At 40.6% G+C, this 144179-nt stretch overlaps 6 protein-coding genes and 3 pseudogenes across 15 annotated transcripts; 5 read left to right on the top strand and 4 right to left on the bottom strand.

Moving 5' to 3' along the window:
• Window positions 1–21457: 21457 nt before the first annotated feature.
• On the top strand, window positions 21458–26157 carry LOC104592956 (lysine histidine transporter 1-like). Its single transcript, XM_010252537.2, has 8 exons — window positions 21458–21618; window positions 23849–23991; window positions 24135–24518; window positions 24622–25015; window positions 25109–25214; window positions 25311–25402; window positions 25534–25602; window positions 25698–26157. The coding sequence occupies exons 1-8, from the start codon at window positions 21571–21573 to the stop codon at window positions 25794–25796; spliced, it is 1335 nt and encodes a 444-aa protein (XP_010250839.1). The 5' UTR covers window positions 21458–21570; the 3' UTR covers window positions 25797–26157.
• Window positions 26158–29229: 3072 nt separating this feature from the next.
• POLA2 (DNA polymerase alpha 2) lies at window positions 29230–36531 on the top strand. 2 transcript variants are annotated; one of them, XM_010252536.3, is made up of 16 exons: window positions 29230–29387; window positions 29507–29582; window positions 29812–29943; window positions 30477–30852; window positions 30943–31038; window positions 31255–31334; window positions 32225–32300; window positions 32395–32568; window positions 32980–33084; window positions 33181–33276; window positions 33349–33441; window positions 33583–33621; window positions 33745–33786; window positions 35272–35402; window positions 35496–35622; window positions 36009–36531. In XM_010252536.3, the coding sequence occupies exons 1-16, from the start codon at window positions 29315–29317 to the stop codon at window positions 36165–36167; spliced, it is 1875 nt and encodes a 624-aa protein (XP_010250838.1). In that variant the 5' UTR covers window positions 29230–29314; the 3' UTR covers window positions 36168–36531. The 2 variants fall into 2 exon arrangements, with proteins under 2 accessions (XP_010250838.1, XP_010250837.1); XM_010252535.3 differs by having other exon boundaries at window positions 32222–32300.
• Window positions 36532–38506: 1975 nt separating this feature from the next.
• Window positions 38507–39831, bottom strand: LOC104592954 (TLC domain-containing protein At5g14285 pseudogene; annotated as a pseudogene).
• A 2284-nt stretch (window positions 39832–42115) lies between these two features.
• On the top strand, window positions 42116–43265 carry LOC148800923 (uncharacterized). Its single transcript, XM_088900121.1, has 2 exons — window positions 42116–42576; window positions 42653–43265. Exons 1-2 carry the CDS (start codon window positions 42301–42303, stop codon window positions 43202–43204), a joined length of 828 nt encoding a protein of 275 aa, XP_088756247.1. The 5' UTR covers window positions 42116–42300; the 3' UTR covers window positions 43205–43265.
• An 8635-nt stretch (window positions 43266–51900) lies between these two features.
• Window positions 51901–57678, bottom strand: LOC104592953 (3-oxoacyl-[acyl-carrier-protein] reductase 4-like). The gene is made up of 11 exons (XM_010252533.3): window positions 57184–57678; window positions 56287–56429; window positions 56105–56158; window positions 54365–54445; window positions 54218–54263; window positions 54038–54132; window positions 53923–53955; window positions 53039–53173; window positions 52854–52947; window positions 52348–52430; window positions 51901–52219 (listed from the first exon to the last, which is right to left on the bottom strand). The coding sequence occupies exons 1-11, from the start codon at window positions 57383–57385 to the stop codon at window positions 52187–52189; spliced, it is 999 nt and encodes a 332-aa protein (XP_010250835.1). The 5' UTR covers window positions 57386–57678; the 3' UTR covers window positions 51901–52186.
• Window positions 57478–59362, bottom strand: LOC148800922 (syntaxin-111 pseudogene; annotated as a pseudogene).
• Window positions 59363–63389: 4027 nt separating this feature from the next.
• On the bottom strand, window positions 63390–73693 carry LOC104592952 (transcription factor GTE9). The gene is made up of 11 exons (XM_088899583.1): window positions 73322–73693; window positions 71538–72863; window positions 71378–71426; window positions 71123–71278; window positions 65708–65781; window positions 65442–65511; window positions 65257–65334; window positions 65064–65182; window positions 64914–64980; window positions 64667–64797; window positions 63390–64578 (listed from the first exon to the last, which is right to left on the bottom strand). Exons 2-11 carry the CDS (start codon window positions 72843–72845, stop codon window positions 64306–64308), a joined length of 2325 nt encoding a protein of 774 aa, XP_088755709.1. The 5' UTR covers window positions 72846–72863; window positions 73322–73693; the 3' UTR covers window positions 63390–64305.
• A 4662-nt stretch (window positions 73694–78355) lies between these two features.
• On the top strand, window positions 78356–123960 carry ZEU1 (P-loop containing nucleoside triphosphate hydrolases superfamily protein). Of its 9 annotated transcripts, XM_088900942.1 has the most exons (10): window positions 78373–78513; window positions 78650–78726; window positions 87521–87606; window positions 91672–91833; window positions 92085–92420; window positions 97826–97937; window positions 98081–98140; window positions 112475–112579; window positions 113051–113163; window positions 123525–123960. In XM_088900942.1, the coding sequence occupies exons 4-10, from the start codon at window positions 91796–91798 to the stop codon at window positions 123559–123561; spliced, it is 801 nt and encodes a 266-aa protein (XP_088757068.1). In that variant the 5' UTR covers window positions 78373–78513; window positions 78650–78726; window positions 87521–87606; window positions 91672–91795; the 3' UTR covers window positions 123562–123960. The 9 variants fall into 9 exon arrangements, with proteins under 9 accessions (XP_088757070.1, XP_010250831.1, XP_010250826.1 ...); XM_088900944.1 differs by having other exon boundaries at window positions 78356–78726; window positions 113051–113191; XM_010252524.3 differs by lacking the exon at window positions 78650–78726 and having other exon boundaries at window positions 78358–78649.
• Window positions 114187–114749, top strand: LOC148800921 (large ribosomal subunit protein eL36x pseudogene; annotated as a pseudogene).
• Window positions 123961–144179: the final 20219 nt, after the last annotated feature.

The following is a 144179-nucleotide window of genomic DNA, read 5'->3' as shown; positions in this document are numbered from 1 at the left end:
CCTGCGTGCTTCCTGTGAGATATTTTCCAGATTTTGATTGAGAGTTGTATGGACAATTCCTTGCAGATATGTCCACAGATATTAAATGATCGTCCAATAGATTCAGTTTTTCTAAACCAAGTTGAGAGTCAATGGCGGGTCTCCGTTGCCGGTCTGCCGCCATGACCATCAACCTGACAGTTACTTCATATTGCCACCAGGACACAAGTGACTGAATGTCACATTGAAGTTGGAGGAGAGACATAAAATATCAAAAGTGTAGAGGAAATGAATGCTACTACACTTTCTTGACTTCTTTCCACTACATTGTATGGGCCCACCTGATGGGTCTGGAATGTTTGCGTTGGTTTGGGCTGGTTATAGCAAAAGGCAGTCTAGAGGTAGGTCCAAATATTTCAGTCTCTTAGGCTAGAGTGCTACTATGCTAGACTAATTGTAAAGCAATGGGAGAGTTTGTGGGCGACGATTGGGCTTATTCATTGTTACATTTGAATGTAATAAACGCGAAGGCTAGGCCGTGGCCCGTGGGCTATTTCTATTTGGGTAGTCCAGACTAGAGTCGAGGAGTGATCATTGAAAGCGACCGGACATATAATGGAATCAATGGGATTACTATCTGTTATTCTCTGCTTCCCGGTTGCATAGATGGGAGATCTTCACTAATAAAATGCATTGATGAAAGTCATGAATAGAAGAAGCATGTTCCCAAATGCAATTGTCCCTTCCATTACTTACAGCCAAGGAGCACCAGAGATTGTATTATTGTGGGATGAAGAAGCCTTCTACGGGAGGGTGATGGGTCTCTGTGCTAGAGATAACTCCACACTGGCCACATCATCAGTCATGTCATCAGTTAGATAACAACAATAATTTGTTATATGTGGACTTATCAATCCTAGATAACAATTATCTTCTTATCAACTTATGATAATCATTATCCTGTTGTAACTATCATCTTATTTGTACATTCAAATTTGAATTTCAAACTCCGTATCTCCTTCTATATAAACTCATGTAACTTCTGCATTTTTGGTTAATAAGAATTTGCCGCTTTCATTCTCTTGCATGGTATCAGAGCCCTAGAAGACTAACGTCATGTCTTCTCAGAGTTCTTCGATCAACTCCCAAGGTGAGTCATCTTCCAGAAATAATGGATTGGTTACTCTCTCAAGTTTTATGAATGTCATTACAGTTCGCCTAGATAGACACAACTATCTTTTATGGTCTATGCATATTCTTCCCGCACTCAATGAGTATTGACTCATTGGTTATGTTGATGGATCACTACCATGTCCATCGAAATTTCTTCCTAGGACTAACGACCAACAGATCAACCCCGAATTCATCTCTTGGTATGAACGGGATCAGCTCATAATGAGCTGGCTTCTTTCCTCTCTCACGGAGCATGTTTTTGCTCAAGTCGTGGGATGCAAAACTTCTAAAGAAGTATGGGATCGGCCCACCCACTTATTTTCCTCCACTAATAAATCCAGGATCCATGATTTGAAGCTGGAGTTAGTATATATTAAAAAAGTGATATGTCAGTTGCAGATTATATTCTAAAAATTAAAGGGATTTCTGATGCTCTTGTTGCATCTAATTATTTTACATCAAATTCTGGTCTCATTCACTATCTTCTTGGTGGTTTGCCGCTAGAGTAAGGCACTTTTGTTATCACAATTACTACTCGTTTAGATGATTTAACCATGCCAGATGTGCAGAGTTTATTTCTTACTTTTGAGAAGCGTCTAGCTCGCCATGCTATTTCTATAGATTCTCTCTTTGCTAATGTTGCAAACAAGAAAGGCGGGAATACCTCCGGCCACTCACAATAGCATTATTCAAACAAACCTCGACAGTTCAATCATTTGGACAACAAGAAACATCCCAACAATGGTTCTAAACGACCCAGTGGTAAGGATAATTCTGTTGTTTGTCAGATTTGTGGATATGTTGGACACACTACTACCACTTGTAGGAAATATCTGGAGCTTTTAAGGGTGAAGAAATTTTCAAACAATAACGCCGATGTGGCTTCTCGCACTACCTCTTCTGCAGGGTCCTCTTGTGACTCCGTCTGGCATCCAGATTCTAGCGCCACAAATCACCTTACTACAGATCTCAATAATTTGTCCTTACATAATCCATACAATGGTTCTGAGGAAATCATTGTTGGTAATGGTATGCATTTACCTATTTCTCACATTGGTTCTTCTACTATTCACACCTCCTCCGGATCCTTTGATTTACATAACATCTTGCATGTACCTCGGATCACTAAAATTCTGTTATCAGTGAGTCAATTTTGCAAGGATAATGATGCAGTCTTTATATTTGATGCTTGTGGTTTTCTTGTAAAGGATCGGATCACAAGGAAGACTCTCTTCAAAGGACCAATTAAAGATGGTATATACAAGGTGCAATCCAGTTCTTCTTTCAGTCATACAACTTTGATTGGAGAACGCACCTCTAAGGATGTTTGGCACTTGCGTTTGGGGCATCCCAGTCATAGGATTACTTCTCACATTATTTCCAAATACGATTTACCAGTTTCCAATAAAAATTGTTCCTTTTGTACAGCCTGTCCTCAAGGGAAAACTCATTCTCTTCCCTTCTCTTCTAGCACTCCAGTTGTTACGAAACCATTAGAGTTGATTTTTTCTGATGCTTGGGGTCCTGCGCCCACTACTTCGGTTGAAAGATTTAAATATTATTTATCTTTTGTGTATGCATTTAGTAAATTTATTTGGATATTTCCTATGACTGCTAAATCTCAGGCGCCATCTTTATTTCTTTCATTCAAAAATCATGTTGAAAATTTATTGGACTGTAAAATCAAGGTTGATTAGACTGATGAAGGAACTGAGTATAAGCCTCGTAGGATCTCGTCACGGGTCGGTCCACGGGGGAAACCCTCTGTTTTCCCTTGTTCCTCCCTGCTCTTGATGAACCTATCTAGGCGCCCTAAAGGTGATTTGTTCAAGAGATCACCTAACTCTCCTTTACTCTCTTTCTTGACTGAATATTCAATATCCTCATTCAATAATGGTGTCTCCTTAAATAGAATATTACAAGAGTCCTAATCTTAGGGAGCCTCCTTGCTGAATAGGGAGACTTCCAATTCTATCTTGCTAAGGATAAGATAAGCTAATCATAATCTGATAATAAGATAAACTAATCCTAATCTGATAACAAGATAAATTAATCCTAATTTGATAACTTACTAACAAGATAAGATAAGAGCAATAGAATAAGATAAGAACAAGCAAGATGATCTAATCTAATCTGGCGGTGGGTCAGGTTCCTGTTGCTGTCGGCGGCGATGGTACGTCTTTCCGAGGAATGCGTCCATAACATTACTCCTCTCTTGGACTACGAGCTTGTCCTCAAGCTCGAACTCCGGATATGTGGCTTGAACTCTGTCAATGGGATCCATGTGGCTTCGGCCGATGGTAAGCTACACCATTTCACCAAGACTTCAAGAACTCCTTGATTGAAACGAGAGCGGATGACAACTTTAGGTTGGGGAATCAGTTTGCCATCTTGCAGGGGTGGTAGGGAGGGGACTTGGTTCGGAGGAACACCCGTAAATGGTTTCAGCAAGGCGATGTGGAGGACATCATGAATCCGGCTGGTCTCTGGCAATTCCAGCTAGTAGGCCACACTGCCAATCCGTCGTAGAACCTTGAAGGGCCCATAGGACTTGGGGGCCAGTTTCGGGGCAACTATACTAGGACTAGTAATAGCTGCTCGGAGAAGCTGTTGTTGCTGTTGTTGATCATGTTGTTGCTTCTGCTGCTGCAATTGTTGCTGTTGTTGGTTGTCTGGCTACTGTGGGTGAGGGTGTTGCTGCTGCTGTGGACCAAGAAGAGTCTGATGCTGTTGTTGTTGTTCGCTGGACGGCTCTGTCAAGTCTGGTCGGAGGCTGTTTGTGGTTACAACCCCTTCTGAATTCCTCTCCCTGTTAGAGAAATACGATTCCAGCAAGCGTCGCAGCTCCCGGACATCATCTTTGACCTCACGAACCTCCCTGCTGGTTTCTACGAGCCTATGCTCTAGTTCGTCGACCCTGGATGATAGCTGCTGCAGATCTCCCATGACGACCGACTCTGATACCAAAATGTTATGGGCCCGGGAATAGGATCTCGTCACGGGTCGGTCCACGGGGGAAACCCTCTGTTTTCCCTTGTTCCTCCCTGCTCTTGATGAACCTATCTAGGTGCCCTAATGGTGATTTGTTCAAGAGATCACCTAACTCTCCTTTACTCTCTTTCTTGACTGAATATTCGATATCCTCATTCAATAATGGTGTCTCTTTAAATAGGAGATTACAAGAGTCCTAATCTTAGGGAGTCTCCTTGCTGAATAGGGAGACTTCCAATTCTATCTTGCTAAGGATAAGATAAGTTAATCCTAATCTGATAGTAAGATAAACTAATCCTAATCTGATAACAAGATAAATTAATCTTAATCTGATAACTTACTAACAAGATAAGATAAGAGCAATAGAATAAGATAAGAACAAGCAAGATTATCTAATCTAATCTGGCGGTGGGTCAGGTTCCTGTTGCTGCCGGCGGCAATAGTACGTCTTTCCGAGGAATGCGCCCATAACAGTGAATCTCTCTCTGATCCTTCTTTCTAAAGGAGCATTGCTGGTGCACTCCAATATGTAACATTGACACGGCCAGACATTTATTTTTCAGTGAAAAAAGTCTGTCAGTTTCTTAAAGCTCCCACCACCGTTCACTGGGTGGCAGTCAAGCACATACTTTGCTATGTGAAGGGTACTACTACACATGGACTATCTCTTCTTCGGTTCAAAACTCTCACTTTCACTACCTTTGCTGATGTTGATTGGGCAAGCTGCCATGTTGATAGGCGATCTCAAAGTGGTTATTCTATAATTTCGGGCCCCAATCTTGTGTGTTGGAGCTCGAAGAAGCAATCTACTATCTCTAAGTCCAGCACGAAAACGGAGTATCGGTGCCTTGCCTCCACTGCTGCAGAACTCTCTTGGATTACTATGCTCCTCTCTGAACTTGGCATTCAGCTCTCTCCTGCTACAATTTGGTGCGATAATATGAGTTCCAAATCCTTAGCTTATAATCCGGTCTATCATGGTTGCACAAAACATATCGAACTTGATGTTCATTTCATTAGGGACTTGGTTGCAAAGAAACTCCTCTCCATCCATTATGTACCTAGCAATATCAGCTTGCCGACTTGCTCACTAAACCGCTTCCTTCCACCCGGTTTATTCTTCTCAAGATCAAGCTAACCATTGGTCCACCCCTGTCCAGCCTGAGAGGGGATGATAGAGATAACTCCACATTGGCCACATCATCAGCCATGTCATCAATTAGATAACAACAATAATTTGTTATATGTGGACTTATCAATCCCAGATAACAATTATCCTCTTATCAACTTATGATAACCATTGTCCTGTTGTATCTATCATCTTATCTGTACATTCAAATTTGAATTTTAAACTCTGTATCTCCTATATATAAACTCATGTAACTTCTGCAATTTTGATTAATAAAATTTCGCCACTTTTATTGTCTCTTGCACTCTGGCTTCTAGAATGGATTGATCATATGTCTCCTCTATTGTAAGGAAGAGGATATGGACTTGTTGGTGACCTTATCTTATTCCATTGATGCAATTCCCAATAATACTATTGGGAATTCCACTTGCTCTTGTTGTTGCAGAAACAAGGCACCATCTGGTAGTTTGGTTTGTCGGCACCCTCTGCTTGAGTCGTCTTCTATACTTCAGTCTGGCTTAAATAACCTATACCTACTGAATTGACTATTTCTCCAAAGGTTCTACAATCTTATTCTTAGTACCCAAATCTGCTTATCACAATACGTTGCTGGACACGTTCATCTAACCGCACATATAGAACATCGGTTGTATTATACGATGGCATTATGAATTCAGGCGTGGACTGAATTCAAATTACCCATTTTTTTCTTGCAATTATATTCAGTATGTGCCAGGATTGCTAATGGAGTTGGGATCTGTTGTCGATATAAAAGGAAAGTGCAGTAAATCCGGACTTGCATTAAGCATTAACCAGTACGATGAATGGGGATCTTAACTTTGCTGCTAACATTATCCCTACCAATAGAACCAAGGGTGACACCTGTCCTAAACATTAACATTATGTACGGTATTGGAATCTCTCCGTTACTCGAGAACAGATGACACCCTCTGGTTGTGTTACTACTTACCAGGCAACACCAGAAAGTAGAAACAAAGATCTTTTTGCGCAAAGGCAAAACGACTTTATTTGCGCTAGCGCTCTTTTTCTAACCTCGTTTAGCCCTACATGACAAAGACAAAGCACAATTTGGAAAGTATCCATGAATTTGTTATAGCCAGAGTTGAATTAGGTTGCCAGGTGGCAAGGTAATTGACATTGTTCAAGAAAGAGAATGTATTTTCTTGGCAAGTAATCCCGGGATAGTAACGATGTTTTATGGGGTTGCTTGCTAGATGCAGAAGCTTACATCATGATGACATTAGCATTTCCGTATACAAAACAGTGTTTGATGCAGCCGATCTATTAGCCAATGAAGGTATTGATGAAAGGTGCATGTTCTCTTATGATTATTGAAAGTAATAATCAAATTTGGAGAGAGAGAGAGAGAGAGCGCTTAATTTGTTTTTAATTTTCCTTTTGAAAGTGAGGGCGGCCGCCCTCTCCACCTGGATTAAAGTTTGGGGCGCCTTAAGAAAAAATCAAATTGTAATGCCGACTCCATATATTCAAATTCCTCTAGGTATCCGCCATTGTAATGAAGCCAAATAGGACAGTCCAATTACCGATATGATGCAACTGCGTCCAGGAAGTAACCTCATTTTCTTTCAAGGACGACTTTGGTTTTCTTTGAAAAACACTTCACATCATCAAACTAAATAGATTCATGTGGGTAACCATAGATGCCTGGGTTTCGAAATTTTATGTCCTGGCAATGGAGCAATGGATAGAGTTGAACGAATTCTACTAGCGGTTTCGATTACGGACTCTTGTTGTTTTGTTTTTCATAGAAATTAATTGAAGTCCCATCCACATCCTGTGTGCAGAAATGAACAAAATAGAGGTCTACATACGGCAAATTAAATACAGGTGGAACCATTGTAAAAGGGAAATTGACAATCAATGTGCAACTTAAGACGAAATCTTGCCTCTCAGACTCAGAGTGAGAGAGAGAGGGAGGTGAAAGAGCCAAGTGAGAAGCGTGTATACACAGTTGCAGACCGTGAAGCTTTAAGTTGTTAAGTCCCACACTCATTGATTAGCGTAAAAACCGAGTATAAACGGAATTTTTTAGAGCAAAGCGGCGAAATCTGACCAAGAAAACAGGTAGGACGTAGGAATGAACACGTGGCCAGGAATGAAGTCAACCTTCTCGGCTTCAATTTGAGGAGGATGAGCTGTACTACGTAATAAACTATACATACGGATATGGGACCGTCCAAACTGGAAGATGATTTCAGATTCCTGATTCCTCTGTCGACTACGGTGTCCGACGACTACGAGAGAGAGAGACAATGAAGATGCAGACTTGCAGAGTGGGTGGGTGCTGGCCGCCTGCTGGGTGCGATACCATCCATAGCGCACTGTCAGCAACTCACAAGTCATATGATATCACAAAACGATATGATACGAGATCTGAATCCGCCATTGACCCGATCGGCCGGCGGCCACTTTTTATCTGAATCTATGGGAATCTTTTCACGATGCCTATCATTTTTTATTCCTTAATTAAAGTGGCCCTTGAATCTTGGAAAAATAATTTATATATAAAAAAATATCCCCAAACCCCACCCACACCCACTATTCTCCTTTCCTTACTTTTCACTCTCCCCTCCCGCCCTCCCCAAAACCTACCACAACCTGCTTCTATGATTCTATCCATCACATCCGTCAAATACTACATTATTCTATCCCTAATTATTCCATCGAATTACAAATTACTTTTTTTTTTTTATAAAATAGATTAGAGACCAAAGACCCATCCATCCAATTATTATGGAAAGCAAATGTAGTTTCCTTGTGATGAGGGCAAATTTGGCCCTTCAGTGAAATTGTGATACGTGGCACCTCGTGACAATTAGGCAAACAACTTATCAAGTTGGTGTCCCACCCGGGTACCGGTCTGGCTGGTCTGGCGTGACGCACGCGGCCTACGGGTGGCCTGCACGTGGCCTGGCGCGGCCGCGAGGCCTGCGCGCGACCTGGCGCGGCTTGCGCAACTTGGTGTGGCTTGCGCGGCCTGTGCAACCTGGCCGGATCAGCCTGGCACATGATCCGACCCGACCCGCCAACTGACACAAGCGCCGACACCGACCCGCCGACTGACACAGGCGCCGACCTGGCAACCTGGCCTGGACACCGACCCGCCGACTAACACAAGCGCCGACCTAGCAACCTGGCCCGGACACCGACCCGCCGACTGACACAGGCGCCGACCTAACAACCTAGCCCAAACATCGATCCGCCGACTGACACAGGCACCGACCTGACAACCTGGCCCAGGCGCCGACCTAGCCGCCTGACACAAGAGCCAGCCTGACAACCTCGAGGAGTTCATCACCGTACCCCGGTTCTGACGGGATATGACGAGTCTTACCGTTTGAAGGCTTTTCACCCACCTAACCCGCGAGGACACCACTATATAAGGACTCCGACCCCTAAAGCCAAAGGAGGGAAAAAAGGATGGTAACCCCTGCTCTCTAGCTCTCTCATTTCTCTCCAAGCTCTCTGTAATCAGAATGCTAACTTAGGCATCGGAGAGTCCCAGCCGGGAAAATACCCCCGGGTCCTCTGATTCAGTTCTCGCAGGTCCCTCAGCTCCCGCCGCCTACAAAGGAGAGGAAATCACCTCACGCAGAGGGTGTTGGGTTGCGCTGCACCAGGGAGCTCCACCATCCTCTGAGTTGCAGGCCACCTAGGAGCAAGTCAAATGACGAATTCACCAGGGAGTTCGCCACCAGGGAGCTCACCACAAGGCAGTTCGCCACCAGGGAGCTCGCCACCAGGAAGTTCGCCACCAGGCAGTTTGCCACCGAGTAGCTCTCCACCAGGGAGCTCGCCACCAGGTAGTTCGCCACCAAGTAGCTCTCCACTAGGGAGCTCACCACTAGGCAGTTCGCCACTAGGGAGCTCGCCACCAAGCAGTTCGCCACCAGGCAGTTCGCCACCAAGTAGCTCTCCACCAAGGAGCTCGCCACCAGGCAGTTCGCCACCAAGTAGCTCATCACCAAGGCACGTCACCGCCGGGTCAAATAACGAGGTACTTAGCCAAAAAAAAATTATACATCACAAAAAATGGTATGTGACCAAAAACGATTACATCAATTGGCACCGTCTGTGAGATCACGCTACAAAAAGCTAAGTTCTCATCCTACAAAAGCTAAGTTCTCATCTTACCAAAGCTAAGTCCTCACTTTTTAGAAATTGAAGCTATTGCTTTATAGTTTACATTTTTTTATGAACTCAAAGACTATGCAGCAAACTAAGTAGCTCTACCAACCTTACTTTCAATTCAGATAATGCCTCATCAGTCCCCTCCGCAAGGTCCCCCCTACAAAGATGAGCTCTTCGTGGCTTCCGCGGGAGTTGGCGGCCAACAGACTACATAGACACCCTTACCGGTCGAGCCTTCCAAGGCTCCCGTGTGAGCTGGCAACCTAAAGTTAGTAGTGCTGCCCCCGAAGGTCGAGCTCCTAGTAGCTTCTTGTAGGAGTGGTGACCGGCATTACGAAGCTGATGCAGTACAAGCATAGCTCGACACCTCACAGGCAAAGCCTACAGGCCACATTACTGCTTAAGACCCGGTCGCCTCTCCAGCATGGGCAAAGTCAAAAAAGAGTAGACTACGAGTCACTCCCAAAGCCTACGGGCCACATTATTGCTCAAGACCCGGTCGCCTCTCTGGCGCAGGCAAAGTCAAAAAAGAGTAGACTATGAGTCACTCCCAAAGCCTACGGGCCACACTATTGCTAATTATCCAGTCGCTTCCTCGGCAGGAGCAAAATCATCAAAAGTGAACTATAAGTTGCCCTAGAGCCTAAGGGCTACATTACTGAACTGGCGGAGACCCCCTCGCCTTAGTGGCAGCTCGCCACATACAGGCAGCTCCCGAAGCCTAAGGAATTGGATCAGCACTTACTAGCTCATCGACTTATGGGCCAAAAGAAATCTACTCCCTTCGCTGAGTTACTTTCAGCTCGGGAGTGGGAGGCAATTGATGAGGGCAGATTTGGCCCTCCAATGAAATTGTGACATGTGGCACCTCGTGACAACTAGGCAAACACCCAGGCAAACAACGTACCAAGTTGGTGTCCCACCCGGGCACCGGTCTGGCTGGCCTAGCGCGACCTGCACGCGGCCTACGGGCGGCCTGCACGCAGCCTGGCGCGGCCCGCGCGACCTGGCCGGATCAGCCTGGCACATGATCCGACCCGACCCGCCGACTGACACAGGCGCCAACACCGACCCGCCTGACAACCTGGCCTAGACACCGACCCGCCAACTGACACAGGCGCCAACCTGGCAACCTGGCCCAAACACCGACCCGCCGACTGACACAGGCACCGACCTGGCAACCTGGTCCGGACACCGACCCGCCGACTAACACAGGCGCCAACCTGACAACCTGGCTCAGACACCAATCCGCCAACTGACACAGGCGCCGACCTGACAACCTAGCCCAGGCGTCGACCTGGCCGCCTGACACAAGCGCCAGCCTGACAACCTCGAGGAGTTCATCATCGTACCCCGGTTCTGACGGGATATGATGAGTCTTACCGTTTGAAGGTTTTTCACCCACCTAACCCGCGAGGACACCACTATATAAGGACTCTGACCCCCAAAGCCAAAGGAGGGAAAAAAGGATGGTAACCCCTGCTCTCTAGCTCTCTCATTTCTCTCCAAGCTCTCTGTAATCAGAATGCTAACTTAGGCATCGGAGAGTCCCCGCCGGGAAAATACCCTCGGGTCCTCTGATTCAGTTCTCGCAGGTCCCTCAGCTCCCGCCGCCTACAAAGGAGAGGAAATCACCTCATGCAGAGGGTGTCGGGTTGTGCGTCACCATGGAGCTCCACCATCCTTTGAGTTGTAGGCTGCCTAGGAGCAAGTCAAATGACGAGTTCACCAAGGAGTTCGCCACCAGGGAGCTCACCACCAGGCAGTTCACCACCAGGTAGTTCGCCACCAGGGAGCTCGCCACCAGGAAGCTCGCCACCAGGCAGTTCGCCACCGAGTAGCTCTCCACCAGGGAGCTCGCCACCAGGCAGTTCGCCACCAGGGAGATCGCCACCAGGCAGTTCGCCACCATAGAGCTCGCCACTAGGCAGTTCGCCACCAAATAGCTCTCCACCAGGGAGCTCGCCACCAGGCAGTTCGCCACCAGGGAGCTCACCACCAGGCAGTTCGCCACCAGGGAGCTCGCCACCAGGCAGTTCGCCACCAGGGAGCTCGCCACCAGGCAGTTCGCCACCAGGGAGCTCACCATCAGGCAGTTCGCCACCAGGGAGCTCGCCACCAGGCAGTTCGCCACCAGGGAGCTCGCCACCAGGCAGTTCGCCACCAAGTAGCTCATCACCAAGGCACGTCACCACTGAGTCAAATAACGAGATACTTAGCCAAAAAAATTTATGCATCACAAAAAATGGTACGTGACCAAAAACGGTTACATCACCTTGGATTCAGGCCCAGTCACATGGCATGGGCCAACTATCACGCTTTACAATTTTACAGCGTATCAGTATCGCATAGGCAGGCCCATTTCAATCTCATATCTAACGTGCCCATCTCACCTGTTCATTGACCTCAGCCGGTGGCAATTGGCAAACCATTGGAATGGTTGCATTCACCCTTCTATCACTGTTACTCACTGGTTACTACCACTAAATTTTCATGTCGTTTTCTTGGAAGAAATTCGAACCCCTAAAATCCGTCCGGTTCATACGTATAGCGTGTAGTGTACGGGGTTAAGATGGTCACTCGGCATTGACCCCAAAGAATTCCAAGACTCTGGATGCTGATGGATGGGTATGGAAGATGGGTCCCATACGTAAACCATGAGTCCCTATTTACGTCCAATGGCCCACCCACCCGTATTACAAGGCCCATGAAAAAAACAGTGGGTGTATCATGTATAGCCCACATTTGGAAAATCCTTCATCTAAATATTATGGGTTGCAACCTGGATTAGGACTTAGGAGGAAGACTTATGTACTTCACACCATACTTACGACACCATTGACTGAACAGTCGGTGTAAGAGCGTGGCCTGCTGAGAGGCCCATTTCGTTATCCAGTTTTGGACTGGGCTGGCTAAGTGCTGACACGTGGGTTCGTTTTCTGCTGCCTGGCCTTATGATATCCGATTTTCAACTAATATAATATATATTAAAAAAAAGGTAGCTTTATTTGTTTTTCCATTTATTTCGTCTTAGTTTCCAGGAAGGAGGGCGAATTTGTTTGTATTTTGTTTTTGTCCAATCATCGAGTCAATCACCGGCTCAACTGAAAAGCAAATTTAGGCTATAATGAATTCAAGGAAAGCAAAAAAAAAAAGTTTGATGATTTCACTTCATCCCAATTGTCCCGTTGACCAATGAAAGTACAATTGCAAACAGTAGCAACCAACTTGCAAAAGAGGTCAAAAAGCGTAGTTCTAGGCTCTGGGTCAAGATTGATAAGCTAGGCTTCTTTTTGATTAGGGTGGAGAAATGAGTTCCCAAAGGGCAAAGCAATTGAATCCCAATTGTGTGCTCATATTTGCAACCAAACTTAGGCTTTAGTTTTCGGGGTTATGTTCCAATTACAGACACTTTACAAACGAAAAGTTGTTTTGAAAATAAAATATTTGTGTGGTTGTAGGCCTTGTTTGGCTTGATCCCTACCTCTGCTTTCAAACCGAACACAGCTTCAAGGGCCATAGCTTTCAAGTACAACAAGCAAGTATATTGAATTTTCAAAAATTAACACTTTAAGTCCGGCCATCAGCATTTCATGAGTTATCTATAAGTTTTTTAAAATCGGACTGAACAGGGAATCATTATGGGACCAGTTCCTGGGTTGTATAGTCTGAACGGATAGCCCGTCTTGACAAAAAAATAAAAACAAAAAAAAGACCAAAAAAACGTTGTCCGAATCGACAGTTCGAACACCTGGGTCAGCGATTCACTGACCAAATCAGCTGTTTTTTTGCCAAAAAACAGTTTTCGGTGAAATGGAACCGATCAGACTAGTTCCCAATTTCCGACCCGACCACCTGGTCCAATCCCTTTTGATATCTACAGTATCAAATGTCATGTGGATGTTGAAGCATTTTCAAAACCCCAAAACCCTCATTTACATATTTAATAAGATAGTTTCATGAGGAGCTTTTTTCGACTTTATTCATTATCAGGACTTGCATAAAAGGAATTTAAAATTAACAATTTGGTAAATTTACCATTCATTGTAATACCAGCTGATGAAGGAAGATTTGGCCCGACCTCGCAATCACGCCACGTGGCAAAAAACAAGTAGCTCGGCACTTAAAGCAGCATACCCAGGGTGCAAACACCAAAGGGAAGAGACCAGTAGACCGAACTCCCCTCGAGGAGACCAACTCCCTACAAGGGGCCCGAACTCCCTAAAAGGAACCCGACCTCCCTACTAAGAGCTCGAACTCCCTACTAAGAGCCCGAACTCCCTACGAGGAACCCGAACTCTCCCTTTGGCCCCGAGCCACACAAAGCAGTGGCCCGAGCTGGCCCGTCTCATGGCAGTTCGGGACACCCCCCCTATCCGAACTCAAGACTTCGCCTCGCACACCGCTCCAAGCACTTTGCCTCCAAAGCATTGAACTGGACAAATCACACCGTACCTGACACCGAAGGAATCCGTATCCAGGGGCGGCGCACCTGACTGACTTGGGATCTGACGCTTGACGGCCGCACTTCAACGGCCACCTACCACCGTCACCTGCCACTGCCATCTCCAGTTACAGAGACGGCTCCGACAAAAAGAGCAGTGACGGTTCTGCCCCAGTAGAGGCAATGACGCCCGAACTGGCAGAATCACGGAAGTAATCATTCCCGACCTGACAGAAGTCTAGGAGTGAGTGCGCGAGGTGGTTATAAAAGGCTCTCCACCCCCCCAAAGAAGAGGTATGCAAACTTTGCGCTATCTGGTTTTATCTTGCCTTTGAAGGATTCTAACTTGAGCTTCAGAGCCTTTACACCGGGTTCCCCCCGGAGCTTCCTCGTCTTCTCCGTTTCAGGTTCCCTGCTACTCAGTTCAGAGGCAAGGTCATTGACAGCTAAGACCAGCCGGATTGTGCATCATCACCAGCTAATAGTGGCGGTGCTGGAATTGAGTGTTGATTCATAGAAGTTTATGGTACTTGGTTGTTGCACTTGAAATATGAGATCCTTGATTGTTACTGCCCTAAGGCTGTGTTTGATTTGAAGGAAAAGGTAGGGAAACCTTTACAAACCTGGTATAGGTTTTCCTACCTTTTCCTTCAAACCAAACATAACCTAAAAGTATAGAGTAACTATCTATAATTTTGCAAAAAAAAAAAAAAAAAACAGAGGTTGATTCCAAACTTGAGAAAATGTTTAGGAGGGGGAATACTTTCAAATCAATTACCTAATTAACTGCTGTCATGGTTCTCGTTTCTAAATGACTCCCACTTCTTTCTTTCTTTCTTTCTTTTCTTGTGAACGACTCACATTCCAGAAAACCATTGAATTAAAAGCATAAATTAGATAGACTTTAAATGTTTAGCTAATCTTCATCTAACATGATATACCCTAGTTCTTACTAAATGATAAGCATGTGGAATAAACTAAGGTCATATTTGGTTCATTGCATTGAGCCTTATTTTTTTAATTCTTACTCATTTTGAGCATTACAAAAAATAATAATATTAAGAGTGTTTGGTTATACAACTCTTTTCATGGGCCTAATTCTTTTTAAATTGAGAAATCAGTCCATGACACAAAAATTGAATTGAGATAACCCATAACATGAAAAACAACCGTGTCCCATGTTTTTCAAAAGAAAACTCTGCGCCAACAGATGTTGACCACAAACCTAAATCTCCAGAAAAAACGATGGTATAAATGTTTACTATTCCACCAATATACATTTATGATGGCAGTGGAGAGCTAGGCTAGTAGTGTGATCACAGAACTTTACAGATTGAATTGGTAACGTGTGGCACAATTGTATGATGTTTTGTTATATTTTATGACTTAGTATTTTATGTTTATCCAATATACTGATTTAATGAAATTTGTATAAAAAATGATAACCATTGTTAGCCATCTTGTATTTCTTCATGTTATTATTTTTATTTTTAATTTTACACAATTTTAAATTCCATTTCTATTTAGAAGTTTATAGGTCGTTTATTCACTTGCAAATTGCCTATTCAATTCAATAATTAGTCTTCCTTTAAATTTTTTTTTATATTTTCTCAATGTAACCAAATACAAATTTTCTAGTTTCTTGCCTTTTTTCATATTTTGTGTTATTGGTGTGCCTACATGGTTGATTTATGTGTTCTGTTGATGTGGGTCTTGCATGATTGAAATTTACAACCAAATGTGTTCAAAATTTATTCCCACCCTTTTGGGGAAAAAAAACATTTGCTTGGTAGTAATATTTTCTCATTCTAATTTATTTTTTTTATCAGCAAAATTGAACAAAAACAAGAGCTGAATCAAAGCAGGGCCAAAATAACAATATCTGCATTGTCTTTGACAAATCTATGAAACTCCTTTTCATATCTACCTTTTTTTTTCCTAAAGCTGTGCTCGGAAGGTTTTTTTTGTTTGGCATAAACAGGTTTCTGGACTTCTTTAAAATGGATTGAAAAACACATTTTTAGTGGTGGGATAGTCATCAGCTTTTTTATCTGTCTTTTGGTTTCCCCAATCGAGCAGATTTGGTCTTAAAAGAACCACCCTCACAGCCCCTTGCAACTGTGCATTGAGAACATCTGCTTATTTGTATGTTTTTATTTAGGGAAAACTCCTGAACAGGACTTTGAACTTTGGGGGTTGTGTCAAGTAAGTCCCCAAACTTCAAAACATGTCTTTGTATTATCCTAAACTTTCAAATTGGGTTTAATAGTTTTCTACCGTTAGTTGACTATTAGCTAACACCGTCATGTGACATCAGGTGCAAATTAAATAATATTAGAATGCCAAAATTACCCTTTATGATAATTTTTTTCTAACTATTTTACCAATTTTGTCTTAGTGTTAAAAAGAAGGAAAGGGGAAGAAGGGTTATGAAACTGGACACCAATCAATTGTTGGAGCTCCCGCTCCCCTGTTCGTTCAACGATAAATTGTAACTGGACGTATAGGAATCGATGCAATTTTGCGCTTCGCATTGCCAGATATGGATAAAATAGGAATGTAATACTAATGCCCGGATGTGCAAAAGAAAACTGCAGGAACTTCGAACTCAACATGAACGACCGTGATGATTCTCCACCATAGTCACTGCATGTAAAGCGTTACCATTTCAAGTTGCTCGGCTCTTGAATTGGTTTATATGAAAGTGGTAGATAAAGAAAATTAAATGACACCTGATGAATATTTCTGTCATTTTATTTATCCGTTAACATCATCTGTTAACGAATAAGAACCTATTAAATACAATTTAAAAATTTAAGATATTACATAAACATATTTTGAAGTTCGATGACTGACTTGACATAACCTCTAAAGTATAAAGTAATGGTCAGAAATTTGGGCTGGTGAAATAGTGTGAGGACAGTTTTGTGTGGATCAAATCCGAAATAAAAAGTGATGTAACCGTTTTTGGTCACGTACCATTTTTTGGGATGTGTAAAATTTTTTTGGCTAAGTACCTCGTGTTTGACCTGGTGGTGACGTGCCTTGGTGATGAGCTACTTGGTGGCGAACTTCCCGGGGGAGAACTGCCAGGTGGCGAACTGCCTGGTGATGCTCCCTGGTGGCGAACTGCCTAGTGGCGAACTGCCTGGTGGCGAACTGCTCGGTGGCGAACTGCCTGGTGGCGAACTGCCCGGTGGCGAACTGCCCGGTGGCGAACTGCCTGATGGCGAACTGCCTGGTGGCGAACTGCCTGGTGGCGAACTGCCTGATGGCGAACTGCCTGGTGGCGCTGCCTGATGGCGAACTGCCTGGTGATGAACTGCCTGATGGCGAACTGCCTGGTGGCGAACTGCCCGGCAGTGCTCCCTGGTGGCGAACTGCCTGATGGCGAACTACCTAATGGCGAACTGCCCGGCAGTGCTCCCTGGTGGCAAACTGCCTGGTGGCGAACTACCTGGTAGTGCTCCCTGATGGCGAACTCGTTACTTGACTTGCTCCTAGGCGGTCTGCAACTCAGAGGATGGTGGAGCTCCCTGGTGCAGTGCTACCCGACTACCCCCCGCGTGAGGTGATTTTCTCTCCTTTGTAGACGGCGGGAGCTAAGGGACCTGCGAGAACTGAATCAGAGGACCCGGGGGTATTTTCCCGGCGGGGACTCTCCGATGCCTAAGTTAGCATTCTGATTACAGAGGGCTTGGAGAGAAATGAGAGAGCTAGAGAGCGGGGGTTACCATACTCTTTTTTCCTCCCTTGGCTTTGGGGGTCGGAGTCCTTATATAGTAGTGCCTTCGCGGGTTAGGTGGGTAAAAAGCCTTCAAATGGTAAGACGTCATATCCTGTCAGAACCGGGGTACGGTGATGAACTCCTCGAGGTTGTCAGGTCGGCGCCTGTCAGTCGACGGGTCGGTGTCCGGGCCAGGTTGCCAGGCCGGCGCCTGTGTCTGTCGGCGGGTCGGTGTCCGGACCAGGTTGCCAGGTCGGCACCTGTGTCAGTCGGCGGGTCGGTGTCCGAGCCAGGTTGCCAGGTCGGTGCCTGTGTCAGTCGGCGGGTCGGTGTCCGGCCAGGTTGCCAGGTCGGCGCCTGTGTCCGGGTCAGGTCATCAGGTCGGCGCCTGTGTCCGGGTCATGTCAGGTCGGCGCCTGTGTCCGGGCCAGATTGTCAGGTCGACGCCTGTGTCCGGGCCAGATTGCCAGGTCGGCGCCTGTGTCCAAGCCCGATCCGGCCAGGTCGCGCGCAGGCCGCGCCAGGCCAGCCAGACCGGTGCTCGGGGGGGGGACCAACTTGGTAAGTTGTTGACTGGGGGCTTGCCTAGTTGTCACGAGGTGCCACATGTCGCAATTTCAATGGAGGGCCAAATCTGCCCTCATCAATTGGCACGACCTGGCGCGGCTTGCGCGCGACTTGTGCGGCCTGCGCGCGACCTGGTCGGATCGGGCCCGGACACAGGCGCCGACCTGGCAATCTGGCCCGAACATAGGCGCCGACCTGACATGACCCGGACACAGGCGCCGACCTGATGACCTGACCCGGACACAGGCGCCGACCTGGCAACCTGGCCGGAAACCGACCCGCCGACTGACACAGGCGCCGACCTGGCAACCTGGCCCGGACACCGACCCGCCGACTGACACAGGCGCCAACCTGACAACCTGGCCCGGACACCGACCCGCCAACAGACACAGGCGTCGGCCTAGCAACCTGGCCCGGGCACCGACCCGTCGACTGACAGGCGCCGACCTGACAACCTCGAGGAGTTCATCACCGTACCCCGGTTCTGACAGGATATGACGTCTTACCATTTGAAGGCTTTTTACCCACCTAACCCACGAGGGCACCACTATATAAGGACTCCGACCCCCAAAGCCAAGGGAGGAAAAAAGAGTATGGTAACCCCCGCTCTCTAGCTCTCTCATTTCTCTCCAAGCCCTCTGTAATCAGAATGCTAACTTAGGCATCGGAGAGTCCCCGCCGGGAAAATACCCCCGGGTCCTCTGATTCAGTTCCCGCAGGTCCCTCAGCTCCCGCCGTCTACAAAGGAGAGAAAATCACCTCACGCGGGGGGTAGTTGGGTAGCGCTGCACCAGGGAGCTCCCCCATCCTCTGAGTTGCAGACCGCCTAGGAGCAAGTCAAGTGACGAGTTCGCCATCAGGGAGCACTACCAGGTAGTTCGCCACCAGGCAGTTTGCCATCAGGCAGTTCGCCACCAGGGAGCACTGCCGGGCAGTTCGCCATCAGGCAGTTCGTCACCAGGCAGTTCGCCATCAGGCAGCACCACCAGGCAGTTCGCCATCAGGCAGTTCGCCACCAGGCAGTTCGTCATCAGGCAGTTCGCCATCAGGCAGTTCGCCACCGGGCAGTTCGCCACTTGGCAGTTCGCCACCAGGGAGCATCACCAGGCAGTTCGCCACCAGGCAGTTCTCCCCCGAGAAGTTCGCCACCAAGTAGCTCATCACCAAGGCACGTCACCACCAGATCAAACACGAGGTACTTAGCCAAAAAAATTTTACACATCCCAAAAAATGGTACGTGACAAAAAACGATTACATCAAAAAGAAAAAGACCCGTTAGAACACTCTCAAAGACTCAAAGTCTCAATTGAGGTCTAAATCATCGATAGAGTTGAGCGTTGACAGTAGTGGACAACTTGAAGGGTAGAATAATGGGACCTCGAAAACAGTTAGAAAGTAATTTCTTTCTTGTAACAAAATTGGGCATTTCTATGTAGATGTATGGCTGTGATAAAGTTAATTAACCCGAACACATACGCGTTTTAGTTACCTTTGTTGTTGCCCGTACACGAATTGTTAGCTCATTAATTCATATTTGTTTGAGCCTTGTGTAATGAACCGGTTGCTTGAACACCTAAACCAGTTTCCACACCTGACATTATTCATCAGCGTTTGACCATGACATTGCGAGTTTCCAAGAAGCTTCCCGACTACCTAAAAGTGGAAACTAGTCAAAGGATACACATTTCTTCGGATTAAATTGTACCATTAGGGAGTCCTCCGCCGTCCGCCGAGGACCCGAGGTGCAAATTAAATGAAGAAAAAGAGATAAAATAAAATGTATTTTGTGTTTCGGTACATGTATACATTAATATAGATTAAGGGTCTGTTTGATTTGTAGTCGGAATTGGAATAGTCTATTTTTATATTCTATTTGGTTCAGATAGAAATGGGAATGAGAATTAGAATAATTAGTAATAGAATTTCATTCCCAAAGAGAAAAATAGGGAATGACCATTATTATCTTAAATGAGGGAATGTTATTCCAGCAGGATATGAATGAGATTCCAGTTCCGCCCAACCATTGTGATTCCAAATCCAGACCCGTATTCCCGTAAACCAAACGGAAGTGTTATTTTATTTTATTGGATCTGTATCAACAGAAGTTACCTACTAAGCCCTCAGACAATGAAAGCATGTTTTTTGTTCTTGAAATGATCTCTTTGCTGATTTCAGAAACAGGGATATTTTCTAAATCACGGTAAAAATGTTTTCACTTTATTCCCCCAGAGAACAGACGTTCAACGGTGTCCTTTTTTAATATATATTACCAAACAGCCCTTACTTGTTAGAATGCATTTGACCATAGCATATTGTGTCAGGAATTCGTTATGTAGCACATTTATTTAATTAGGGGGTTGTATCCCCTGAATTCAACGGCTATTTTTTTAATTACTATCATTAATTACACCCATGTTATCCATCGTGTCAAACCGTCTAGCGGTGCTTCCTTGGAGCACATTATTGTTTCACAAGCAATAGGTAGCTTCGTCAAATAGCTGACGTGTAGTTTCAAGGATTTACAATAATATTCAACCTCAACCTCCCTATCTTAATCTGGATTTGCTCCTCACCTCACATTTGAATTGGCCCAAATTAACATTTTACGATTTACACTGCTTGAGTTACTTGCCGTGAGGATCTTTTCCTCACCGAATGCGCCTCATAGTACGTCTCAGCCGAGATCAGCTTCAGTCAGAGCAAGGCCCGATATTGTTCGAACAGCCTTTACAATCTTTTATCGGGAATATTTTGGTATTTCTGTGTTTTATTTTACGAAGAGATATTTCCAATGTAAGATATTGATGACTGTTCAAATGAACTTTGTTCTAACTGAATCCGGTCACGTGTATGGAACATTTTCATAATTATAAATTTTTATTAGAGAAATGTTTTCAATTCGCAGTTATTAATAGATGAATTCAGATCTATACCTCACAATGTTCCATTACACATTCCGATATATTGAAAACAATCTCCCGATGATGTCTAAACTCCTGGTACATTTATCAACTCTTCCCATATCTCTAATTCTCTGCCCACAACACACTACCACTGTGCATTATAAAAACTCATCCATGGCCTACGTTATATTCAATTATTTCATTTCTCTTTTACTTTTGTAATTATTAGTTCAGTGTAATAAGAAAAAAATAACGTGTTTTATTAAATAAAATTAAAAAACTCTTTTTCAAGTCAAACTAAAACGTCTCCCTCGGTAATCAACAGTTCACAATCTCTAAACACTTTAGACGGAGCCTCCTCCTCTTTAAATACACGCTTCTTTCGATATTTTCCACACCCAGTTGCCAGTACCAATTACACCTCTCTCTGACTCTCTTCTCCATTCTTTTTCTATCTGTTTCTGCATACACTCTACACTCGATCATGGGAACTCAGACTTCAAATGATGAGAACTTCACCGTCCCTAACAAGGTAATCTCTCTCTCTCTCTCTCTCCCTCGCTCGTCTGAAGTTATTCCATATGATGACAGTGGTAAGTCGTCAGTTATTTTCCTTTTTTTTGTTCCATCGACGCTTCACTGTTCTTTCTTTACCCCGGCGACAGGGGGATTGGGTGCAGTTCAACGAAAATTTGTTTCTTCTGAAACTAGTTTGCGCAATTAGACACGAGCTTGTCTTTCACCTTCAAACGCCAATTGAATTGATTGTTTTGATTTCTTGTATTATAATCTTCTCTGCTATTCGTAATTTCTCCTCCAACTTGAGTTTCTCTACTAGGAAACAGATACAGGCCAGATACGGGTTCACACTTTCACTGAACTAGTAAATACTAATTAGCTTCTATTTTCAGTTAAGCCAGTTATTCCTACCGTAACTAGGTTATGACCTCATTCAATTTTCGTTAACTTATTAATTAACTTCACCTTTGAAATTCGTTCGACTCAGTTTGGAAGGAGTACAAATACATATATATAGACTGCAAAACCTTGTATTTTATATATATTTGTACTGTATATATTGTAATTTTACTCTTTTCAAACTGAATCTTCGTGTCAACCAAATTGTCTTGATTCCTGGGTTTGGTTTATTGGATTTTAATTTGATTTATCATAAAGTTTCAACACAATTGTTCATCAAATCAATAGGATAAAACTCTGTATCAAATAGATAATTGGCTCTATTTATCAATTATATTATTTTGTATTAGAGTGCAACTTTGTATTAGGGAAAATATATGATGCAGAAAAGATATGGTATGGGAATTAAGAGTTTTGATCAATCAAAACCTACCCATTAATTTTAATAAATAACACCTGATTGATTATCAGGTTTATGATTCCAATTGATTGATCAGAAATTTTTTAAATATGATATCTCCTCTATATCATAGTTGAACCCTTTGTATTATCTTGTATGTATTTATATTCTTTTCAAACTGAGCCTATAAAAAAAAACTGGCGTTAACATACTTATATTACAGTGTTTGCTTCCCATAAATAAATTAGTAGAAAATGTAATTATCAGAATAATGCTTATCCTGACCATAAGTTTGAGACTTTGAGCCAAATTGCTTCAGCTGCTCGCTTCACTCCATCAATTGATCTAGCCTACCTAACCTTAACCACTGTTTGGGTTGTACTTTGACGAATTGCTTTGGCGTCAATCTTCTCTTTCCAAACCCAAACGTGTCCGTCTCGCGTTCACATGCAGCCCAAGCCCAGTTGCTTTCTACCATAAATTCTGTTTTCATTTTAATTAAAATCGATATTGACCCAATGAACATTTTAGGATATTTGAATTTTGAAATTTATGAGGAGTAATGCAATTTTTTTTCTCCAACTTATTTTAATCACATGCACGCATTGATATTTAGATTTCAAAGCATTTTAGTTTTAATAGAAATTTTCAGAGTGTAAGACTGATCGTTTGATGACACCCATACCCATTGGTTTCCTGGCTGTAGTAGACCCATGACGAATCACAGAAACCAAAAATAGAATAGGGAAATTGTTGACTGAATTGTGAATTTAGCCGTGGCCTCCGGCAGAAGTTTGGGGTGAAGACGCCCATCGTTTTTTTATGTACACAAGGATTTATAGAATTATAGTGCTTCAGGAGTTCCGGTTGGATTCAAATCTTTTATGCCGGAGATCGTAGACTCCTAATCCAACGAGTTCACATCTGCGCCCCACAGTACATCTATTTGGAACATCTCCCGATGATAATACCAGAACCAATGATGTCATCATCGGGAGATGTCCTCAATACACGGTGGGAATGTGCTGTGGAGCGGAGATGTGAACTCTAATCCAACAACTATTACAGCGTTTGTTTAAACTTTATTAATCGGTTGCTTGCTTAACCGTCGATTCATACAGCTCATTATAGAACAGGTTTAACTTTGACTTCTAAAAAAAAAAAAAAAGAGATTCGCGGTAGACTTGAAAGATTCCAGAATCAATTATAAACGGAAACCCAGGCTCGGGAAGTAATGTAATTTCTAGCCAGCCAACTGTCTCTTTTAATAAGCTTGCCATTTCTGGATTGCACAGCTCATTTCATTGAACGTTCTTCTTATAAATATGAATCTGAATTGCTGGTTCTGTGCAATTGTTTGGTTTTCAATCGTATTTTCTTTTTCATTCCGGTTGCCTGAAGATTAAGAAGAGATTATTTTAACAAAATGGGTCATGATGAACAGCAAAAGGAGAAGCAAATCGATGATTGGCTTCCCATCACTTCTTCTCGGAATGCCAAATGGTGGTACTCAACCTTCCACAATGTCACCGCCATGGTTGGAGCTGGAGTCCTCAGCCTGCCTTATGCAATGTCAGAGCTCGGATGGTATGTTTTCTTTCTTTTTTGTGTAGGCCAAATTCAGTAAGAGCTGGAGTTGCCATTTCTTCCTAGTAGATTAGATAGATAGATAGATATCTTGTTGGTCACTGAACAACTCCAAATGAAATTTCTCTTGGGTGTTTCTTCAGGGGTCCTGGTGTCGCTGTACTTGTTCTATCCTGGATCATCACTCTCTACACATTATGGCAAATGGTTGAGATGCACGAGATGGTTCCAGGGAAGCGATTTGACAGGTACCATGAGTTGGGTCAGCACGCCTTCGGTGAGAAGCTCGGCCTGTGGATCGTCGTACCCCAGCAACTGATTGTCGAAGTTGGTGTCAACATAGTTTACATGGTTACCGGTGGCAAATCGCTTCAGAAGTTTCACAATACTGTGTGCAGCAGCTGCAAAGACATTAAACTCACCTATTTCATCATGATCTTTGCTTCTGTTCACTTTGTGCTCTCTCAACTCCCCAACCTCAACTCCATCTCGGGTGTCTCCTTGGCAGCAGCAGTCATGTCCTTAAGGTACTCTTATCTCTTTCCTTTCCTTTTCCAGTCTGAATACAGATTAAACAAACTTGTTACTTGTACTCGATCTCACTCATCTATGTGATCTGTGCTTGCACAGCTATTCAACCATTGCCTGGGGAGCTTCTGTTGATAAGGGGGTTCAACATGATGTGCAATACGGCTACAAAGCCTCAACCACAGCAGGAACAGTCTTCAACTTCTTTAGCGCCCTGGGTGATGTAGCATTCGCCTATGCTGGGCACAATGTGGTCTTGGAGATCCAAGCAACCATCCCCTCTACCCCAGAGAATCCATCCAAGAAACCCATGTGGAAGGGTGTCATCTTCGCCTATATCATCGTCGCTGCATGTTACTTCCCAGTTGCTCTAATTGGCTACTGGGTATTTGGGAACAGTGTCGACGACAACATTCTCCTCTCACTGGAGAAGCCTGCTTGGTTAATCGGCATGGCTAACATTTTTGTTGTCATCCATGTTATTGGAAGTTATCAGGTGAAATTTGCGCTCTATTACTGATTCACTGATCTTCCTCCCCTGAGTATGGATGGAATGATGAATTGATGACTGTTCTTCTTCTGAATGCAGATTTATGCTATGCCAGTGTTCGACATGATAGAAACCGTGTTGGTAAAGAAACTGCATTTCACGCCTGGACTTAGACTTCGCTTGATTTCACGAAGTACATATGTTGGTAAGAGCTTTCTGTTCTAGAATTGCCTGTGAAATTTCAGCAATTGGTGATACCAGTTGAGCTCATTCCCTTGTGATCCTTTATGTGAATCTGCAGCATTGACGATGTTCATTGCTATGACATTCCCCTTCTTTGGTGGCCTTCTTGGATTTTTTGGAGGGTTTGCTTTCGCCCCAACGACATACTTTGTAAGCCAACCAAACACTCTCTCTTACTCTGTTTTTGTCATGCTAGGACAACTGAAGAAAAGACTTACTCTGTATCTGTATCTGCATCTGAGATTCTGAATCATTGAATTGTGGTTGTATCCCCATTGCAGCTCCCTTGCATCATGTGGCTTGCCATCTACAAGCCAAGAAGATTCAGCCTATCTTGGTTTGCTAACTGGGTATGTTTCTTTTAGTGGTATTATTCATTATCCTCCCTTTTCCCTTCCGTTTGGGATCATGTGCTAACAACCAGCTTTTCGTAATGCATTCACAGATATGCATCATTCTTGGCGTTTTGTTGATGATTATATCCCCTATCGGTGGGCTAAGGCAGATAATCATTCAGGCCAAAACCTACAAGTTTTATTCGTGATCCTCTTCCGCCAACAAAGGGTCTGAATTAGAGAGGGATGAGCTCATGATAATGTAGATAGTGGCAATAATCTGACTGGATGGAGAGATTTTCTTTTAGTCAATGGGGACTAATACTCTGGATCATTTATTAGTTTCAACTTTCAATATTGGTCCAAAGGGCTTATTATAAAGAGCACTGTAGATGGGGATTACCTTGGTCCTTAATATTATTAGTTTCAGTATTATTGGCCAAAAGGGCTATTATAAAGAGCAATGTAGAAGAGGTCTCTTTCCTGGGTTCCTATTGTTTTCTGTTTCTTTGTATTGTATGGGTACATCCTTTCTTGTTTATTTCTAAATTGAGTTTATGATTTTGATGATGATGAATTCTTCCATTTTATCAAATATATAATGGATATGGACAATATTCTTCCCGTGTTCTGGAGATAATCCCAACAGCCAACTGTATGATTAGGGGCGGCAATCCTAACTTTTAATACTGGGTCTTAGCGGGTAGATCAACCCAACAAAAAGAAAAAATTTGAAGGGCTCAAAGATATGATATCCGAGAAAGGACTAATCTGCCATCCTCTCTGTGGCCCGAACCCAAAGTGGCAAGTGGGCAGGCTGGCTGGTCTATTCCTAGCGTCATATAGGCAGATCTCGGCCATGCCAAGTCTGGGGGCTCAACCTTAATAATGCTATTTCCATTTGGGACATGAATGGGCTTTCACACGGACTTGGATCTGGTACATACATGATCCCACATTCCTATCCACTAGACATTACAATTGTGCATTGGCCCATTGGGAATATCTTCTCTTTCATTCATGGGAAGATGTTTCCAATACACGAGACTGGATCTGCTTCTCACAATTGGCGCCTCATACACACATCCTATCATATATTGGGAACATCTCCCGTACTTATTTATTATTATTCATGGGAGATGTTCCCAATGCACAGTGGATGTGCATGTGAAGCACCCATTTGTGAGGAGCAGATCCCATCACCCAATACACAGCCGTAGTCATGGTGTTCTGTGGGAACAGCTTGTGGGTAGCAGATATGGAGTACTTTCATACAGTGGCTTCTCGCAAGGTGGAACTCATCCAAATAGTTTATAAGCATTGTTGTGTGAAATCCCTAGAAAAATATATCTTCATCACAATTTTTCACCGGTATCAACGATAAATAAGCATTCTTTTAGCAAGCAGATGATGGAGCATGGATAAAGTTTAGGGAAAATTCCTGATTAGTACCCCATACTTTGGCTTGAGTGACAATTTGGTCCCTGAACTTTAAAATGCAACAATCCAATTCCCAAATTTTTAAAATGTGACAATACAGTACCTGAACTTTCAAAATGTGACAATCTACTATCTACCATTAACCAGTCCCTTAATCGGTCGTTAAGTGACAATTGAAAAGTTAAATTGTTCATTTTTTTGTCAATGTTAGGATGGTTGATAAAGAGAATTAGATGGCATTCTTAGAGCATTTTTTGACTTTTCAAATGTCACTTAACGGTTGATTAACAATAGGTACTGGATTGTCACATTTTGAAAGTTTGGATACTGGATTGTCACATCTTGAAAGTTCGGATACTGAATTATCGCATTTTAAAGCTAGGGAACCAAATTGTCACACGAGCCAAAATACATGGTACTGATCAGGAATTTTCCCTGATGTTTAAGTTTTAACTTTTAACGAATAATACTCGAAAAACAAATAAACAAACACTACTCTTGCACATGGGAGGGTAACTTCAAGTGCACTTTGGATTTGCTACCCACAAATTATTCTCACATCCATACCCATGAAACACCACTGCTGTGTATTGGGAACATCTCCCATGAATGATAAGTGAGATATTACCAATGCACAATTGTGGGTAGGGAAATGGGAGCAACTTTGTTGGTAGTAGATTTGAGCCCCTTCAGGTGTTGACGTGGAGATCTGTAATTGGTATTAATGTGTACAGTTTAACTATTGGAATTAATTTTAGTAAATTTACTTACTCTATCCCTGTTATTTAAAAATTATCTTAAAGTATTCTCAAATTTTTTTGGTAATTGATTAAATTCTCCCCTGCCATTAATGTTTATTATCATTTCATCATAGTTCATTCACATGTGACATCATATAACATATATATTTTTATAAATTCCAATATTATTTAAATTGTTTGAGCATTTGTTCACGTATTCTCAACCTTTTTTTTCTGCGTTTTTCTCGGTTTGAGAAATTGCGGGGTTTATTTACAATTTTAAACTGCAATTTTGATTTCAAATGACATTTGATGTTTATTCAGCATTATACATACTTAACAATAAAACCGGAAGAGATGACTATCAAGGGTGTGGGCAATGGCGGAGTCAAGAATTTTCTTTCGGGGGCCAAGTTAATGAAATTGGGAGAATAAGAGGTAGGAGAAATGAGACCGAAGATTTAGATATATTACAGATTTTTTTTTAAAGAAAGAATAAACAAATTTTTTTTAATTTTGGGAATTAGGGGAAATCAGAGAGTGATCCTTAACATTTATATTTTTTTGAGGGGGTGGGGAGGCGATGACCCACTTTACTACATATTTTACCCCAGCCTTCCACTTCCTAGCTATAAATGATTGTCTTAACAAAAATATTGGGGGGCCAAGGAGTGCCTGTAGATGTGGGCCCAAAGGTTCTGTGTCTGCATTTTCATTAATAGTAGGTTTATTTTGAAAAATTTAGGAAGAATGATAGATAAAATAGTCATTTCATCTTTATTTAATAATTTTTAGAGGATTTAAGTCATTTTTCAACAAATTATTTATTGGTATTCATTTTCCAACAAATTTGAGATACTTTAAGTTTAGGAAAATTTCCAATTAGTATTATGTACTTTAGGCTTAGGCTTAGTGCTATTTTGGTCTCTCGAACTTTAAAACGCAAAAATTCAGTATTCGATTTTTCAAAATGTGTCAATATAGTACTTGTCGTTAACTAGTTGTTAAATGATATTTGAAAAGACACAAATGCCCTTTAAATGCCATATAATTTTCTTCATCAACCGTCAACATGTTGATAAAAATGAACAGTCTCAAATCATTGCTTATTCTATTCAAAAAAGTTGGGGGTTATGTCTCAATGGGCATTTTGGTGATTTCAACTTTATTGAACATAACTGAAGAGGCAAGGATTTGAGACTGTTCATTTTTGTCCATTTTTGAAAGGTTGATAAAGAAAATTAAATGATACATGAAAGGTATTTGCGTCTTTAGATAATCTAGAATGACACTCTTTGAAATTTCGGATAGTAAATTGTTGCGTTAAGGACCAAACTGGCCCTAGACCCAAATTAAGGATACTAATCTAGAATGTTCCTTTTTTAAATATTAAGGATAGGGTAAGTCAATTTTGTAAAACTTAGGGGTAATTTAAGAGATTTGATCTACTATTTATTGGTAAGAGTAATTTCCCGCCATCCCGCCAATTTTTCTTTTTTCTCTTCTCCATCATCGTCACCGCTCCTGAGTTCAAACCCTAGCTCGTCATGGAAGAAGAGATCAAAGCAGAATTCGAAAGAAGTGGGTTTTCTATCGACGAAGAGGACATATTGAAGAAATGTAAGTAATTCTTATTTTATTCCCCCCCCCCCCCCCCCCCCCCCCGGTTACTTTCCTTTTCGCCATTTCTACTGGCTGCAGATATGCTGAAAACAACTCTCTCTCTCTCTACTTGCCAGGTCTCACTTTCTGCATAAATTGCAAACTGACGCCTTCCGATCTTGTTTCCAGCTGGGAGGTTTACTATCTCAACAGGTAGAAAGTTCCCTCTATCTCTCATTTGATTTTGTACATGTATATTTCATCCAGACTATTATAGCTGGTTTCATTTCTCTTAATCGGATTCTAATTGGAAGGATAATTTGTTAAGTTTTAATGTTTTTTGTACCTTCTACATTTTTATTTTTCTAGGATTTCGGTTAGTGTTCGATGCATTAAGTGACGTTTCACAGTCTAGAAATATGCATACTCTTCTCTTTTACAGGCAATTAAGTGGTTCCTTGGTACAAAATGCTCAAATGGACGGATTCTTGTTGCACCTACAAAACGAACAGAAGGACGCGATTATCAAAGAGGAACCGAACTTGCATATCTACTCCAGTAATGACGTTGATATGTAAGTAGCGAATTATCCCCAACTTTTTTTTTTTTAAATTATTTATTCACTGCCATAGGATAATCAGGACAAGGCTTGGACTTGTGATTTGTCGGTGCTTTCTTTTTCATATGCATACTAGTGCGGTAGGACTGGATTGATTAAAAATCAGGTCTCTGATCATAACACTACTGCGCTAGGCTCAGAGTTAAAATAGTTTGAGTGTAAATGAAATCTCCACTTATGTAATTAAATGGGAGTTTGGAAAGGGGTCCTTTCTTTTATAATTGCATTACCTTGGGTTTTATCATTTTTTTTTGTTCACCGTTGATAGAAGTGAAGATTTAGATAATTCAATAGACAATCTGTTCTACATGCCTTCTTAAACGAGATTGTCAATTGTTTGATAAGGTTGGTTGGCCTTTGATAATTAAGGAGGCTTAGCTTCTTCTGATACTTTTGTCAGTTCCATCATGTTGTCATTTTTTTCAAATGTTTAAAAACAACAAAAATTAATTGCATGTGAACCAATCACAACAAGTCTCTTTATGCAGGATTCTATGCGATGAACATGAAGATACAAAAGAGGGTATCCTAGGCACTCCAACAGACCGACCTGAAAACATCTATCCAGAGTCATTTGACATTACGCCTGGAACAACTGGGAATAGACGACCCAGCTCTGGAAAGCCATCCAGACTCGCAAGTAACAATATGACACCTTTTGGGCAAAGGACAAGCAAGTTTGTCGTACAATCTGCTTTTAATAATCCTTTAGATGAAGGGAACGATGTAAAAGAACAAGAAATTGACAATACCGAAAATGACATCATTAGGAGGGTCCAGCCAATCAAAAGGTGCTCTTTGCAAGTTTGTGGGTCACAACCAGAACCGGGTTGCAGATTTATGTATGACAGGGTTGAGGACAGGGTAATTGGCACTTAGGCGGAGAATGCTTTACTTTTAGATTTTTTTTTTTTGTTTACATTGTATAAATATCATTTTTCTTTTTCCATTTAGTTCAATTCTCTTGAAAATCGAATTAGAAGGCATGCAATTGCACTTGTTGCTTCTGGACTTTATGAGGAACCAACGGACCCTACAGTGGCGTCACAGGTGATTTGCTTATCTCATACCTCTTTTCTCTTCTTCCTGAATTGTATAGTGCCCCTAATTTGTGTATACCCCTGTGACAAAAAAAAACTTCTCCTTGACCTATATTTTCTTTTGAAGCATGGATTCATTCTTTTTTTTGTTGTTTTTTCTACCAGTCATCTAGTAAATTGGTTTATGTCAGAACACTCAAATTTCTGATAGAATCTGTTGTTTCAGAATAAAGTTTTCTCTGTTGGCATGGTCTGTTGCGATGGAGAAGGTCGGCTGAATGAAAAGTCTGTCCTGTTACAAGGCAGGTATGGATTTCGGTTGCTTTTATTCATTACTAGTCAGCTTAAATAGACTGCTGCCATGATAAAGAATCAAGAATGTCCTGTTAAAAGAACTTATCAAAAAAAAAAGTCCTGTTAAAGGAATACTTGAGATAGATTAAGATGTTTGTTCCATTTTCCATCCTGACAATACATGTAGGGGTTTTGCAATCATTAGCTTAGGAACACTGCCACCATGATAAAGAATAATGAATTTCCTGTTTAAGGAACACTTGAGAGAGATCAAGATGATTGTTCCACTTGCCATTCTGGCAATAACACATGTAGGAGTTTGCAATCATCACTTGACCAGTAATACTGATTACCTAATCTTGGCCAAACTGGTCCAGTCAATTAATTATAGCCATGAGATCTATCACATGGTTGCAAGGTTCCAACCAGCTGGTTGGTAAGGTCTCCTGCTGGTTGTAGCAGAGACTTGGGATCGAATCCCGCCTGCACCTCGGTGGGGGGTTATGGGTTGGGCTACCCCCCGTTGTGTAGCCCTTCAAAAGATATCAAAAAAAGAGATGTATCACATGGTTTTGGATATCAATGAATCCTTATCCCAATATTTAGGATTTGATTATAAAGACAACTGCCAAGAAAGAATTATAAAGATGCCAATTAAAAAGGAATTCTAAAGATCAAATAATTAAGATAATCTGATATTGATAAAAAGTTAAGATAATCTGATTACATGGATTTTGACTTTGAAAATCATTTTAGATGGACCCAGTTAAATAGTGGATTGCAAACAGTCTTTATTTATTCAACTTGAACAAGACATTTCTGCAGGACACATGTTGCAGTCCCCTGCCACATTCCAATTGTTACTGACTTGGATCCTACATATATATACTTTTTTGTAGCAGTGTTGAACATTGTGGGGGACAACGTGTGCGTCTTGACTTACATAAACTGACCCAGTTTTCTTTATTCCCAGGCCAGGTAAATATAATCATATTACAATACCCATGCTTGTGAGTTCAACTCTTGTCAGGTTGATGAAATGAGTAATATTGAAAGCAATGAACTTGTACAGGTGGTGGGTATTGAGGGGCATAATCCTAGTGGACACTGTTTTGTTGCATCAAAAGTAGTTGATTATATGCCCTTGTCAATTTCCCCGAACGCTGATTTAGCTCCTGCAAAAAAGCAACATCTAGATGAAGAATTTAATCCACCTCCTTCAAATATGCTAGAAGAGCTTTCACTGGTATGTGAACATGTTTTAGAGTAACATCTCCCCTGAAGTAATTTCTATACAGAAATTATTAAAAAAATTGGTATATTGAGAAGACCATGTGCAGCTTCTCAGTTGTCTGAATGTATATTTCTTGTAACTAAAATGAACAGAAACAACATGCATCAATGTCTATTATTTTATCCTTTTATTTGTTAGTGGAAGTCAAAAAAAAAGGAAGTGCATGTCCTTTTTTAAACTTTTACCTCGTACTAATTTCTGGGCTAATGCATGCTTCAATGCACTACTAAATTAGTAGTCAAACTAATCTTACAATACCTTGCAACTAGATATGTTGACATGAGTGACCACCACATGTTAGTTTTATATGTTCTCTCCTTATCCATGTACTATGTTTAAACATCTGTGTTGAACTTCCAACAGATTATTGCTGCAGGACCTTTCACGACAACTGACAACTTGTTCTTTGAACCTTTAAGTGAATTGCTTGCATATGCAACCAGAAAGCAGCCTCAGTTGCTTATGCTGGTGAGAGGTTGAATATTGTCCTGTTGTAACTTTGGGAATCTTAGCTGTCTTCTGATCGAAAGCTCCATAATTGATGCCTTGAGAAACTTTTGGCAGCTAGGGCCATTTGTTGATTCTGAACATCCTGATATTAAGAAAGCAGCCATTGATAGAAGCTTTGAAGAAGTATTTCATGAGGAAGTACTCAAAAGGGTTAGTATGTCCATAGCTTAATACTTCACAAGAAACGCTTAATTTCTTATTCTGTTGCTGTTGATGACCCAGGTGCAAGATTATGCTGCATTCATGGGTTCTGCTGCACGTGTGGTTCTTGTTCCATCTATACGAGATGCTCACCATGATTTTGTTTTCCCTCAGGTGTTGCTTCTGTTGGATATATTAGATCTTTTTTCTCCATTTATTCATTACATTGACTTGTGATGGAAATAATATCCAAGTAAGTGATGACTAAGGTGTCATTTTACATTTTTTCTAATAAAAGATGTTTTGTTTTTGCAGCCTCCACTTGATATACACTTTTCTGATCTAAAACATCAGGTATGTCTTGGATTTGTGAGATCATTTTGTAAACCAAATGGCTCACTGTGTTATGTTCATTTTTCCTGAATTGGTTATCATTGTTTCTTGTTAAAATCTGAATGTTTATTTCTTTTGGCCCAGATAACTAGCTTTGCAAATCCAGGGCTTTTCGATGCAAACAAGGTATGGAGAAAATCTTGCCAGCATCTTTCTCATCATAGGGAATACCTATATGATTTATGCTCATAATGACTCTACCATACATGTAGGGTGTGGTAATGAATCAAGAGCCACTCACTAATAATAACTGTATATAATTGCAGCAAGAACATAACATATTTTGTTAATGGCATCATTCAATAATGACTTTATCATATATGTAAACTTTAAATTTCTACTTGGCTTCTTAAAAGTATGGGAGTTGTATGCAATGTTTTTGAACCGTCGTTGACCCAGACGGTCGGACCATTTGGCCCGGAAACCATCCAAGCAACCAGTTCTGTTTCACCCCTGACCTGTTCTTGGGTCAAAACCATTGACTTTGTCAGAAAACTGATGACCCAGGTGGTCTAACCATCGATTCGTTTGACCTGGACAGCGGTTTGCGATTTAAGAAATTGCAGAGAGGGGAGAAACTGAGTCTGAGACACGAACTCATCTGATATCCAGATCTGAGTGACTCAACAAAGGCATTGGAAGTTGTATGTGACTCAACAAAGGCATTGGAAATGGAGAATGGTTGGGATCAACTGTGAATGTGCCCAATATGGACTGACTCAGATGATATAGAAATCTCCTTCAAAAGCATGTATCTTTGTCTTGAAATAGCTGATACCTTGTTTAGAAGCATTTCAATCTTGTCCAATACCATCACCAGTACTCATTCAACATCACCAGGTGATCATCGATCAATATAATTCCACTAAAATACAAAATGCCTCGTCACAGATGTTAGACTTAGTTTTTTAGAACCTTCACAGGATGGGGTATAAACATGAGTTGTAAATACAACTAGCAGCATAAGCAGCATATACTTTTCTCTAGCAACTGGTCTCCACTTTTGTTTCTTATTCTGCTTATATTGATAACAAATCCGTTGAAGATAATCCTGGGGAATAATCAACAAGAACCCTTACAAGCATTTGTGGAACTTAGGCAGGCAAGTCATGTTGCAACTTCATATATAGTTGCTCGTGTGTGGCTGACTCAATTTGCACTGAACAAAGGTGGTTTACCCTCCTTCCCATGCAGACATAAAAAAGAAAAGAATAAACACCAATCCTAATAACTACAACCAAGTAAGGATTTCATCAGATTAGATGTAGGATAGAGTCAAATTAAAAAAAAAGATGTGCTTAATTAATGCTGCCTTTTTGCATCCCATTTGTATTCCAATTTCTTTATGACCTCTGGATGTGATTTTCTTTATTATGTTTTCAAAATCGGACCAAATTGATTAGTTTTCCTAGCCTACTATACAGAAAGTCACGGCAGAGATCTAGAGAAAGTTATTTGCAACTTAACTGCTGCATATTATTGTATATTAACATCAATAATCATTCTTAAATATTTGAGCATGCCTTGGTCTTAGGGACATTTATACACTTCATGGAATTTGGAATTTGTTAGCCTTCTCCCGTATTTGCAATTCATAGTTGCAAGTTTCAGGTAAAGATAGGTTGTTGCAGCATGGATATCCTGAGACAGCTTAGTGGGGAGGAGATTTCACGAAACCCAGCTAATGGATTATCTGGGGATCGTATGGGCAGACTTGCATGTCATTTAGTCAACCAGCGAAGGCATGCCTTTTAACCATTGATCTTGGATAGTACATATTTAGTTACAATGATTATCAGTAATCAGTGGAGCTGATTTAACTCTTGTTTCAACAGCTTTTATCCTCTTTATCCACCTGCAGAAGGTGTTCCATTGGATCTTTCACTTGTTCCAGAAGCCTTGCAGATACCCTCTGTTCCAGATATTCTTGTACTGCCTTCAGACCTGGCTCCATTTGTGAAGGTAAAATATAGGCCTCTGTCTTTAGAACCAATGTATCATATCTTGACATATCCACCTATTGCTAAATGATCTGGATCCTTGTATGCATGTGCATGAATCTAGCACAAGCCTCTGGTATAAATTCACGTATATTGAGGTATGATTTTCAAAGTGACTTCCTATAGATGACTTTGAACATTTACAATATAGGTAATAGATTCAGAATCTGAAATGCCAATGGGGTTCTGTCATTTATGTTTCTATTTTATACCATCCAAGTAAATAAGGATAAAATGTCTTAAAATTTTGGGAGTCTAAGAATGCAGCAGGTGCAAAACTTGCACCAATTATCACCCATATAGATAACCATGTAATATAGCCTACAACATAATCTGTTTGTTGCACAGGTACTGCCCTTTGGCCAAAGAATGAATGAAGAGGAGCAAGTAAAATGCATCTGCATAAATCCTGGTAGACTGGCCAAGGGTGTTGGAGGAGGCACGTTTGTAGAGCTCAACTATCATGGGAATGCTGACAGAACAAGTGCTTCGGTCATTCGAATCTGATTCTTTGACTGCAGGACTAAAACAAGATACTCGTATTAGATGTGTCTCACTGAACCAGGAACCATCCATTTGACAATATTTATAGTAACAGTTTGGTTCCAATTCTCGATGGCTGGCAATCAAGTTCAAGGGGAACAGTCTTTTATCGGATCTGCTTTCTATTTGACAACATGATTTAGGCATTTAGCTTAAATTGAAAGGGAGGGTGTAAAATTGCTGATTGTAGTAGGGCTTGCCCTTTGTAATTTTAATTTGTTCCAGTTTTGTTTATCAAAATTTTCTTTATTTCCTTTTTCTTTGGGTAATAGTTTCGTTTTCCAGAAACATAATCAATAAAAAAAATTGTGCCCAATTAACAACTAAACTCCTATCTGTTGATGGCGTCCCCAAATTTTCTGTTCGGGTATCGACTTCTTCAGTTTGCCTGCTCTCTCTCTCTCCCCGGAACCTTGCAAATTAACAACTATACCGTACTCTTTTTTCTTTATTTATTCCGTTATATTTAGATGTCTGAAAATCCAAGCTTCTGAAATTGATTTTCATGTTGCTTGCGTTTGGCACGTAGGAAACAGAATCCTCCAACAAATCTTTGAGATCGATTTTTTTCTTACTGTCAAAAAGTGAGTACTCATTTAAAATCTGAAATTCCTGAGCGCCGACCACAGACTCGGAGCCTTCTAAGCTAATGTTTCTATCCCCATCTCCGGTCCCTTGCATCTGGAATTCTGGATCAATCATCAGAATTCATCGATATTCTCCATTGGGTGGTGTCAAACTGTCAATGCAAACAATGGAAACGTTTTTTACAAGGTTTCTCAGAAGCCAACAATCTAAAATGATCAAAGTTGCAATAATAGTATGTGATAAGAAACAGTTTTGGTTCTAATGTAATGCGCACCGCGCAGCATGTCCTAAATCCTAATTTTGATTTTTGACATGGACTTTTATTTTCAGTCTTCCGCCAAAACTCCTGGGGTGCTAGAGTTAGCACTCACTAACCACTGGGTTCGATTAGCAATTGAGTTTATATTGGGCTTCAGCTCAACTCGAAGTTTAATTTTAACCGAATTGAATCAAGTTTTTCATGAGCTGAATTTGGATGGGTCACAAATGACTTGATTGGTATTCTAATCCCTAACCACCAGCAAACAGTAATTTACAATGTCCCAAGCACCAAACGATTTCCTGTTTAAGAAGCTGCGAGAACAAGAAATAATTGTTTTTTTTTTTCTACCTGCCTGCCTGCTATGCAGGTCCAAGAATGCTTGAAGCTTAGAATGAGAATATCTTGTCACGAATAAAATGTCTTCTTTTTCTTTTTCTTTTTTGATAAATGACGGTTTTTTTTTTTCTTCTTTAATTTCCTTTCTTCACATTTTTCTTGTTGTGAACAAGATATTATGTATTCAAATATTAAACTATTAAACCTTGCAGTTACGTCAAAGAGCCGGAACAGCTCCTAATTTTTGGGGAGGACCTTCTAACCACACATCCCATCAGCGTTCCTGTGGGTATAGCGGATCCGAGCTCATCAGCTGCACCTCTGCTCTTAATCAGTGAGATTTATAAAAGGGTACTTCGAAAATTTAAAATTTAAAGCGGCAAGCGGCATGGTCATCCATTTATATCCAGAAACGGTGCAAATACAATTGTTTTTGTTTTGAAAAACAAAATCATATATTGGATAACACCCCATTAGAGTATTGATATTTTGCATGCTCTGCACATCAATGATAAAGAACAATCAATTTACCAATAATTCTGATTTATGCAAATGTATGCGAGTACAAATTCTAGTTCACTCTTGGTCTAGATTCTACTTTGTTTTTTTTATTTTATTTTATTTTTTTTTTGGTACGAGTAAAATGTAAAGTAGAATGGTGTAATTTGTAGCTTCTGGTGAAAATGTAATAAAGCTGGATTTCTCTCATTCTTTGCTTAGCACTCGAGTTATCAATCTGCACACGGGCCCCACCAAGCCTAGCCAAATTCTTGCAAGATACTGGAGAGAAGGCTGGACGCCCAGCTATCCGCGCCACCTTATCCAAAGAACCAAGCTCTTGCAATCAAAGCCCAATAAATCCACAGAATGCACAAAAAGAATTTAGCTAGGCCTCAGGAACAGAAATTATCCATACTCATTTTTTTTTCCGTTACAGACAGGAAAGTGGGTGGGGGTGGGGGTGTTGAACGATTCAATCCAACAGCTTAAAACCAGAAAAAGAAGGAAACTAAGTAGATGTTTGTTAGAATTTGCAAATTCTTAACAAAATAATCGGTACTTACAGAAATGCAGAGACAAGAGAAGTAGAGAACTAATTATCAACACAGAGTTGAAATAAGTAAATGGGATTATTAATACTTCATTACGGCAGAATTTTGTGTCGAGGATATCATACAAAGCCATAGAAAAAATCTATGCCCAAAATGTCACGGACCCCACTGCTTACTGTTTTCATCTGGTCCAAACATGAGTTAGAAACTAAGAAATTGACAGAGACCATTCGAAATCAATCAACGATTGTCGGTGAAGAAAACCAGAAACTCACTTCTTTTATCTCACTTTCTTATCCACTTTAGCAGTTCTTTCTCTGTAAAGCTCCAGCCAAAGATTCGAGACCCATAATATGCTAACAGAGATTGCCACTGCAATTATTATCATCCAGGAAACCAGAATCCATCGTGGGATCACATTATCTGCTGCTCCACTTGAATAGAAGACAACCATTTTGTAAACAAAGAGAGGTCCAGCAAACCCTCTAACAACAGAATACAAGGTATAGAATGGGGGAGACAAGAGTCGGTAGAGTTTGGCAGCACTAGGCACGTCGGCTCTGCGGACATTGGCGAGGGTCCACAGGTTCTGGCAAGCACTGGTGATTTCTGCAAGGATGAGAAGGATGAGCATGGCGAAGGCACCATGGAGAACCATGTATCGACATGTGAATAATACAAAGAGGGTTGCTAAATGATGGCCTATGAAGAGAACATCACTTGGGAAGAAGATGAGATAATGGAGGAGATCCATCAAGAAGTAAGCAATGCTGAAATCAAGTACCAAACTCTGGGAACTGGTGTTTGGAGAAGCGAAGCCGTGAGGAGATTGTTTTAGTATAGCAAAAATGGCCAAGAAAACCGCGGGAGTGCCATGGGCTAAAGAGATGAAGCAGCTGGAGGCTTCGGGGCGGTATTTCGGGCTCCAGCTGCGGAAAACGATGTAGTAGGCAACGAGATAGATCAGGAGAAACATTGAAAAGAAAATAGGGAGGATTGGGATAGGAGGAGTTAGGGGTTCCATAAAAAGCAACCAAACAAATACCGGGGAGAAGATGATGCTTAGAAATAAGTAGGGGATGAAGTTCTGTGACTATTCAAAACTCAACCTCGAAGAATTTACAGAAGTCGAAAATAGACGATTTTCGGGTTCAGCTTAAAAGTGACAGAGTTGCGAGAAAGTTACAGTTTTTCTCAGACGCTCGAAAAGTTCAGAAAGGAATGCGGAAACAAAATAAACAAAATAATCCCGCCCTCCGGAGATTATTTTTTGGTCACGTAGAGGACGAGAAAGAAGAAAAAAAAATTGCAGGAAAAGGTAGAGACAATGAGATATTCCGTCGGTTGCTCGGATGTGGAAGGCTTTGAAAGGTTAGTGATGATGCGCAATCCGGCCGGTCTTACCTGTCAACGACCTTGCCTCTGAACTGAGTAGCAGAGAACCTGAAACGGAGGAGACGAGGAAGCTCTGGGGGGAACCCGGTGTAAAGGCTCCAAAACTTAAGTTAGAATCCTTCAAAGGCAAGGTAAAACCAGATAGCGCAAAGTTTGCATACCTCCTCTTTGGGAGTGGAGAGCCTTTTATAACCACCTCGCGCACTCACTCCTAGACTCCTGTCAGGTCGGGAATGAGTATTTCCGTGCTTCTGCCAGTTCGGGCGTCATCGCCTCTGCTGGGGCAGAACCGTCACTGCTCTTTTTGTCGGAACCGTCTCTGTAACTGGAGGTAGCAGTTGACAGGTGACGGTGGTAGGTGGCCGTTTGAAATGCGGCCGTCAGGCATCAGATCCCAAGTCAGTCAGGTGTGCCACCCCTGGATACGGACTCCTTCGGTGTCAGGTACGGTGTGGTTCGTCCAGTTCAATGCTCCGGAAGCGAAGTGCCCGGAGCGGTGCGTGAGGCGAAGTTTTGAGGGGGCCCCCGAACTGTCATAGGACGGGCCAGTTCGGGTCTCTGCTTTGTGCGACTCGGGGCCAAAAGGAGAGTTCGGGCTCCTCGTAGGGAGTTCGAGCACTAAGTAGGGAGTTCGGGCACCTTGCAGGGAGTTCGAGCTCTAAGTAGGGAGTTCGGGCACTTTGTAGGGAGTTCGGACCGCTGGTCTCTTCCCTTTGGTGTTTGTTCCCTCGGTAAGTGCCGAGCTACTTGTTTTTTGCCACGTGGCGTGATTTGTGAGGTCGGGCCAAATCTTCCTTCATCAATTGCCCCCCACTCCTCGTGCTAAGGGTCTTGCCCTGGTGCGAGGAGTTCGCGAGGTGTCAAGTAGATTTGTTCTGCACTTTGAATCTTGGTTCTGCTGGTGCGAGGTGCGTTGTTAGGGTTTCTTGGGCTTCTTCGAGCGTCCATTTAGGCGGGAAGCGCGCCGGCCTGTCTAAATGTTGATGGATGTGGCGGCGCACACGTTACTTTGAAATTTCAAAAAAAGCGCGCCACTTGGGGGTGCGATAGCGGGCATTTTTTCAAATTTGAAAAAGACATGCCATAGCCGTTTTTTCTGAGGAGACGTGCGCTGGCGTTCCGTCAGTTTCAGAAAGACGTGCGCCAATCACGTCTCGGTCTCGGGGGACGTGCGGTTAGTGCGGCTGTAGGCCGTCGGATTGGCTTTGATCTAAGCCGTTGCCTTTCGGTCACTGTGAGCATAAATAGCGGGGGGGACCCTAGTTGCCACTTCTGTACTTCTCTCGAGCTCGCGTCTGAGTTTCAACTCGCATCCAGTTCGCGTCCAGGTTTTTCCAGTTCGCGCTCAAGGTCTTCCGTTCGTCCGAGCTCCTGTGGTCTACATCTTTTTGTCCAGGTGAGTACTTTCCTGGATCTCATCACTCCCGATGTCTAGCTCGGATGGCTCAGATAGTCCTTTCAGCGGGTCTGATGCAGGTTCTACGAACCACGTTGCATCCCCCGATAGCCCTAGCGAGCCGGAGGTAGAGCTCGAGGAAGAGTTCGAGCTCGTAGGCCGTGGCACTTCGGGTAGTTTGGCGTCCACCTCTCGCCGGGGTCGGATGTTAGACAAGTTCGGCCCTTCGACCATGACGCCCGAGGGGCTCCAATCCCTCATTACTTACTATAACTTGCCCGAGGAGTACGCTTATTTCATACCTTTGGGTAGCTTTCCTTGGGAACACGGTCCTGATGAGATCGTGATATTCCGGGAGCAGCTCGCCGCGGGGTTGCGATTGCCTTTCCACCCCCTCTTTGTCGAAGTCTTGAACCACTTCGGCGTGACGGTCGGCCAGCTTCACCCAAATTCCATTCGAAACTTGGTGGGGACAATCTCCTTATTCTGCGACGAGAGCTTTCCGTTGGACTTGGAGATTTTTTCTTCAATCTTGATGCTTAAGAAGCAAGCGGGTACCCTCCCCGGGCGCAGGCGGGCTAACTACCTGTCTCCTTGCCTGGGCTTTAAGCTTCTACACGAGCTCCCCAACAAGGTCCCAGCATGGAAGCGGGACTATTTCGGGGTGCGAAGTGTGCTGGGGTGGCCTTTTCAGACCGGGTGGGGAATGGCCGCTCCTAACTCCGGGGTCACGCTTGACAAGGAGACGGCGAAGGGCCTCCAACAATGGGCGTGGCTTGGGCTGAAGTGTCACCAGTATCTGATTGAGGCCAAGCTCATTGCGGTCGGCCTGAGCTCGGGTAGGTTCTTCACTTAGAGACTCTTATCTTGCTGTCTTTCTTGCTTTTTACTGATGGCGAACTTCTTTTCGCAGGTGTGATGGATTCGCGAGGGACCCGGGGTGGGCACTTGTTTCAAGGTATGAAGAGGAGAAAGCGGGTTGCCAAGTGAACTCGCGCTGAGACGCCTCAAGATGCGGAGCCCGAGGTGCCGAGCTACCAGCCAGAAAATCCGCCCAGGGAGCCCGAGATGGTCCCTCCGATGCAGGAGCCAGCAGGGGGCCCTTATGTTGAGACTACATACACAGGGACTCCTACATACTCCGGTGCTCCTGCTTACTCCAGGTATGCTCATACGCGAGCTGGGCCCTCGGGCTCGGGGGCCTCGGAGGATTTCAGGAGTGTGTTGACGCCGACCCATGCTCTTCAAAAGAGTAAAGAGGCTATCTTCCCCGAGGAGGTCGCGGTGTGGATTGATCTCCCTCTGCATCAAGTGGCATGCCGAGCCGTTACCCATGCCATGGTGGTAAGTGTTCTCCTTTTTTAGAGCTCTTTGGCTTTTGTTTTGTTGGTCCTTTTGATCATTCGGTCTCTTTTGGTAGGTGAATTCTTCTATTCACGCCTTGGCGGCTCAGGTGCAGAGAAGCTCGAGGCAGGCACGAGCTGCCGAAGAGGCTCGTCGTGCTGCCGAGGAGGCTGCTCGTGCTGCTGAAGAGACTGCTCGTTTTTCCCGGATCAGGCAGGCGAGGTCTCAGAGAGATGCCGAGGCCATGGGAGTGGTGGTGAAGCACATGGCGGACTTGAGGCTGGATCTGCAGCATCAGGTCGAGTATCTTCAGGAGGACATCAGGGAGAGGACGCGGATCTTTTCTCAAGGTACCGAAGATGCCAAGAAGAAGGCCGTCGATGAGTACATCGCTTCGCCGAGTTTTGATGATCTGATGGTGGATTCATATAGGAGGGGTTTTAAACTAAGCCGGTGGATGATCCGAAATACGTACCCCGAGCTCGATGTTAGCGCCATATCCACTTCGCGCATAACTCAGGAGATGGCTAATGCTGCTGACGCCGAGCCAGACTCCGAGGGCGAGGCGGGGCCTTCGGGTTTTGTCGAAGTGCCTTCTGATGATGAAGAAATAGCTCCGGGCTTGTAAATTTTTTTTTTATACTACCCTACTTTTGGAATGGAATGACTTTTGTTTAAGTGCTGGTTATTCTCTCTCGAACTAAACGTATTTGCCGAACTGACTATACGTCCGGTCTGTTTTCTGCCCGGGTTACTGCATTCGCGCGGCCTGTTTTCTTTGCTTGCTTGTGCCGAGGTTCCTTCGTTAGCTTGGCATTCTAGCCCGTAGGCTTTGGTGGTGATTTTATCGACTTTGCTTGGCGGCCTATAGGTAGTATCGCCTTAGGTTGACAATGTTCCATGCTCGGGGTACTTGTTTTCCCTCTAGGGTTTCGAGCTCGTATGCCCCCCCCCGAGTGCTTTATTTACTCTGTAGGGTCCTTCCCAATTTGGTCCGAGTTTTCCTACGCCGGGTTCGGGTACCATGACCTTACGGAGAACTAGGTCGCCGACGCGGAAGTTCCTCTTCTTTACTCGCGCGTTGTAGTACCGAGCTACCTTTTGCTGGTAGGCCGTAGTTCGGATGTGTGCGAGGTCTCTCACCTCGTCCAGTAGGTCGAGGTTGGTGCGTAACTCGTCTTCGTTTGTCTGCTCGTCGTATGCTTCTAGTCGCAGCGTAGGTACTTCGATTTTCGTTGGGATTACCGCCTCGGTGCCGTAGGTGAGGTTAAAGGGGGTCTCTCCTGTGGCGGTTTTTTCCGTGGTTCGGTGAGCCCATAGAACACTTGGTAGCTCGTCCGCCCACAACCCTTTAGCTCGGTCTAGTCGTGCTTTCAGTCCGCGGAGGATGGCTCTGTTTATTACTTTTGTTTGGCCATTTGCCTGCGGGTGTGCGACCGACGTGAAGTTCTGACTAATTCCCATACTTTGGCACCATTCTTGGAACTTGATATCATCGAACTGTTTGTCGTTGTCGGAGATCAGTACCCGAGGTAGCCTGAAGCGACATACTATGTTCTTCCAAAAGAAGTTCTGTATGTTTCGGGCTGTAACTGTCGCCAGAGGTTCAACTTCTATCCACTTTGTGAAGTAATCTACTGCCACCACTAGGAATTTTCTCCTGCCTGTCGCTGGTGGGAATGGCCCCAGAAGGTCGATGCCCAATTGGGCGAAGGGCCATGGACTGGTGAAGTACTTGAGGTCGGCAGTAGGCTGATGGTGGATATTGGCATGCTTCTGACACTTGTCGCATTTTCTGACGAGCTCGACGGCCTCTGTCTTCATCGTTGGCCAGTAGTATCCTTGTCGAAGTGCCTTTTGAGCGAGGGCTCTGCCCCCCAGGTGTCCGCTGCACAAGCCTTCGTGAGTGTCGCGAAGTACGAGCTCGGCTTCGGCAGGGCGCAAGCATCGCAGGTAGGGGAGCGTGTAGGATCGTCGATACAACCGTTCGTCTATTATGACGTATTTTGCTCGGATGTGGAAGGATTTGAAAGGTTAGTGATGATGCGCAATCCGGCCGATCTCAGCTGTCAACGACCTTGCCTCTGAACTGAGTAGCAGAGAACCTAAAACGGAGGAGACGAGGAAGCTCCGGGGGGAACCCGGTGTAAAGGCTTCGAAGCTTAAGTTAGAATCCTTCAAAGGCAAGGTAAAACCAGATAGCGCAAAGTTTGCATACCTCCTCTTTGGGGGTGGAGAGCCTTTTATAACCACCTCGCGCACTCACTCCTACACTCCTGTCAGGTCAGGAATGAGTATTTCCGTGCTTCTGCCAGTTCGGGCGTCATCGCCTCTGCTGGGGCAAAACCGTCACTGCTCTTTTTGTCGGAGCCGTCTCTGTAACTGGAGGTAGCGGTTGACAGGTGACAGTGGTAGGTGGCCGTTTGAAATGTGGCCGTCAGGCATCAGATCCCAAGTCAGTCAGGTGCGCCGCCCTTGGATACGGACTCCTTCGGTGTCAAGTACGGTGTGGTTCGTCTAGTTCAATGCTCCGGAAGTGAAGTGCCCGGAGCGGTGCGTGAGGCGAAGTCTTGAGGGGGGCCCCGAACTGTCATAGGACGGGCCAGTTCGGGTCTCTGCTTTGTGCGACTCAGGGCCAAAGGAAGAGTTCGGGCTCCTCGTAGGGAGTTCAAGCACTAAGTAAGGAGTTCGGGCACCTTGCAGGGAGTTCGGGCTCCTTGCAGGGAGTTCGGACACTTTATAGGGAGTTCAGACCACTGGTCTCTTCCCTTTGGTGTTTGTTCCCTTGGTAAGTGCCGAGCTACTTATTTTTTGCCACGTGGCATAATTTGCGAGGTCGGGCCAAATCTTGCTTCATCAATTATGGTTTCGCAGCGATAGATAACAAGGGGATTAGAGTTGCTGGAGAAGAATGGATATGCAAGAGCGTTTAATGAAATATATGTATAAAATTAAAAAAGAAAAAGTATGGTCGGAAAGTTGCGGCGGATTTCTGAAAGGCTCGAGAGTCGAGACGTTGAGAGCTTCGAAACCGCGAAACAGAAAGGGAAAAGAAATTATTGAAAATTGGGAAGAGAAAGAGAGAGAGAGACAGTTTCTTTGGCTGGGGTAGTAGCGCGAACAACAACAATCTTAAGGCAGAGAGAATGTATATATACGGAATAAATTTGACTCCTGACAAGATTGGAATGGGGAGAGTTCAAATCAGTCCCACTATCATCGGAAGATGTTTCTAATACACGGCGATGTGCCGTGGGACGTTGTTATTGAAAACCACCGAAACGGAGTAGTATATAAGGTGTGTCAAGGTACATCGCATTATAATGCCTCTCAGCTTAAAAGCGGAAAATCGAAACTAAAACGTTTTATTGGAGTTCACCAATAAGGGGAGTGGAACGCTTCTGTTTGACCGTTCGATCTAAACCAATTCTAATGGAATCTGGTCTGCACTCTGGATTAGGAGTGATCATTTCAGTCCGGCCCGGTCTGCACAAGCACAGTCCAGAAATTCAGGGCTTCGGCCTGGGTTTTGTATTTAGACCCGGCCCGGACTTACATCAGGCCCACAAATTTTAAGGTTGGGTTTGGGCTTAATAATTCAAGTCCGACGTTATATTTAAACTTACACATTTTGTGTATAATGTAAATATGTTATTTTACATTAGATTATATATTTTTTATATAAATATTATAACATGATATCTATAATTTATATTATATGTAATATTTTATATTATATAATATATAAAATAAGTTTATATGAATATTATGTTATTTAACATAAAATATTATAGATATATAATATTTTATATATGAAAGACATTGGCCCAAAATCAAGCTTGGCCCAGCCCAGGCCCATGCAAACCTAAGCTAGGGCTTATGTTTCAGGCCCAAAACCCCAAATTGGGCCAGGCTCGGGCCTAAGCTATAGCCCTTATCATAAATGCAAAGCCCAGCCTGCCTCGGCCCATGATCACCCCTACTCTCGATTTGGTTGAGATTTATATGTTTCAAACCCCTTTAGTAAGTTCTGCACCTCATTCCTGTACAACTTCTCTTTCCATGTGCAAATTGTGTTATATATATGAAGTAGTAATATTTACTATTCTTTTGGCATTATATAACACATTTAGTTGCTAGGCAGGACACCTATTTCTTGTTGCTTCAACCATCTCTAATTATGACAAAATTTTTGGAAGCTCTTTACATCTTCAACATATACCAACCATTTACAGACGACACCAATTGATGTTTCACAATTTAGTACTCTCTACTAGCAGATAGCTCAGACGTCAAGCTGGTGAGGTCACCTGGTCATGCTGCAAGGAGAGATGTCGGAATGTCCGAGTTGTTGTATCCGGGGTGGGTACTTCGATTTTTAAGTTAGCAAGGTGTATTTAGAGAACTAGAAAGCAAGAGAGGTAGTATGCTTGAGAGATAAATCGTGTGTACCTTTTCTGTGAAAGGGGATGCCTTTATATAAGTCCTCAGCCGTGAGCTCCACGAAACACGCCTAAGATCTCCGGTCCATCTGGTTCAGAGGTGGATTCATACCTGGAGATGGACTCCGTGTAAGCGGGTAATGCCTATCCAATCGCACCCAAAGCGGGTAAGGTGATAACCAACTCTTTTGACATGGCATCGTGATTTTGAGAAAGTTAGAGACAATAGCTCACTCGAAGAATAACTCGCTTGTCGCGTCACGTAGGTCACTAATTTAGAAACTACTAGGTCGGTGGAGATAGGCTGCCTCTTATGCCGACTTGATGTTGTTTGGTCTAACTATAGGTTGTCCTGTCGAGGTGATGCCAAGGAGTCCGAAACAAGGGTGAGGTGTTTGTCGTGCTACCAAAGTCTGCTTACCTGGTTTAAGTTGTCATTTGACAGTTTTGTGGATGTCATTGGAGGGCCAAATCTGCCCTCATTAACGTTGATAAAGTATAGTCAAGAGTTGATGATTTATTATTTGTTTAACCCTCTGGTTTTCAGGTTGGTGATTTTCACCATGAACTAGGTAATTTTGTACTAATGCAACACCTAGAGGATTTGAGTTTTTATTCTTATGGAGCTTCTTTGTTTCGAGCCTCCCAATTCAATCGGATGGCTATGGCAGCTTTAGCCATTACTCATTAGTTCCTGTGTCTTAGGCCATGAAATTGCTGAAAGTGTTTGTTGTTGCCACATCATAGAACCTTTCACACTTGCTGTGATTAATTCAAGTTGTAGCTCCAACCATATAGCCCATGTGAAAGGCGAATACTTTCAGCTATTGAGGGGGTGTTCTGTAGTGTGGATGAGAAATTGGTGGGTGTAGACTGGTTTACACCTGCCATAGGGCATCCTGTAATGTACCACACCACACCACAACACAGCCCACAACTGTACTGAACTGTGGACAAACTGGACTGGTACAGTCCACACCCACAGTGGCATTCTGTAATGTACCACACCTTTTTGATTCAATGTATCTCATGTACATTTTATGAATGATCTACACCAACATTTTAAAAAACGACTCGGAAACGGAACTGTTCTGGCCACCAGTTTCCAGGTCGATGGTTTGACCGATTCGAACGGATGGCCTGTTCTGAAAAACAAAATAAAAAAATAATTAAAAATAAAAAACGATAAAAAACCATTGAACGGGTTGATGGTTTGACCGCTTGGGTCAACGGGTTGTTGAGTTTTTCAATGGTTTTTAGCCAAAAAACAGGTTTGGAGTAAAATGGAACCACTTGCGTGGATAGTTCCCGGGCTGAACGGTCAACGACGGTTTGAAAACCTTGATCTACATAGTTAATCATAAATATCTAATTTTTGCATTTTATATGATAAATATATTGAAAATGCATCAATGCATTAATATTAAGCAATAAATATTAATTTTTTATAAAAAATAATAATAAAATAATTAAAATTTAAAATATTTAAAATATAATTTTATTGATAAAACCTTAAATTTAAAAAAAGTAAAAAATTAAGTAAAATAATTAATATTTTATTAACAAAAAAATTAAAATGTGAAATAGACAATAGGGTAGCCTTTCAGGAAAAGTATGAAGTAGGGGATCAAAAATCAAGTGTGAACGGTCCTCAACCACGAGATTTTACCCTGGATGAGAAATTGGGGTGTAAACAAGACCAGTCCACGCTATATTGGGGTGTGAACAGCACCGATCCCATCCACACCCAACTGAACGTGACCAAATCCCGTAGACTAGACCCACGAGATTTAAGCGATTCCGAATACCGCCTGAGTTGCGTTAATTGTACAATTATCTTCAATTCTTCATAACTTCATAAGTCAAAAAATAAAGGTTGTCTTTGATTAATAAACCACCCCAATAAGCTTTTCATAAGAAAAGCTGATATCCAAATGGATGTTTGGAAAAGGTGAATATGGTTTTTTTAAAGAAATACGGGGTTAGGAAATTCAGTAACTTGTACTCACATTGTTCCCACAAAATTTAAAGCCGTGCGTTTAAAATATCTATATTCCCAATGCAGCGCTGCAAGTTTGTAAGTACAAATTTCGTGAAGACTGAACCTGGATATTTTTCAAGTAAAAAAGCTGATTAGCTAACAGCAAGGAAACAGAAAACAGAAACAAAGATAGAAAAAGAAAGAAAACACAGCCATCCACGTGAGGCTGTCCTAACCAGGATGAGGGGTGGGCATCTGAAACAGCTAACTCACAGTCCGGAGCCAAAACAGAATGCCATTCAGGGTATTCGGATTTATGTATGTATCAGCAATTTTAAGTTTAAGAGGAAAAAAATAAATTAAAGTGATGTAAAGCTTATGCTAGAGTTAAGGGTAGGCTGGGCTCAGGCTCGGATTGGTCAATATGTATAGTTGGATCAAGTTTGGGCGGAATTTGAACTACCTAAGGGCAAGACCAGGGCCTGACCTGAAAAATAAAAAGTCTGACTTCTTGTTGGGCTCGAGCCCAGCTCGAAAGTCAAAAATCTAAGCGCAATTCGTATAAAATTTAGGTCCATCCAAATTGCACCCCTAGCTAGAGTCAACCTTAACCGTACAACATTCCCTATTGTTTAATTCCAAGAAATAAGAACATTTAATAAATAAAAAATGAAAAAATTGAATCAACCTGAAACTAATCCAATCCCAACCCAAAGTCATTGGGTATAAGTTCTTAACCATAGTCCATAGGGTGGGTGGCCATAGCTTCAGTTGAGAGAGTCTAGAGAAGAACATTTCATTGTGAATTATCACTTTGTTGAGTCTTGAGTGTGACTTCTACCACTCAACCAATTTGTGGGCACACTAACGAGTAACGATTCATCACTCATGTCATGTGGTAGAGAATAGAGATATTATTATCAGAGAGTGTAGTGGATATTTTAATTTAATAAATTAATTATATACTTGGTTTGTCAGTGGTGCTGATGGGAGCGGTGGATATACATCCACTGCACGTGTATTAATGAAAACGAGTTTGTTGTCTATCAGTCTAATTGACTAATTCCCACCTGAAAATGAAAATGGAGGACATCCATGACCCATCCAAAGAACAGAATTATCGGAAACAATCTCCAAGTTCATGGCTCTTCTTCGAGCATACAAGTAAATTCCTCTGACTTTGAGTTTCAGATGTCTTCATAGTATTGCAAATCACAATAGATGTAGAAAAAAAAAAAAAAAACAGAAAACCCATTTTACTCCAAACAAAAAGGTGAGAAACCTTACCTTTTTTGGTAGGCCAACTTCAACGCTCTTCTGTCCTGATCAAATATAAATTCTACCCTTGACCCTGTCATCAAGGTGGCCATGCATGGGTCGGGCTTAGCATCTATGGTAAGAGTTATAGTCCAGGCCCGCCCAGCTTCCATATTGAATCTCAAAAAAAAAAAAAAAAAAAAAACAATAGATTGAACATATACCAACTGACTTGTTGGTAAGGTTTTTAGCATGAGTTGGGATATGCAGACCATAACACATTGCTGGTTACATTTATCAGTTTGTTTTTTTTGGTTTTTTATATTTATAACATATATGGAAAAAACGAGAGGACCGGTTAACCGAACCATGAGCACCGCTATTGTGGTCAGCATATCCAAGCTCTTGGGATAGAATCCTACATGGTCTGCGGGGGACTATGGGTTTGAAAAAAGAAAAAGATACAAATCCATGTGTTAGCACCTAAGACGCATGCAATTGCATAAGCCCACGACTTTTACAGCCACACCATTGCTGAGTGGAAACATTTTCATAAGACAGATCTTCCAAACACTGAAACCCTCTTTGTCTTTTTCATCCTCTGAAGCCTAGAAACGGCAAATACCGGCTCACCATCTATTCCTAACCTCTCTAAGGGTGAAACCAAAATTGTTGAACTCTTTAGCAATAGTGAGCTCCGAAAGATCGGAATTAGATATTGTCAAGTTATGCTCCCGGTTGAGATGACTGATCTCTCTAAGGTATACATATGAAAAAAAAGGTTTATTTCATAGAACTCTATCCTTCATTTCAGACAAAAACCTAGTTGCCCCAATCTCCAATTTTGCCTTATAATAAAATACTAAAGAATCTTAGAAATATAGTTTCTTTATTTCTAAGCTACCAGTCGTCTTCTAAGCCTTGTCCCAATAATATGGAATGGGCTACATGAATCCTGTTTGGCCATTCCATCCGGTTAATTGCCATATCCATTGCCAAATGATGGGTGTTTAAATCATTTCTTACTGTTTCCACTAAAGCAAGTAGAACAACTAATCTGATCTTTGTAATTTTTCAAATAGTTTATCTTTTAGATAGGAATAAGACCTGTTTAATGGTGGGTTAAGATCTTCTATACATGGGACTGATTGAAGGGAGGGCACCTCGCTGCAGTACGAGGGAGCTCTCCTTGTATCCTGGTTCTACAATGTTTTTTTTTTTTTTCTGTTCTGTATTGCCCACAGATTCTAAGATTTATATTTCATTGATGAATGATATTGTTAGGAAATGATAAATTGATAAGCAAAATATCTTATGGTTTCGGCCTTCGGGCCTTTTGGCTATAGAAAACAAAACATAAATACAAGTCACTAAGTTGAACCATGTCACTTGGTTGATGACTCCCCTAAATTTTCCTAGTATGTAGTATGGGTTAAGCCTAAAATCCACTCATGGCTCGATAATCATTCACTTTTCTTTAGCGCCTTTCTCTCACTCAACTTTCAAGTTTCAATATAAGATAGTAAACGGGCTCAACTAATTGTGAAAAATAATTAGCGTCGGAATCAGACCCTTGCCACCAGAGCAGTAGAAATGTAAAATATAAAAGTGGTTGGGGACAGAAACCAATAAATGACGTGAAAGTTGAACAAATGAAAAGAACGATCTAATTACTAATTAGACGGGATAGAAGTACCAGCTCCATAGAAAGAATATTTGTCTCCAATATAACGCCAGCTTCAAACTACAAAAATTGCTTTGATCATCTCTAGGAAACAAAAGTCTGTTTCTCTGTGCAATATTACGCTAGATGAATGTAAGGATCCATTTAAACAGAGTGAAACCCCTTGTAGAACAAACAATTCTGAGACCTTGACAGGTTTTTTGAAAGGACCTTACTGCGCTGGGACTGAGAGGATGTGCAGACTTGCTACATCACCATGCCTCCATCAATCGTGAACACCTGCAAAACAGTAGTAGCAATCTGTTTGAGAAGCTGAAGCTGCCAAGCAAGGGAACAAAAGAAGATGGAGAGGAAAAAAATAATTGGTACTTTTATCCCTGCATAAAGTAGATTTACGATGAAATTACCTGTCCAGTAATGTAACTTGCTGCAGGATTCAGGGCTAAAAACTCCACCAGACCAGCAACTTCCTCTGGTTGCCCATACCTCCCTGACATCAGGATTGAGTATGAGATGATCACATAATCACATTTTCCTTCCATGCGCGTAGGCAATATGTTCCATATTTCCCTTTAAACTATCAGGTTATATATCATCAATAAACAAGCAACAAATCACCCTTAATAGCTGTGCTTCATTCATAGGTCTGGATTGAAACAATGGTTTAAAATTGAATCGACCACAGAACAAAAACCAGAGCAATCATTTAGATGCCAATTAAGATGAGGAAAAAAGAGCTTCCCCATCCAGGAAACAGTCTGCTGATTAAACATTTAGGAAAAGTGCAGGCATGAGATTTTGAAGGAGACTTGACCCATCATATATGTTCCTAATAATGACTTCATCAATAGACCCTTAAATAATGCTGGTGTTTTGTCCCAAAAGAACTAACTAGGCCTTAATCTGCTCTTACCCAAGGGAATGGTTTCCAAGATCTTCTTTTCAATGTCCTCTCCAAGCTTGGCCGTCATATCCGATGCAATAAAACCAGGAGCAACAGCATTCACCTATGCAACCAGTACAACAAAACTTACATCCGCTAACACTGCCAGGAGGGAGGAGAGGGGATGAATAATTGAACTATTCTTAAACACTCACATTGATATTTCTGCTTGCATACTCCTTTGCAACACTCTTGGTGAAGCCAATGACACCTGCTTTTGCAGCACTATAATTAGCTTGTCCAACATTGCCAACTAGACCAACAACAGATGCTATATTGATTACTCTCCCCTGCAGTATCAATATTGCCAAGTTAGTAAAATAGATGGCAGAACAGGAAAAAAATGTAAAAAAACCAAAATAATGCTTAGCTAAATGAGATATAACTAATGACATTATTTAATGCCTAATAAGTGACACTTAAATAACCCCATGTTTATACATGTCATAAACATCCACTAAAATTGTGTTCTGGTCTTTTTGTCCCTGTTGAAAAATAAAGTCCAATACATTTGTTGAAAATAGGTTGACTCAAGCTAAATGGGCTTTGAAGAGGTATCATCAACAGAATCCAACTAGAATATAGTTAGACTAATGGCATGTAGAGATAGGAGCTACATTGAGGAAATTTCAACAGAAGAAGAACCAACCACAAAAAGGGATAGTCTACCACATCCATCAGGGAAATGACCATCTATATGCATCCATATAAGGGTTAAGGCATGACAGAGTGGTTCAAGACCCTCAGTTGTATAAGGTACTTTAGGGATCTCTGCAATGTATCTTGCTTCCTATGCCTCTGTTAACTACCAATGACTGCTAGGGCTGATCCACCATAATTAAGAACAAAGTCCTCTCTTTGTGTTGTTAATTCTAGAAGCAGCAGGAAATCAAAATTGAGAAACCAGCTGAATTGGATGGTGTACTGAACCATGATGCACAGATCAATCCCAGCCCACACCCCAAGAAAAAAGGAAAAGGGGGAAAAGGAAAGGAAACTGAATATCCCAGAACCTGTGATGCCAAAAAATCTGAATTACCTTTTTCTTTTTCATCATAATTTTCGTCGCTGCCTGCAGAAGTAGACAGCCTTGGTTACAAAAGACAGAAATTAAGAAATAAAACCTAAATAGTTAGACATTCCAGCATACATACCTGTGTACACAGAAATACACCTGTAAGATTCAAGTCAATGACCTCCTGCCACTGAGGTCTCTTCATTCTCATCAGCAAACCATCACGAGTAATTCCTAAAGCCATTGTGGAACTGTCAGGAGAAGGAGACAATGAACAAAAATGCTTAATTCTAATGAACCATGTACAAACTCTTGATACCTGCATTATTTATCAATACGTCAACTGTTCCCCATGTATCTACTGACTGAAGACATGATAATACCAGGAATCAGCTTTAAAATATGCAACCACAATAATTTCATGGGCCACTCACTGAATCAATACGAAGAAGGAACTTCATCTTACAGTTTTTATCATTGATTCCACTTCTTCTTCTTTTGAAACATCTGCCCCAAAAACAAGAGCTTGACCACCAGATGCCTCTATCTATGTCCACCAGCAAAAGTAAAAGTAAAATGAAATGAGAGATCATGATCCAAGAATTTGATAACAATGAATTTATGACCTTGATAAATTAGCATTAATAAGCATAAAAGTGGCAGAGATGAACCATAATAACATAGTTTAAACTAGTCATTTTTCTTTTAATTGTGTGCAGGGATGAAGGCCTGTATAACTATAGCACCAAAACAAATAGAGCAACCACTATGAACTTGCATACGGAACCAAGAAAAATCAAGGTGATACTCATAGGGTATTTCTGCATGCACTTTCTGTTATGTCTTTGGTGGAATCATCACAATTACCAGAAATTCTAGATACAGGACATGTATAAAAGTTGCATTAAGATTTTGAACAAATAACTGATGACAAATTGAAAACAACGATCATTTACTTATAAGTTGGCAGTAATACAAGGAGTGGAGCTGGCAAAAAACTTGTGGTTTGACAAGTTAGTCATTGAAGGGGATTCTAAGGTAGTGATTGGCAGGCTGGAAAATGAAAAGAGGGTCTTGTGGTCCTTCAAGAATGAATTGAGAAATGGCATGGCTAAGGACACTCAAGTAAAATTTCAATAAGTGGCAAATGGCATGGTGGATGTACTAGCTAAACAAGGGGTTAATAGGGAAGTATTATATTGGGCTGAATTGTAATTGGTTTATAATACACTTTGGAATTAGTTGTAAAATAGGGACCTTTTTGTGGGAGCGGTAGATCTCCTACCACTCTATGGATCTCTTGTAAATCATTTGCTATCTTTAATAAAATCTGAACTACTTACAAAAAAATAAATAAACATTTTCCAATAGGTTTTGGTGCTGGAATTGTTTTATATTAAGTACCCAATTGGGAGGGCTTTCACTTTGCTGCTTCTGGCCTTGCAAGGTAAGGTTCCACTGGAAAGCCTATAAGCAATGTGTGGCGAAAAATCTGGAGAAACAAAACTGACCATTTTTCAAGTCATTTAAATGGCTTCCCAATTCCCCTTGAAGCTTCTTTTAGTTCCTTCTCCAAAGCAGCTCAGCTTAAGAAACTCAACCAAAGCTTAAGCCTTCCCAAATAAAGCCTAACACTCTAAGAATGGTTCTAACTCATTAGGCAAATATTGTGAAAATGGGCATTCTTCTATTTGGGAATATTTCCATTTAACTCATTTTAATGATCTAATTCTCAAAAGATGTTGTGATCATGATGAAAGTCTATTGAAATTACAGTTTTACATCTTAATCAGGCAACTGGATGAACAAAAAAAGTCAAGACTAACTGCTGCATTTAGCATGCTTTGGGAGAATAAATCTGATAAATTTTCTGATTCAAAGAATCACTTTTATGTTTAGAGTTCTGAAAATTTTTAGAACTAATTATTTTCCTAGGTTCAAAATTCATTCTAAGAACCGATTATTTGAAGCTAAGAGATTTAGTTTACTAATTTTTGGGTGTAGAATTTTAACCAAACATGTCTGCAGAAAGAGAGAGAGAGAGAGAGAGAGAGAATCTTTTGTCCAATGAAAGAAAAATGAAGCATTAAGATAATATATCAACTCAGTATAAGCAATACGCCCAGACAAAGGAGGCTCATAAACAACAACATGGTACTAGATGCCAAACTACAACAACGGTTTATGGGGTGATGATAAGTCTTACCTCTTTGGAAACCTCTTCAGCATCCTTAGCAGACCTTGCATAATTCACCAGAACCTATCAAAGACAGATACTTTCACTCAGAAATGGATACCTTTTCAAAGATATGACATAATTAATCAGTAATACTATACAAGTATTTTCCAACTTAATCACACTAGGTATGCAAAATTAAACGGATTGACCTTACAACCAGCTCTACCCATCGCCAAAGCTATTGCTTTTCCAATTCCCCTAGAAGCACCGGTGACAACAACAACAGGAGCTTCCACATTTTGAGCCACTTTAACACTTGCTTGCTCGGCAGCTGCAACCTGAGCTCTTACACCTGCATATTAAAAGAAATTAGTTGATTATGCATTGTTCCGGACGCCGGGGCAAAAAACAGAGAACAATCCTAAAAGTCAACGTTGTGATACATCTAGAAGGAACAAGGACAATGCTCATCATATCGCTTAATAGCTGGATTTCCAGAAGGAAGTAAATGAAGGGAAGAAGGTATGAGATTAGACTTGTAACCCAAGGTTCAATTGGTATGAAATTAGAGACAATTTACCTAAGAAAAAAATGGTAATCAGAAAGTAGAGGAAAGATATTACAGAGGTAATAATAAAAGGAATAAAAAAGAGGAGGAGCTAAGGCAACAAAAGTGACCTCTAAAAGAGATACCGCAATGAAGTAGAATTTGATGATTGAACAAATTGACCGTAATCAAAAACTCCAAAGGAAATTATGCCCATCAAAAAGTCGATATAATTTAGAACTCCAAATCACTGGGATCAACCTCAAGTATGCAAATTATATAGAAATAACCGACTTCAACGTAAAAGATTGTCACCTCAAAAAAAGGCACAGTCAATTCCGTTTCACCACTAGATGAATTGAAAAAGGTTTCTTTCAGTACAAATTACGACACAGTCGATTCAGTTTCACCACTAATTAAATTAGAAAAGAAATGTGAAACTCCACCAAGAGCCAAAAGATTAGGAACAATAACAACAAATCAGGCGATGAAACAAGAACAGAACAAAACAGCAAAGAACCACACGAAAAGAACTTGGTAGAGGAACGAAAAGTGTTACCAGACGAAGCAAAGGAACTCCCCGATCTGTACTGGAGGCCAACGCAAGATTGGAGCTGCAAAGATGGACTGCTACCGGAGGTAAGCTGGGATTTCGGGAAATGAGCGATATTCTGAGCGGTTTGTCGGGAGCAAAGTGTGGATTTGGCCGGAATTCCTGCAGAGTTGAAGGCTACGGCAGCGGATCTGGTAGCAGCAGCCATGAAAGTTCTGACGAATGTCCCGACGGCAACGGTTGAAGAATACAGAGAAAAACTAGCTAGGGTCGCCCAGAGGTGAAGAAAGGTCACGCTTTTTAAGTCTTTTTCTCAAGCTTATTAAGTAGAGAAGAAATGCTATAGGTGGAACTTTGAAAGCTCCGAAGGCGTGTACCGACTGTAGTGCGAGTGCGAATGCAGAAGCAGAATGCTGCGAGTCTGCGACGATGAAACCTATGCGGCTGGTCTGGCTTCTTCAACCCGCTATAACTCGCCTTTTCCCGGTTTACTGTTACTGGGTTTATCACTCGGATTCCACTACACCAATCAAATCCGTGTAATGTCGCCAGTATGATACCGTAAGTGCTTTGACCAATGGCCCCGAATTTCTTGTATCATGTATTTCCAATATCATAAGTTTCTGATTAGGGCACAACTCAGTTTTGATAAACTACGCACATCTCCCGTAAAATAACCTTTATCCATCACTCTAGCTGTTCAAGTATATAACCAATAATAACAACTTCACGTCAATGATAAAATGCATTCTATGGTTTTCAAAACCGGACCGGACCGGAAAAATCGAGAACCGGTTAGGTGATCGGTTCCGTTTTTCGTCAAAACTGGATTTTGGCCAAAAAAATATTGAATTGGTTAGCAAACCGCTGATCCGGGCGTTCAAATCGTTCAATGGTTTTGACCATTTTTTTTTATTTTTTTGTCATAACAGGTCGATCATTCGACCCAAAAACCGAACCCCTGACCGGTTCGTTCTCTGGGTCAGTTTTAAAAACCTTGATGCATTCGGCTTTAGAGGTGTAATGTGGTTCAGGTTGGGTCGGCATAGTTCATGGGCGTATGATTTTATTTAGAAATTCTGAAATAAAAAGTTGAAATAAATTATTATGTAAACAATAAATTGAAAAAAAAATATTAAAATTTTATTTCATATAAATTTTAATGTATGCAATTGTTTACATATGAAATAACAAAATAAAATTTGAAGATAAAAATTTATACACATATATATATGGGTCATGTCATGGTGTGGCCTCAAAAACTGATTTTAATATATATATATAACCTCCCCTGGATTTTTAAAGAATTCAACAAAAATCTCCCTTCCGTCAATGACCAAACTGTGCCATGCTTGTCTTGTATCTCCAACATCGTCTCAAGAACCTTCCCCTCCCTCCCGTGCTCCTGCACCGCCCTCTGTAGTAGCTCCTCCCCTCCAGTTCCTGGAACTGCCCCACTTGATATAATCTTCTCTATCACCTCTTCCTCCGGGTACTCCCCTGTTACCGTGAAATATCGACAGCCCACCATTGCTTTATACTCCACCATCATCCGCTGCCTCAACTCCTAGAAGTCCATCAGCTCCTTTAGCTTCTTCTGCAGCCTGATGGTGATCGAAGTCCTTGTGCGGTCCATCGGCATCCCTTCTCTGTATCCACAGAGTCTCCTATTGGCAGCGTTGGTGCAGTCCATATCCTCGAGTTGAGACTTGATGCTTCTCACCTTCTAAGCACAGTCACGATATCGGCATTGGTCCGTGTGTGTAGGGCTTTTAGGGTCTCCAACTTGTGGAGGCACTTGCTCTCTTCGTTGGTTTGCTGCAGTCGACGAAGGATGTCTCTGATGAAACTAATCTCTTTCACCATCTCGGCCTCCTATGGTCTATTTGATTTTGCGTCATCGTCACTACCATCTCCAGTTCAACGTTGCCAGCTTCCAGATCTTTCATAGCTTCTTTCTTCATATCCACATAGCTGAGGAAGGGTTTTATTATCAAATTGTTCATCTTGCTCTATTTTATCTATCTCAGTTGAAACTTGGAATCACAAAACTTTGGAAGAGAGAACGCTTCAGCTGCAAGAGTAGATTATGGCTATATGAGATGTTTTTCGATTAAAGGACCCAATTTTGGAAATAATTTCCTTCCTAGAAGTGAAATCTATATACAAATGACTTACAGTGATGCATTTATACCGAAGAATGATTTGAAAACCTGTATATAGAAAATTCTGGGGCTGAAAATATACCACACTGTGTACTTTATGATTTGGAAACCCGTGTACAAAAAACTCATGAGAATGAACCCTCGTTCCCATTAGCTTCCTTGACTGGTAATGGTGGATGGTTGGCTTTAGGAACCTCATATGGCTGATCAATATCATCCCATTCCCCACCATAAGTATCTTCCATCACCTTGGAGCTATCAATGCCAGGCGGCCAAGCCAATGAATGGTGAACATTAATTAATTCTGTGTTGAAAACAACATTCCATTCGCACAAACAGCTGCTGGTTTGAATATTTTTTATAAGAAAAATACTCTATATCATTCAACAGGTCCATACCTCCAAAGTACATTAAAATTTTATTCTTCAATAAATAGATTTTTTTCTAAGTCAAGTAGGGCAATAAACAGAAGAACATAACTGAGCACAAAATTACAGATTCTTGGGAGATTGAAAGAGGAGGAAGAAATCGGCAAAGAAAGTTCAGGAAGAAAAGGAAAGAGTTGTGTTCCGTTTGGGTTTGGATGAAAGATTAAAAGAGTTGTAGCTTTCCTCCTTTTTAGATGAAAGAATTCAGGGATAGGACAGAGGATAAAAGAGATTGACAGGAGAGGTAAAGAGGATAACAGGTTGGTAGGGGTATTTCAATAAAAATGTATGCAAACTAATTTGCAAAAGGGTAAAATGGGAATTTAGAACAAATTTGATGTACCGGTCTGACGTTTTCCATTTGGGTCATTGCTGGAAGGGAGGTTTTTGTCGAATTCTTTAAAAATTCAGGGGAATTTTTTACTAAAGTGAAACTATAAGAGGTTTTTATGATTATAAAAAACGTTAGGTGAGGTTTTTGTATTTTACCCTATATATTATTATAATATATATTATGAAATTAAATTTCATTATAATACACTATATATAATATATTATTATATAAATATATAGCATACTATATATTAAATGTTATATATTGTATATTATATATTACATATTATATAATAAATTTTAGTTAATTTGGTTTTCATGGTTAACCGAATTTTTAACTTTGAAGACTGAAACCGAAAACCAAAAACCGAAATTCATAAAAACTGAATTACCCAAAAACCGAAACCTAAAATTCGATATTTCGGTTTTAACCGAATAATGCTCACCCCTACCCAACCCTATAGGGTCAAGTCAATCAGGTTTACTGTTTAACGCAATGATTCTTGCATATCATTCCACGATCAAGTTCGGGATGCTTGAACTATGAGATAATTTGAGGCCTTCAAAGTTCGAAAAGAGCCTTGAGTTTTTGCTTCCACAACTAGACCTAGCAATTGGGTTGGGTGGGACGAGTTCATGTTGGGTCAAGACAATTCGGGTTGATTTCGAGTTGGGTTGTCAAATGCTAGACCCTAACCCTAAATGTTCGGGTTAGGATTGACCCATGGGGTCAATTCGGGTCATCCAAAAAAAATAACTGAAATTTAAAAACATAAAAAAAAATACATGAAAATTGCCAAAATTAAAGGAATTAACCTTAAAATTCCAAATACAAAATAAAAAACTTGAACATTTAACAATTCAAAGAGTAAAGGCTAAATAAAAAAATTAAAGAGTGAAAACTTCAAACAATACGTAAATAATCCCAATTAGACCTGGCAATCTGATCAATGGGTTGACCCATGACTGAACCCAACCCAACCTTTTTTTTTTATTGGATCGGGTTGGGCCATTCTTCCATCCATATAACTAAATATAAGACCCTAACCCTGTTTTTTTTTATAGGATTGGGTCAGGTTTGCGGGTTGGGTAAACTTTTTGCTAGGTACAACCAAGAATTAAGGAGAAAGGTTTGGAGAAAGCAGCGACAAACCGACCACAATCATTTACAACAAGAGCACCCAAACCCGACTGATTACTTGAAACAGTCCCATCAAAATTAAGTTTCAACCATCCATTAAAGGGCGTTGGTTAATCCCACTATTCCCAGTTCTACGAATTTCATTGATTTGAATGTTTACCTGCTTATAATAGTAATGTCATATGGGCTCTTATTCTTGTTTTTCAAATTTTACATCATTATGCTCAAGGTTTTAAAAAGGATAAATTACTTAAACTACTTTTATGGTTTAGCTAATCGACTAAGTGTGTCGTTAATGTTTGAAAATTCACTATTGCTATTTCTACTGTTTCTGACGAATATTTCCCTTACTGTTAGTACCTTTTAATATTCCACTAACAACAAAATAAAAAAGACTATTTTACTCTTTTACGGTCAAAAATACCCTTTTCATTTGGAGACAATTCTACCTTAAAAAATACCTTTTTATGGTTGAGCCAATCACTAGTAATCTCCGGCACCAGCAGGGGTAATTTGAAAAGGAAAGCAGACTTTCAAACAACGATACTGCTTGTACCTTCTCTATTTCTGCTCTAGGGTTTCTCCAAAGCTTCGAAACGGTAGTGGAGAGCAAGGTCTCGTAGTTGATCTTTTGGGCACTCATTATGTGGCGGTCTTTTTGGAGATCTATCTATAGTTTCTCCATTCAACACTTCAACTCCGTCCAAATTCTCCGTTCATCACTCTTTCTTTTTTTTTCAGATCTCGTTATTGTTGCTACTCTTATGAAATTGCATATAACCTAGATGTGCAAAACTAAGCGCCAAACTCAAGAACCCACTCCCCAAACATCCCAATCATATAGGATGGAGATCTGCATCATGTAATATGTCAGAGGTTTCAGCAAGGGGGGCCTTAGCACAGCAACAACGGGGTTCATCCAAATGCTTCCCAGTCCGCACTAGGAGAATGGAGACGTTGCTTCTCTATAACTTTGATTTGCCATTGCCATTGGTATCCAACTAACAATAGTACTCTTTTTTTTCTTACACTAATACTCTTTTTTTCTTTTATTTATTTATTTTGAGGTTAGAGAGAATAACTGATCAGTCCAGGTCAGAATTACTATGGGGTTATAATTCAGAATTCTGCATTGAGTTGCAGTATACTAAACCATTTTTTTATAATTGGTAGCCAACTAATGCCTCTTAACTGCTACTTTTTTTTATGAATTTACAAATTTTTTTTATGAACTTACGATTCCACAGATCGATTGGATCTCAACACTTTCAGAATTGGCACGGAAAATATTTTACACCAAAAAAAGGCCGATGCAGTAAATCCATGCCTTGCTCAAGAACCATTCTCGTCTTAAGATTGCCACTCTCCACGTAACTTTAAGCTTTAGGCATTACAGTATTACACTACACAAATTCCCTTTGGAGTTCAGACACCAGAACTGCGAATCAAAATGGTCATGGAATGGAAGATTTGCCTCCATTGCCCAACTGCAGACGCCACATTGACCCCATTTACTTTATCATCGAGCATCCTCAGAATTTGTGTAACTGACCAAATAAAACATAAAAAAAAAAGAACATCAAATGATAAAACAGTCGGCCCCCACTACATGTACGATACGTTGGCAAGGCGCTAAGCCATTGTAACATCGTACAATTTTATATAAGAAAATGAGAGAATAAAACCTGCATGAACCAACCACTAAATTATTTCGGATGCTCGCTGCTCGTTTTCAAAGTGCCCAACCAGAAATTTCCAATGCTTGCATTTGCGAAAAACTTATTTGGGCCGAGACCACATCATTAAACATTTTGTGTTTGAGAAATAAGCCGAATTATTTTTCAAACCTAAATTTTCAGCTTTTTTTAAGTGTTTATACAATAAGCACTTTTCTTTCAAAATTATCTCTAATTGAATTTTATAAAAATACTTTCATAAAATTACTTACTTTTTTTCAAATTTTATATAAATATTTTTATAAAAATACTTTTATGAAAACACTTACGAAAAAAAAATTCATAAAAATGTTCTAATAAAAATTATTTTACAAAAATAATTTTATAAAAATACTTCAAAAAATTTAAAAGAAAATGAGAGACAAAAATAGTCATAAACACTTATTTAAGTACTTATTAGAGAAAAAGATTACCAAACACCCAATATGAAATAATAAGCACTTAAAAAAATTGGGTGTGAAATACAAATAAATGCTTATTTGAATAAGCACTTATTTTTAACATAAACACTCCCAAATATGACCTACATACCGCATCAAGCCTCTCATGACATTTACCGCTCGACGCTCGTTTTCAAGATGCAGGTGCATCCATGCATCCTCATTTCTGGGAAAAAAAATGAAACATCCAAGAAGCCAATAAACCCTTTCTATTACATCTCACGCGCTTTAAAGCGCAAAAGAATAAAAATAAATAAAGAAAAGAAGACGAAAACCACCCCAAAATTTTTCCTTGCCTTCCTTCCCAGAGTTCCCACTGAATGGAGTTTCGTTTCTTCAAGATCTCATCACTCTCATGCTCATGGATCAAGCACATTGACAGACCAATTTTAAGAACAGGGAATACCAGGTTTCATATCGACAAAACAAACTCCAATGTAATAATATCCCTCTCTTCCTCTTCTCATCATTAAACATGAATGGCAGTCCCCAACTGCAACACTTACCACGATACCTGGTGGAAGTATGATTTTTTCTTTTATACAAAAAATAGGCACAGGATCGATATTCGTGGCTATCAATACATCCTTTACACCCCATTATGCACTTCACCAGGTCGTAGAAACCACACCGGTCATCTTGCCACCCAAAAAGCCAAAAATCCATGCCAAAAAACTCAAACAGAATTTTGTTTCACCCGTCGTTTCATGTCTGTAAATAATCTCAGTGGCTGGTGTGAAGCTGCTGAAAGCAGAGGAAGGCGAAACCTTGGCATCCCATTGCAGAAAGAGAACTCAATATCCCACTGATAACCAAACAAGTTGTTGGGTCCAAGCCATCTTAGGTGGATCAAAAGAATAGATATTGGCCATCAAAAATACCCAATCAATCTATTTCTCCTTCCTCTACATCATTTCCTGGGTCAGGCACACCAGTCGGCTCAACTTCTTCTTCCTCTTCATCATCCATTTTCATGTATAATCCAAGTTGCTCCAAGGGATTACTTCCCCGAAACTTGAAACTACCTAAGCCATCTTGAGAATGATCTGGGCTTGTTTCATCTACAGAACTTGGTAACGGTTCAGCAGGTGCAGATCTAAGCATTTCCAAGTCCTCCAGAAATTGGCAATTTTCATTTATCTCAACAGTTTTCTCCATCTGCACAATTTCCGCAACAAAATCCATTAAATGCCAAATCCAGGAAAGCTCCAATAGACGATACAATATAAAATATATGACAACCTACCATCTGTAGTGCCTGACGTGCTGCCTCTCTTTCAAGCTCCCTCTTCCGTTTGGCTTCAGCTGCAGCTTCGGCTTCAGCTTGCCTTCGAGCAGCTTCAGCAGCCTTGGCTTCTGCTTGAAGTCGAGCTTTCTCTGAGAAGTAGAAAAACCATAAGATTTTAATGGCTTTTATAATGATCTGTTTTCTGATAGATGCCTATAAATGCATTAGCACCTAAGGGAACATTTTTCAAGTTCAAAGTCCAAACCTTCTCTTTGCTGCCTCTCAAGTTCCTCTCTCTCACGCCGTAGTTTCTCAGGATCCCCTTTCTCACCCTGACCTCAGAAGATTGCTCATACCAGATCACATCCAGAGTAAAATACTGATAAAATTACTAGATACAAGTAAAGAATGTAACCTGATCAAGTGCCTTTTCCCGAGCTTTGAGAATGGTATCAGCAAAACGACTCCTCAGTAAAGCTGCTCGATACAGCTTTTCAGGAGAGACCTGCCTCTCAGATGGTGGAGCACTCTCCCCTAAAAATGTGAGAGGTAAGAAGATGCACTAGAAAAGGAACAACACACAACCAAGAACAACTGATCATTGTTACCCTCTTGACGCCCTGCCTCGTGAGAAACTGGCTTGGGTAGGGCACTCTGCTCAAGTTGATCCAACCCACTAATAGATTCTGTATCATAAAAAAAAATAAGTATCTAAATGCCACCTGGACCATTCTTTAACCATATCCATACCCTAGTTCAGGGAATATGCAGAAACAAAAAACCTAACACTCACGGTTTCCATCATGTGAATCAACAGGATCACCTCTCGTTTGTTCTAGCTCCACTTCAGAACCTAAGGTTCCCTGTGGCCAAGAGGGTCAGATGAATGAAGAGAAAATCATGCATACAGAATGATAAGTGGTGTCCAGAAGAATTCAAGTTCCATTTGGTCCACAAGATCAGTAAAGCAATTTAATTATCATGGAAGAAGAAACTCAGTACCGTGGCTCAACATTAATAAAAACAAAGCAATTAATAGCACTGCATAACAGGACATACTTTAGCTGTATTAGGCGGAGACATAGCTTTGGCACCATCCGACTCACTGCCTGAAGAACTGGCAGTATCTGAATCTGGAGAAGGAAAACATTCACATATTAAGAACCAGCATATGTTAAGATACAAGATGAACAACTACCACATGATAATCTCAACAGAACATAATGAGAATCCAGAGTTAATTGAGCAACTCCCAGAAGATAAAGAACCTTGATGGCAATTCAATAAATTCTGAAACAGAACGGTGATAATTTAGATATAGCTTTCAGTAAAGGCAGACCAAGAACAACAGTGCAAACACCAGATTAAGAAACTTTTGTCCTGGGGTTAGCTAACCAACACGAAATTTACAATGAAACCATGGCTTTTGGAATGATAATAAAAACCAAATACAGGAACGAGCTCAGGGATGTTACAATTTCAAGTTGCTTTGAGGATGGGAAGTGTGATGCTGGCTATCCCCCAACCCCTCCAAAGTAGTCATGCTATCCAAATAGTTGTGGAAGGAAACAGGCAAAGCTATCTAAATTTCAAAATCAAGAGGACTAGTCTATTCGAAAAACAGGCTAAAGCAGACAGAGTGTGAAGCAATAAGGTGGCATTTGGCTAGTCAGTAAGTCCATCACAAGCAACTTATTAAAAAGTAACTTAAAGATTCATGTTAATCGTCATCAGACAAAACGGTTTTTTTAACTTCTTAACTTGCTTACCAACAGTGCCATATAGATGGAAAACCAATTCTTTATGACTTTTTTTATCAAAAGCAACCTTTGTAAACATTACATAAATGTAGATCTATCATCAAGATTCAAGAATTCCCAGTCAATTTATCCAGACTGTTGGCCAAGGAGTTCAATGGCTATGGTTGTAATTGTAGCAATCATGATGAAAATGTCAGTCTATCATCCTGAGCCCACTGGTGATTAATGTAGGTTGTTGGCCAATGTGTAAGGGTTGCAAAATAATATGGCTTGTATTCCTTTTGGTCAAGATAAGGTAACAAAGTTCCAAGCCTCAATCATTTTTTTAAAGATGGTAACTTTATTCAAAGGGAAAGGAGTACATGAGAAGATGTACACAGAAACTACTAATTCAATGAGTTATACAGGGAGAAAACTATCACTAAACATGTAATCCCTGTGAACACCAGCCTTTGCAAGACCATCAGCAACAGAGTTTAGCCCTCTAGGGACCCAACCCAACTGTGCGTTCAAGTTGGAAAGGATGTCTCTAGCTTCAGCCAAGAAGTGAAATAAAGCCCAGGGACCTATGTCAGGATCAGCTAACCACATTAATAGTATTTGCAGAATCTCCTTTGATGGTGATATTAAAATAACCCAGATCTCTTGCAATCCTGATTCCAGTTAAGGCTGCCATGACTTTAGCCTTTGTTGAAGAGACTATCCCAATCAATCTTATCCACCAAAAAGGTTGAAAAAATAATACAAAATATGATAAAACATTTAAACAAGGGATAATGTCCAGGAAAATAATAGGAAAAAGAAAGAATATGAAGAAAACTGGAAAAAATCAAATGCATATCACACTGGAAATTTAAGAATCCAAACTTTAAAAATAGGTTATAAAGAACTCATCTGATATTTATGCAAATAAATAGTTAAAACTTGAATATAAAGTCCTGTAGATAAGTTAAAGTTGAAGGCATTTCTCAACTAGTTGCCTTTTCCAGTGTTTTAAAAGTGCAAGGCGCAAAAAAAGCACAAGAGCCATTTTTGCACCCAAGACAAAAGGTGCAAGGCAAGGTACATGCCTTTTTGAAGCAAGGCACAAGAATGCAAAAAAAAATGCTAAAAAATTCAAAACAATGCCAAAAATATTAAACACAATATTAATTAAAAATATAAACTTAAAATTCAAAATAAATGTTTTAAAATAACTATTATTTCAAATTACAATATATAAACATAAGATGTAAAACATATTTAAAATGAAATTTTAAAAATAAAATCAAGCATAACATATAAAACATATTCAAGCATGTGAACTCTTGATCTCTTTATTTTTTTCCCAATTGCATTACTTCAAATAGCTAATATGATGTTGAGCATTATGCATTTCTAATTCTACGAGCCACCTTTGTAACAAGCCCCTCGAGGCAAGCACAAACAAGTCTTTTAGAAATACCATTTATTAGGATGAACGAATAACATTTACAAACGTCTATTAAAAATGTCTTCAAAATCAAACATCTCCCTTTCTATAGTTAAGGTTTCATATCCTTCCCAATGCAGTTAGGGTTACACACTTCACAATGTTTGGTTTGTTCATCAAAGATGGAAAATTACAGGAGCCAAGAAAAAAAAGTAGGGGATGCAGCAGATATTCTTGCAATAGGTGAATAGTTGTAAAAAGAATATCTCAGAGGAGTTATCATGCCTTCTTCAACATAGGCAGATTTGTCGCCCTTGCTGCTGTTTAACAATGAACTATTTGACAGCACTTTGGGTCAACCAGAACAGCAAGAGAGCTCATTGTTTACAACTGGGCAGTCTTCAAGAGCTTAATTGATGTATGACCAACCACGAAAAAACATTGATAAGACAAGGAACTCAATGCATAGAAAAATGCAGAACAGAGCTTCAAGTTGTTCACTCGTATCTTCTTCTGCTATTAAATTTTTTGTGTGCATGTCTCTATTAAAGAAATGTATTTTCACTTTTAACTATCTACTCCTAACTGGGTAGAATTTGAGAATTGGTACTAGCTCAGCTAAGATGCAAATCCAATCTGAAGAACTTGAGACAAGAAAGTCCGCCAGAGACATTTTGAACACCTTGCTGTAAATCTAATCTGGATTCCCAGAGAACTAAATACTACAGCTGAAGGTTGACTAAATCGGGTACCTTTAGGGAAAATATGTAAAGTGAAAGAAGTCTGCCTTTGTAATTTCTTTTGCTGGTTTTCTTGTAGTCTGCACATCTTCTCATGTAACTCCATTTTATTAATGAAATCAGTTAACTCTTATTTCAAAAAAAAAAAAAAAAAAAAAACTTGAGAGAATAAGGTTTTCCAACTATTCTGGATTTTAAACACTGATCGCTCTGGAAAAAAAATGGAAATGGTGTATAGCGTCCAGAATATTAAGCCAGTCCTCTGCAGGCATTATTACATCTAGGACGGGAAAGCCCTGTAAACTAAACAACAACAACAAATGGACAGGCAATATGGAAGGTGTGGTTTCATGCTAATTGGAGTGCAGAAAGGAATTTCAATCACACCAAAGTTGCGTGAGAAAGCAAAACTCTAGAATCACGCACAACACGAGGTTCTTAACTATTCATCAAAAAAATGAGGTTCTTAACTAATTTCCTGATGAATCCACTAATGCAACGCCAACCCCATAAAGATGGTGCTCCTTTAATGTGATTGAAGTATTGAACTATCAAGAGAAGCCCATTCCCACAATGCTGTTAGTGTTAGAAGGAGAAGTGCTCCACCCAGCTCTTTTTGCCCTTCTTCTTGCCTTTTAAATATTAGAGAACAAGGGCTTCACCCCAATAACTGGAGGCATCAAAAGTAGCATATTTGCCTAATAACTGATTGCATGCTAGATCAACGATGTGTTCTATACTGTAATAGAATTTATGATGAACATCAATGTTCATCAAATCCTTGTGCCAACATGTGGGGTCAGCTACATAAATCCTGTTTCATCTTTGTGTTCTATACAGTAGCATAAGCATCATAAAACAGTGCAATAAACATAGTTTTCCTATTAACCCCAGTGGCATTTGCCGATCACATAATAACCTGGATGCACCCACCCATTTTGCCCATCCTACTGTGATTCTACGGGCAACATCCTCCTGAATCTCTCCTTCGTTATGAATTATTGAACCAAGGTAATGGAAGAATCACGTTGAGATCAGTTAATGGGCTGGCAGACCTAATAGCTAAGCAAGGAGTGAACAGGGATCACATATTCTGGGCTCAATTGTAATTTTACTTTGTTTTTGAGGCAGCAACTCGTGCCTTTTGGGCGAACTGTGTCGTATCACTTGTCAGCACCCTCGTTTGCTCTCCTATTATTATTAAATCTACATTGCACACATTCTGTTTGAGTCCTTATTTTCTTGTTCCTAATGCAGTTATAAACAAACCTAGGTTTGCATTTAATCCTTCACTAGTTTGATTATCAAACACTATGCCATCAGCAAAAATCAGGTACCATGGGACCCCGTCTTGCATGCATGATTATATTTAAGTTATTAAGATGAAAACCACTTTTATACCAAAAAAAAAATTATGAATGAGCAACTGTGTTATGGTCCATTTAAGAAGAAAGGAATGCTAGGATATTTACAGACAAACAGCATTCTACGAGGAAAAATCATCCAATCTATAGATGTGAGGGTAATGTAGTCAAGAATTCCAATGTACACAAGTGACAACATTCTTAGAAGCTGGGACGTGAGGACATCTTCCCCCATGCAACAGAATAGTTATTCCTTGGACAACTCCACTACAAACAAGATTAAAATGAATTTTGATGGCTGTAGCCTGTAGCATTGGAAATCCAGGGCAGTCAGGGGTTCAAGGACTGCTTTGGAATATGGTGACATAATGGCTTTTTTTATTTTCATATTGGGCATAGACATTTCAAACAAAAAATCTTCAAGGCTGCTGCTTAGACATATAAGTGGACATCCAAAGAAAAACATCAGGTTTGCAATACACTAAGGATAACAGAATTTTCATTAATTGAAAACTTTATGTACAAATTTACATTGTATTTTACACAGCCCAAAAAGTTGATTCCTCATAGCCCCTTGTTTAGCTAGATTATCAGCCAGAGCTAGCTGATCTCTGAACCCACTGCACTAAGACTGACATAATCTTTGTTCAATTTAATCTTTTTTCACATCATTCCTGTACTTCCACAGATCTTCTTCATGGTTTCCAATGCATAGCTATTAGGCCATGTGGAATTTTAACCTTAAAAAATGAATACACCGTTGGCAAATTAAGAAGGTAAAAAGGGCGACTTTGATATCATCTTTGTTGAAGCCCAAACTAAACTAAGCAGCCACTTAATGTAAAAAAGATGTCAGAGATTTGGTCCACCCTGTCCAAGATCCCAGATAGCAAGGGCCAACCAATAGGTAATGGCATATAGTGACTTCAGATAACTTGTTGTCATTTCTCCCCTTATTACTACCACTATTATTAGAAAACAATATCGTGAATAAAAAGGCCTATTATGTTTAAAACTGCTTTAAATAATGGGCACATATGGGCACAAATATCATCCATTATTGCCTCTCAACCAATAAAGTTCTGATGTAAAATCTATATTTCTTAGCAATGAGGTTAAAAGTTTGACTCCATTTGAGACAATTAATAAGGAAACTAGAGAAAATTGAAGAAAGCAAATAGCAGAAAAAAGATACAAACCACTTGATGAGGAACCAGAATCACTACTCGAACTACTTGAACTACTACATTTACTGTTCCTATGGACTGCATCTTTCTCTATCTCCACTGGAGGGTAGCTTGAAACAGGCAGATCGTTCCCACCAATATCAACATCCTCCTCGGCAGGTTCATTACCTGTTGGTGTACAAAGGAAGAGAGAAGTAAAGTAGCCATAAATTTTTCATCTTGCCTGACTAAGTGTTTTAGAATCCACTAAGCGAAAAGAGAAATAACCTTTGCAAAGTTGCATAGATGAATTGCTTAGTCCAGATTCATTCAAGAGCTGTGACAGAACAAAGGTACAGTGACATGTAGATGCAAGCATTTAACAGAACTGGAAAGAGGAGAAAAAATAAGGAACAGAACTTTCTTCTATAACATAGATAAAGCATACCTCCATTTCACAAGGCTCGGCTTTTGCCTGGTTTGCGTGTTTTTCCCGCAAGTAATCGTCCAAAAGCTTCCGTAATGTAAATAAAGTATCATCATTAAGAGCGTCAATGTCAACCTCAATCTCATCCTCCCCAGTTTGGGTTGCACCAAAACTGTGTCCTCTAAGGAAATCAACAATGTTTTCAGGCATATCCCCTAGAGATTCCAATTCTCTGCTCAGCTTATGTTTCTCTTCATCAGTCATTATCCTCTTGGCACATTCTGGCTTAACCTTTTGATGGGTTGAAGAAACTTTCCTCTTTTTGGAAGGTGGCATTGGTTTAGCTACTTCCTCTTCTGTGGGAACCACATTGACTTTCTGAGGAACCGGCTTTGTATCATTTGCCTGAAGTTTTTTCTCAATTGATTTCCATCTCACTTCAAAATATTTACTGAGAGCATCAGCCATGCCGTGGAAATCATTTCCAGGAGGGTTGTACGTCATTGCGTTGGAGAAAGTAAGCCTCACGTCTGCAACAAAATCCCACGGACAGGAGTACTCACCAGAAGCGATCTTGTTCTTAATTGTCCCCAGATCCATGGGATGTTTGATGATAGTGAAGTAGTCAGGAATTTTCAATTTAACTACGTCAACAGGACTGTTGAATACCCAGCCATGATTGTGTGCCATCAAACGTCTCAACAATGTCTCACACTGTTTCATCAGCATTGCATTTGATGTGCTTGATGGTGGAACCTGTTTTGCGGATTCAAACCTTCCTGAAAGACCCCGCTTCAAGTGGGACCCGTTTCGGCCTGGAGGTACCCGTTTCTTGCCCATCCCAGAAGATAGCTCTGAAGATGGAGGTCTCTTTCGTGCATCACTGCCACCGCGGATATCACTGGTAGAAGACAGGGCAACAACACCATTAGTGCTCCTCACCGCTATCTTCTTCTGAAGGATCCTAACCTGTTCAAGCTCCGTTCTGAGTCTCCGTTCCAAATCCCTCCTTTCTGAAGGTGACATCTTCGACACTGACAGAACCTGTATGGGGACGCCAAATCCATCACAACTATCAACGTTCAGACTAATGCATTTCCTTTTGGGGGCACAAGAATCCTCCGAAACCGTCACCTCCGTGTCAACCCGACCTGAGCTACCAAACCCTTCGGAGGTCTCGGCAGCATGGCGATAATCCGGAACGAGACCAGAAGAATACCCCTTAGAGGAGGATTTCTGCGTTTTCCCCATTATTGCGACGGAAACTTTCTGCGAGTACTTCGTTGATTCCTTCTGCCCAGTGTACTCTAAAAGTACTGTTGGTGCCATAAGATTAATCCCCTAGATCTGCACATATCAAACGCGGAGTAAGATTTATCCCCGCTTGTCCTAGAAAATCCACGGCGTTCTTCCAGGATAAGACAACAAACAATTTCTGTATTGGGTCAATATCTGGTCATGTTGATTCAGGATGAAATTTAATTCAGAGTTTTCAGTGAACAGAGTTCTTTAATTCCTCAATAACCAGATCAAAAAGCAAGTCACCAAGCCGCAACACTCGTTTTCCCCTGAACAAGACCGAAGGTCGAACTTGAGTGCAAACTAAATATTTAGGTTAAAATCTAGTTGTGTTTCTCCTTCAATCATATCAAATCCGACAGTTACATATTCTTACGTGCCCAGGACAACGCCAGAGTCAACACCAAAAAACCCTAACCACGACGCGTCATCTGGATCCAAAAGAAAGACCAAACAAAAAAATGAAGGAAAAAGAAAGCAATACCCAAACCCTAGAGTATAATTACCATCAAATCCCGCGATTCTTCTATCGCTCAGTAGACTGGAAGCCCTCTTCCTCGTCACAAATCACGAGTGTAATTGTGTAAATAAGAAGAGAATGAGAGATGTCGCGAAATCTCAGAAAAGCGAATGCTATCCCCCAACAGTAACTCGGGCAAAAACCCTAATCAAAATAAAAAATAACACATCGTAGCTCCAGAGAAGCTTGAAAAGGGGAAAGTAAAAACCCTAGGAAGGATTTATGAATCCAATACAGAACCTGGATCATGAACGAACTCGCTCTGGGCGAAAGAAACCCTTCTTCGTATTTCTCCTCCTAGAGGGAGAGGGAGAGGGAGGCGCGAGCGTAATGGAGAAAACGAAGTGCGAATCTGCGTTCGCTCGTCTACTGCGCTCCTCTACTTAAAGACCACTGACTCCCTTCCCCACCGTCGCTTAGAAAATCTCAACCGTTCAATCCCATGGTGCTATGATCCGACGGGTGTCTATTACTTTGTGCGGCTACCCTCGGATCTTGATCTCGCGGCTAGGATGTTTGCCGGTGACTTGTTTTATCAATCTTCTGGAGGGTTTAATCATTTAACTTTGATGATAAAAAAGAGGTTACTTCTGAATATTTGACCTTGATTTGTTGACGTAGCATGCAGGTTGAGTCGCATTTGCTTACACACGCGCTCAATTAGATCGACTCAGTTGACGAAAAGCGATGTGACTCGAGCAAAACGAGTTTTAAACAGAAAGATAATCGACTCTCGCCTCGCGCCATTCCTCTAACCTCCTTACTGGTTTTATGTCGGCCCGACACGCGGATCGGCGGGTGATGGTTTTTTCCCTAAATAATGCACCGGGTGGAACGTGTGAATGTGATCAGTTTTGGGGTTTCTTCGGTCAGCTCCCCCTAGGGACGTACGGAAATCGAAACCAGCCCCAATCAGCAAATTCGAAATTTGTTGGGAGAATAACGGTTCAGCGCAGGTTAGAATTTGTAGGCAGTGATATTGGGGTAGGTGCTAATTCGGAATTGATGTTGCGGGCAATGGTGCATAGAATGTGGATTATTGGTATTTTAAATGTTTATAGTTCTACATTGTAAATCAGAAATCTGCATTGAGCATGTCTGTACTTTTCCAAAATTTGTATCAGCTCCTCCCCACATCAACGTAATTTCAGTGTTATACCCATCATACCCCTCTACGAAATGTTAATCATCTTCTTCCCCGTTTTGAATCTACAGTGTCTTCCCCATTTCAAAGCTACAATGTCTTTTCCATTTTTCAAAGCCATTAATCACTCGAGTTAATTTCTCAAAGTCGTTTCATCATCGGAGCTTCATCTCTCGTCACTTAAGCTATAGCGTCTTCCCCATTTTGAAGCTACAATGCCTTTCCCGTTTTTCAGAGTCATTAGTCACCAGAGCTTCATCTCTCATTACCGAAGCTACAACATTTTCCCCATTTCAAAATTTCTCATAGTCGTTTCATCACCGAGCTTCATCTCTAACTCATCACCGGAGCTTCATCTCTACCTGTGTTTGTCGTTTCACCAAAGCTTCATCTCTACCTGTGTTCGTCGTTTCATCACTGATCTTCCTTATTTTGGACGTTGAAACATTCTCAAATCCCCCTGTGTTCACCGATCACCAGCTGTGGAGGGCACTTTGCATTCACCATTCGGAGGAAGCTGGAGAATCGGTTTACTGTTCACCATCCGTCGGAGGCACCTTGCGTTAACCGTTGAAAGGACGCTCGAATCTAGTTTTAACAGGTGTTGGAAGGTTTCTCAAGCCCCTATGTTCAACCGCCGTGGAGGTGGTTCCCCATTGTTTTTGGCACGCCCCTTGTGTTTATGATTCATTCTGGTGGTTTAGCATTCTGTTGGCCACTTGTGCATTTGTTGACGCTACTCGACCACATGCAATTTACGTTGTTACATTTTTTTTTCATTAGTTGATTGTCGTAAGGATCTCTGTAAATGAATATTTGAATGTTGCTTAGTTCATTGCTAATGAAAATGAAGTGTTTAATGTTGATTAAGATATCGATGTTGTTACTGTAGCTTATTGTAGTTATGTTGGACTTTTAAATATAAATATATAAAAACATAAATTGCTTAAAAGATATTTTTTGTTGACTAAGAAATATTTATAAATTCATTAAAGATACCTTCTGGTAAGAGGCAGAGAAGCCCAAGCTCACGAGGAAGGCCGATGGAACGACCTCCGGGTGTTTCTGCCATTTTTTCGAGAAGTAGTCCTAGAGGAGGACGTGGGAGTAGACGGGTGGCATAATCACCTCCACGGGGTGGGGAGAGGTATCCTGGATGTCCCTATAAGAGGCAGTGATGCCCCGGGCCAATGGGGAAAGTCAACGGTGGGAAACGGTGCTTTTGCAAAACCACTGATGAACAAAGGGACCTCCGAGAATCCTTTCAATATTCAAAGACGGAGGAAGAAGGAGACGGAAGAAGAAGCAGACGAGTCGAAATGGGACATCGACCTTCCTTCAACCGGTGACGAAACTCGACCTCTACCAGACAACAAACGCAAGAAACTTTGACAAATCAAAGTGGGGAAGACGGAGGTTTCCAATCGACCAAACACAGGTATGGATTGAGCTCCGATGATGAAATGGTAAACAGAGAAAGAGATTAAGCTCCGGTGATAAAACAGCGAGCACAAGTAGAGATGAAGCATTGGTGATAAAACGGCCCTGAGAAATTTCGAGATGGGGAAGACATATATTAACAGCTTTGAAAAATGGGGAAGACACTTTAGCTTCGAAATGGGGAAGATGTTGTAGCTCCAATTATGAAAGATGAAACTCCAACAATGAAACGACTATGAGAAATTAGCTCCAATGATTCGGAGATTAACGGCTTTGGGAAATGGAGAAGACGTTGTAACTTCGAAATGGGAAGACGTTGTAGGTTTGAAATGGGGAAGAAGATGATTAATGTTTTGTAGAGGGCTATAACAGGTAGACCTGTTCATGGGCCGGGCTCGGACCGGGCTTTTAGTCTTCATTAATGGAAAAATGGTAGGCCCGAGCCTGAGCCCGGCCCGACCAACGGGCCTAGAACTTGGGCCCGAGCCCGACCCTGACAAAAAGCTGGAAGCCCGACGTTTCTGAGTCTCCTGACGTTTCAGCTTCAAACACTAACAAGTTCTCAGTTCTCACCCCATCCCTCTTTTATGGCTTACAAGTTACAACATTTCTCTTGTTTTGTTGTTTAATATTATTTGATTATTTCTGTATATTAATTGTTCCTAGACAAAGAGAAGAAACAAGCCACTTATGCGGTTTTGCCTTGTTCTTTTCAGCAGGACCAATAGTTATAAAAACAGTAAACACTAAAGATTGTTATAGAATAAAATGGTAAAGAGGACTCATCACCGCCGCCGGTGATTGTATTCGCCGGAGAGTTCGCAATGAATCGGTGACTGTGGTCTGTGAGCTGCGAGCTTGACCTGCGATTTTGACAATAACCACTTGATTAGTTCGCGTATGAGAAAGAAAGAGGGAGAGAGAGAGAGAGAGAGAGAGGGATCACCACCGCTGTCGGAGTTGTTGCGCCGGTGAACGCTCGCCGCCTCGCCGGTTGTGGCTGCCTGAGAGTGTGAGGATGAGAACTGTGTAGTGTGGAGGATGTGGAGAACCGGAGATTGGAGATGAAGGGTCGGCTGAAAAAAAAGAATGGGAAGAGACATAGATGTCTCGACTAGGGGTTTTATTTAGGTTTAAGTATAGGTCGGGCTGGGCTATTTTGGCAAATCCCGAGCCCGACTCGAATTTATTGCGGGCCGGGCTTTTTGGCCCGAGGTTAAGCCCGCAGGTCCATATACTTGTTCAAGCCCGTCCGAGGGCCGGGCCGGCCCATGAACAGGTCTAATAACAGGTATAACACTAAAGTTACATTGATGTGGGGGGGGGGAGGAGCCAAAACAAATTTCGAATTTGTTGGCTAAGGCTTGCATGGGTTTCGATTTTCGTACATCCCCAATCGATATTTCGATTTCTGAAGGGGAGCTGACTAAAGAAACCATAGGGAAAATTTTCAATTACTTTGGGTCTAGTGTTATTTTGGTTCCTGAATTTTAAAATATGACAAATTAGTACCCAAACTTTCAAAACGTGTCAATCCAGTACCTACCGTTAATTAGTTGTTAACCAATTGTTAAGTGGCATTTGAAAAAGACACAAATGCCCTTTAAGTGTCATTTATTTTTCTTTATAAACTATCCAAACATTGAAAAAAAAACAATCATAAATCATTGCCTCTTCTATTCAATAAAGTTTGGGTAATCAGAATGCCCACTTAGACATGACCCCAATTTTCTTGAATAGAAAAAGCAAGGATTTGGACTGCTAATTTTTTTTCAACGATTGAATAATTTATAAAGAAAACTAGACAACGTTCAAAGGGTATTTATGTCTTTTTCAAATTTCACTTAACACTATACCCAAAGTAGTAGAGGGTACTAACTGGGATTTTTTAGACTCCATTTTTTATACCATGGGTTAATTGTAAATTTGATTTACTTTGGGTTTGGGTTTGAATTTTGCTTTTGGAATTCGGCAATGATATCAAAAAGTTGTGACACCGAAAAATAACCAATCAACTCCCATCCATCAAAATTTGAAGGTTGTGATTGATTCTAGAAATTGGCGGATTAGGTTAGGTTGAGGGTCAATCCTAACCCAACCATAATATTTAATCTTGGGCTAGTGCTTCGTCATGACCCAACCCAAGGTCAAGCTCAACTTTATCAATCTAGGACATTTTTTTACGAGTAAACAAAATATTAAAACAAAACCAACGGAAGTACAAGAGTTCATGACCTGTTCATCGGCCAGCCCGGCCCTTGAACGGGTTTGGACAGGTATATAGATCCACGGGTTTAACTTCGGGTTAAAAAACCCGACCCGTAATAAATTTAAATTAAGTTCGGAATTTGTCAAAATAATTCGACCCGAACCCGACCCGCAATAAATTCGAATACCCCTCTTTTTTTCAACTCTTCCCTTCTTATTTTCAGCCGAACCCTTCTTCTCCCATCTCCACATCCTACACACTCTACGGTTTTCATCCTGCCTGAGCCGGCGAGGCGGCGAACATTCACCGGCGCAATAACTCCGGCGGCAGCGGCGGCGACCTCTCTTTTTTTATCAGACGCGAACTGATCATTGTCAAAATCGCAGTTAGGCTCGCAGCTCACAGACCACAGTCACCGACTCACCGCGAACTCTCCGCCGAATATAATCACCGGCGGCGGCGGCGAGCTCTCTCTCTATTTTTCTTTGTCAGACGCGAACTAATCATTGTCAAAATCGCAGGTTAGGCTCACAGCTCACAGACTACAGTCACCGATTCACCGCGAACTCTCCGGCGAATACAATCACCGGCGGCGGCGGTGAATCCTCTTTACCATTTTATTCTATTACAATGTTTAGTGTTTACTGCCGAATGCTAGGGCCTTTCTGTGGTTAATTTTCAATTTTTCATGTCTATTGTTTTGCTTCTATGTGTTAAAAATTGAGGAAACTGTAGAAAAGAGTAAACAAACTAATCTTTTGTTCTATTGGTCGCCTTGATCATCTTGCTTGAATGTTTGTCTTGAATGCAGTTTTTTCTTTCTTGGTAGATTTTCTTTCTTTTATTAGGTCGGGCTTCGGGCTCGGACTTGGGCTTTGGGCTTTTTATCAGGGCCAGGCTCGGGCCAATTTGTAGGCCCGTTGGTCGGGTTGGGCTCGGTTTCGGGCCTAACATTTTTCCGTTATTGAAGAATAAAAGCCCGGCCCGGCCCATGAACAGGTCAGTCCGACCAATGGGGAATATCATCCCAACATCAAAAGAAACTACAAGTTTTCACCACTTGGGCGATTAGGAGTTTCCAGTCAAAAAAATTCGATGATCCTGCTCTAGCATCCACATGAGCTTTTGCATCTGAATAGATGGTGAGGCTGGACCAACTATGTTGCTTAGCAAAAAAAAAAGGCTTTAGATAACTGTGATACACTCAGCTTCCATGGGGCTGGAAACATTGTCAACTTTGTCACCCAGAGCATATAAAAAGTTAAAATCACTGTCCAAAAGAATTAAGCCACAAGATCCGTTATTATTCATAAGGGTACCTCCATCACAAATAATACTAAGGGAGCATATATCCCTACACACAGCATCATTGTGTTGATGGGGAGTTGTTAAAGGGGATTGGGAGCTGGGCGTTTAGGTATGCTCTAGGTCATCTAAGGCTTGATAATTCATCAAATTTAGTTGAATTTGATTTAGAATCCAAGCAATATTTATTGTGTCTTTGTTGAAGACCATATTATTCATAGCAATCAATACGAGCAAAACAAATGGGTGTAGTCGCCTCAGTTCCCCTTACTTAGTATAGGGGTCATTCCATTCAAGCAGGGTTAGGTTGGATCCCTTCTTTTGTTTTTGTTTTTGGTGTACAAAGCTTGGGTTAAAGCTCATGTCACCTAGTGTTGCAACCAAGTTAGGTCTGATCTTCTTATACTTCTTCAAAACATAATTAACTAATGCAAAATTAAATCAATTTATATCTAATTCAATGATCCATATTTGCATTGCAAACAAAATGATAGTTACATTTTGGGAGATTTCACCATCCACACACATACACACACAAGGCATGGAGAAACCCTCACATATATAGCTAAAAAAAGGTTTTTTATGACAAATTATAGTTTAGTTTTTTTTTGAAGGCTTAAATCATATTTCATTCATTCAAGAGATCGATAAAAAGAGATGCTAACAATGCCAATTAAATATGAGAGACAATATCTCAAGAAGAACAAGATAAAGAGATGTGATGAGGGCGGATTTGGCCTTTCAATGACATTGTGACACATGGCACCTCATAACAAGTAGGTGACACCCGGAACCACTCAGGTAACAACTTGCCAAATTGATGGTGTCCAACCTGGCGGCTTGGCCCAGGCGCGACTTGGCGGCCTGGCACAGGCACCAACCTGGCGACCTAACTAGCAGGATAACAACTCAGCCCAACGTGCCAAGTCCGCGACGGGTCGAGCTCGTACAGCCAGACCACCTCGGGAGGAATCCACCTTGGGACGAGTCTACCTCGGTGCAAGGTCACATCAAGACCACCTTAGTCCCAAGGCACTTCGGCGTTCATATCAGGTCGGATCTAAAGAGCACGAGCTCAGGCAATGTTGACCGACCATCCCCGAGGATCTCGTCACCATACTCCGCGTCTTACGGGATCATACCTTGTAACGGCTAATATTATCTCCCCACTCCCCGATTCAGGCGGAAATGGTCAACCTTACCGGTTGGTAGCGTTATCCCCAATTAACACGGAAACGGATCCAATCGCAACGAGAATCCCGGAACTACTCCACGGAACCCGCAAGGACTCCAGTATATAAAGGCTCCACCCCTCGGGGGTGAGAGGTAGACGGGTAATCTCTGCTCTCTAGCTCTTTTACAATCTAAGATCATTTTTAGCTCGCAACCAAGTGCTAACTTAGGCATCGGAGTGACCTTGCCGGGTAAACTACCCCGGGTTCTCTGGTTCACCTCTTGCAGATTCATCAAGCCCGTCATTGCTGGTAGCCAGATCACCTCCTACAGGGAGCAGTCGGATTGCGCCGCATCATTTGGCGCCGTTTGTGGGAAACGCTACAAAAAGCTAAGTTATCATCCTCTGAAAGGCTAAGTCTTCTTCTTCCAGAAAGCTAAGTTCTCACCTTTTAGAAACTAAAAGCTCTCACTTTCTAGTTTCCATTTTTTATGAACTCAAAGACTATGCAGGAAGCTAATGGCCAATAGACTAAGCAACTCAACCAACTTTATTTCAACTCGGATAAAGCCTCATCAGTCATCTTCGCGAGGTACCCTCTACAAAGATGAGCTCTTCGTGGCTTCCGCGGGAGTAGGCGACTAACAGATTGCATGGACGCCCTTGCCGATCGAGCCTTCCAAGGCTCCCATGCGAGCTGGTGACCTAAAGTCTGTAGTGTTGCCCCCGTAGGTTGAGCTCCTAGTAGCTTCTTGTAGGAGTGAGTAACCGACGTCACTAACGAGGTTGATGCAGCGTAGCCGTAGCTCTAAGGCACGGCTTGGTGGCCTGGCACAGGCGTGACCTAGTGGCCTAGCCCAGGCGCCGACCTGGCGATCTGGCCCAGGCGTGAACTGGTGAGCTGATAAAAGACTTTGGCTCCACATAAGACCTAGTCGCCTCTTCGACATGGGCAAAATCAATGATAGTGGACTACGAGTTGCTCCCAGAGCCTAAGGGCCAAAATACCGAACTAGCAAATACCTCCTCACCACATAAGACCCAGTCGCCTCTTCGGCGTGGGCAAAATCAAGGAGCAGACTGCGAGTCGCTCCCAGAGCCTAAGGAATTGAATCGACGCTTACGAGCTCATCGTATTATTCATTCCGGGCCAAAAGGAGAAATCTACTCCCTTCGCCGAGTTACTTTCAGCTCGGGAGTGGGGGGCAAATGATGAGGGCGGATTTGGCCTTCCAATGACATTGTGACACGTCGCACCTTAGAACAACTAGGTGACATCCGGAACCACTCAAGCAACAACTTGCCAAGTTGACGGTGTCCAACCTGGCGGCCTGGCCCCGGCGCGAACTGGCGGCCTGGCCCCGGTGCGAACTGGCGGCCTGGCCCAGGCGCGAACTGGCGGCTTGGCACAGGCGCCAACCTGGCGACCTAACTAGCAGGATAACAACTCAGCCCGACGTGCCAAGTCTACGACGGGTCGAGCTCGGACAGCCAGACCACCTCGGGATGAGTCTACCTCGGTGCAAGGTCACATCAGGACCACCTCGGTCCCAAGGCACTTCGGCATTCATATCAGGTCAGATCTAAAGAGCACGAGCTTAGGCAATGCTGGCCGACCACTACATGGCAACCCCGAGGATCTCGTCACCATACTCCGCGTCTTACAAGATCATACCTTGTAACGGCTAATATTATCTCCCCACTCCCCGATTCAGGCGGAAATTGTCAACCTTACTGGTTGGTAGCGTTATCCCCAATTAACACGGAAACGGATCCATCCGCAGCGAGAATCCCGGAACTACTCCACGGAACCCGCAAGGACTCCAAGTATATAAAGGCTCCACCCCCCCGGGGGTGAGAGGTAGACGCGTAATCTCTGCTCTCTAGCTCTCTTACAATCTAAGATCATTTTCAGCTCGCAATCAAGTGCTAACTTAGGCATCGGAGCGACCTCGCTGGGTAAACTACCCTAGGTTCTCTGGTTCACCTCTTGCAGATTCATCAAGCCCGTCGTTGCTGGTAGCCAGATCACCTCCTGCAGGGAGCAGCCGGATTGCGCCACATCAAGATGGATGAAGGAGAACCGAAAGAACTTCTGCAACCAAAGTAATGTGACTTAAAAAATCACCAACAGAAGTGGATAAGTACATCTCCAAACCACCATAACTGGCGAGCAATCTGACATGAGAGGTTTCTAAAAAAAACGATAATTGATAGAGGTTACAATGCCAAAATCCATGATTTGTAACTTCCAACTACTCCAAACCCATCCGCAAAAAACGACATGATCTGTAATTGCCATCCAGCGCACCGGAGAACTGTGAACTGCGGGCTGTCACCCAAAAACGTCGGAGAACTGTAACGTCCAACCACATCGCCGGAAAACTGTAACTGCCATTTGAAATGTTGGAGAGCTGTAACTGTCATCCAGGACACCGGGGAACTGTAAATTCCACCCAGGACGCCAGAGAACTGTAACTGCTTTCCAAAATGCTGGAAATACAAGTGGCAACTTCCACCAGTGATTATCGCATAGAGGATTCTAGAGAAGGAACTCCATATCAAAATGCCCGTAGAAAAAAAAGGAAGCATAGAAAAATGGAGAAACGAACAAAGAAACGAATAGAGAACATAAAGGAAAACATAACCTCGAGAAATCCTGAGAGTAAGCCTCTCTAGAAACAAATAGAAAACAGGGGGGTGACTCCCCTCCTCTACGGAGGACGACAAACAAAAGGAAACGAAACCTCGACTGTGCTCTTCTAACCCACCCTAGCAAAACTCGCTTTACAGTTTAATACTAGTTTAGGTTTTGTAATAAACCAAATGTACTTCATAATGTATATTTAGTATAAAGTTATAGAGTTCAATTATGGTACTGGAAAATGGTATAATAAACATGATAACCAATATGTTGTTATTTATCAATATTAATGGGGAGATTTTGATTTATCAAAAATTTTATTTACCATGTGATGTAAGTGCTTAGGGCCCAGGCCAATGGCATGTACACACGTGGCAAAAGGCAGCACACAGAGTGGATCCAATAAGGGTGCACACAGAGCAGAAGCCAGCATGCGGCACGGGGCCAATAGTGCAGCCGCACGTGGCGACCTCGGATGGCCGCGCTCCAAAGGTCGTCCACATCCACTTACCTCCAGCGGTCTCAAGCATAAATAGGGGGTGACCCCCCAAGGTGAGCACCTAGACTCGACACAGCTAAGAACTACCTTGCTTCATTTGTGGCCTCGTCTGAGGACACTAGCTTTAGGCCTCACCCACCTTTGGCCTCACCCATACTAACTTGATCGTCGGAGTCTTCGCCTTGGGTTAGCACCTGGGGCCTTTGAAGTTCTCTCTTCCTTCATAGGTCTGACCTACCAGCCCTCGCCCGCAATGTACTTTGGACTCATCGATTAGCCCTTGGCTCAGAAATGGATTGACCTTGTTGCCCTCGGCCCATCCTAGGCCGCAACACCATGTATTTCCAACATCGTCAATTTCTTCAAAGTTGGTTTAGCAATCTTGGTCCTGACCCTTTTAACCCATACATCCACCTGCTTTAAAATCAGACATTTTAGCGGTGGGTTGGGTCGAGGTACCCGAGTTGTGAAGGGTCAGGGTCATTGGGTCGAGGAGGCATTAGGATCTACTCCTCACACAAGGTGCCTCACAACGACCTCACAGGCACATCCCACTGTGCATTGAGAATATCTCCCGTAAATAATAACACAAGTACAAGAGATGTTCCCAATACACGGTGGGATGTGCATGTGAGGTCAGTGTGAGGAGCAGACACAGTCTCGTCGTGGAGAGGGTGTAAAGTAGGGGTGATCATGGGCTGGGCTTTGCACTTATGATAAGGGCTATAGCTTAGGCTCGAGCCTGACCCAGCCTGGGGTTCCAGGCCTAAAACATAAGCCCTAGCTCAGGTCTACATGGGCTCGGGCTGGACCAGGCTTGATTCAGGGCCAATGTCACTCATATATAAAACATTACATATCTATAATATTTTATATTAAATGACATAATATGAAGGATCAGATGTTGCAGTTGGATGACAATGCAAAACATCATTTTTGCAGCAAGGCTAACTAAGGGCTTAAAACAAGGGTCCAAGATTCAGGTTAAATGGATTTGGCATATCTTATGACTGCTTCCAGCCTGTTGCAACCTCCTCCTTCATCCATGATCATGGCAAGTAATGAAAAAGTAGTGCGGCAGCTCTTTAGCGGACATCGTGATTTGCTAGCTTCAATAAATGCAATAGACAATTTGGGGGATGGACTTCTAAGTTGACATCTCTTTGCTAGCTTCATTACTGCCATTACCAGCTGAATGGGCAATGTCTTCAATATATGCATGGCATATAGGGGTGAACATGCTGTAAGCCTGTAAAAGGTGAATAAACAATGGTAGAACCATTCCTAGAAAACACAAAATCTTGCATTGGGTGCCTGATAGATGAATTCAGCATTTCAACCATGGCTTACTTGAGTAGCCTACTAAGAAGGTAAAGAGCACATTCAGCCCTGTGTAAAGTCCCAGGCATGATGCTCCCAAACTAGTTCAGATCTGTCCACTCCCTCTATCATTTCACTAAGCACAATCTAGCACCAACTAAAGGAACTAAAATGATGTATATGGTGTGCCCTTAAAATACCCAAAAGTAAGCTAAAGCAAGGGATCCATTGCTCCCACATTTCTTGTGTTTTTTCATTCGACCACACACCACATGATTTATTTAATTCTTTATTGAACTACTAAAATAAACTAATATCTCAAAGCAAAAAGATTGTTACAAAGTGTCTATAACCCTCAGTTACTTTTTCTTCTTTTATTGTACTGTGGATATTAGTTTAGTTTAGTGGGCTCAATGTTGAGACCTGAGATAATGAGACTGGATGGGGCCCAACTTTGAATATATCACTCATCATCATCCACGTGTGACAGCAGGCCTATGATGCCTCAGCAACTGATCCGATCTAATATGATCATTGATGAGAGTTTTGAGGCAGCTGAGCTACTTTTCAAGGCTCAACCAACTATCAAATGGGCATTCATACAAAGGGGTTTCTATTTACACCTTCTCATGCATAAGAAATCCCGCTTTTTACATTCCTATAAATCCTCAATTCCTTACTAACCAAATTAGAATTATCATATAAATTTTTAATAACTTGTATTAAAGAGAAAATTGTAAGTACAACCCCTGAACCATAAAGAACAGAGGTGGTGAGAATACAAAAGAGAGGGGGAAAACCCAAAAGAGTCCTTATACAGAAGGAAATAACAAAGTTGGGTTAAGTAGTGTCCTGCAAACTCTACTCCACTAACCTTAATGGTATAACTCTATAGCACAATAAGCACTGTTAGAACCCATCTAAATGAAAAAGTTCAATCCATCAGATTGTTAGTTTGCTAGCCCTACAATATATACTACTGATTACTGAAACTTAAGTTAAGAATGTCTGAATTAAATCTGCAAAACCACTCGAAATTTAAACCCTGCACAGGTCATATATCATCTTTCCCTTCATTAGAGCTTTCTTTTTCTACAAATATCCATTTTAGATAGATATAAAAACAAGAATGTGTCAACAAGAAATTAGCTGTTTTTGGAGTTGGAGGTTGTTGGATATTTACCAATTTGACACTGGAGGTTTTGTCTGTGACTCTTAGACCTGTTCATGGGCCGGCCCGGCCCCCGGACGGGCTTGAACAGGCTTTTTGGCCCACGGGCTTAACTTCGGGCCAAAAAGCCCGGCCCACATAAAATTCGAGTCGGGCTCGGGCTTTGCCAAAATAGCCCGGCCCGAGCCCGATCCGGCCCGACCTATAGTTAAACCTAAGTAAAAACCCTATGTGATGTCCATTTGAATAAATTTTTTGATTTAAGAAGGTTGTTGTTTCACTTGTAGGCCCATTGTTCATTTAAATAGGGGAAAAAAAACATCTGAATTAAAATAGATAATGTCCATTTGAATAGGGAAAATTCGAATTTCTTTTATTAGGTCGGGCTTCGGGCTCGGGCATCGGGCTTTTTATCAGGGCCGGGCTCGGGCCCAAGTTGTAGGCCCGTTGGTCAAGTCGGGCTCGGGCTCAGGCCTAACATTTTTCTGTTAATAAAGAGTAAAAGCCCGACCCGAGCCTGGCCCGGCCCGACCCATGAATAGGTCTAGTGACTTTGTGTCAAAAAGACAGATTGTCATATGTTAGTAGTTAAAATAGAAAAGTCATATGAAGTATTTCAGTGGTAATTATAACAAAGCTGAGTATCAATCATTTAGTATTTCACTAGCTATTGGAGGTTAGTTTACTTTGCTTCTTACTATGTTGTTAAGGCTCAGTTTGGGAAGGTGCAAATACAAATATGTACAGTGCAGAACCTTGTATATGGCATTTCTAAACCTTGTATTTGTACTTAACATATTTGTATTTGCAATCTTCCCAAACTGAGACTAGTATACAAATCATCTAAATGCATATAATAAATTTGACTAAAGTTTATCCATATAACCAAAGACACTATCATGTCTAACATATATTCATCCACATACCTTGTGGTCAAGCTCCTCAATGCCTCTATTTTGGATTATCTTTTTAATCAACTTATGAAATACTTATTCAAGAAATTTGCAACTTCTGCAGTCAATCTAGAGTTATGTTCTTTGGGTCAATCTTTTGTACACTATGGTCCTTGCTTATCTTCTAACCCAAATAAACAGCTTTTGTTTGAGATCTTGCATTTGCCGTTTTCTTGATGTTTATGTTTACAATTTTTATCTGAGTATCTCCACTTGTTTGGCAGGATTAATTGTTGTTACAGAAGTGAAAATTTTCTTTTAAGAACAATGGGTATCATAGAAAATAAACAGAAGTGAAAAATTTAATATACTTTCTCTTTTCACAGGTATTTCTAGGAACAATGGGTATCATAGGAAATATTAAAAGACATTGAAGCTGAAATGGCATAGACACAGAAAAACAAAGTAACAGGTTCTTCTCCTAACGCTCCCGAAAAATTCTCACTGTATACTTTTGATCTTGCTTGAAATTCTATTCTAGGGCATTTAACATGCCAGATGCATTGGTGCATGGATGGAGAGAGAGAGAGAGAGAGAGAAAATCTTACTAGAGATTGACAGCAGGTGGTACCAGAGAACAAACTTGCTTCAATGGCAGAACGGATAGGAACTTCAATGGCAAAACAGTGGCGTTGAAACCCAGACAGCTTTCGACCTGCCTTCTCTCTACTATACACTAGGGGTGATCATTTCAGCCCAGCCCGGCCCGAAAATTCGGGCTTGTGCCTGGGTTTTGTGTTCAGGTTCGGGCCCACATCAGGCCCACAAATTTTAGGGCCGGGCTTGGGCTTAATACTTCAAGCCTAGCCCGCATAATTTAAAATTACACATTTTGTGTATAATGTATATGATGAATCAATTTTTGGTGGTGTGAATTTTTGTGCCAAGTACCTCGTCATTTGGTCTGCTTCCAAGTGGTCGATGACTCAGGCCGAAGTGGAGAACTTGGGCTGCTGATCTGAGTCGAGCTGGGCAGGTTAGGCGGCGAGCTGACTATAGTGCCGAGATGCCTATGAGGTGCCAAGTTGACCAGGTGGTGAGCTGCCTGTGAGGTGCCGAGCTGCTGGGAGGTGCCGCGCTGACCAGGTGCCGAGCTACCTGGGAGGTGCCGCACTGACCAGGTGCCGAGCTGCCTGGGAGGTGCCGCGCTGACCAGGTGCCGAGCTGGACTGATGAACTTCATTGCTCTTTAGAGACCTGCGAGGAACCAAATGTCAGAGGACCCGAGGTGGCTAACCCGGCGAGGACACTTCGATGCTTAAGTTAGTACTCTCATAGTAGACTGCGAGCTAAAAATCACAAAGTCTGAGAGCTAGAATTTGCTTATTTGCTTGCTTGCCTACTTGCCTCTCCTGTCATTGGGGTTGATGCCTTTATATAGGCCTTGCTCACGTACTGCCCTCAAGATCTCCGGGAGGTCGTGTCTAACTGGTCCGAGATGCACGTTGACCACCCTCCGGATCGTTCGGCATGTGGGCCAACTTCCAAGGATCGTGGGAGTGTTAGGATATGCATGCCGAATTTTTCTGCGAGCATGTCTCGCAGGTCGCCAGGTTGGAGCCTGTGCCAGGCCGCCAGTTCGCGCCTAGGCCAGGCTGCCAGCTCGCGCCTGGGCCAGGCTGCCAGCTCGCGCCTGGGCCAGGCTGCCAGCTCGCGCCTGGGCCAGGCCGCCAATTCGCGCTTGGCCCAGGCCAGCGCCTGTGCCAGGCCACCAGGTCGCGCCTGGGCCAGGCCGCCAGCTTGCGCTTGGGGCAGGCCGCCAGGTCGGATTTGGCCCTCCAATGACATAGTGACACATGGCACCTTAGAACAACTAGGTGACACCCGGAACCACTCAGGCAACAACTTGCCAAGTTGATGGTGTCCAACCTGGCGACCTGGCGCGGCCTGGCAGCCTGGCACATGCGCCGACCTGGCGGCCTGGCACATGCGCCGACCTGGCGGCCTGGCACATGCGCCGACCTGGCGGCCTGGCCCAGGATTTGTGCGTTGACTGCAAATGCTGAGATAAGTCTTTGTTGTTGGTTCATTGATGAATTGTTGCACCACAGGATTTGTGCCGCTGACAACAGATTATGGTACACCCTTGTGAGTCAAAACAGGTCACATAAGTGAGCCAAAAGAAAGAAATAGGATTAATGCAGCTCTTTTGGGCTCTAAAGGAGCAGCATTATAAGGAGTTATTGTCCATGGAAACTGCAATGGATACCTTATCAATCTTGAACCAGAAACAGAATTTTCTGCTTTTTCTGCAAAATTTATGCATTTTTATCAAAATTTCTATAATTTCTGCACTTCTCTGCAATTGTCTGGTATTTTAATGCATTTTCTGCACTTTGGTACTTTTCTACAACCTTTTTTTTTGAATTTTCTGCAAAATTTCAGCATTTTTCTGATATTTTCATGCATTTTCTGCATTTTTCCTGAATTTTTTCTGCCAAATTTCTGTAATTTCTTTATTTTCTGCAAAGTTTCTGCATTTTTTGTAATTTTTCTAGCATTCAATGCATTTTCTGCATTTCTGGTATTTTTCTGCATTTTTTGCATTTCCTGAAATTTCTGGTATTTTCTGCATAATTTCTGTATTTTTCTGAAATTTCTGGTATTTTCATGCATTTCCTGGTATTTTCTGCAAAATTGTTTTCACAATTGTTTTTTCGGCCTGGCATGTGTTTGGTTTGCATTTCTAGTATTTTAATGCATTTTTTTTTTTTGCATTTTCATCCCCGAGTCTATCCTCCTAGTACTTGTTCTTCTCCAATTGTGGCATCTCTCTCATGCACAAGCACAGACATGCACACAAACCTGCATATTTTTCCATTTTGTGGGTGGATTTCTGCAAATGTTGCCTAAAATTCATAGTTCGTGTCATTGTGTCCCAATCACCAGCTACCTTGGGTCCATTTGGTTCACAATCGGAATTGGAATCAGAATCCTCTGGAATCGTAATGATCTATTCCCATAGTCTGTTTGGTTCAGAGTCTTCAGACAAGAGTCGGAATGGGAACTGGGACAACCTGGAATGGAATTTCATTCCCAAGGGAGGGGAAGGGAATGGCCATCCCCTTAAATGGGGGAATGCCATTCCACCAGGAATGGGACTAGGTTTCCGATTCCGCCCAACCAAACAGTTGGAATCAGAATGGCCCATTCCGATTCCGATTCCAGACCCCTATTCCCGCAAGCCAAACTGGCCCTTTGAGTTGAAGCACTTCGTGATCATCCCTTATTATTAATTTTTAGTTTTACATTATTAGGTCGTGGGTTACTTGGGAGCATACAGAAGTTCCATATTTGAGGGGAAGATACTCTACTAGTTAACCGTTTTCTCATTTCTAATGAAATATCTGAGCCTTTTGTTTTTATTCCACATCTTTTGGAGAATCATCTCACAAACCACAATACGTACAAATATATTTAAGTAGCTATTTACGTCAGTTTCTTTAAGTTTACATAGGCCAACTTGAGGATAATGAGAAATAAGATCAGAATAGAACAAATTTGATGAGTTAAAGAACAAACAAATAGCATGTTAAGATCGACATTTAAACTATTTGTGGCCATCTACAGATATTAATGTATCACTGCTCTTCTAACTGTTGTGCCATATCAAGTAAGAATTCTCAAACCTATGTAAATTCTTTTTTGCATCTTGAAGGAAGTTTGATTGATACAGAGCAAGTAATTGATGAAAGAAGCAACCTCAATGTGCTTGCACATTGTTGGCCATTACTTCAAGATTGGGTAATCAGAGTTATATTGATGGACCTTTAGAGCCCCAAGCATTTAAAGCGCGAGTTTAAATTTCACCTGAAATTGGGGAAATTCTTTTATTTTTTTATTTTTTTTTTTGCATTGAGAAGGGATGAATTTGGATTTTGGAGGTATATCTGTTTATTCAGCGGTAAGAGCTTGGCAAGCCATTATGTTTATCTCCATGTAGACATGTATGGTTTTTTTTTCCCTCCTCCCTCACTCATGGAGGTGAGATCATTCGGTATATTGGGGCCTGGATGAAATAGAGGTTTCTGTTAGAGAGAAGATTTATGGCTTCTGATGTATTCTTTGGGTATTGAGTGGGTCAAGATGGAGTTAAACTCCTAGGTTGGTTGTGTGAAGATCCCTGTGGCCCATGGAAATTGCACAATCACATTGGGGAAGCTAGGTTTTCACATCTATAGTTGACAGCTTGTTCAGGTAGAGATACCAAGGTTAATTAAATTGAGGACTGATATCTTTACTATTACCACGGATGGAGTAGCAAAGAGTGAGTTATCAATGGGGGAGTCCTCATGTGGGGAGGAATGGTATGTCTTGGTCTTTGTATCATGGATACTCTTTGTTTGGTGTGCATTTTAAAAGGAGCTCTCTATCTTTGTATATTTGGTCAACCAATTTTCTCTTAAAAAAGTTCTCTGTTACTGATTTAAAAAGTTGTTGATTTGTTGCATAATGATGAGGTGGTTGTTTGTTTTAGGCAGCTCAATTTCCCACCCTCCTCAATAGGGATAAAGGAGGCGAGTTAACCTTTGGCGCTTCACATGTAAATCTCAATAGCTGTTTCTTTTAATGCTCCCATTCTTTGCAATCTAGGAAAGGGTATGACACATGTTCGCTCTTTCACAACTTTGAAGCCTTTGTAAGTATTCCTCATCCCATCTCTTAGTTGATTTCTATTTTTAATCTCCAGTTAAATACTTGTATTGAATATTGTCATCATATGTCTTAGATTATGTTTTAAGGGCCTTCCTTGACTCCTCTCCAAATGTTTTGTTACTGAAACAAAGTATTGGCAAGTTTACAATGGATGGTTTACTTGAAAAATGACTGGAAGTCTGAAACTATTCTGAGACTCATGCCTTTCTCTCCAAAATTTTCATTTGCCTGTAGGCATTTTGGAGCAGTAACAACAACCAAGTGCCTGAAGTTCCATTTGGGGTTCTCTAGCAGGAGTTTTTTTAGGAAAATCCAAATGGAAAATGGTAACCGTGATAATTCAAGAGGTGCCTTGATTGTTCTAGAAGGTTTAGACCGCAGTGGGAAGACATCACAGTCTACTAGACTACTCTCATACTTAGAACAACAAGGATTTTCGGTTGAATCATGGCGTTTTCCAGACAGGAGTACTTGTGTTGGTGAAATGATATCTTCTTATCTTGCTAACAAATCACAATTGGATGATCGGACAATCCATCTCCTTTTCAGTGCCAATCGTTGGGAGAAAAGGTAATTGTATCTTTATTGATAAAAGAGTAATCATATCTTCTTATTATTTATGCAGAGTTTTTTTTTTTTTTTAGATTGTAAAGGGGACTTCCTATCAAGGATACTGGGAAAGGAACAATAAAAAACAATGCCCAACATTGATTACTTAATCATAAAATAAGAACAATAAAAACAGAAGAGAGGAGTAATACAATCACCTGACATCTATACCTCACCCAAAAAGATTTTGCTGTACCAATATGTAGAGATACTATTTTCTACATTGTTCAAAATTCATCTATCAGCATGTATGCTTGATCTCACTTCTCTTCTTCTCAACATATCTTTCATCTTAGGGTTGCCTCTGTAATTCCTTCAGTAGTTTATGAGGCAAATATACATTTTCAGGCTACTTAGTAAGCGTGCACGTGCTTTGCATGTGACAATTCTAGATGATGATAATGATGGTAATAATATATCAAAAAATTTCTATAAATTTTATGTATTTTTTATTTTTTTATTATTATTCAAATGTAGATTGCAAAATTGAAATTTGATTACATAAATACCTCATCCAAATATGTGATAATCGGATTGAGTTGTGAAGTTTCAAATATCATTGACATGCTTACCTGCTTGGCTAGACTCTTCTTTTTGTAGTGTTTTCTCTTTTTGGTGTATCTTTTTTCTTTTGCTCATTTATAAAAAAATGTAAGATTTAAATAGAGGGAATTGAATGAGGTAAAAAGTAGTAGGTCAATTTACAATTTAAACCTTACAATTAAATAGGGGCTAAATTTAAAAAAATTAGTATTTTAGTCAAAAGAAAGTTCCACAATCTTATTTATATTGTTAATAATAGTGTAAATATAGAATTATAGACGTGTTCACTTTTTTCTATAGTTTTTTATTTTTTTTGTGTGTAAAAATAATTCTAATATATCACACTTACTTTTTATTTAGTATGATAAATATATGATATTATACATGTAACTGAATGTTTTTTTTTGCAAAATTTGTGTATTTTTTTCATTTATGTATTTTTATATTTATTAATTTTTATTATTTATTTATAACATTAAAGGTTAACACATTTAACCCAAAATTTGAACTATTTATTATTAATTTTTATATTTCATTTTTGGTTAGTTCTAAATTATATATTTCATTTTCATTATCAATAAAAATAATTGTTATTTATTACACTTATTGTTTAATTTGATTAATAAAAATATCATAAATGTGTTTATTTTTTCTACATTTTTTGTAATTTTCTATATTAAAATTTTTGTTACCTAACAATGACTTCGTTGGTTGATTAATGCTTAGTCACCACTTAAATAAAAAAATGGTTTTGTTTTTGAGTCAGTTTTAAAATATATTGTTAAAAAATATTGACATAGATTGAGTTGGGATCTGCTCCTCACAGAGCGTGCCTCACAACCACATCCCACCCTGTATTGGGAACATCTCCCCATGAATAATAAATACAAGTAAGGGAGATGTTCCTAATGTGTGACCAGGACATACTGTGAGATTGGTGTGAGGCGTGCTCTGTGAGGAGCAGATCCGGATTCACATAAATCTAATTAGTAGCATTTATTAGTGAAAAGATTTAATACCTGAAGTATAAGACTTAATGAGAGGGGATTAAATGAGATGGAAACTAATAATTGAAAAAGTATTAGTGGGGGGAATGTGATTTAATTCCTGAAGTATAAGATATTATACATGTGCCTGAATGCTTTTTTTTTGCAAAATTTATGTTTATTTTTTTTTATTTTTATATTTTATTAATTTTTATTATTTATTTACAATGTTAAAGGTTAACACATTTAACCCAAAAGTCGAACTATTTATTATTAATTTTTATGTTTCATTTTTGGTCAGTTCTAAATTATGTATTTCATTTTCTTTATCAATAAAAACAATTCTTGTTTATTACACTTATTTTTTAATTTGATTAATAAAAATATCATAAATGTGTCTAATTTTTTTTTCTACATTTTTGTAAATTTCTATATTTATTTTTATTTAAAAAAAATTATTACCTAACTATGACTTCATAGGTTGATAAATTTGATTCAGATGGTTGAATTGCTTAGCTACCACTTGGATAAAGAATGTGATTTTGTTTTTGAGTCATTTTTTAAAACATATGGGTTTATATTGTTAAAAATATTGACATAGATCTAATTAGTAGCATTTATTAGTGAAAAATAACTTAAAAAATATAGGATTTAATAATTAAGTATAAGACTTTAATGAGAGGGAATTAAATGAGGTGGAAAGTAGTAATTGAAGTCAAGGTTCAAAGTATATAGTGGGTGTATCGGCCGATACACGTATAACACGTATCGGCCGATACGTATAACACGTATCGGGGTCAAGGTTCAAAGTAATAATTGAAGTCAAGATTCAAAGTATATAGCGTTCAAAGTAATAATTTAATAATTAAGTATAACACGTATCGGCCGATACATAGCGTTCCGGGACCCCACTGATACACCCCTATAGTGGGTGTATCGGGGGTCTGACCGGTTCAGGGGGTAGAGGAGCCCTAAACCGCCCCCCTGAACCGGTTTCAGAAAAAAATAAGAAAAAGTAAAAAAAATAGTATCGATTCGCCCGATATGCCCATACCGGTGTATCGGGTGTATCGATATTTTGAACCTTGATTGAAGTTACATTTTCAACCCTTACAATTAGAGATGGATTAAACACACAAATATGACCATTATGGTAGCCGTTAAAGCTGGCATTAAAACTACATAAAATGACTTATACCCTTTCTCAAACAAAGAAATAGAGGGTAATTTTAGTCCAAAAATAGTTTCACACATCCACACTTTTATATATAGTATAGATATGAGCAAGTGATTGACTTGCTTGGTGAATGGGTGTTTGGGGTGGGTGACACTTTAATAAAAGGTTGTTCTATGGTTACAAAGTAAGCTTTTCAATAACAATTCTCATAAGCATCAAATCATTGTTGGGAAAGTCTACAGTTGAGAATGACGATCTGATTGATGCATAGGTTTAGTCAAATTTATGCATATTTTGGATAGTGGTGGAGTTTATTTTTGGATAACATATTACCAGAAAGTTATGTGAGAGAGTATAATTAGGAAGTTTAACATAGAAAAAAAGGGTGTCATATTTCCCATTTTTCTTATGTAGAGGATTTTCATGGGAGCCCCCCCCCCCCCCCCCGAATGATCAGATATATGATATCATGCTTTCACTTAATTGCAGTTATTTGGTTTATCCTTATACTAGAACAGATTATATCTAATTGATCCCACACTTGAGGTGGCATGGGGTTCCTTTCAAGGTAGCTGTGGGGTATGGAGATGTTTTTTAAGACTGCTTTTGCATAAAGTTGTTATTTTTTCCTCTTTGGGTTTTGACAAAAGGAATTTGTTGAGGTTTGGTCTCCTCCAATAAATGGTTGGAAGAAACTGAATTTTGATGGGAGCTGTTTGGGTAACCCAGGCCCCTCAGGTATTGGGGGAGTCATTAGGGATGAAGGGGGGAACATAATTGCTTTATACTCTGGCCCTGTGGAGCAGGGTGATGTGGCAAGATCAGAGTTTTTGTCTGCAGTTTCTGGGGTTGAGAAGGCAAAAGAACTGGGTATTAGTAGGCTGATTATTGAGGGAGATTCTAAAACTGTGGTCAAGTGTCTGGTTAAAGCCTTAAAGGGGAGGGGGTGGCATGGCACTTGAGGAATGAATTCAGAAAATTCAAATGGCTGTCACAGGACATGTTAATCCAAGTGAAATGGGTGAGGAGGACTGCTAATAGCTTGGCAGATAGCTTAGCCAAGCAAGGGGTACATAGAACACATATATTTTGGGCTCAAATGTATTACTGATTTGGGACAGCTTCTATAGCTGGTTCTTTTCACAACTTCTTGTTATAATCATGTTTCTCTCATAAGGGTTTATTGGATCAACCTTTTCTAATAAGGGTTGAATTCTGTATTTTAGTTTAATTTATCTCTAATGAAAGTTATCATTTCTGATCAAGAAAAAAAAATCATGTTTCTCTCATAATTAATGAAAATTTTTCTGTGTTGCTAATAAAAAAAGGTTACCTATATCTAAAAGAGGTTAGAATCCATCTGAGATATATTCTCATTCAGTTCTTAATAATATTAGCAGTGACCATTCAGAAATCCTTGGTTGGTTTAACCCAGCAGTTTACTAGTACGAATTTTGATCAAGATAACTTTCTATTCATGCATGGAGGTCTGAAGACTGTTTACCTCCAGGGTAAGGAATCCCTGTATTTACTTGAAGTGGAGGTGAAATTGTTGGTTATGGGCTTATGTCTTGGTTGAGTCTGTGGGTTCAGCATTAACAACAAATTTTGCTTCTGAGAAAATTAATAATTTTGATTATCTTGGTTTGATAGAAAGTAAGTGTAACACTATTATTATTTCTTAACATGCGAGGGTAGCTCATAACTGTGATCTCATATTGAGTTTGGTTATAGATCGAGCAGGGTTTTGCATGGAAAGATAATTGAGATCTGAACTTTTCACGCATTAATTTATGTTCTGCATTGTATGTTGATAATACCATGCTTGACAACAGCTAATATACTATTCTCTTATGCTGTATGCGTATTATTTAACATTTCATGTGGACCCTGAATTGTAGTTTTAGTTTTATATTCTTAATACAGCATGGATTTTTGTTGCCATACATGTAATTTATTGCTAATTGATAATATACAAGTCAGTCTTTACTCATCTTTTGTAGCCACAGCTAACGTATCCATTTTTGAACTGTATATGATGCAGGAGCAAACAAGTCAAAACTGAAAATTTCTGTGTTTTTGTATATTTAGTCAGTAGGGGTATTTCAGTCATTTTAGATGTTATCCATGGGGTCCAACATAGCACTTTGATTTGTTTAGTCATGGTTATGTGTCTGAAATGTCAGAGTCATCAGTATATGGCATGCAAATATGGGCTTGGATCTAATAACATATTTACAGTAATGTATACACAGTTATACACATTATTATATAATGTATATGCAGTTATTCCCAACCCCAAGCCTGAAAATCAAACCCAACCTGTGCAAAAGCTTGGGCTGTGCCTGATTGGTTTGGGTTAGGCCCACAAAAGTTGAATCTCTATCCTGTCTTGTTGTATATATCCTGCTGCCAGTGGGCCAGTTTGGGTCTGCCTGAACTTTTGACAGCCCTAGCCCCTATGTAATTGGGTTGGTTCAGTTCGGGTCTACTAGGTCTATCCAAACTATTGACAGCCCTGGCCCCTACTTGTATATGCATGTATCTGCCGCAGCTGAAATTTATTGTAATTAACTGTTCACAACCAACAATGATGTATAGGTAGAGAAGCATAATTTGATGGTTTTAGAAGTAGCACTTAAGCATCAGATATTTTGCAGGTCACTGATGGAGATGAAACTAAGAAGTGGGACAACCCTTCTAGTTGACCGCTATTCTTATTCTGGGGTGGCATTCTCTTCTGCCAAAGGACTTGATGTGGAATGGTGTAAGGTAAAACTTAGTTAAATACCAAAGAAAGGGTAAACCTTACTTTACCCTCAAATTCTTACAAAAGCAGTAGACTTCTTTCAGTTTATTAATCTTACAGAAGTTTTTTTTTTCCCCTTTTTCCCTCTTCTTTTCCCTTCTTTAAGGGTCCAGAGATGGGTTTGCTAGCTCCAGATCTAGTATTGTACCTCAACATACCACCAGAGGTAATTTATCAAAAAAAAAAAAAAAAACCAGCAGAGGTATCCTTTAGTTACTCTTATCATGCTTATTTATCTATTTGTGTGTGTGTGTGGAAGGGGGGTGGGGGCGAAGGGGGAGGTAAGGTGTCAATTTGTATGGGCAAGAGTTATTACCTTAGCACTGGATTTACCATTCGACTGTTTACAGTGGGGATGCATAACAAGTGTTATCAAGTGTTTCTATTCATGAATAAACCATCAATCTCGAGGGAAAAAAAGGCTTCATAGGGAGCTTTCCTGAAACTTTTTTGAATTACCAGTCACAATCTAAGTGTGCACCAAGCCTTACTGAAAATTGTATCTTCTGTGCTGATTTTGTTCTTGAACATGAATGTTTTTCTTTTGGTTCAGATGGTTTGACCACAAGACCCAGCTTCGAAAAAAAAAAAACATCTATGGAACTCTTAGCACCATTTGAATCTGAATTTCTGCATGAAATCAGGAAACAGAAGATTAGCAACATAGAAATATATTTTTTTGATAAATAACATGGAATTTCATTAAGATTTAAAAAGAATTATACATACAAGCAGAGGGAGGTAAACTATCTTAACTCTCCTGCAACCATAAAAAAAATTACAAGATTAAAATCGAGCCCACAACAAAGAATCCCTAGTCACCCCTTGCTTTGCTAGCCCATCCACAAATGAGTTAGCAGATCTCTTCACTCAGTTGAATTTTATCTCCATATCTTTTTTTTTTTCGATAATTGAAATGATTTTATAAATCAGCAATAAAAGTAGTACAAAGTCCTCATGGAAAGGTACAAGTTGCAACCTCTCCAGGCTAGTTAAGTACAGATTTCCGAATTAATAACAACTTACATAGAAGCACTAAAAAGAACTTCCCTAGAAACCCCCTGTTTGGCTAGAGCATCAGCCAAAGAATTAGCAGACCTACTAACCCATTTTACCTCAACTCTCATATTGCTGGTTAACCACTTTACTTTTTTTATGAGATCTTTGTAGCCCCAAATGGTGGTATCCAAGTTTAGGAGTCACCTGGTTACCACCTGAGAGTCCCCTTCAACTAGGAGATGCTCCACCCCAATCTGGTTGGCGATCTGAATTCCTTGTACTGCAACAAGTATTTATGCCCTTGTGGAATCCCCCACTCTCACCGGTCTTGAGAATAGGGAAATTATGTTGCTGTCCTTATTTCTCAGGATACCCCCTATACCTGAAGGCCCGGGATTGCCTTGGCTGCTTCCATCAAAGTTTAGCTTAATGACACCTTCCAAAGGCGGAACCCATTCTGACAGAATTCTATCATTCTTTGTTGAGGTGTTGGCTATTACTAGCCAATTTCTCCACAAATCATCAAAGGAGAAGTCATCAAAGATATCCACAGTTTTCAGTCAAAGGATTGCTCTTGTTAGGATACAATCCTTCATTTCATCTAACCCTCTTTCCTTCTCTAAAAAAATTCATGCATTCCTTTCCTCCCAAAGAGTCCATAGAGTGGCTGCCTTGACACATCTCCACATAACCGTACCTCTTCTAGTGTGCCAAACAAAGACAGATGGGATGAATAACAAGCTTAAATCAGAAGGCAGAGACCACCTACCTCCAAATAGACAAAGGCTCCACCTCCATATAGCTGTAGCAAAGGAACAAGAGATCAGCAAATGGACACAGTCCTCATTCTCGGCCTTACACAAGGAACACCAATTTGGGGAAAGACAAAGCGTAGGGTCTCTTTTTCTATAAGTTTTCCAAAGTATTGATCTTCCAATAGAAGACTTCCCAGCAGAATACAACAATTTTTGGGGGAATAGGTTGCGCCTAGACTTCTTTGACAGGGAATCCTTGGGAAGAGGGGTTAGAACTGAGGGATTTTAGGAAAGAAGAGCAAGTAAAAGTGCCTTTTGGAAGAGGAGTCCAAATCCGTTGATCAGAAGAAGTGGGGTCCAAGCAAATGGATTCTAGTAAATGAATTAGCTCAATAACACAAATCGACTCACCATCCCTTAACCCTCTACGAAATCCAAAGTCCTAGTTTAAGGATGAGGGGTTTAACGGGCTCGGGAGAAAAGTTGCAATTGGCTCATGTTTGTAAAGGGAAATGGAATAGAGCGAAGGGAAACAATCTTTGAGGGGTTGAGTGCCCACCCAAATATCCTCCCAGAAAAGAATAGCATTACCAGAACAAGCATCATACCTGATGAATCTGAGGAAGTGAGGGAGAATACCATGTATAGCCTTCCAAGGTGTAGTAAGGGTAACTCGACGAGATATCCCGGAATCCCAACCATTTCCTGCACAACCATGAATGCTTGCCACCACCTCATGCCATAATCTCTCTCTCTCGGGGCCATCTCCATAGCCACTTCCCTAGAAGGGCTACATTCTTCAACACTATGTTCCCTATCCCTAAACCCCCTTATTCCCTTTGGTTTATTAACTATCTCCCATCTGATCAAGTGATCCTTTTTCACCTCTCCTGGTTCCCATAGGAAGTCCCTCATTCTCTTCTCCAATTTCTTAGCCTCCCTTAGAGGAATCCTGAACACAGAAAGGAAGTAGGTTGGAAGGTTGGCAAGTGTAGCCTTAATTAGAGTCGGCCTACCCCCTATTGAAATGTAATTCTTTTTCCAAGCCCCCAAGCACTTATCAAATTTCTCCACAATAGGGGCCCAGAAACTACTTTCTTTAGGGTTGGCTCCTAAGGGTAGTCCTAAGTATGTCAAAGGCCAAGAAGAAATGTTGCAACCTAAGCATTCTGCAATGGATTCAATCTCCCTATTCTCCAAGTTTACTCCAGCCACACAACTTTTATCAAGATTTACCTTCAAGTTGGAGACCCTCTCAAAGGTACATATTAAGATCTTAAGGTTCTCCACTTTGCTTAACTCAATCCCTTCACAGAAAATAACAATATCATCAGCAAACTGAAGGTGAGTTACTGGAATGCCTCTGCTCCCTATTCTCCATCCCTTTATTTGGCCCTCCTCATTTGCTTTGGAAATCATCCTGCTAAAAACATCAGCAATAAGTGTAAAGAGGAAGGGAGAGAGTGGATCCCCTTGTCTTAAGCCTCTATTGGTTGGAAAAAAGTCCTTAACCATCCCATTCACTAGCACTGAATAACGACAAGAGTGTAAGTATCCTCTTATCCAGTTACACCATTTATCCCCAAAGCCACGTCTTCTCAACATCTCCAGCAAGAAATTCCAATCCACTAAGTCATAGGCTTTCTCCAAGTCCAGTTTGCAAACAAATCCTTTCCTGCCCGATCTCCTTATCTTTTCCACATTCTTGTTTGCAATAAGGATCTGATCTATAATTTGTCTATCCTGAATGAAGGCTCCTTGTGCTTGGCTAACGAGAGAGGGGAGAACAACTTTGATCCTCCTAGAGAGCACTTTTGCCAGAATCTTGTAAATGCTTGTCACTAGGCTAATTGGCCGAAAATCTTTGGGGTGTCTGGCATTAATCTTTTTGGGAATTAAGGCTATAAAGGTGGCATTGATTCCAGGACTCACAAAATTTTTATGCTCAAATTCTCTAAATACTCCAATTAAGTCTTCTTTGACTATGTCTGGATTTTTGTCTCCAAGAAATCTCCTCCCTCAACAAAGTCTCCTCTAGCTCCTTTTTCAGTTTCCTCCTTAATTCTCTGTCTTGCTCATCCATTATCTCTTGGGATTCTTTTGCATCTAACTCCTCAATCTGAACCAATAATCTAACTTTTACCTCCTCCACTCTTCCAAAGTGAACCTTATTCCATTCTTTTAATTTGCCTCTCAACCTTTTTAGTTTTTTGTGGAATCTAACCCCTTCCCATTTCACTTCTCTCAATTCTTCACTCCACCATTCCTTAGCCATAGGCAAGAAGTCTGGGTGTTTATCTCCATATCTTTTGCCAACCATTTAAACCTTTTTCTTTTGTTGCTGTAATTCCACGTTGCAATCTTGTCTTCCTTTAGCCATCTTACCACCACCTGAGAGTCCCCTTCAATTATCAGTCTCCTAATGTTTAGGTCTCTTGCTCTTTGAACTCCCTCTAATGCCGCAAAAATCTTAGCCCTAATAGAGTTACCCTCTCCAATAGGGCCAGAGTAAATAGCTGAAATAATCCCTTCCTCATTCCTGAAAACTCCCCCAATACCTGACAAGCCTGGGTTCCCAAGGCTGCTGCCATCAAAATTCAGTTTTAGGAAGCCCGAGGGGGGAGGTATCCAAGAGGGACTTGTGACCCTTTTAATCTGGGCAGAACTTGCTATCTCTTTCCAACTCCTCAACAGGTCATCCACGGTGAAGTCCATGAGCAACATAGGAATATATTGCTAGCTGATTCTCAGCTATTGGAGCAGAACATACAATCTATGTTGTCCAGACATCCGTCTACCATTTAGATTATCAATAGTTAGGCATTTACCTAAGGTTGCTAACTGGACCCGAAACTAGACCTTGTAGCTGGGAAGAAACCAGAAGAAATAGGACCAATCTGGAAAGGAGCCAGAGGGCTATGAGGATCATATCTTCTTATCATGATTATCCTTGAGGTTATTAAAAATAGGATTTTTTTTTTTGATAATTGAAGAGGAATTTTGTTAAGACAATATGAGAACTGTTTCAATCATCTTACTGAGAGGCACGAGGTGTGACCCCCCTTAAAAAGTGAAAATCACATAGCACTATAGATCAAGATTACAAGGTAGCCCAGTACAAATGTTCCCTCAAAACCCCTTGTTTAGCAAGATAATCTGCCATAGCGTTGGCAGACCTGCCAACCCACTGTATACTAACATTCATGTTTCTTAATAACCAGCTGGCCTTCTTTGAGAGGTTCTTGTAGCACCAAATGACTGAGCTCGGATCTGTAGCCTTGTTCTGTCTAATGGACCCCATTCAGGACTGTTAGTTCACAGATTTTGTCATTGGGTGTCTGTTTTTTGACGTATAATTTGATCACTGCATGCATGGACTGATGGTTTTTATATTTCCAGTGTATCCTGTGAAGGAGACATGCTTTATGATTTTTTCTGACCACGAAGTTGTTTTTTTTTTTTTTTTCCTTTTATCAAGATTGTTCTCTTGGGACCAGAATTGAGGTATATTGGTCCAGGGATCCCTAGTGCTCCAAATCCTTAGGTGTCATGGAGATTTTGGGGTACCATTTTTATAAGAATGAGAAAGTAGCAGTTTTACCCTGCTTCCTACTTCTTGGATCAGGTTGTCGTGGTTTGCATAACATGAACTTTATGGTCCCATATTGGACAGCTGAGAAGCCTGGCACACTTTCAAATAGTCCAACAAGAACTATCACAAATTGACTTCTTATTGGCACAGTAGTATGCTGGTTATGAAATATTTTCATTTGTTTTCTTGATGAATAAGCAAAACTAATGCATAAAGTGTAAAGATATACAGAAAGGGCCCAAATCCAAAAAGAAACTTTACACTAGGGCAACCTCTACACCTGAAACATGAGCCAATTAAAAACAAAATTTATGCAATTAAAACCATTGAAGTTATTTAAAGCCTAGTGCATGAAAAAGCTGTTAGCATCTTCACAACTGCACTACCACAGCAAAAATTTCTTCAAACTTAAATATTCTTTCATTCTTTGGTTCCTTTCTTTCTAAATCACCTAACAAATGGTGAAAGGAAGAGATGTGATCAGTCCTCTAATATCAAGTTTAAATTCAGTGATTAGCAGAATAAAACAGGTCTGAATAACTGTATAAGAGAAGATGGCGAAGAGAAGAGGTAAGAGAAGGAGTCGAATTAATTCTCCATTCTCCTCTAACCCTATTTTAATAAGATCTAAAAATTAATGATGACAAGTATGCCCTTAAGTGGGCAGCCAGCTTGGCAGTTACATAAAGGAAATAAACAAGAATAAATAACAGGCCCATTAAGTGTGGCCCATCAACATAAAATAAAAGATATTACAAGAGAGGCTGTTAGGGCCCATTCGGCCCAGTCTCTTTACACTCCCCCTCAAGCTGAGCATAGATGTCAATCATGCCCAGCTTGCTTATATAGTGTGTCAATTTCCCCCTTGGAACTCCCTTGGTCAAGATATCAATTAATTGCTCTTTTGATGTGATGAATGGTAAACAAACTTCTCCTGAAGAGACTCTTTCTCTTATGAAATGCCTATCAACCTCAATGTGCTTAGTTCTGTCATGTTGAACAGGATTATGTGCAATGTTGATAGCAGCTTGGTTGTCACAATAGAGCATCATTGGTTTCTCATAGTCCACCCCTAATTCCTCTAGAAGGGATCGTAGCCATAGTAATTCTGACACACCATGAGCCATTGCCCTGTATTCTGCTTCAGCTGTGGATCTAGCAACTACTGATTGTTTCTTACTCATCAAAGACACAACATTCCTAGCAAATAGAGCACAATAACCAGAGGTGGACCTTCTGTCATCAATACATCCTGCCCAATCTGCATCAGTAAAGGCTTCCAGCTTCATGTGACCATGCTTAGCAAACATAATACCTTTCCCTGGAGTACCTTTCAAGTAGCACAGAACCCTTTTTGCAGTAGCTAGATGAGTATCTCTAGGAGAATGCATAAACTGACTAATACCACTTACTGCATAGGAAATATCTGGCTGAGTCATGCAAAGGTATAACAACTTCCCAAGCAGTCTCTGAAACACTCCCTTATCAGGAAAAAGTTCACCATCTGTGGCAGAAAACTTATGATTAGGATCAATGGGAGTGGAGATGGGTTTAGCGCCAAGTTTACCAGTTTCAACAAGAAGATCAAGGACATATTTGCGCTGAGATATGAAGATACCATCCTTAGATCGAGCAACTTCAATGCCCAAGAAATATCGAAGATCTCCCAAGTCTTTGATTTCAAATTTAGAGTTGAGAAATCCTTTTAGTTTGCTGACCTCTTCAATGTCATTACCCGTGACCACAATGTCATCAACATAAACAATCAAGAAGGTCACCAGAGAGTCATTTTTTTTTCAAGAATAATGTATGATCAGATTGTGTTTGAATGTAGCCAAATGAGACAAGAGCAACCCGAAATCTCTCAAACCAAGCCCGATGAGAGTGTTTGAGACCATAAATAGATCTTTGTAGTTTACACACTTTGCCTTTCATTTCTTTCCCATACACTCTTGGAGGTAGAGACATATAGATCTCTTCATGCAGGTTTCCATTCAGGAAGGCATTTTTAACATCAAACTGGTGTAGGGGCCAGTCAAAAGTAGCTGCTAGAGAAAGTAAAACCCTGACTTAAGTCATCTTAGCAACAGAAGCAAATGTCTCAAGATAGTCAATGCCATACATTTGGGTGTAACCCTTAGCAACCAACCGAGCCTTAAATCTCTCAACAGAGCCATCAGAGTGATACTTAATGGTAAACACCCATTTACAACCCACTGGTTCCTTCCCTTCTGGCAAGTCCACAATATCCCAGGTATGGTGCTTATGCAATGCATCAAGTTCAGTCATCATAGCATCCCTCCATTTAGCTTGAGATAATGCTTCCGGTACAGACCTGGGTATCACATGGCAAGAAATGAGTAGTAGGAAGGGGAGAGAAGGCGGTAAGATAAGTGTTTGGAGATACAATGGGCTGTACACTTCCGCTTGCCCTTGCGAAGAGCAATAGGAAGGTCAAGGTCTGGGACAGTCAGAGATGGGTCAGTAGAGGGCTGATCTGTTTCCTTAGGTATGATGGGAGTGGCAAGACACTATTCTAAAGGAGTGGAAACAACCTGCACATGATCGGACTCACAAGGGATGGGAAGAGGAACGACTGGAGACACAGCAAAGGGCTCATCAAATTTCTTCCCCTCAGGAGGAATACTAAAGAAGGGAGTCAACTCGGCAAAGGTGACATCCTGAGATACAAAGCGGGTGCCACGAACTGTATCAAAATAGCAATAACCCTTCTGTGTGGAGGCATATCCCAGAAACACACACTTATGAGCCTTAGGTTCAAACTTGTGCCTTTGGTGACTATGAATATGCACATAGCAAGTACACCCAAACATACGGAGAGGAAGAGAAAAGAGATCCTCATCCGGGAAGAGAAGACTAAAAGGAGTTTTAAAGCCAAGGACCTTGGAGGGCATACGGTTGATCAGAAAGGTAGCAGTAGGAACAACATCTCCCCAAAACTTTACAGGAACATGGGATGCAAACAAGAGGGATCTGGCAACCTCAACCACATGCCTGTTCTTTCTCTCCGCCACCCCGTTTTGTTGTGGAGTGTAGGAACAAGAACTTTGATGAATAAACCCAAAAGTTTCAAGATAGGTGGAGAGAGGGTTCTCTCAAAATACTCCTTAGCATTGTCAGAGCGGAATATTTTGATACGAGTATTAAACTGGGTGAGGATGAGTTCATGAAAATTTTTCACAATAGCTGGTACTTCATCCCTGGATTTCATGAGATAAATCCAAGTGTAACGTGAATAATCATCAATAAAAAGGATAAAGTACCTGTAACCCCCCATGGTTGGCATATGATATGGCCCCCACACATCAGAGTGAACAATATGGAAAGGAGAAAGTGATCTTTTGTTGCTAATTGAATAGGAATGTCTACAATGCTTTGCCAGCTCACATGATTCACAATGAAGACTCGATAAAGACACTCCTTTAAACATATATGGGAACAGATGACTAAAAGCAGAAAAAGACAAGTGACCAAACCGAAAATGACATAATAAAATTTTGTTAATAGACTCTGACACGACTGACTCTAAGGCAACTCCATGAGGTGGTCCCAAAGCTTGATCTGGTGTGTCCAGCAAGTATATTCCGTTCGCCTCATGGCCACTCCCAATCATCCTCTGAGACTGTAGGTCCTGAAAAACACAATGAGTGGGAAAGAAAGTTATGCTGCAATTCATGGACTTTGTTAAGCTACTAACAGATAAGAGGTTTGTGTTAGGTTTAGGGACATGAAGAACAGAAGATAAGAACAGGGTGTTAGAGGTCTTTATTATCACCTTTACCAGAGATGGGGGCAAGGGACCCATCGGCAAGGGATATTTTCTCTTTCCCAGAGAGAAGGTGATATGAGCAAAAAAGGTTAGATAGCATGGTCATATGGTCTGATGCATCGGAATCGATAATCCAAGGGATTTTATGATTACTTGAAGCTGAAGCATGATTTGCAGAAGCACGAGTACCCGAGTGGGCAAAATCTGATGAGGATGATGTACTACTGTTGGAAGGGTGAGCTGAAGAAACTGTAGTTTTCAGGTGATTTAGGAGTCTCCCATACTTCTCAAAATCTAGCTTCATTGCAACCAACTGTTCAATGGTTGATTTCTCTTCACTCTCCTTACTTCCCCCTTCAGGCACTGTAGCAGCATTAGCAGTCTTGGGTTTTCCCATCTGACTGCCCTTCTTAGGGTTATTATTGTTCTTAAACCTATCAGGGAGAAGTCCAGGATGAAGCTTTCAGTAGGTGTCCTTTGTATGTCGTGGTTTCTTGCAATATTCACACACCTGTTCTCTCTTCTCAGTAGGGCCCTTTGGTTTCATTCCCGCATGTGCAAAATGTTCTGTAGGTGGACTCTGCAATTGAACCTGCCGCTTACTCTCCTCACTACTTATCATAGCATATGCCTGTAAAAGAGTAACCTCATCCCTGGCCAAAATATTTTGTCTGATAATATCAAACTCAGGGTTGAGTCCAGTGAGAAACTCAAACACCCTATTTCTCTCCACCAGCTTTCTATACATTTCAGCATCCTTTTTACTCTCCCATACCACTGTCTCCATAACATCAATTTCCTGCCATAGGGATTTTAGTATAGAGTAGTAGATTGCCACACTCTTCTCCCCCTGTCTCAAGTTTTTCACATCACCTTTCAATTTGTACGCTTTGGCTACATTCAGTTTCTGTGAGGTCTCAGTTACACTATCCCGTATCTCCTTGGCCGAAGACATCCAAAGATAGTGTTGGCTTATATGAGGTTGCATAGAGTTAACCAACCATCCTATAACAATGTAGTTCTCTTGCATCCATTTTTCAAATTCAAGGTCTGTCTCTTCGGGTTTCACCTTACTGCTTGTGAGATACCTGAGTTTTCCTCTACTACAAACATAGATTTTTATAGATTGTGCCCAAGCAAGATAGTTCGTCCCATCTAGGTTAATTGTGGTCACACCAGTCAAAACAGAGTCTACTGAGACAGGTCCAGAAACCGACACCTGCTTGAACTCACTTCCGTATGTCTCATTAATCAAACGGAAATCAAAGAACAAAAAATTTTGACTATGTAAACTTACTTGTAGCCAAACCAGAACTTTGGTGCTTGAAAAACTAGGGTTTTGCTCCGTCCAGCAGATGGGAGGAAGAGAGAAGATGTTGCCGCACCTACCAGACTAACCCAAACTCTTCCAAACCTGAATCGCCCTCCTTTAGCAGTCACAAGACACCTTCCAAGCACAGAGTGCCACACCCGAGCTTCACCTTTCCTGGTAACCTCAAAAATCTCTAGTCGGCTAGGGTTTCGGGTAGCAGTAGAACAACAACACTTCTTGGAAAAATCTAGCTAGAACTAAACTCTCCAAACCCTTCAACCAACTAGGCAAGTGATTCTCTATACTATAGAGAACCTATCTCTCCATACACTCTCTTGATTTTAGAGTGTACAGGAACGAAGAAAAAAAGGAAGAGGAACTAAACCTGCTTTGATACCAAGATGTAAATCAATCCTCTAATATCAAGTTTAAATTCAGTGATTAGCCGAATAAAACAGGTCTGAATAACTGTATAAGAGAAGATGGCGAAGAGAAGAGGTAAGAGAAGGAGTCGAATTAATTCTCCATTCTCCTCTAACCCTATTTTATTAAGATCTAAAAATTTATGATGACAAGTATGCCCTTAAGTGGGTGGCCAGCTTGGCAGTTACATAAAGGAAATAAACAAGAATAAATAACAGGCCCATTAAGTGTGGCCCATTAACATAAAATAAAAGATATTACAAGAGAGGCTGTTAGGGCCCATTCGGCCCAGTCTCTTTACAGGAAGCATAGGCCATTGAGTGGAGGAGCCCTGGTTACCTATTAAACTGACAGTTGAGAGAGGGCAACTTCACTAACATGAGGGTAAATCCATGCAAACTGAAAAAGGGTGCCAAGCAATTCCCTAGGGAAAGAGATGCTTCAGTGAAAAAGAAAGAGGTGATTTTTTTGGAAGGAAATAAACAATAAAATTTATTAAAAGAGAAGCAGCATACATCAATCGGTGACAAGAGGTCACCAAGTAGAACCACAGGAAAAAAAGAAACAAATACGAAAGAACTACTTCCAAAATAAACCCTAAACACCCACAACCAAAAGAATTCAACCCCTACAAAAAGGCAGCCACCTCTTTCCCAACCCCCCCCGAAAAAAAGAAAAAAAAATGCCAAGAAAAAACAAAAAACACAAACCCAAGCATCTACTTTAAGATCCTCATCATTAAGCCCATCAAACCTGAGTCCAAACTCCTCCCCATAACCAAACAAAACTCCACCCTTTCAACCTTTCAACAAAACCTATCCCGATCTCAACACACAACACTCAACTTAACACTTCCTCTTAAACCCCCAAATCATCCAAACTTACCCTCACCCCTCTCCACCTCCAAAAAGAAAAAAAGCTATCCTCATTTCAAGACTCTCCTCTTCCAATAGAACATAAGCCCAGAATTTTATTGACTCTGACATCTTCTACAACTTCAGCCAGATCAATAGAAAAATGCGTGTCGAAGATGAATGTCAATTTTGAAAAGAGTTGTGTGGTGGGGGTAAATTTGGAGATGGAGGAATTGAGTGAGGTAGCAGAGTCCTTAGGTTGCCCTACATCTAGTTGGTGCTTGAAGTACTTGGGTATGCCTCTAGGAGATAATCCAAGAGAAAGAAGATTTTGGAATTCGATCGTAGAAAAATGCACAAAGAAGCTGGCAGTTTGGAAGAGAAACTACATTTCCCTTGGGGGTCGGATCACTTTAATTAGAGCTATTCTTGCGAACTTGCCAACTTGCCTTCTATCTGTCTTTAGAATGCCACAAAAGGTGATTTTGAAGGTAGAGAAAGTCATGAAGGATTTCTTGTGGGAGTCAGGGGAAGGGAGGAAGGATCATGTGGTTAGGTGGGAAATAGTGTGTAGGAGGAAGGAACATGGGGGATTGGGATTAGGCAATCTAAGGAAGAAAAAATACAGCATTATTAGGTAAATGGCTATGGAGGTGGCCTCTAGAAAGGGAGAGACTTTGGCATAAAGTGGTAAGGAGTGTGCATGGTGTTGTAGACAATGGATGGGATGCTGGTGTATCTCAGCGTGCTACGCTGAAATCCTCATGGAAGGCTATTCATAGTATTCTTCCCGTTTTCCTGAACCTGATCAGGTATGATGTTAGTACTGGATGTTTGGATTGGTGACTGTGCCCTCAAGGACCTCTTTCCCTCCTTGTATTCCATCTCCTGTTTTAAAAACGAGCCAATTCCAAGGTTTGTATCATCATCCTTTTCTTCTGGCATAAACTGGAATCTGTGTTTTAAAAGAGGTTTGAGAGATTCTGAGCTTGACCAGGCTGCTTTGCTCCTCAAAACTATTGATTCTGTTTGCTTGGACCCTCTTTCTGTAGACTCCCGTATTTGGAAGCCATTACCTTCGGGTTCCTTTTCTTGTGCCTCCTTCTTTGCTTCCTTGTGCTCCTCTCCATTGCCTCAACCTTTTCATAACAAGGAAGTTTGGTCCAAACCTGTCCCTCCTAAAGTTGGAGCCCTTTGTTGGGAAGTCTCCCTTGGGAAAATCAACACTTGGGATGTTTTGCAAAAAAGAAGACCTAGTCTTTGTATCTCTTGTAACTGGTGCACCCTATGCAAAGCTAACGAGGAAAGTTGCTACCATATACTAATCACTTGCCCTTTTGTTGTAGGCCTTTGGGAAAAGCTTTTTGATTTTTTTGGGTGTAGGTGGACAGAACCGGTGCAGATTTGCAATCTTTTTGATCCTACAACTTTCAGGTGGCCAAAGAGAAGAGGAAGAGTTTTGTGGAGGTGTGTTAGAGCTGCTTTGGTGTGGATTGTGTGGGAGGAACGGAATGCTAGAATCTTTAATGACAAGGAGAGGGATCAAACACGTGTGTTGGAAAGTATCTTATGTAGGGTCATAAGTTGGGTAAAATCCTTGGATCTGTTTTCCACCAACACTTTCGATGACATAAGGAGAAATTGGGAACAACTAGCTAAAAGTTCTGCAATCAGAAGCAAGTCGGTGGTGGATTGGAAACCTCCTGATGTAGGCGCCATTAAACTAAATTTCGATGGCAGTAGTTTGGGCAACCCGGGGCCATCTGGAATAGGGGGAGTCTTCAGAAATGATGAGGGTCAGATTGTAGTTCTATTTTTTGGTCCTATAGGGTGGGGAGACTGTAAATGCAGAACTCCAAGCTGTGTTACAAGGAGCAGAATATGCAAGAGAGTTGGCAGTGGAGCATTTAATGATTGAAGGTGATTCCAAATTGGTTATTGGATGGCTAAAAGAACCAGAGATGGCAGCCTGGCCATACAGGGGGGCTTTGAGAAGATTTAAGTGGCTGACTTCAAATATTTCAGTCACAGTTCAATGGGAAAGAAGATCGGCAAATGGGCTGGCAGACCTTCTAGCTAAACAAGGAGTACATAGGAATCAGCTCTTTTGGGCTCAATTGTAAGCTTTATGATGTAGTTTGGAGGCTACACCTCGTACCTCTTTGTGGGGAATTGTATGATAAATACTTAGTTCTTTATTTAATAAAATTTTCATTATCATTATCTATCAAAAAAAAAAAAAATTTCAGCCAGATCAATATTCTTCTCCACTGATCTTGTACTATCAATCAATTACCCGATCATTCTCACTCTCTTTTGCCTCTGAATCTTCTTCCTCCTCAACTGTCTCTTCTGATTTGCGAACACCCTCTGCAGCCACCTCAACCCTTATAACAGGAGCATCAGCCCCCGCCTTCAAGATATCACAATTTATCCTCTACTGAGTTGCACATAATTTATCTGCTATGAAGCTGCAAACCCTCATTATTCATGTGATCAATAGTTAGCAACTTATGAAGATAATCCAGCTGCATGAAACATGATGGATGACATGCCTTTGCCAAATGCTATCTGGGTCAACTGAATTTATTGTCCATCTTGAAAGAGCAATGCAAAATCTTACTGGAAAAAATTCCTTTTAATTTTTCAAAAGTGGATTTGATTTTGATTATTTGATTGCATGCATTATTATTTATTACTTAATGCTTGATGGGATGTTATTGGCTTATGGCATAAAATGGTTGGGAAGATTCTTAGTTTTTTGTTAGAATGCAGAAAGCAGCAGAAAGAGGAGGTTATGGAGGGGAGAGATATGAGCAGCTTGAGTTCCAAAGGAAAGTTGCACAACACTATAAGATGCTCTGTGATGCCACATGGAAGGTAGGCTCCATGATTCCCTTGTCAAAAGTGAATTTTAGTTTCTACATACAGTAGCTGCACTATCTGGTCGTCCTTACTGCCTATGTGCTCCTTTCACCTTGTTGGCCATCATTGATGGGTCCAAGGCCTTTTAGATACTGAAACTTGGAGTAGTAAGATTAATAGTATTACAAAATATAGAAGTTACACCATACATCTAATACTTACCAACTCTTTCCAACCATTCCATTCATTCTTTCTTGCTGGAGGTATCTTAGAGCCTGATGCATGAGCTAGCTGGGTTCTGTCTTATTTTCATTCAGAATTTCTATTTTTTAACTATGTTGTTTAACTTAATTGCTAAGTCAATACTCATAAATTCATGAAGAAAGTTTTTATTTTTTTTGCTTCATACGGTAATACACTGTATTTACACTCTACTAATAAAGTTGTATGATGTGGTACTTAAGGCCTTTCTTTTTCTAACTGCAGATTATTGATGCTTCACTTCCCATGGAAGATGTAGAGAAGCAGCTCAGAGAATTTGTGATGGATTGTATTGCTACATGCCAAATTGGAAAACCCCTATCCCAACTGTGGTTAAGGTAATACTGATCAAAAACCTTGCTTAAGGTAATAGCTGTGCTGACAAGGAGGTATTTCATCTGTACTCTAGGGTGCTTGAGAATTGAAAATATTTGTATAGTAGAATGTACATATTACCTCTAAGTGGGATGATGTGGATCTATGCTAGATGGATACTGCTAAGAGTTAGAATCTGACATGGGTACAAGGTGTTGGACTCAGTTGCTATACTTTAGTTTTAAGTTATACTTTTCAATGATGTCTTTTATATTATATGCATAAGTGGATAGTTGTTGGAAAAACAAAAAGATTGATTATAGTGAATCATCAAGTATTGCAAATTTACCATTCATGTTCAAATTTTACTTTATGAGTTTGAGGTTCTTTAGGTACATATTACAGATGTCAAAAGAAAATCCCATTTTGAAGCATGCAGGGTTTGCAAAGAGAAATATAGAGAAATAACAGATGAATAATTCTAAATAATAATCTCACGAAGTATTATCTACACTCTCCTTTGCTTGATATACCAGATTAAATGGTTTTCACTTAAACCTTTTAGACTAGTGGGTCATTCAGATTTTTGAATGAGACAATGATTTTCAGAAATAGAGAGAGAAGGGGTTGAAGTTTGGATGATGTCTGTAAACTTATTCTCAGGAATGTTTTAAAATGTGGAGGCATGACGCGAGGCATTCCGCTACCTAGAGGTGTGAGGCATAGTTCAGAACGTAAGAGATGTAAGCCTCCCGAGCACAAGGAGGCATAAGCCTCCTTAAGAGGAGGGGGATGAGGAGGAAGGAGGATCACATTTTTCTTTATTTTTAATAAAACTCTTTTATATTAAAAAGTTAAGATGCATAACACTAGTTGAGGATCTCATTTTTCTTTGTTTTTGTCTTTTTATATGAGGTGTGCATGAGGCACATGAGGCGTATGCCTCTAGCACGCCTCATGAAATAAGTGTACGAGGGCTTCTACGGCCTCTTTTCCTCCACAGTTTCATGTTGGGGGTTTCCTGAACGATCTTCACCGGATCAGGTTTGGAGGAGCAGGTGATGGCTCTACAGTAGCCAAAGAGTGACCTCTTTGTGGGGTTGAACAAAGGTCATATTGTAACAAAGAAAGAATTGGCTCCATGTCCATCTAACAGAAAAGGAAAAACAAGTAAGAGGGTACACTTTGTGAAAAACCTGATCAGGGAAGTTGCTGGGTTTGCACCTTATGAGAAGAGAATTATTGAACTTCTCAAAGTTGGGAAGGACAAACGTGCCTTAAAGGTGGAAAAGAAGAAGCTTGGTACTCACAAGAGGGCAAAGAAGAAGCGTGAAGAAATGTCAAGTGTCCTGCGCAAGATGAGGTCTGCTGGTGTTGACTGCAAGAAGAAGTGAGAGCATGCATCTGCTGCAAAAATGACTTGAACAAGTAGAGTTCAACCATTTTCTGTTTTGATTCCAATGAAAGTTCAGTAGTTAAGAGGTTTAGTTTTTTTCTTGGATCTGAAGTGGAGATTTAAGTTTTGTGCTTAACTTGTTTTAGTCTATATTGAGATCCGATTATGACCTTTAGATGGCAAAGGAAAATTAATAGATTCTATCTTTACATATCTTTTGGAATTGATACTTCTAATGCACCAAGTGTTCTTACTGCTAACAAAAAAAAAGTGTATGAGGCGTATGCCTCAGAGTTGTCAGCACCTCTGGCCTACCCTCAGGGCGTTTTGGGGACGCCTTGCCACCTCCAGGCGTACGCCTCCCATGCCTTTTAAAACACTATAAATTTATTCCTGATTTAAAATCAAGGTGCAGGATTTGGTAAATATTACAACACAGATCAAAAAACAGGAAGAAACGAGGTATAAAATTGGACCAGACAATCAGTTTTTTTCTATTCCATTTGATAAGAAATTATTGGGTGGTCATACCACAGAACCTAGAAGTCCTTTGAATGCTTCCACTAAAGGAAAGTTATATAGTTTTATCCCTATTTATTAGCTATTGTACCTAGTCACCAAAACAAGTTACCTTCCAACAAATATTTCTTAAAGAATTTATGTTCTCTCTCACTCTCTCTTCAAGTGCTATAGAATGTATTGTATTAGTAATCAAAAGGATATACAAAAGTGTGCCTATGAATATGCACAAATCACCGAGTTTCTGGAACCCGGTGATGGAAAGGTTTGAAAAAAGATTGGTATCCTGGAAAAAGAACTACCTCTCTCTTGGTGGGAGAATTACACTAATTAAGGTCACGCTTGCTAACTTACCCATCTTTTTCATGTCGGTGTTTAAAATCCCAGTGAAGATTGCTAACAGATTAGAGAAGATAATGAGAGATTTCCTGTGGGAGTCAGGAGAAGAGAAGAGGGATCATAGAGTTAGCTGGGAAATAGTGTGTAGGAGTAAGTCGTGTGGTGGCTTGGGGCTTGGGAGTATTAGGAGAAGGAATATGACTCTGCTGGGGAAGTGGTTGTGGAGGTTTCCTTTGGAGAAGGAGAAGCTATGGGCTAGATTAGTGGCAAGTATTCATGGGCTGGAGCACAATGGATGGGACGCTGGAATCAGAGCTAGGATCACAAGCAATTCTCCTTGGAAAGCCATTCATGACCTGCTAGCAGTTTTCATTCCTAATATCAGGTATGACTTGAATTCCGGTAACTCCATAAAGTTTTGGGAACAAACCTGGGTGGGGAGTGCCCCTCTAAAGGATCAGTTTCCGTCTTTGTATGCTCTTTCTGATTTGAAAAATGAGCCGATCTCGTCTTTCACCACCCCGTCTTCCATTTCTGGGATTGGGTGGAACTTGGGTCTAAGAAGGGATTTGAGGGACTCAGACTTCGACTGTATTTCGAGCCTTCTTGCACTTCTTGATAACGTTGTCTTAGACCCCACTAGGGCGGATTCTAGAATTTGGACACCTACCCCCAATGGCATTTTCTCTTGTGCTTCGTTCTTCAAAGTCTTAAGTTAGTCCACCAGTCCTACCTTGTCCCCTTTCCCTGTTGGTGAGGTTTGGTGCAGAGCTATACTAGGGTTGGTAGTTTTTGTTGGGAAGCCTATCTGGAAAGAATCAACACTGGTGATCTACTCCAAAAGAAGAGACCCAATACTTGCTTGTCACCTCAGTGGTGTGTTCTGTGTAAAGCAGATGGGGAGACTGGTTTTCACCTAATGGTGTCTTGCCACTTCGCGAGGTCATTGTGGGATTGGGCTTTCTCCTTATTTGGATGCTGCTGGAATCCCTCATCAGACATGCAGGGCCTTTTCTCCCCTTCCTTTTTCAAGTGGCGGTTAAAAAGGGGAAGGACAATGTGAAGAGGACTAAGGGCTGCAGTATGTTGGACACTGTGGGAAGAAAGAAACTCCAGGATATTCTCAGAAACTCAGAGAGGGCCAGCAGATCTGAGGGCTATCATACACTTTAGGACGGTACAGTGGCTGAAATCTTTGGAAATATTCACAGATTACACTGTGGATGACATGTTGAGGAAGTGGGGTGAAATTGCAAATTGCACGCAGACCAAGTCAGTAATGAGTGTGGCTTGGACCCCCCCACCTAGTGGATTCATGAAATTAAACTTTGATGGATGCAGTAGGGGAAACCCGGGACAATCGGGGATCGGGGGTGTTTTTAGAGATGATAATGGGGTCATCTCTGCTATGTTCTCAGGCCCAATTGGAGTGGGTGACTCCCTTAGAGCTGAGATATGTGCAGTTATGGAAGGAGCCCGGAAAGCTAAGGAATTGAACATCAGGAAACTTATAATTGAAGGGGATTCAGAAGTGGTGATAGGGTGGCTGACTAAAGATCAAAATGATTTATGGAAGTATAATAATGAGAAGAGGAAATTCAAATGGCTGGTGCGGGAGATGGAAGTTAAGACATGTTGGATTAAAAGATCAGCTAATTCCTTAGCTGACGGGTTAGCAAAACAAGGGGCAGAAAGGGATTCTTTGTTTTGGGCTAAGCTGTAACGGTAGTGTCTTTGTATCTTTGTATTTTTTCCTTTCTTGAAGTTCTTTGTGACTTTTGGAAGATAAGTGTGTTTGTCTTCCACTTGTAAATTTTCTACTGATGAATTAATGAAAGTGTTATTGATCAAAAAAAAAAAAAATGCACAAATCATATACAACGAAAGCCTTTACAATACATCTAAAAAAATGATAGATCGCCAGTGATTGGTGAAGAAATAGGCAGGCATGCCCAAAAACACTTTGAGCAGCTAGACCAACTCTTCAGAACCCTTTCCACCTTGCCAATGATTGCTTCCACTGATTCAGACTTGAAATAAAGTATTCTTCGATTCTGTTCCTTCTAGACTAACCAGCAAACTGCAAATAGCATGCTATTCCAAGGATGGCTGAGAAACAGCCAGCCCTCCACCCAGAGATGAGTTCAGCAACAGAAGATGGTGGAACCCAACAAAGCTGGAAAAGCATGGAAAAGTGGCACCACACCTGATGAGTGTGAGGGCAATGAGTGAAGAATGATGAACATATTCAGAGGCTGATCCCCAAAGACTGCAGGTATCATGCAATTCCATTCCAAGTATCAACAAAGAGGCAGAAGTCTGAACCTCATCTCTTGCAGTCAGCCAGACAAAAACTTGATCTTGGATGGGACTTGAGCCTTCCAAATCCAAGACCAAGCCACCTTCTCATCTGGACCCAGGAGAGCTGAATAACATGACTTGGTGGAGAACTGGCCATCTTGCAAGCTCAAACTCTAGCATCCCAAGAAGTGGGATTTATTTGGACTGTCTGCAACCTGCCCAGCAGGAGACCCAAGGTCTCAACCTCCCAATCATTCAAATTCCTATGCAACCTGGGTACCCACATAGGGTGCAACTTGGATGGGTAAATGTTGGGATTTTGTCAAAATTTGAATGGGCCCATCCCAAAGCCTGACTGCCTGAGTTTGAAACAGTGTAAAATGTTAACTTGGGCCAACCTGAGTTGCATCCCTACCCATACAATCTGTTCATTACCATCTCTAAAAATTCCCTAAAAGCTCCACCTCTGTTGCGAGCAATTTAAAAGAGGGATGGAAAAGCCTCTGCTAGGGATTGATTCAAGCACCAAATATCCTTACAAAAGAGAACACTGCTACCTTTTTTTTTTTTATCAGCAAAAGAAGACACATCATTTGTTAAACAGAGGAAAAATTTACAACTTCTTGAGTAGCCTTGGCTACCCCAGTAAATCGTAGATCAACAGCAGACACATTTTCTTATAGTTACAAATGAGCCCAAAAGCAATTCCCTCTATTGATCCCTTTCTTAGCTAAATGATCAGCTAAGCAGTTTGCTGATCTAGGTACCCACTACATAACCACCAGCATATCTTTTGAAAATCTTTTGAATTTTTTAATCTCATTCCTGAAATACCATGGAGCCTTATCATCTTGTTTTGGCCAACTTATGATGATCTTTGAATCCCCTTCAATCACCAACTTTCTGATCCTTATCTCCCATGCTTTTTGAACCCCAAACACAGCTGCCTTCAATCCTGCAACCGTGGAATCCCCTTCCCCTAAAGGTCCAGAATACAAGAAAACCAAATCTCCTTTGCCATTTCTTATCACCCTCCCATTACAGCAGCACCCAGATTGCCAAAACAGCTCCAATCAAAATTTAATTTAAAGAAATCATCCACTGGCGGCTTATCACTAGCTTCTTCTTTGCTGAATATGATGCTGCAATCACTCCCCAATTTCTTATAATATCATCAAAAGTAAAGTCAAAAAACAATTTTGTTGTCTTCACCCTATGTGTCACCTTTACCATTATGCTTTGAATCACAGACTCTTTGCTTCTTTTTTCCTCCTAAAAAATTCTCCTGTTTCTTTCTTCCTAAAATGTCCAAACCATTGCGGCTCTTGTGCACCTCCCCAGTAATCCTCCCCTTCTTCTCGACCAACTAAAAGTTGAGGGGTCAAACAATCTGTCCAAACTAGTTGGAGCGTTCCACTTGCAACCAAGGGCAGGAAATGAGTAGTTTCACCATTTGGTTCACACAAAACACACCAATTTGGAGATAGGCACCACTCAGGTCTTCCTTTTTTTTTTTTTTTGATCAGCAAAATGAGAATTTTATTCAATAAAGAGAATTAAATACATAGTTATAATAACAGATAGAAAACAGACATTTCAACGGAAAATGTTACAATAAAGCCCCAAAAAGTTGTTGCCTTTGAACTCCCTGTTTAGCTAGAGAATCAGCCATTCCATTTGCAGTTCTCCTGATCCATGTGAACGAGGCATTAAGTTCCTTGCTATACTTACATCTCCCTTAACGGATATCTATAGATCCAAGGAACATTATTGCTTGAATTGGTCCAAGATATTACTGTTTTTGAGTCCCCTTCTATCTCCTAGTTCTTAAGATCAGCTTGCTTAACAATCATTAGCCCTTGAAGTAGAGCTAATAGTTCAGCTTTTAAAGATTCACCTTCCGCTAAAGGTCCTGAGTACATAGCCTACACTTTGCTTGAGGAATCTTTGATCACACCACCAGTGCTTGCCATACCCGGGTTTCCTATAGAGCTCCCATCAAAGTTCAGCTTTATCTTGTTGGGACCTGGGGGCTTCCATTCCATCACTTTTCTTTCCTTCTTAGTAGTGTGTGCCACTTCATTCCAAGCTCTTACTATATCAGTATTCAGTAATTGGAAATTTTGAAAGAGCTAGAGCTATTTTATCCAGTGTGCAACTTTTATCTTTATGGGCTCCACAATAGTTTCTTTTGGCCTATGTTTCTCATTGAAGATTCTTGCATTCCTTTCCTCCCATATTGTCCACACCACCACTGCCTAGGGATGACAATTTTCTCCATTTCCCCGATCCTTGTGGGGATCCACCCCGAATGGGACGGAGATGGGGATGGTTTTCCTCCTGCGGGGACGGGGATGGGGAAATTTTCATCCCCGTTGGTGGGGACAGGGAGAGCACTCCTTGCCCCACGAGGACCCGATCCCTGCCCCGTGGGATCCCCGCTAATATATATGTATATATGTATACATGCGTCTATATATTAATATTTTAAAAATATGTTTAATATATTTATATATGTATGTATATGTTTATATATGTATATATGTATACATGCGCCTATATAATAATATTTTTAAAAATATGTTTAAATATTTTCTAATGGGGTTGTAAATTTTAATTATTTTATTTTTATTTTTTAGATAAAATAAAAAGCAAAAACAAAATGGCTGACGTTATAAAAATCATGGGAAGTGGGGATCCCTGAGGGGATGGGGATAACCTTGTCCCCGCTATGGGGACGGGGAGGGGGAGACCGGGAGAGGCTCCCTGTCCCCGCCCCGCCCCATTGCCATTCCTACTGCTGCCCTTATTGGTTTCCACATAACCCTTTCTCTTTTTGTTGGCTGCCTTACAAAGTTTGGATTGAAGAGGCTTTCTATATCCCGGGGAGCACTCCACCTGCAACCAAAGAGAGAGCAAAGAGATTCCCAAACAAAAAGCACAAAAGGGCAATGGATCAATAAATGGGGTAGGGATTCACCATCTGCAGAGCAAAGAAGGCACAAAATTAGAGATGGGTTGTAAATTGTAGTTAGAGACTGAATACAAATAAGTGAAAAGGGAGCAAAAAGGAGTATCGCCTAGCCAAACATAAAAAAACCACCCTAGAGCCACAACCCACATCAAACCTGATGAGATTAAGAAAGATAGGATATACCTCTTGATTGCACCACGGAAAACCTAGAGCCACAACCCTGGTCTTCTCCTTTGTAATAAGTCATGAGTATTGATTGCACCATGGAAAACCTACCAGCAAAAAGCACTCACCCTAGGAAGGATTGGACAACACCACACTTATTTAATTGGGAACTGTACATGAGGGAGAGAACACTGCTACCTTCCCCAACCTTAAAAGAACTGTGCTTTGAAAGTTGAAACTGTATAACTGAACCATATTTCCTTCCCAAACGCTCGTACCATAAGACTATTGTAGGGTTAGTAGCACCCGGTTCATTGGGGAGCTACCATATTTACATTCAATGACTTGATGCCACTGGTGATTGGATTCCTCACCCATTCTCCTCGATATTCTAAGAGTCAAGCTCAGCTGTAAGAGATATTAGGCAAGTTGGACCCCGTTCCAACTTGAGGGGGAATGTTGAGATATTGGGGGGAGGGGATATATGTGGTGTGGTTCTCTAATCATTTTATCCTGGAATTGATGCATAATACAGGACTCCACAAGAGAAGTTTTATTAATTTTCTAATGGTAGGGGAAGACAGCAATGCCTTTACAAAATGAGAACAATGACATCTTATTTCTCAATAATTTTTTATTCTAAAATTTTGAAGGAGAGGTGTTTCAAGTTTTGTTTATGTTGTAATGTATTGCTTTTTTTTTTGAAAAGAAGTAACATAAATTTTATCCATGATGAAGATAATCATACAAAAAGGGGGGGGGCAAGGATCAATTCACCCCCTAAGGATCTGATCATAGATCTCACAGATTGACAGAATTAAGCATCACAAACAAGTTCTGATTACAAAACACAGGGATGGTAGAAAGCCAAGAGGCAAGTCTGGCTACAATACACTGAATCAGCACCTCTGACTCTTTCTTCTCTTTTCTAAAAATTCTGTCATTTCTCTCAGACCATATAGTGCTGATAATTGCAGCTGGAATGGCACTCCAAATGTATTTTCCTTTTTTTGATAAGCCCGGCAGGTACCAGCACTTAAGCAGATTCTTCACTGTGCCCGGCATAACCCAACTAATACCAACAGCATTAAGGAAGTGAGACCAGATTCTCCAAGCAGTTGTGCAATGCATACAGAGATGGGAAGTCAGTTGCTAAGGTCATCTAAACTAAGACCTCTTTTTGCCAGATTGCTTTTTGTTAGACAGTCCCCTAGTGCAGAAGCCCACGGCAAGAAGTTGATTTTGGACTGAGGTTGAGGATTCCAGATTTGTTTATATGGGAAGTCAGTTGTCCTTCTAACAGTCATACTCTCAGCAAAAGATCTCACTGTGAACTTTCCATCAGCAGTCCAAATCCAGATCCACTTATCAGCTAAAAGGAAAATGCATTAAGGCAGCTCAGCAAATTTACAACATCATCCACTTCCCAGTCATGGAAATCTCTTCTGAATTTAGACTCCCACACCACTTCACCGGTTCACCTGGATTAACTCGAAGGAGTCAGCCACCATTGCCTTTTTATCCTCTTGTCTTGCTATCCTTGTCAATTGGTCCCAAATCAGTTCATAACGTGCAACCATACATTAAATCCAAATCAATGTTTTATAAACAGGACCAGATTGGATGGTGAAGTCAGAAAAATGAACTAGAGAAAATTTTGATTCAAAATTTAGGAACTGATTTGGGTGGTTTTTGTACCGTGGTGTTGTGTTTCTGTTTTGACTTGACATAAACACCAAATAGGTGTACTTCAAGGCTTCAACATACAAAAAACATGTTTAGTTTGGCGGATTTAGCTTGAAATGGAGACACCACACTTTGCATTGGGTTAATGTGCATGGGGGTATTGGGGGAAACAGAAAAATGTTTTTTAAATTTTGGTGATCCATTTAGGGCACCTAATATGTGTTTGAAACTATAATAAAATATTTGTGCATTTTGTTTTGTGCCAAAACAACTTTTATGGCGTTACTTAAGCCGTGTTAACCCAACGCACCACGGCTGTGCAATGCCATGAACCTTGTTGGTCAGGATGATTGAAAGAACTGGTTAAACCAGAAAAGGGGAACTAGACAGCTTTGCAGTTCAATGCCCCATTTTTTAAAATGTTGCTCCAAATTGGGCTGTGAAAGATACGGATAAGATTGTCTTAAAGTTTTAACATCAATTCTTCCTCTTCTACTGATACAAATGATTCATAACTGAAGGATTCAATAGAGATTATTTGATTTGATATATTTGGAAACAATATTGTGCTTTGTAATAATGTATGATCTACTTTCTTATACAAATCTGGCTGTTAAGAAATACCCTCTTTGAATCAGTAACAATAAGAAAACTTGGACCTGGATACAACACGTTCCTCCATTGTTTCTCTCGTTTGTTTTGCTTGCTTTTTTCTGTTGAGGCGAACAATTAGAAATTAAGTAGGTAGCTAATTTCCTAATTTGCATCTCTTCCCCTAATTTAGAGAAGGGGACAAGTGATAATACTTAAAAAGCTGGGATAGTAATATTAAAGAGTTAATCATGCTAGGAGCAATTTGGCCTTTTGAACCGTTTTGGTGATTAAGTTTACTTTCTTGGGGTAGTAAGATTTATAACTTATTTTGAGGGCTGTTTTTCAGATTTAAAGCGGTTCAGAAAAACACTGCTTCTTATATTCACTCTGTTGATGTTTTGGTTTTGCAGTGGTGTTTCATTTAGTCATTCCGAAGGCAGTGTATGACTGGTTCTATCATTCTAGTGAACAGCTTCCAATGCTCTTTTAAAGTTGTGTGGCTGCCATTAGGCATTCAATCTGGAACACTGTAGGAGAAAGAAAGACCAATTGCCATTTAAATGGGTCTTGGCTATGCCATGCTCTTGCGCACTGACAGTTTGATAACGCTTGTCAAAATGATCTAGTGCGTTGGTAACTTATCCCTCTTCTAAGCAGTGTAATTTTTAGGTTGTGCTCCAGCTGTGGTGAAACTAAACCTAATGATTGGTTGGTTCTGGTAGATTTGATATATTGCATTCTTGCACCTCGGGCACTGCTGTTACCTGGTTTTTGGGAAATTATTGCATGTAGTGAGATGGTAGGAGATATTGTAATGGTAATGCTATGATAAATGATCCTGTACTCACACCGTTTGAATAGCCTTTACAGCCTTGCATTGGGAATATCTCCCCATGAAGTAAAGCACATAAGTACAGAGATATTCCCAAATCCCAATGCAACTGTTCGAATGGGCGATTGACCCCAACCCTCAACACATGTGCTGCACCCCATCTCCATCTGCACTGCAAATGGGGATCCCCAAATTTGCCACGCCCCAATCATTCCTATATGCAATCCTGTGTTATGAGAAAAGCATATTATACATATAACATTTATAATTTATATAATAAAATATAAACATAATATAAAATAGGGTTAGAGTGTCACAGACTCACAGCAACAACTTGGCAAACTCCTTTCTCTGTTTGGCAATGAAAGACAAGAAACCAGAAAAAATTATGCCCTAAAAACCTCATGATACCCAAAATGGCCAAAATTTTGAAAGTCATCTGTTTTTCTGCACCTAAAATCTTTTATTTAACGGTTCTATAAATCATGGTAGATTAAGATATTGCCAAATAGTCTAGATCTTTAAAGACAAGATCCCAAAAGCTCATTACATCTTTTGGCCATTTAGACTATTGGAAGATCTCCCTAAAAAAGCTTGCCAAATGACACCTATATATATATATATATATATATATATATATGCTTGCCAACATTAACACTTTTGTTTCCCCTATTTCTCAGCTTGATTTAGGAAAGCATAATCTGATTTAAAAATACAGACATCATGCTGACATCTTCCTCTTGCAAATGGCAATCTACATTCAAATGAACTTGACTTTGGTGAGGGTCGAATCTGCCTCTCACTGTGCTATGGTGCAAGATAGATCTAGTAGCTAATTAATTATATGGGGTCGCTTAGTTCTTCTCATCTTCTGCGACCAAACCTTCCTACACCGACCTTAGAGGTCAGGAATCTGGATGATTGGTACTGTCTTACAGAACACAAAGTCACAAACCCGTTGCTGAGAGGGAATATAACGTTGGTCATGCAGAAATGGCACACTATGAAGTGTCTTAACCGAAGTACTATTTTCCGTAGCATTCAGCTTCAGCTTCTAAACAATGAAGCCCTTTCTTCAGTTCTATGCTTTGAGACTTCAATTGAAGAGTTTGTCGGTTGCAATCCGAATGCTACAAATGAGGGGTATCAATGGACTGGTTTTGGGTTGGATTCGTTCAAATCAAAATCAATTTGGATGGATTGGATGGACTGATAGGATATATTGAATTGGATCAGTCTAGACTTAATGGTCTAAAGTACTTATTGGATTGGATTGGACCTGGTCCATTCAAAATGCATTTATATTGGACTGGGTGGGATTGAACCAATATCCAGTCCATTAATAGAAGATAAGAGTACAGGTATCAATGAACCAGGTTTGGGTTATAAACTAAAACCAATTTGAAGAGATTGAACGGTATTGGACTGGATCCAAAATGGTCCAGAGTAGTCATTGTATTGGGTTGGACCTAATCCATTTGTAATGGACTCATAGGATTGAATAAAATCCAGTCCAATTGGCACCCCTGCTACCGCTCTATGTAATGTTTTTGGCAATAAACAAAATTTGCTGGAGTGGATAAATTTACAATGAAGCCTAGACTGAAGGGAGACGAAGTGGTGTTGCCTTGCTATAGAAATATGTGTTGTCAGTTGTTATATCATACGAGTGTATTTCAACTAGATAAACATAACTGTTTGACCAATCATAGCCATTTATGGTTAAAATATCAAATTTCGTGTTTTAGGTTTCAACTCAAAACATTGCTGGGTGAAGTTTTCAGCTCTTAATCTTAATTACACTGCTTGATGCTATAGAAATTCAGCTATCTCAGTCTCTGAAAGTGTAGGCAATATTGGATCCAAATTGGAGATTGTATTTAATCAGAAATAAACTTGATTGGATCTTCTTGCGAGACTTTTACTTTGAATCATTGTTGAAGATAAAACTAAGTGAAGAGCGCAGGTGAACGTTGGAGTCTATTGTTTCAAAACCAAACCCAGATGAAATCTTGAAAGTGGGTTGGGATGTTTCGTTGCGATTTGCAAACCAGCAATTTCCATACTTGCATTTTGCAGCCAAAATGATTGGGATTCAATTACGAGTGAGACTTTAACCTCGTGCTTCAAAACATGTGCTTGTGTTTATTGCAGCAATGCTCCAAGAGATCAATTAAGACAAATCAACTTTTGGAAAGCTTCATTTTACGTGGTACTTGATTATTTAAGACAAATCAACTTCTTATTTGGATTAATAGAATGCATAGGAGTGCAAATAAGAACAGCTTAAGTTTTTAAGTTGAATAGTTTCTTTAGGGATGACAACGGGGCAGGTTTGATGAGGGTTTCGTAAATTCTAATTCTATATCCTATCTGTCTTCCTAGACTTTTTAACCTGTACCTTCCCCAAAACTTGTAGTGAGTTTGATTTTCAGAATCTAAACCCTTCTGCACATGAAATGGAAAACCCTCCCCAACTCTACCATTCGCGCATTTGAGGGTGGGGCAGGTTAGGTTGGTGGGTTGGGTCTAGAACCTGCAACTAATTTCCTATTATTTTATGTTACGTATAAGCAATAAACAAGTAAAATAACATGAACAAACATCAAATTTCTAATTATTTGATTAAAACATATAAAAAGTATATAAGGTATCACTTATCCTTTACATAAAATTTAAAATATTATTAAATCCATTACCTAATACGACATATATGAGTTTATAACCTTCAAGAATATGCGGATTGGGGAGGGTTGAGTTTAGCCTACCGTACACTACTCGTACCTTTAGGCTGCATTTGGAAACGATGCAAATAAGTGTGAATCCAGATATATAGAGTGTAAAACGGTTCATATAAATTGCAAAGTTGGGTTAGTTTTGCATTGACAAATTTACCTTCTTACCAAACAGACTTTTAGCTCTAATGGATGCAAAACATGAATTTCAATAAAGCATATGGTTTTTTTTTTACTTCTTTTTTATCGATGTACCTTTACATCTTATTATTGATGTAAATATGCATTGCTCTGTCATTTATCAATGCATAAATATAATGTTGCCAAACACAGGCAAAAGTGAACCAGAGTGCAAATTTACCCTGAACTGGAATTTACACTCCATTTGCATCGTTTCCAAATGCAGCCTTACGGGTAATAAAATCTCAAAACCTATTCATCCCCCAAAATTAATTTTCAAGTTAAAAAAACTGCCCTGATGGAGTAGGTCTGGCAGATAGGGTAGAAATTACCATCCTTGATATGGTACCGAAACCTGTTAGACCGTTGGTCTAGTGTTAAATTCTCATTGCTTTCATTATAACTAATTAAATTTTATCAAAAGGTATGAGTCGGAATGTGTTTGTCTCCGCTTAGACCTGTTCATGGGCTGGGCTCGGGCTTGACTTTTGTCAAAATATGAATGGGCCTGGCCTGAAACCCAAGCCCAACATAGTGGAAAGTTAAGCCCAGCCCATGAACAGGTCTATCCATGATTCAAGCCTGATGGACTTTTAGAAAACAAAATCTATTCAAAGACCACACATAACCACTTAAGCTTTTAACTAAACAGTTGCTTGATAATCTACAATACAGACGAGAATTCTCAAGTCTTTGTGGTGATGCTGGAAAAATATAGATTACAGGACTCGCTCACGGCTTTACAAAAAGCCGCTTTATTATTTTTCCCTAAAACTGAAATGCATGGTTTTCAAACAGGGTTCCGTTTTACCCCAGAATTGTTATTTCATAAAAAACCGTTGATTTGGTCAGCAAACCACTGATTCAGGTGGTCAAACCATGTGAATTGCCCAACGGTTTTGACCTTTTTTTATTTTTTGTCAAAATAGCCATTCATTCGATTTGAATGATCAAACCGTTTGACTTAGGAACCGGACCCTAACCTATTAGTTATCCGGTTCGGTTTTAAAAACCTTGCTGGAACCTCATGCTTGATGTTTCACCGGCCGGTATTCGTCATCCATTACTCACTGAGAGTTGCATTGGTTTTATTGATTTAATAAAGGGAATGAAGATCCAACTAGCGAGCTCTCATTCGGTGTCTTCTACGTGTTTATCACTTATTGTAAAGGAAAAAGATAGAAAAGGTTTACAATTTTTTTGTTGCCTGCATTTTACAGTTGCCAATCAACGAAGAACAATTGGAGAGCAGCTAGGTGGAATTAAGTGAATCCTTTAATTAATTGTCTGGATTCTGAACTGTGGACTCTGGTCTCTGGAGGAGGATTAGATCACTCTCTCTACACCGGAACTGAAGTGTTTTAATTTGGGGTAATAAGTTAATTTGAAGATATATAAATCCCTTCCCGCTTAAGTTAGATTGTGTTATTTATTAAAATTCATGAATGGGTTTTGATTGATTAAAACTTTTCTCATTGCATGTTTTTTCCGTATCATAGATTTTCCCCTTTTTTTATATTTTAAATCTTATATTTGCACTGTACATATTTATGTTTATATAAATCCAATACATGGAAGCGGACTCAATTTTAAGAGAATATATAATTGTCATATCATGGAAAAGAGTAGTGTTTGATCCAAAAAGTAGGAAAAGAGAAACAAATTAAACAATTAATTTGTTACTGATCATATTCATCCAAAACGTATTAATTGATGCCTTTGTACACCTGAAGAGCTATGGATTATAACTGATTCTCCTAGCTATATCACCAGACTACCATTGTTGAATCTCATGAGTTGTTTTTTGAAAAGCAAAATCATACGAAAAGTCACTCAGAACATATGAGCTTTCACATAATTCTTTGAAATAATTTCAAAGAATACTTCGACCTCTGCAAAAAACCTCCAGTCGTTTTAATTAAATAATAAGTAAATATACAAATGCACCCTTTGGTAATGACCTTAACATGGAGATATCAAACCCACAACTATATGTCGATGTTCTTTCTCCAGATGGATGGTGTTTCTACTAACAAGTGAGGGTTAAAGTTCAACCCCAACATAGGCACTCTACCTACTCTATAGCCTTTGTTGTTCTCTTGATAAAGTGAACAATCAAACCTACTTAAACAAAGTCTTCATCCTAACCAAGTTTTTTATGGGCAAAAATGAGATTTTAAAAGCTCTAAAGCCCTATGGAGCAAAAACATAAAAAAGGGTAAATTTAGGATACTGGAAAGGTATGTTACCAGAAGAGTTTTGTTGATGACGACTTTTACTGATTGGTTTTAAGCTTTTTTTTGGATTGCCTTTCCAGTATCAAAGTCACTTTGTGAATGCCAAAATATAGGGGAGGTTTAAGTAGTTTTTAGAGGTATAAATTGACTTTATTAAATATATTCCTTGTTTTGAAAAAGATTAATCATCAAGGGGCGTCTTGGTCTATCATTCATTAATGAGAATACATTAGGCTGCATTTGGAAATGATGCAAATAAGTGTGAATGCAAATGTGTAGAGCGTAAAACGGTCCATATAAATTGTAAAGTTGGGTTAATTTTGCATTTACAACTTTACCTTCTTACCAAACAGACTTTTAGCTGTAATGGATGCAAACATGAATTCCAATAAAGCATATGCTTTTTTTTTTTTATCAAAAACCCACTTGAATGCAAATTTACTTCTTTTTTATTAATGTACTTTTACATCTTATTATCAATGTAAATATGCATTGGAAAATGTGTTTTCTGTCATTTGTCAATACATAAATGTAATGTTGCCAAACACAAGCAAAAGTGAACTAGAGTGAAAATTTACCCTGAACTTGATTTACACTCCATTTGCATTGTTTCGAAACGCAGCCTTAGGGAAATGGAGATAACCTGACTCTAGGTTTTGAACACATACTCTTTCCCCAATTCTAAAGAACAGAGAATATCAAACAAGGAGGAAAAAAAAAACCCTTTTCATTCTCTTCTACCATCTTAAATCCCATCTTTTCTGAACACAGATTTACTACTACTCACTTTCTCAACCTACAACCCAAATACAAGATGGTGATGTGTGGTTGCAATTCATGGCGGGCGGGTAGAGTCTGAGTAGAGAGTAGTGGGCAGGAAATCTGGTTTGATCTTTTCCCACCTTTGATTTTACAATATGATTGCCGTCAACGATGACCATGGCTAATGGTTTCAATAATCTACAGGTTTTATTGTTATTGGATGAGGAAGGTTGTCTATTAAAATTTGCTCTTTGGAAATATGTTAGGATTTAAAAATTTTTTAAGGTATTGTTCTTTTCGTTGTTCATATAATTTTAGATCAATACATCGGATTAAGTCAATATGTATGCATATATATAGTAGGTTAATCTATTTCTTTTATCTATTTATTATTATTTTTTTGCAAAGGGTTAGTGTTAATACTCTAATGGATAATAAAACATCTTTAGATTCTTTACTATTAGTTGTTAAAGGGTCTATTATACTTCTATCTAAAACTAGTATACTTTAAAAATTCAGACCCCGTTTGGTTCACAGGAATAGGGGGGTCTGGAATCAAGAATGGATTCCAATTCCAACTGTTTGATTGGCGGAGTGGAAATTCCATTTCTCAGGAACAGGAATGGTATTCTCCGATTCCAGTGTGTAGTATATATCTTGCCAAGAGACTTGTTTTGGGTAGCCAATGGGTATAGGGTTTAGGATGAGCAGCTGCAGGTTAACAAAGGGCTCAATTCTGGATCATAGAGCCACCTGCTGGTCTTTTTTTTGCCATAGAAAGGTTTATCAAAAAGGTTTACATCCATCTTCCATAGTCCATACCCCCTCTTGGTCAATGAACGTTAAACAAGGAGTTCGTTCTTTTTTGGACCATCCAGTTCAGTCTCATTTTGGACCGGGCCAATGGAGGGAGGGTTAAGGATGATCTCCCCGAGTTGGGGGTATCCTGATCTCATGTCTCAGACTCTCAAAGTCTCAAACACTTGGAGATGGAGACATGGAGCTGACAGGCAGCTGGCTGCTGGGAACGAAGAATATGTATAATAGTCTCGTAGACCAGCCACCTGCGCTGACATGCTTCTTCTTCTTCTTCTTCTAATTCCTCTGCCACTCCACATATATTAATCTAAATGAAGAGTAAAGGGGTTTGAACGACTTTGAAGGGTTTGACTCCATCCATCAAGGTCAGTAAATCCATATGAAATCTTTTTACCATAACATCACAATTCACAACAGAAACCTTACACTTGCACACTGTGACGATCCATCCATCTCTCTCCCTGTGCCACCTGATCCTGCTTCAAATCACGTGAAAGATCATCTCCTCTCCTCTTTCACTTCGCTGCTAACGACACGTGCCTTCCGTCTTCAGCTCTTCGATCCTTGACGTGTCAACAACTGTGTGCTGCTGTGTGTGAGTCTTGACACAGAGAGAGAGAGAGATCAATAGTCTGAACACAGGAGTGGATAGAGATAGAGAAGTACAGTACCGGGATCATTCAAAACCAAGACCAAAAGTACAAATGGCCTGAAATATCAACTCCACTCCACTTGTCTTTTTGCATGCCTGCTTTCTGCGTTTCTGCTCCCCCTCTCCTACCTCTCCGTCACCCAACCCAAAGCTCCCAAACTCCAAAAACCTTCATCCCCAACTCCCATAGTTTTTAATCTCTCAACCCCAAATTGCAAACTTCGAAAACCTCCAACCAAACCCCCCTTTCTCCTCACAAGATCAGACACCCATGCCAGCACATGCAGAGACAAACACAGACAAATCGGAGAGGACGACAATACTCTAACATTTATTTCTTAATCTCCTCTGAACAAATATTGCCATTAACATGGTGAGCTCCTAAACTTGGAAAAAGAAGGAGGGAAAAAAAGAAAAGCATCAAAGACTAAAAGGACGATAACCTAGCTAAGAAACTAGAATTTAGTTCAAGTTCAAAAGCACAGAACCAAAATATTTACGATTTCCCCCCCCCCTCAAAGTTGGGTATGAAGACTTGGGGTGCTTAGATGGTTCCATGCTCGATTCATCGACCCAAACTGAGTGCAGCTTTGACGTCCAACCTCCATGCAAAGCCTCCATCGTCCATTCTCCACACGTCACAAGGAACCGTCAGTATTGAGTTTTTGTCCTTCCTATAATTATGTTGCAGCCTCAATCGACACGCGAATTCTGGGTACGTTACAGGCAGCCTTTCCTTTGTCACCAACCACAACATCTCCGATCCCGACTCCCCTTGCTCTCCATGGCTTACCATCCTTCTGTAAGCCTCGTTCATCCACACCACTTTGTTGAATCCGTCCGATATGAACCCAGGACATATGTCCTTCTCGAGATTCTTCTTTTTCTCCTCGTCCGTCCTCCCCAATCCTTCCCCATCGATACACGCCTCTGTCACGCACTCAACAGTCACACATGAGACACCCACTGAACTCACAGACTGGGGGATCACCATGGTTTGAGCATACGTACCTAGCTTGCCCTTCCGGTTGTTGAAGCTCATCGTCGGGATCGGTACGTAGTTGGCTGGCGTTTTGAGATTCGTGGTCGTTATGTTTACGTTTAGATCGAGATCCGATGATCTTCCCAGCGGCAAATCTTTCGGTTCAGGCGTTTCGGGTAGCAACGGCAACAACGTCACGACCGTCTCTTTTAACCCATCTTTCTTTTCTTCTAGGAACGCCCTTTTCTTTCTGTTGCATCTTTTGTTATTCCCTCTACGATTGTACCTTCTCTTAGCTCGTTCCGTCCTGACAGAAACATCTTTATTCTCGGGCATAGGCGTACCCGTAAATGATCCACCGACAGCTGGTTTTGGCGCGATCGGCCGGAATCTAAGCATTATCCGGTCAACCTTTGACATATCATACCCACCGTCGTCGTACCGCGCGATACAGCAACCTCCCCGGCCGTCCATGTCTTCGCTCACTCCACCGTTGTTCTGTCCGTCCGTCTGTGTCTGTCTCTCTCTTACCTCACAAGGCTCACAACACCGTAAGTAACGCACTAAATGCAGCAAGGTGAAAGTGGGGCGAGTCGCTTAAGCAAGCCTCCTCTCCCCTACGGGCCTACCGTTGCTGCATTCTCTCCGTTGTCGCCACGTATTTAAATAGCACGTGTGTAGACAAGACTCCAAAGTCCAAACAGCACAGAGAAATGATTAGACGGAAGTGAAACGTGTCATCAGGGTAGGTGGGTCCACGTGATGGAAGCATATCAGACGAATAAGAGGTCGTGAGAGGGGCCCACTGAATGAAAGGTTTATAGGGTTGGTGTTCAGCAGAGGACGACACGTAGACGGGCATGGGACCGTGTCAGGAGAGAGAGAGAAAGAGAAAAGTAATTTGCTTTGTTGGTGGAGGTTCTGGAAGCAGTAGCTCGCATCCTGTGAACCCATAGGTTTACGGAAAGCGTGTACCTGCCAATAAAATTGTAACACATCGGAAATTTGAATCGGTGGAAACGCTAATGGTTGTTCAGCCGTTAGCTGAATAAACCCGGTTGAACCACCCACAAAAGGACAAAAGACCCAAATTTATTTCATTCGAACTCCCTCCTATTTTAAGTCTTCCTCTCCTCCGAGAACGGCGGCAAAAACTCTAGTAGTCAATCTACAGTCTCCCCAAAGACTATTTTTCTTTTTCTTCTTCTTCGAAACCTCATGTTATTTTCGCTCGTTTCTTCTTAACAAATCGAAGAACCCTTTGCAACTCACACCGGCCGTCATCAGTCCTCGGAACAAAGGTAATCTCTCCAAGCCCTAACCCCTGTTTCAGTAGATTAAACACCCCTATTACCCTATTTTCGGTTGGAGCTCTTGAAGCTATGAATTTATGTTATTCGATTACTCGGAGGTTGTTTACTAGAAAAGAAAAAGAAGATAGGGGTTTGGGCTTGGGGAGATTACCTTAATTTGTTCTGAGGACTGATGACCGCCGGTGAGATGCTAAGGGTTATTCGATCTATTAAGAAGAAACGAGCAAAAATAACATAAGGTTTTGAAAGAAGAAGAAGAAACAGTCGTTGGAGAGATTGTAGATTACATGTCAGAGTTTTTGCCGTCGTTTCACTGTCACGAACGCCGGTGTGTGATGAGTGGCCGGTGGGGTGCTTCTCTGGGTTAGGGCTTGGAGGAAAAGAAGACTCGAAATAGGAGGGAATTCGAATGAAAGAAATCTTTTTTTGAATTTTTTGTCTTTTTGTGAGTGGTTTAACCGGGTTTATTCAACTAACGGCTGTTAACGTTACAATCGATTAAATTTCTGACGTGTTGCAATTTTATTGGAAGGTTCACGCTTCTTGTGAAGCCACGGATTCACTGGATGTGAGCTCAAGGAGGACAGTTGGGCGAATGGAGAGAGAAGGGGGATGGGAACGAAACGACTCATCAATCGTTGATTTCGGCATCGGGCAATCTATAATTAGTAGGAGTAAGGGGGATATGAAGCCACGTGGACATATGGATAACGACAAATATCTCGGATTGTATCGTTGATGTCAAGTTAAAGAGCAGCGATTTGTCCCCCGCGATTGGAGAAAGCAATTAGATGGTTTCTCTGCTTTTCTTTTCCCCTTTTATCTTTATTTGGGTTGGGTTGGATCATGTTCATGGATGATGGGTGGGTGTACGAACTGGAACAGGGGAACAGGGGGGGGGGGGGAGACCCCAAGCAGAAATAGAATTGGTCTTTTCGTGAATGGGGAGAGGCGTGGGCTAGGCCACTAATGGCAACCCCTGACCCTTCTGGCCTTCTCTGTAATCGCTTTGTACGTTGTCGGTCGGTACAAAACAAAACTAGAAGCTACTCGATGCAATGGTCATTTAGGAAAGTGGGCGAGGTTATTTTGGGTAATTTCGAATTCTTCGTCCGGTGTGGACGGGGTTTGAGATGCTTCTTTCTCTGAAAACGACAAACCATTTGGATAACTGGAATTGGGTATTGGCATGAGAATGAAGCTTACTTTGACAAATTCTGTGATTTTTTTTTTGGTATTTGGTGCTATTCACCACTAATAAATCCCTCTTTCCCTAAATTGATGGTACCAATTAATATATCAACGATCCACCTTTAGTTGGTGGCAAAGTTGAATTTACTCGTTAGAGACCACATGATTTTTTGGAAAAGTTAAAAAATAATGTATCAATAACCTACTGAAATGATATTTTAAACCTTGTGAATGCATCGTCAATATGTAATATTTGTTTTCAAAAAAACAACTGCAAATCATCAATAAAATACTTGGTCTTGGAAAACACCAAAGTTGTTTCTCTTATAATAATGTACTAAAAATTCTAAAAGGTCCAAGGTCCTAAGTCATTATGATCACCATTTTATATCCATAGTAGAAATGCATCAGAATCAGGATTAGGTAGAAGTCAACAAAGCAATTAAACCATGCATGCAAGGTGATCATATATGAACAATAATGTACTAAAAATTTTCAAACCAAATTAGATGACACCCAAATTAAAATATCATTAATTTAGTACACTGTATTTTGGGTCTAGTGTTACTTTGGCTTTTGAACTATAAAATGCAATAATTTAGTATTTGAATTTTTAAAACGTGACAATCAGTACCTATAATTAACCAGCAGTTAACCTGCTGTTAAGTGGCATTTGAAAATGACACAAATGCCTTTCTAATGTCATTTAGTTTTCTTTTATCAACTATTCAAACATTGACAAAAAAATTAATAATTTCAAATTCTTGCCTCTTCTATTTAAGAAAGTTGGGGTTACTACAATGCCCACTCAAACGTAATCCTAACTTTCTTGAATGGAAGAAGCAAGGATTTGGGCTTATTAATTTTTTGTCAACAGTTAGATGGTTGATAAAAAAAATTAAATGACACTCGAAGGGCATTTATATCCTTTTCAAATGTCACTTAACAGCAGGTTAACTGTTGATTAATAGTAGGTACTGGGTTGTCATCATTTGAAGGTTTGAAGATCAAAATGGCACTAGGCACAAAGTACAAAGTACCAATCTGGAATTTTCCCTTAAGTTGTATTTGTTTGAGATGTAAAGGCAAAACTCCATCGGTGTAAAAGAAGATTGGTCCAATATATAAGTGCAAAAAATGAATCGGATAAATACAGTTTTTACACTGCTGTGCGTTTGGTAGAATAGTGTAAAATATCAATGCATTTTCTGTATGCGTTTGGATGAACAATGGTGTAAAACTACACCCATGTATCGATGACGAATAAGATTGCCAACACTATAGTAACTAAGAGATGAAGCAACAATAATTAATTATATATTTATTTCTGTTGCTGTTGCTTTCCTGGAGCTTCCTCCCTTACTTTTGTGACAAATTCGTCACAGACCATGTGGTTGGTGGTGTCGGAGTGTTAGTATATAAATGCGTCTAAGGTCTAACCCAATTTGTCAAACTCAATCCATGCACAAAGCTTTCTATCCTCCACACATGTAACTACTTTTGGTTTAGCTGTAATCTATGCATCTTCCACTGAGCGTCTTCAACAGTGGAAGATTATTCCATTGTAACAAGCGTCTTCCACTGTAACAAGCACGTGTTATCAAACCACACATGTAGGTGACCCAAGCATATGTTGTCAAACCCAAGCTCCAGGTTTGTAAAGCCAAACAATGAAGGAGATATTCCTCCTTCAAACACTGCTTGTATTCCTCCGAGCGTGTTCGACAAGGTCACCTACAACACCCACATAGCTGTAATCTATGTGTACCGACCACCAACCCTTCCAAATGCGACCGTAAAGCAAGGCATCAACAAGGCCCTAGCAAAGTACAGAGAGTGGACTGACAGATTGGGAGCAGACAAGGGTGACCCTCTCATTCTGCTCAACGACCATGGGGTCAATTTTGTGGAAGCATCGGCTGACTCGACCAGACCATGCCCTTCAAGCCATCTCCAGCTTTGTTGCCTCCACCCCAGTCTCAAGGAGATAGAAGCCTTGCTGCAGGTTCAATTCACAAGGTTCACTTGTGGGTCGTTGGTGGTAAGGTTTATAGCCCATCACCTGGTCGCCGACGGCCATTCCAGCTTGTTGGGACATCGAGATGAGACATCGTCCCTTGCACAACCACGCCATGTTTGCTCCTCAAGACCCTCCTTTGATCGAGTTCGAACACAGAGGTGTGGAGTACATGAGCAAGGAAGTTCACCTAGCCCAACCGGCAGAATGGCAGTGAGAGGGCTTGCAAAGTGCTCGACGGTGAGAGAGAGAGACAATCAGAGGAGATGAAGACGAAGAGCCGTTGGCTTTACACCTTGTTTACTTCGATGGACTTTTACATCAAAAAAATCAATGTATAAAATGCATCGATAATCGAGGTAAAACAAAACCGGAAATCACTTTTACACCGATTTTCGATGTATTTTTACACCCATCCAAACGAATGCAAAATTAATCGGATTTTACACCCCATCCAAACGCAGCTTAAAGTTTTAAAGAACATAAAAGCCAATGACCTGACCTGGTAGTTGAATGAGATTTATCTTGTAGAACAGATGTTCTTTACTTCTCTATGGCTGATGGGTCTTATGTGCATCCTCATTTTTTCTCCTATCCCTATGTTTCTATCTATCCACCAAACTAACCCGATTACTATGATGCATAGGGATGGAAATGGGTTGGGTTAAGTGGTGTAAATCCGCACTAATCAGCCTTCTTATTGGTTTAGGGTCAGGTCAGCCTTGATTGGGTTTTGGGTTGAGGTAAACCTTTGATAAATTTTGACCCGTTGGACCATGTATGGTCCCTCTCTATTCTGATGGATTAGATTGGGTTCCGGGTTGAGTCAAAACAGTGCAAAAACCAACCCATTGACATCCCTGTTGAGAACAAAAAGGAAAAGAACAACATATAAGCTAATTGAAAAGCACCATATTTACATATTATTAACCATCACAACGCTACTTTACATCATGACAGTGCAAGTATCAACTTTTAAACCTTGCCTAAAACGAGTTTTCTCAAAGAAAAAAGCAAAGGGAAAATCGATGTACATGGAGAAGAGGATGTCAAGATGGTAAAGTCAAGGTTTTGGAGAGAAGGGTTTGGGGGGTTGAATAGGGATGAGAATGGGCGAGAGACATTTTTTTTTGGGAACTGAGCAAGATTCAAAATATTGATAATGGCTGAAATGTCGATAGGGTGTATCAGCCTGTATTGATACTATTTTTTATGCACTTTTAATTTTTTTTTAAAACTAATTAAGAGGGATGAGTTTAAGGCTGGTCTATCCTCTGAACTACTTGTCGACCCGAAACATTCTCTATAAGGACATATCGGGAAGGCACCGATACGTAACAAAATTTTAATCCTTGAAATTAAGAAACTCAATAACCTAGTTCATGTGGGATTTACTCATAGTACTCTTATTCACCTCATAGTACTCTTATTCACCATGGTTGAAGAGCAAAGAAGAGTGCAGCTAATCGACTCATTGGATGTCAACATCTTCTTTTGTCTTGCTCATAAGATGAGCTGGGCTTGGCTTTGTCCGCAAACTCTTGGCAAACACCTGGGATTTACGTATACATATTGCGAAACTAGTTAGGACATCACAGAAGTAAATGGGACCGACCTCTAAACATCTTGTTTTTTTGTGTGAATCTTTTAATATGAGGCATGGATTTGGCCGGGCTGTGTATGTGGTAATTTTTAAGGTCTGCATTCGAAATTTTTTTCTTCTTTCTTGGAATTTTCTTTATTGAATTAGTTTATAACGTTTCATCCAAAAGTTCAATTAAAGGTTTTACAAAGAAATGCTTTTAAGACTTATTTGGATGTCGAATTAAAAGCTGTCCGGTTGCGGGTTGAATGGTTTAATCAAACCGTTGGTCTGGTTTGAAAATGAAAACCATCAAAAGTTCGAGAGCCAATCAACCTTCCACGTTCCATGCTATAGGTTTAGTGCTCCATCCTAAACCTAAAAATGCCATGCTCTTTTTGAGTTTGATTCGAGCTAAAAATACCATCTAAAATTTGGCTCAATTCAAATAGTTCGTAAATTTTAATTTGACTCAGCTCGAGCTCAATAGTGAGCCAAACTTTATAATATTTATGCATGAACTTAATTCGGCTCAGTCACTGAAAGCCCCACGCATAATGGTGTAAATCAGGCTGTGTTGTTCGCGGCCCGTGATGGCCCTAGGATTTTAGGTCCATGGGCCAGCATAGCACAGCATGCCACGACCTAGCACCGTGGACTGGCCCATATATATATTATAATTATATAATAATATATAGTATATAATATATTAATAAAATAAAATATATTTTTTATTTTATTATACTAATTTATTTAATTATTGCATGTATAAGCAATTTTATACACAAAATTCATATAAAATTAAAATTTTAAATTTTTATCAATTCTTTAAATAAATAGTTTTGGCCCAATACATGGCCCGACCTAGCCCAAAATTCGGCTCATGGGCCTACCCGACCCATGACACGACATGACGCAGCACTGGCCCACATGGGCCCAGGCCGTAATCTGTGCCGGGCCGACCCTCAAATTTTTCACCAAAGAGAGAGGCACAACCTGCAACCGACCCGGCACAACCCACACTTTATACGGACCGACCCAACACGTCCCACTTTACACCTCTACCTAGGCACAATAAAGCAGTGTGGGGTAATGGCTGGTTTTCTTATTTATTTGTTATTGATATGAAAACCAAAGACGTATTTAAGTTATCCAGAAGGCCAAAACCATCAAAGACCCCAATAGTCCAAACCAAACATTAATAAGAGAACCTATTTTTCTTTCTAAAATTAAAAGCCGTACCCGTACTCTTCTATTTCCAATTTTCCACCATCACCAAGATCTTTCCAGTTTCCACATGGGCTCTGCTTCTGCCAGTAAAACGTTAAAAAGTCCAATTATTGGTGGTAAGGTGGGGCAAGGCCAAGCCCACTGGCGCAGCCCAGCCCAGCCATTGAGAGTCACTCACCGGCTGCAGCCTGCAGACTGCGACTGCAGTGAAATCCAAAAAAAATATCTGACCGGCTTCACTCACTGTACTGCACTACTGCTTACTTATCCCTCCTTCGAGTATTTGACATTCCAGCTGCCAATCAACTTTATCTTTCATGCATACTCATCACAGCCCATCTCCTCCTCTGTACCATATACCAGCAAAGTCAAGTCATAAACATGAAATTGAGGTAAACACTGATTGGAGGACTTACCTTAATAAATGGCCAAAGCCAAGGAGTCTCTTCATATCATCCTTCTACTTCGCGGAGATAGGGCAGATCCTATAAAGAAACTCCCTCCTTTTATGGTTTTATGTTTTTTAAAAGGATTTATTCGAATAAATATATTTATTTATATTTTTTATTTCTCATGTAAATAAGGTAATGATTATTTTAGTCATAAAAATTTAATATTAAAAGAGATATTTTTATCCTATTAAAGTGTTAGCAATTTTTTTTATGTGGGAAAGTTATTTATCCATGTAAAACATGGGTATCATTTGTTCAAGTAAGTGATCCAGGAAAATAAATTTTCTCTGATCTCCACATAAATTTGAAAAAAAAAAATATGGGTTTTTTAATCAATAAAAATCAAAATCTTATTGATCAACTTTATCCCCTCTCAAAATTCAGAAAAAAACACCCCCTATGAGTTTATTTGATTTAGGTTTACTAAAAACAAAAACAAACATCGCCAAAAATAATTAAACTCGTTTACATTTTATTTTTGGGAAGAGTGAAGAGGGATCATACAATCTCTTTCAATTGTGAGAATGACTGATATAGCGGATTGTGGAATCAATAATAACATCTCCCGATGATAATTCCAGAAATAATGATATCATCATCGAGAGATGTTTTCAATACACAGCCGTGAAACGTTATGGGGGACAATCTTGTGGGTGATTGATTTGAATTCCATCTCATGTTGGTCCAAAAATACATATGGCTCACAACCATATCCTTACCCGATCCAACGAGCCAGGGTAAGATGAGGTGGTTGAATCCAGCCTTGATCCAACATGTCAAGCTCGGGTTGGTTGAATCCAAATTTTCTCAATCCAGCAACCCTGCCACCTGCCTTCATTGGGCTCGATATCAGATTGAGTAGGGTCTCGGGTTTCTCTGTCTCATTATCTTCAAGCCAAGCAATAGAATCCTTCCACGTGTGCACATGCAGTTCAATTCAATCTCCCTTTTCCTCAAGTCACAAGCAAACATAACTCAATCCAATTTGGATTAGCTGAACTCATGGAAACACAGTGAAAGATTTAAATGGTTGTAGGTCTCTCATATTTTATTACTGGTGTGGGAGGTTATCATTGGTTCCACAGCCCATAATACAGCCATTTGATTTCAGTTAAGAACCACTGATAATACTTCACACCAGTTATAAAATATATGAGACCCACAATCATTCCAACCAACGTTTTAAAAAACGATTCGAAAATAGAACCGTTTTGATCACTAGTTTCTGGGTCAACAATTTGATCATTCGGTTTGAATGGACGATCTGTTTTAATAATAAAATTAAAAAATTAAAAAACAGTCAAAACTGTTAAATGAATCGACGGTTCGACCACCTGAATTAATAGTTTATTGACTTTTTCAACGATTTTTAACCAGATTTTGAGTTTGGGATAAAACAAAACCGGTTGCCTGAACAATTTCTAGGTCAAACAGTCTGACAATTCGAATAAACGGCGGTTCGAAAACGTTGATTCCACCCTCGTACTGGTCTTTCTATTGCATGAGAGGTTTTAGTTCATTTATTTTGTTGTTCTGTTTTCTTGTTATTAGTTTTGTCTTTATATTGGGTTATTTTCAAATATTTGGTTTTCTTGGACATAATTTGTGCCCTTTCATTCATTATTGAAAGGAATTAAAACCACTTCAACGCTTTTGGTGACCAGGGCTTTCTGGTTAAGCTTCATACATTGCTCTCCATCAAAATAGTCAAATGGAAATCCCCTTTGTTTCTGCATGGCTATTTGTTTGGTTAGAGACTTGGAGAAGCTTCTATAATTTGAGGGAGCTGTTATATTATTTTTTAGATTGATAGTGTGTAGGTGGTTCTCTTTGAAAATTTGAAAAATAATTAAGGGTAAAATAGTCCTTTCATGGATTTTGTCAAATACACCAGCACATTTTACTAACAGGAGAGGTTTAAATCCTATTAGGAATTACAGGGAAGGTACAAGTATTTGTGGGAAATCTGGGGAGGTTCAAATCTTTTACCCAAAAAAATAAGATAACAACCACATAGCAATCTGCCATCTTCTAACAACACATTCTTTCCATGACTTTGACGTGAAAAATTGGGGCAATATTTTGGGTTTGAGCCTTTGAGGCCTGTCGAAAGTCGACCGATTTCTTACTCACTTTCTCTACCCGCACTGTACCCACAAATTGCAGTCTAACATCTCACAATATGGCAACGTATGGCTTCAATTTAAGGCAGATAGAATGTGGGTAGAAGAGTAGTACACAGGAAAACAGGAAAAGGAGACATGGCATGCACGATATTTCTAAGAGAGAGAGATTGATTTGGTGTGAACGATCATAGGCTGGTCCAGATCAGGTTTAGAATTTGATAATCGCCTAACTCTAAGTAATATTTAGTAGCAAAAATATATTTGATAATCGCCTAAAAAGTTTATGTTCTTTTTCAGATTTATGTGTGGAACAGGAAAATTTTAATCTTTTTAAGTATTTCTAAGGTGAGTAAATAACTTTTTTACCTGGGAGAAAATTATTAATATTTGGATTGGACAAAAATACTCCTTTTAATAATGAATTTTATAACTAAAATAAGCCAATATCTTATTTGCACAGAAAATAAAAGAACATAGATAAATAATTTACCCAAAAGGGGCGCAAGCTGATGGTAACCTTAAAGGGGTGCAAGCTGAGTATCCGAATTTGAAGAATTTATAGGCATCAGGCTTAGGATTTTGGGCCAGATCCATTTAAATTTTAACGTGAGTTTGCTCAGGTTTAGCCAGTAAAACTATTCAAACCGAACTAATTATATTCAAATCTAACCTATTTAACGCTCGGCCCGTTTTGACAAAAAAAATTCAAAAAAAAAAAAAAAGTTCAAACGATTAATTGCTTGGTTCATCGGTTCATTGACCAAAATCAATAATTTTGGAGGGAAATTCAGTTTTTGAGAAAAACGGACCAGTCCGATTTTGAAAACCATGCTCTGAAGATCATGCCAAGAGCCCAAGAACATGTTGTCGAATTACCAGTGGAACTTCCACATGATGTCTAATCGTCAAGGGCCCTACAAAATTGTTTTTGTCTTGGCAGCATTAAGTTTGGTATCCTCACGTTTAAAAGGAATGTCAGTGACTCTTTATGTGGATGATTCAGACATCTATCAGTTATGACCTCACCTTGCCATTTGAAGGGATTATGGGGGGCAATGGGAGGATTTTTTTTCATGTAGAGAAAAGTTCACATTTCCGCTTCACAGCACATCTTCGCCGTGTATTAAGAATATCTTCCAATGATAATATATCAGAATTAACGACATCATCATGGAGAGATATTTTCAATACATAACGGAGATGTAGTGTGGGGGTGGGGCGGAGATGTGTGTGAGAGAAAGATAGAAAAAGAGAGAGAGAAATCCAAGCCCTAAAAATAGAGGGAATAAGCTTTTTAATGCATGACAGCACATTAGATGATAATTATTGCAAGAGAAATGCACAGGCTTCGTATCGGTTGAACATATTAAAATCATTGTTGAGGATGGTTGTTGGTTGGATCATTTGGCCCAGAAACTGGACAGGATAGTGGTTCTATTTTAGCCCTGAACCGTTATTTTTATAAATATTATTCAATTGGTCAATAATTCATTGATCTAGGTGATTGAATCATCAACCCGGACAATGGATTTTGGTTCAATTTTTTATTTTAATTGTTTTAATTTTAATTTTTTTAGAACATCATGGATTGTTCCATACAGAACAAACAGTCAAACTTCTGACCTGAAAACGAGAGGCCAAAGTATTTAAGAACATCATGGATTGTTCCAAACAGTCCGAACTTTCATTTAGCTATAAAAGGCTAAGGTTATATAATACACTAGCGTGGATCCATGCGATGCAAAAGATTGAATAATTTTATTTATTATTAATTAATTAATTTAATTTATAATTAAAACTTGCTGTTAATTAAATAAAAGTATTTAAAGTTATTGTTAATATTTAAAATTTTAATAATTGTATGTTTCATTTGCTGTTGATTTATAGAAAATAATTATTGTTAATTTAATATGAATAAATATTTTTTTAATAAACTTAATTTTTAATCATTTGTA

This window comes from Nelumbo nucifera, chromosome 3 (genome assembly GCF_055504915.1).
Source record: "Nelumbo nucifera cultivar China Antique chromosome 3, China Antique-T2T, whole genome shotgun sequence".
In the NCBI taxonomy this organism is placed as follows: domain Eukaryota; kingdom Viridiplantae; phylum Streptophyta; class Magnoliopsida; order Proteales; family Nelumbonaceae; genus Nelumbo; species Nelumbo nucifera.
This window is presented reverse-complemented; position numbering and strand designations above follow the sequence as displayed.

What these genes read in the sequence shown, in the direction of transcription:
- LOC104592952 (XM_088899583.1), bottom strand. Translation starts at nt 72,845, where the DNA reads ATGGCACCAACAGTACTTTTAGAGTACACTGGGCAGAAGGAATCAACG. An exon ending in TTCTGGTTCCTCATCAAGTG is followed by an intron (nt 65,782 to 71,122) that starts GTTTGTATCTTT and finishes TTCCTTCTCCAG; the next exon opens with ATTCAGATACTGCCAGTTCT. An exon ending in CTCCGCCTAATACAGCTAAA is followed by an intron (nt 65,512 to 65,707) that starts GTATGTCCTGTT and finishes TCTTGGCCACAG; the next exon opens with GGAACCTTAGGTTCTGAAGT.
- ZEU1 (XM_010252523.3), top strand. Translation starts at nt 91,796, where the DNA reads ATGACACATGTTCGCTCTTTCACAACTTTGAAGCCTTT. An exon ending in TTCACAACTTTGAAGCCTTT is followed by an intron (nt 91,834 to 92,084) that starts GTAAGTATTCCT and finishes ATTTGCCTGTAG; the next exon opens with GCATTTTGGAGCAGTAACAA. An exon ending in CTATCCCAACTGTGGTTAAG is followed by an intron (nt 113,164 to 123,524) that starts GTAATACTGATC and finishes TTGGTTTTGCAG; the next exon opens with TGGTGTTTCATTTAGTCATT.
- POLA2 (XM_010252535.3), top strand. Translation starts at nt 29,315, where the DNA reads ATGGAAGAAGAGATCAAAGCAGAATTCGAAAGAAGTGGGTTTTCTATC. An exon ending in GAGGTTTACTATCTCAACAG is followed by an intron (nt 29,583 to 29,811) that starts GTAGAAAGTTCC and finishes TCTCTTTTACAG; the next exon opens with GCAATTAAGTGGTTCCTTGG. An exon ending in ACCCTACAGTGGCGTCACAG is followed by an intron (nt 31,039 to 31,254) that starts GTGATTTGCTTA and finishes CTGTTGTTTCAG; the next exon opens with AATAAAGTTTTCTCTGTTGG.
- LOC148800923 (XM_088900121.1), top strand. Translation starts at nt 42,301, where the DNA reads ATGGTCCCTCCGATGCAGGAGCCAGCAGGGGGCCCTTATGTTGAGACT. An exon ending in CCGTTACCCATGCCATGGTG is followed by an intron (nt 42,577 to 42,652) that starts GTAAGTGTTCTC and finishes CTCTTTTGGTAG; the next exon opens with GTGAATTCTTCTATTCACGC.
- LOC104592956 (XM_010252537.2), top strand. Translation starts at nt 21,571, where the DNA reads ATGGGAACTCAGACTTCAAATGATGAGAACTTCACCGTCCCTAACAAG. An exon ending in TTCACGAAGTACATATGTTG is followed by an intron (nt 25,215 to 25,310) that starts GTAAGAGCTTTC and finishes GTGAATCTGCAG; the next exon opens with CATTGACGATGTTCATTGCT. An exon ending in TCGCCCCAACGACATACTTT is followed by an intron (nt 25,403 to 25,533) that starts GTAAGCCAACCA and finishes TCCCCATTGCAG; the next exon opens with CTCCCTTGCATCATGTGGCT.
- LOC104592953 (XM_010252533.3), bottom strand. Translation starts at nt 57,385, where the DNA reads ATGGCTGCTGCTACCAGATCCGCTGCCGTAGCCTTCAACTCTGCAGGA. An exon ending in CGTATTGATAAATAATGCAG is followed by an intron (nt 54,133 to 54,217) that starts GTATCAAGAGTT and finishes CAATGGCTTTAG; the next exon opens with GAATTACTCGTGATGGTTTG. An exon ending in GTGTATTTCTGTGTACACAG is followed by an intron (nt 53,956 to 54,037) that starts GTATGTATGCTG and finishes CTACTTCTGCAG; the next exon opens with GCAGCGACGAAAATTATGAT.